The 140,912-nt window shown below is 44.5% G+C and overlaps 1 protein-coding gene across 6 annotated transcripts; it reads left to right on the top strand.

The window, feature by feature from the left end:
- Positions 1–29,782: 29,782 nt before the first annotated feature.
- Positions 29,783–137,347, top strand: LOC140493448 (AP-2 complex subunit alpha-2-like). Of its 6 annotated transcripts, XR_011963679.1 has the most exons (23): positions 29,783–29,903; positions 37,707–37,775; positions 41,232–41,374; positions 43,268–43,461; positions 51,614–51,743; positions 51,834–51,935; positions 54,440–54,548; positions 55,020–55,170; positions 58,771–58,939; positions 60,892–61,029; positions 71,918–72,100; positions 92,889–92,986; positions 105,325–105,556; positions 112,301–112,468; positions 117,069–117,232; positions 118,975–119,057; positions 120,388–120,478; positions 124,077–124,199; positions 124,300–124,416; positions 125,370–125,439; positions 127,159–127,293; positions 133,749–133,924; positions 136,869–137,347. XR_011963679.1 is itself a non-coding variant. In XM_072591887.1 (22 exons), the coding sequence occupies exons 1-22, from the start codon at positions 29,837–29,839 to the stop codon at positions 136,944–136,946; spliced, it is 2,814 nt and encodes a 937-aa protein (XP_072447988.1). In that variant the 5' UTR covers positions 29,783–29,836; the 3' UTR covers positions 136,947–137,347. The 6 variants fall into 6 exon arrangements, 4 of the variants coding, with proteins under 4 accessions (XP_072447988.1, XP_072447989.1, XP_072447990.1 ...); XM_072591887.1 differs by lacking the exon at positions 133,749–133,924; XM_072591888.1 differs by having other exon boundaries at positions 133,749–137,347.
- The last annotated feature ends 3,565 nt before the right edge of the window (positions 137,348–140,912 follow it).

Genomic DNA, 140,912 nt, shown 5'->3' with positions numbered 1-140,912 from the left:
TTCCTGTTGGGTGCCTACCATCTCCTCACTTGCTCATTTGTTTTGTTGTAGATACAAAGCTGTTGATCATTGGCTGAATGTTACCAAATGCTTCAGGGTATAGACTGTAACAGACCTACCTCTGGCAGAATTTGTCTAGAGGATACAGAACTGGCTCAAAAGTAGAAGACAGAGGGTGGTGGTGGAGGGTTGTTTTTCAGACTGGAGGCCTGTGACCAGTGGAGTGCCACAAGGATCAGAGCTGGGTCCTCTATTTTTTGTCATTTACATAAATAATTTGGATGTGAGCATAAGAGGTACAGTTAGTAAGTTTGCAGATGACATCAAACTTGTGCTTAATTTTGTATACCCCAGTCCAACACCGGCATCTCCAAAAGCGCAGGAAGACAGTGTGTGTTCCCTGCGGTCATCTCCCTCCAAAATAGGTATACCGTTTTCGATACTGTTGGGAGAGATGGCTCACCAAGGGAAGGCAGCAGTAGCCAGGTTATAATTCTATTACAGAGGGAATGCAGGAGTGGGGCTGGACATTTAAATTCCTGCAGCTGGAGCTGTAACCAGCGTGTTGAGGGAGAACTAACGTTCACCCAAACAGGTCATTTCTGCAGAGCGGTTTGGAGATTTCCAATAAGGTGAATCCGCTGATGATGCATCATCTGAGGACAGATCTGACTATTCACACTCCTGGAATATGTTGACTCTTCTCGTGTGCATTTTCACATTTTGAAATGTGCTGAGATCCAATTTTAAAGAACACAATGCATGTTTATTTGCATTGGCTTAAACTCTCTTAGGTCACTACTTTTATGTTTTGAGACCCAAGCAACATGAGGTTTAGTGCTTAGGCAGTTAAGCAGCCATACATGACAGGATAAAGAGTTCAATTGTTTGTAATCTCAAACTGAGAAAGTAATGCAGCCAAGAATGCGGATGTCAACGTTCAAGAACAGATGCTGGACTTTGAATTCAATTAAAAATAATTAAGAGCTTAATGATGACTATAAAACCATTATTATGGAAAGAAAATCTACCATCCTTACCTGGCCTGGCCTACTTGTGATTCCAGACCCACAGTAATGTGGTTGACTCAGCTCCCCTATGGGAAATTAGCAATGGGCAATCAATGCTGGTCTAGCCAGTGAATCCTGCAAATGAGTTTTTTTAAAAGCCCCAATATGCGCTTTTGCCTATAAATTGTACATTGTTGATTTATGTACATTAATGTCAGAAATACTGCAACCAAATAGCACATTGCAAACTCCCACGTACAGCAATGCGACAATGACTAGTGTTTTTAAAAGTTGATTGAGGGTTAAAAGTTGACCAGGACAGCAGGGAAAGCTCCTCAGCTCTTCTTTCAATTGGCGCAATCCTTTGTGCCCACTCAAAAAGGAAAATGGAGCTTTAGTTCAACATCCAATCCAAATCTCTGTGCACTAACAGTACCAATTCCTCCCAGTTCCTCAGTGGCTTTGAAAGGCTCAACAATCCAGGCTTTCACTGGGCTGGGGTGAAGGTAGCTGGGAAGGCGATAGGTAGGTGAAGGTGGGGGTTGATGGTGAAAGGTCGGAGCAGAGCGTGGAGCGGATAGGTGGGAAGGAAGATGGGCAGGTAGGACAGTTCAAGAGGGCAGTGCCGAGTTGGAGGGTTGGATCTAGTATAAAGTTGGGGGAGGGGAGATGAGGAAATCGACATTGATGCTGTCTGGTTGGAGTGTCCCAAGGCGGAAGATGAGGTGTTCTTCCTCCAGGCATCGGATGTCTAGGATTTGGTGGTGGAGGAGGCCTAGGACTTGCATGTCTTTGGCAGAGTGGGAGGAGAAGTGGAAGTGTTCGGCCACAGGGCAGTGGAGTTGTTTGGTGCATGTGTCCCAGAGATGTTCTCGGAAACGTTCCGCAAGTTGGCGTCCGGTGTCCCCACTGTAAAGGAGACCACTTCGAGAGCAACGGACACAGTAGATGAGGTGTTTGGAGGTGCAAGAAGATCTCTGCCAGATATGGAAGGATCCTGTGAGGCCTTGAATGGAGGTGAGGGGGGAGGTGTGGGCACAGGTTTTACACCTCTTGCAGTGGTAAGGGAAGGTGCCGGGAGTGGAGGGTGGGTTGGTGGGGGCATTGACCTAACGAGGGAGTTGCAGAGGGAATGGTCTCTGTGGAGCGCAGATAGGGACAGGGAGGGAAATATAAGAGTACATCATTAAAGGTTTGTTGTTATCCCAGCAACCTACAGTACTGATCTCTTTTCTTTGAGGCTGAGAATGTTGCGGTGTATAAGATTATAAGGAGCATGAACAGGGTGGATAGAGAGCAGCTGTTCATCTTGGCTGGTACCTTATGAAAGGAAAAGAAGTTAAACTTAAAGCAAAGTTTGTAAGATCAGCAGACAGACTGTGGCTAAGTCTCTATCATTGTATTCAGGGCAGTTAGGAATGGGGGAATAACAAAGCAGATCTTAAGAGTGATGCTCACATCCCATATGAAAGGTTGCAGATACAATCGGGGATAATGCCTGTGCATACAGCTGCTGGTACAGTACTGTGAGATATCTGGGATATCACAGTTAACCAGTGTCCTGGCAGCAAAGCTTTTATAATAGCAGACCACGTCGTAGTGTGTCACTGCTTGCCTTGGGGACTAATTAGTGATTGTTAACCAGTAGGTATTTATCATATTGTGATGTTAAATTATTTTTATCCCCATTTGCCAATGAAGAAAAACATAGTCTGAAGAATATGAAAAAGTAAGAATCGCTTTGAAGGTTGAGATTCCTTGTTTAACCTGGTTAGCTGCCAATCTGTTTCTGGCTTTCTCACACAGAAACTGCATTAACAGAAAGCTCTCGCATTGATCAGCAGGGCCTATCTGACAGATAACATAGATCAGAGCATTTCTACGTCAGATTTGACTGGCACCAATCTTTTCTTGTTTCCAAACAGTTCTCTCCAAATGAGAATCAAGAGGTTTTGATATGACTGAGGCATGGTCTGAGGAACTGAGACCAGGAGGCTGCAGGTCAGATAGAGTCATAGAGATGTACAACATGGAAACAGACCCTTCGGTCCAACTCATCCATGCCGACCAGATATCCCAACCCAATCTAGTCTCAACTGCCAGCACCTGGCCCATATCCCTCCAAATCCTTCCTATTCATATACCCATCCAAAAGCCTCTTAAATGTTGCAATTGTACCAGCCTCCATCACTTCCTCTGGCAGCTCATTCCATACATGTACCACCCTCTGCGTGAAAAAGTTGCCCCTTAGGTCTCTTTTATATCTTTCCCCTCTCACCCTAAACCTATGGCCTCTAGTTCTGGACTCCCCGACCCCAGGGAAAAGACTTTGCCTATTTACCCTATCCATGTCCCTCATAATTTTGTAAACCTCCAGAAGGTCACCCCTCAGCCTCCGACGCTCCAGGGAAAACAGCCCCAGCCTGCTCAGCCTCTCCCTACAGCTCAAATCCTCCAAGCCTGGCAACATCCTTGTAAATCTTTTCTGAAACCTTTCAAGTTTCACAACGTCTTTCCGATAGGAAGGAGACCAGAATTGCACGCAATATTTCACAGTGGCCCAACCAATGTCCTGTACAGCCGCAACATGACCCCCCCCAACTCCCGTACTCAATACTCCGACCAATAAAGGACAGCATACCAAATGCCTTCTTCACCATCCTATCTACCTGTGACTCCACTTTCAAGGAGCTATGAACCTGCACTCCAAGGTCTCTTTGTTCAGCAACACTCCCCAGAACCTTACTATTAAGTGTATAAGTCCTGCTAAGATTTGCTTTCCCAAAATGCAGCACCTTGCATTTATCTGAATTAAACTCCACATGCTACTTCTCAGCCCATTGGCCCATCTGGTCAAGATCCTGTTGTAATCTGAGGTAACCCTCTTCGCTGTCCACTACACCTCCAAGCCTGAAGAAGGGCTTATACCCGAAACATCGATTCTCCTGTTCCTTGGATGCTGCCTGACCTGCTGCACTTTTCCAACAACACATTTTCAGCTCTGATCTCCAGCATCTGCAGTCCTCACTTGCTCCTATACAAAGTTAAAAATCACACAACACCAGGTTGAGTCTTCATCTGTTCGAATACCACGATAGTTTCACTTCTTTCATGTGTAAATCACAAAACCTATTTTAAAAAGTTGCATTCTCAGGTTAACTGTAACAATTGGTGTTAGCTAGACAATATGTTGAAGATGTTAGCCCGCTGTGTTCTCTGTCGATGCCATGATGTTTAGATTGATTCTAATCTAAAAAGTGAGATAACAGAGTTTTACATGAATTCATGCAATTTTTGAGCAAAGTATAATGCAATTCTGCAAGTACAAAGTCACCCCACAAAATATATGTGTGCATGTGGGTCTTTGTACCTCACAATGCTACACTTCTCCAGCTTCCACCCAAAACATATTAAAACAGCCATCTCCTATGGACAAGCCCTAAGCGTACACCGGATCTGCCCAGATGAGGAGAAATGTGACGGGCACTTGGAAGTACTCAAGGATGCCCTCATAAGAATGGGGTACGATGCTCAACTCATCGACCGCCAGTTCCGACGTGCCACAGCAAGGAACCATAATGACCTCCACAGGAGACAGACACGTGCTGCAACCGACAGGGTACCCTTCCTTGTTCAGTACTTCCCAGGAGCTGAAAAACTACTCCACGTTCTTCTTGACCTGCAACACATTTTCAATGAGAATGAGCACTTTGTCAAGACCTTCCCCACACCTCCACTGCTTGCCTTTGAACAACTGCTAAACCTCAAACAGATCATTGTTCGTAGCAAGCTGCCCGGCTTTCCGGACAACTCCATCAAATCTGTCACGGTAGGCGCTGCAAGACGTGTCAGAGTGTCGACGTCGATACCACCATTACACATGGGGATACCTCCCACCATGTATGTGGCAGGTACTAATATGACTCAGCCAACATTGTCTATCTTATACGTTGCAGTCAAAGATGCCCTGAGGCACGGTACATTGGGAAAACCGAGCAAAGGCTACGACATCGGATGAATGGGAACCGCACAACAATCAACAGACAGGAGGGATCCCTCCCAGCTGGGGAACACTTCAGTGGTCCAGGATATTTGACCTCGGACCTTCAGGTGACCAGCCTCCAAGGTGGACTTCGGGACAGGCAGCAGCGAAAAGTGGCCGAGCAGAGGCTGATAGCTATATAGGGAGGGCCTCAACCGGGACCTTGGGTTCATGTCACATTACAGGTGACCACCATTGCACTATACACACAGAAACACACAGGCAGTCCTATTCACACACATACACACAGACACACATATACACAGACACGCACACAGATACTCACACATACCCTTACAGACACACACACTCCCACACTCGCAAAGGCATCCACTCAGAGACTTAGACCACTCTCCACTCATGCACAGACATATACACTCTCTCTCACAGACACTCACAACCCCCCACCCCAGACACACACACTCCCACATGCACCCCCTCACAGATTAAGACACTCTACACTCACTGCACACACATATACACTCTCTCTCACACTCGCAACCCCCAAACCAGACAGACACATGCACACATATATTTTGTGGGGTGAATGTGTACTTTCAGAGTTACATTGTACTTTGCTCAAAAAATATATGAATCCATGTAAAACTCTGTTATCTCACTTTTTAGATTAGAATCAATCTAAACATCTTGTCATAGACAGAGAATACAGGGGGCTAACACCTTCAACATATTGTCTAGCTAACACCAATTGTTACAGTTAATCTGAGATTGCAACTTTTTAAAAAAAGGTTTTGTGATTTACACATGAAAGAAGTGAAACTATCGTGGTATTCGAACAGACTCAACATACAATCAAAGTATTTTTCAATGTATAATTTCAGTTACATCACACTGTAAATTTTTGCTATAAATTCTGTGCCTTACAATTGTGTCCTCCACAACCACCTGATGAAGGAGCGGCACTCCGAAAGCAAGTGTGCTTCCAATTAAATCTGTTGGACTATAACCTGGTGTTGTGTGATTTTTAACTTCCTACTCTTTCTCTACCTTATGGCCACCCATTCCCTTTCTCCCTCAGCAATCCTAATCTGCAGTTTGACCAATTTGCTACTCATGCTATCCACAACCTCCTCAGCATTGCAATGCTCCAAAATGAGTCCATCCGCAGCTCCAGAATAGTCATGCGGTCTAACAAGAGCTGCAGCTGGACACACTTCCTGCACATGAAGGAGTCAGGTACATCAGTGTTTCCCTGAGCTCCCACATTGAGTAAGAGGAGCATAACACAGACCTGGGACCTCTTGTTCTTTTTACTTTTAAGCTTAACTTAGTCCAACTATATTATCAAATAATAGATAAATGAAATGAAAAAAGAAAAAAAAGAAAACTTTTTTTACTAATCACACAACAAAAAAGAATAGAAAAATCTTACCCAATCAACACAGCATCTGGATGGGTATATGAATAGGAAGGGTTTAGAGGTATATGACCCAAGAGAAGGCAAATGGGACTAGATTAATTTAGGATATCTGAATGGCATGGATGAGTTGGACTGAAGGTTCTGTTTGCCTGCTGTATATTTCTATGACTCTGACTCTGAGAAGAAATTCCCTTCATTTCTCTCTTTAATGTATGATACCTTATTCCTTCTGATCCTAGACTCTCCCACAAGGGGAACAACCTTTCCCTGTCAAGAATCCCAAGAATCCTTTTTATTCCAATAAGCTCATTTCTTATTCTTCTCAATTTTAATGAGTAAAGATCCAACTTACTTAACTTTACCTCATATATGACAGTCCCTCCACATCTAACATTAGTCTAGTGAATCTTCTCCGGACTGCCTCCAATGCCAGTACATCTTTCCTTAGATAAGGGACCCAAAACTAGTTCACAATATTCTAGCTGTGTCTGACTAGTGCTTTGTACACTTTTATATTTTATATAAAACTTTTATATTCTATTCCCTTCTCTATTATGCTAGATTTTTGTGATTCATATATGAGGATTCCCAAATCATTCTGTTCTGAAGCTTTCTGCAGCCTTTCTCTATCTAAATAATATTCCTCTATTCTTCCTGCCAAAGTGTAAAACTGCATATTTTCTCATATCATATTCAATCCATTAAGTTTTTGCCCTCCCTCTGTCCCTTTGTGTCATCCTCATCTCTTGTCTTCATAACTATTTTTGGAACATCTGCAAACTAGGCTTTAGTACATTCACTTTCCTTATTCATCCCTTGTAAATAATTTTGGCTCCAGCACTGATCCCTGTGGCACTCCATTAGTTACAAATTGCCATCCTAAAAATATCCTTTGACACCTCTCAGTCTTCTGTTAGTTATTATCATGCATTGATATTAGCACCTGTGGCCTGATATCTAATTTTGTTTTATATCATTGATGTGAAGCATCTTGGAATACTTTGTTACACATTATATAAATATAAGTTTTTGGTGGCTGCACTGTGCTCCCGGTTGTGTTGTAAAGCATGTTTTAGAAGTTTAGCGTTTCTGCCATTGTGGGTGAAAGATATACCTTATCAATGAATATATTGTTGTTCTATTTGTTAGGTATAAGAGATAAATCTATTGACATTCCTGCAGTAAGAATGAAGGGATGATTGCAGGGTGAGTGGGACTGGGAACAAGATAGGACACTGGCAAGGATTTGAAGTTGATTTGAAGTCTAAAGGATGGTAGTAGGTAAATTAATCAGTCTGGGTCTTTTACACAGCTCTCTCCTTCCTTTGTATATATCACGGAGCTGAACTGAGCTTGTCAAACCACTGACAAATTATGTACAAACCTCAGTGATCACAACCAGAACTGGAGCTCTTTTCAGCTCCCAGCAGCAGTTTATTGCTGGCCCAGTTTTCAGTTGCAAACCTGCCCTCAATTCCAAAAGCCTTGACCGTCTTGAAAAATCCCAGGTCTGATCCATTTTAGGACAGAATGCAATCTTTCTGTCAATCACAGTCCCTCTAAAGACAGCGCCTGTAAAAATAACTATTCTCTACTCTTACCATGCAATTTACTCTGGGTTTTCCAAATGCTCTCTTTGTAACATTTAAAATGTGCATTTCCGTGCTTTCATTACCACTATGTACTTGTAGATAATGTTTCTATGACAACCAGCTTCTACCAGGTAACAAATGTTGTCGAATAACATTCATGCAAATTATGGCAACATACCTGTTCACAGAGCTCGGGAAATTAGGACAAGAGAAGTGATCATTTTGAACTGAGTATGTGAGAAAAGAGGACTTAGACAGTGCAATAGAGAACTCTTTTAGAAAATGCGCTCCGTGCAGATGTAGACGAAGGAGTGCTGCAGTACAGTATATAAACCGTGGAAGAAGCTTACCTCAAGATAAAGGGTAAGCAGTCTCAGGAATTGTATAGAGGTAGACACCCACAGGTGGGTATCTCAATGTGTAGGTAGCAATATTGGTGTAAAGCACAGGATACAGCAAGAAGAGGAAGACTGATAACTGATTTTCAGACTTTCCCCCCAGACCTCTTTAAAATATAGATTGTCACCCTTCATTCATTCAGATCCATTATTCAGACTCACAGTATGCGAGTGGATTGAGGCCTGCAAACAGCCATAACACCATCCAAACTGTTTGTTATTCAACTCGAGTTTGTGCCTGAAAATTGTCAATCCAACCTAAAACAACTAAAATATCAGGAGATCAGGAATGATCTGGTTGTGATCACCTCCTGAGGACTAGACTCCAATCTAGGCTGCACTAATGTATGCCAGGTTTCTACAGAGCTGACTGTGCAGAGCCCAATGAGCTGGCACACACTGACCCCAGAACAATCACAAAATGATGTAAAGACTGAGATACAGGCATTACCAAGGTAAAGAGGCCAAAGAAAACAGTGAAAGGAGACCATTCTGGGAGTTTTGCTCTGTATTTAACCCTGACCTGTACTTGTCCTGGGAATGTTTGATGAGGACAGTTTAGAGGGAACTTTACACTGTATCTGACTCTTTTCTGTATTCATGCTGGGAGTGTCTGATGGGCTGATAGAGAAACCTTTATAGATTCACATAGTCATAGAATTATATAGCACAAAACAAACACTTCTGTCCAATTCTCTGTGCTGACCAAATATCCTAAACTGATCTAGTCCCATTTGCCAGCATTTGGCCCAAACCCCTCTAAACTCTTCCTATTCATGTACCCATCCAGATGCCTTTGAAATTTTGCAATTATACCCACCTCCACCACCTCTTCTGGCAACTCATTCCATACATGCACTAGCCTCTCATGAAAATGTTGCCTCTCAGGTTCCTTTTAAATCATTCCCCTCTCACCTTAAACCCAAGCCCTCAGGTATGGACTCCCCTACCCGAGAAAAAGACCTTGACATATCCGGCCCCTCATGATTTTATAAACACCTCTAAGGTCACCCCTTAGATTAGATTAGATTACTTACAGTGTGGAAACAGGCCCTTCGGCCCAACAAGTCCACACCGCCCCGCTGAAGCGTAACCCACCCATACCCCTACATCCACATCTACCCCTTATCTAACACTACGGGCAATTTAGCATGGCCAATTCACCTGGCCGGCACATCTTTGGACTGTGGGAGGAAACCGGAGCACCCGGAGGAAACCCACGCAGACACGGGGAGAACGTGCAAACTCCACACAGTCAGTCGCCTGAGGCGGGAATTGAACCCGGGTCTCCGGCGCTGTGAGGCAGCAGTGCTAACCACTGTGCCACCGTGCCGCCCACAGGGTCTGACACGCCAGGGAAAAAAAGTTCTAGTCTTTCCTTATAACTCAGATACTGGCAATATACTTGTAAATCTTTTCTGAACCTTTTCAAGTTTAACAACATCCTTCCTATAGCAGGAAGACCACAATTGAACACAGTCTTCTAAAAGTGGCCTCACCAAAGTCATATACAGCTACAACATGATGTCTTAACTCCTTTACTCAATGCAATGACCAATGAAGGCAAGCGTGCCAAATGAATTCTATGATTCTCCACTACTCTGTCTACCTGCAACTCCACTTTCAATGAGCTATGGACCTGTACCCCTAGATACCTTTGCTCAGCAACACTTCCCAGGGCCCTACTATTAAGTGTATAGGTGCTGTCCTCCTGTGCCTTACCAAAATGCAACACTTCACATTTATCTAAATTAAATTCCATCTGCCACTCCTCGGCTCATTAACCCATCTGATCAAGATCCTGTTATACTCTGAGATAACCTTCTTCACTGTCCACTACTGATGGGGAAGGTGTAGAGGGATCATTATTTTGTATCTAACTCCATGTTGTACTGTCTTGTGCTAGAAGTGTTTGATGGGGACCAGTGTAAAAGTAAATCTGAGGCACAATTGTGAGGGATTGTGTTCCTCTTGATCAGGGGAAAAGCACACCTGGGAGTCTAACTCAACCCTGATAACATCCTTGTAAATCTTTGCTGAACCCTTTCAAGTTTCCCAACATCCTTCCAATAGGAGAGAGACCAGAATTGCACACAATATTCCAAAAGTGGCCTAATCAATGTCCTGTACAGCAGCAACATGACCTCTCAACTCCTGTACTCAATGCTCTGACCAATAAAGGAAAGCATACCAAACACCTTCTTCACCATCCTATCCAGAAGTTTGCGAGTTTTGAAAACAAGATGTGGTTTGACCAATGTGATCAGTGTAGGTCAGTGAATACAGACCAATAGATAATTAGGACCTGGTGTGAGTTAACGGCCTGGGCAATAAAACTCTAGATGACTGCACTTCTCAAGGCTAGAGTACAGGAGTGCATTGAAATCGTCACATCTGGAGAAAGTTTGGGGTAGAGTTTCAGCAGAAGGTGAACTCAGACCTTGTGACATTACAGAAGTGGAAATAGGTGCTCTTAGTGTCAATGGGATAAAAGGTTGGAAGTTTCTCATGGGTCCCTTACAACATGAGGGTTGTGAACACTCACACTGTTGCCAGGGAGAGGGACAAAATCAGTGGATGGAGTTTGAAATAGCAGTACCTTTAGTCTTCCCAATATTCACACACAGCTGGATGAAGAAACAAAGTGGAAATAGTTCAGCTTCTGCACAATCACACAGGACATGGTAGGTGACTTTAGTCAGAACAGTCTTGGCTTTGTGGCAGAACAGAAACCTGAATGGAAGGATTCAGATGTGGAGTTCTGGGAAAGATGGGAAGAGATATGGGAGCCAATGGCATTCAAGGATTTTGGAGAGAACAGGGAGATGACAGCTGGGATGCATGGAATTTTGTTGTTATGGCAATGCCAAGATTTGCCACTCATACCTAATTGCCCTTAAAGTGAGTGACTGCCAGGCCATTTGAGAGGGCAGTTAAGAATCAACCACAGTGCTCTGGGTCTGGAATAACATTTACAACCACAAACAACAGAAGTTGCTGGAAAAGTTCAGCAGGTCTTGCAGCATCTGTGAACAGAAATCAAAGTTAACTTTTCAGGTCCAGTGACCCTTCCTCACCCTTTATTTACTTCTGCACAGCACTGGCTGTGGCTAGCCAACTTGGCATCAGTCCCCTGGACTAAATTTTCTCTCTCCCTTAAAGTGGGTAAGTCGAGCAGATTTTGGCATTCCTGCAGCCGTTTCACTCTCTACCCCAGATCTGGGAATATCAGGTTTAACCTGAAATGTCAGGATTTACATTTGAAAGAGCTGAAACCAACATGGTAATTCTAAAAGATGAGCGACTTAGCAAAGAATCCAGGTCTTTTTCAATATACCATTTCAGTTACATCACATTGTAAACTTTTGCCATAGGTTCTGTGTCTTAAGACCTTATGCTCCACAACCATCTGACGAAGGAGCAGTGCTCCGAAAGCTAGTGCTTCCAAATAAACCTGTTGGACTATAACCTGGTGCTGTGTGACTTATAAACTTTGTACACCCCAGTCCAACACAGGCACCTCCAAATCAGGTTTAACCCAGCCTTCTCCTCATCAGCAACTCTGCTGGAGCTATTCTTGTTGTTGCATGAGGGATGGTCCTATAATCAAACAGGAACTAGGACAGTTTGGTATCAAGTGATGTTGTAGGCTGTTTCTTTAAGCCTGCCTTCAATCTTTGGTTCACTCTTTCCACAGGACCATTGAATATTGGATGGTATGGGGCTGCCCTTATGTGATGAATTCCATTTGACTTAAGGAAATACTCAAAATCCCTACTGGTAAATGACATCCCATTGCCTAAGGCCAATGCTTCTGGGAGTCCATGTATGGCAAAAGTGCTCACAGCTTTTGAATCATCACCTCTGAGTATGCCAAACGTTCAATCATTTTGGATGGGCATCCACAATGACCAGGAACATTGAGCCCATGAAAGGACTGGCATAGTCGACATGTAACCATCTCCAGGGTTTCCCATGAATGTGCTGGAGGCTTGTTGGCATGCTGGGCACTGCCCCACCAATGCAACTATGTTGGCATCCAACCCTGGCCACCAGACGTAGCTTATTGCTAACCTCTCCATCTTCGAAATCCTGGATGACCCTGGTGGAGTTCAGCTAGTATCTGGCAGCAACATTTACTGGGGACAATCACTCTCGCTCTCCATAATAATATGCCATTCACGACAGTGATGTGCTCTCACTGGGTCCAAAAAGGCTTCAATCCTGGTTGCGATTGCCCTTCTGTTTGTTCCATTACCACCAGCTATTTTACTTTTGCCAGGACAGGATCTTTTTATGTTCACAGTAGGATATTGTTAGCGGTGACTGAAAGTGTGTCCAGGAACTTTAAAATCAAAATGGACTTTTCCAGGGAACATACCACCAGTGGAATATCTGCCAGTGAGAGGTGGCTCAAGGCATTCACATTAGCCACTTGTCTTCATGGGCTGTGTTCTAACTTGTACATATATGCCTGAGAATAAGGATCCACTGCTGAATTCTACCAGAAGCTATGGTGGCCACCTTGTTTTCCTTCAGTAGTCCTAGCAGGGGTTTGTGATCTGTTACTATGACTAATTCCCATCCATTAAGGTACTGGTGGAACTTTCTCACATGGAAGATGACAGCCAAACCTTCCTTCTCTAGCTAGGCAGATTTGCGTACGGCATCAGCCAAAGTCTGGGAAGCATTCACAATTTGGCATTTCTCTCTGTTGGGGTTCCGTGAGCCAACACTATCCTGATACCAAAGGGGAGGCATCACATGTCAGCACTACCTCTCACTTTGGATTGTAATGGCCAACACCTTAGATGATGATATCTGCTTTTTCACTTTCCTAAAGGCTACTTCTTGGCTACCATTTCCAAGACTTACCTTTTTTCAAGAGCAGGTGTAAGGTTGTCAAATAGAGGCCAAGTTACGTATGAAAAATTCTGTAATAATTCACTAACAAGAGGAAAGACCTAAGCTGGGACTACTTTGATTGCCCTCACTTTATCTTTCAATGGGTGCAACTCAGTTTCGTTGACTCTGTAACCCAATTAGGTCACTTGGGGCACCTGGAACACACGTTTTTCCCTTCTAAGGCATATACACATCTGGGACAAATGTTTAAACACTATGTCCAAGTTCTCCAAGTACTCTTTATTGGTCTTCCCGTGTCACCCAGATAAATGGCAATCTGGGGCAGCTCTTGTAAAATGTTCTCCATGGTCAGCTAGAAAAGGGCACAGGCTGACGATATCCCAAATGACAGTCTGGTATGTTGTTAAAAACTCTTATGGATGTTAACTGTGGTGTACTTCTGGGACTCCTCATCCAGTTGCAATTGCAAGCAGGTATAGCTCATGTCCAGCTTTGTAAAGGACAGTACCCTGCCAACTTTGCATACAAGCCCTCTATGTGAGCAATTAGGTTTTTTTAACAGCCAAATAAAACCAATAGAAGTATAGTCTCAGAAGTATAGGACGTTTGGGGTCATAATATTCCTTAACCAAGACCGTCAACTCATGGATAGTTTTAGTTTCTGGCGTCACTGGGAAAGTTGAGCCCCAGATAAGTGAAAATGCTGCAGGTCTGCAAGCAGTCAGAAGGATTACTTATTGTTTTTTTCATCTGCCCCAATGTCATTTGCCTGAAAAAATGCATTCTTTCCACAAACTAGGTCCAGTCTTTGACAGCAGGATGGAATGAGTCAAATTTCCCAAATGAAGGCACGGTGCCATTAATGCTTACCCCAACTTCAGATGACTGTATGAGTGAATGTTCTTCAGGCACATATTATTTTCTCCTGTTGCCACTGAAATAACTGCACAGAAGCCAGTATACTATTACCAAGTCACCCTCTATTTGCTTGGGAACAGTACACTGGCTGTGTCCAACCAGCTCAGAGTCAGTCCCCTGGACTAAACTGTCTCTCTCGCTTAGAGGAGGCATGTGGCTAGCATTAGTGTTCCTGCTGCCGTTTCACTGGAAAAGCTCAGCAGGTCTGGCAGCATCTGTGGAGAGAAATCAGAGGTCTTTTTTGGGTTAAGTGACCCTTCCTCAGACCCTTTCAGTTTTTGTTTGAGGTCTTAGAACATAGAACAATACAGCACAGTATAGGCCCATCAGCCCTCGATGTTGTGCCTGCCTTTTATCCTACCCTAAGATCAAACTAATCTATATACCCTTCATTGTACTATCTTCCATGTGCCTATCTAAGAGTTGCTTAAATGTCCCTAATGTATCTGACTCTACTTCCACTCCTGGTACTGCATTCCATGCACCCACCAATCTCTGTGTAAAGAACCTACCTCTGACATCTCCCCTAAACCTTCCTCCAATTACCTTAAAATTATGCCCCCTCATGATTGACATTTTCGCCATGGGAAAAAGTCTCCGGTTATCCACTATATCTATGCCTCTCAACATCTTGTACACCTCTGTCAAGTCACCTCTCATCCTTCTTCACTCCAATGAGAAAAGCCCTAGCTCCCTCAACTTTTCTTCATAAGACATCCCCTCCAGTTCAGGCAGCATCCTGGTAAATCTCCTCTGCACCCTCTCTAAAGCTTTCACATCCTTCCTATAATTAGGTGACCAGAACTGAACACAATATTCCAAGTGTGGCCTAACCAGGACTCTACAGAGCTGCAGCATAACCTCCGTGGCTCTTAAACTCAATCTCCTTGCTAATAAAAGCCCACACACCATATGCCCCCTTAACAATCCTATCAATGTAAGTGGCAACTTTGAGGGATCTATGGACCTGTAATCTGCTTTCAAATTTGACCTTCCAAAGTCAATGACTTCAGACTTTTCCAGGTTGAACTCCATCTGCCGCTTATCAGCTCAGTTCTGCATCTTGTCAATGTCCCGTTGTAACCTACAACAGCCCTCCACATTCCTCCACATTATCCACCACTCCACTAACCTTCATGTCATCATCAAACTTACTAACCCATTCTTCCAGTTCCTCATCCAAGCCATTTATAAAAGTCACAAAGAGCAGAGTTCTCAGATCAGATCCCTGTGGAACATCACAGGTCACCGGGTCTCAGTACAGATCCCTGTGGAACACCACAGGTCACCGAGCTCCTGGCTTTCCATCTATCACTCTCCTCTGTTGTCTATTGGCCAGTCGATTCTGTATCCAGAAAAACAGGTTCCCCTGTATCCCATGCCTCCTTACTTTCTGAAAGAGCCTACATGAGGAACCTTATCAAATGCCTTGCTAAAGTCCAAGTACATCACATCCACTGCTCTACCTTCATCAATGTGTTTTGTCACATTCTCAAATAATTCAGTAAGGTTTGTGAGGAATGACCTGCCCCTCACAAAGCCATACTCACTATCTCTCATCAAACTATAGTTTTCCAAGTAATCATAAATCCTGTCTCTCAGAATCCTCTCCAATACTTTGCCCACCACTTACATAAGACTGAATGGTCTGTAAGACCCAGGATTATCCCTATTCCCTTTCTTGAACAAGGGAATAACATTTGCCATCCTCCAACCATCCGGTGCTACTCCAGTGGACTGTGAGGATGCAAAGATCATTGTCAAAGGTGCCACAATCTCCTCCCTCGCTTCGTGTAGTAACCTAGGGTATATCCTGTCCAATTCGGGAGATTTATCTATCCTTACATTTTTCAAAATTTTTAGCACATCCTCCTTCCTAACATCAATCTGTTCTAGCATATTAGTCTGTTTCACGCTGAGTTCAGAAACATCAGGTTCCCTCAGTAGTGAATATTGAAGCAAAGTTTTCATTAAGGACCTCTCCTCCTTCTTCCAACTCCAGGTGCAAGTTCCCTCCACTATCCCTGATTGGCCCTACTCTCACTCTGGCCTTTCCTTTGTTCCTCACATAAGTGTAGAACCGCCTTAGGGTTTTCCTTAATCCTACCCACTAAAACTTTCTTATGCCCCCTTCTAAATCTCCTCGGTTTATTCTTTAGTTCCTTCCTGATAACCCTCTAAAGCCCTGTCTGATCCTTGCCTCCTCAACCTTAATTAAGCTTCCTTCGTCCTCTTGACTAGATGTTTCACATCCCTTGTCACTCAAGGTTCTTTCAACCGACCATCCCTTCCTTGCCTCAGTGGGACAAATCTGTCCAGCATTATCATTAAGTACTTCCTAAACAACCTGTACATTTCTGTTGTGCGTTTCCCTGATAACATCTGTTCCCAATTTAGGCACCCCAGTTCCTGCCTAATAGCATTGTAATTCCTCCTCCTCCAATTAAATACTTTCCCATACTGTCTACTCCTATCCCTCTCCATGAGTATAGCAAAGGGCATGGAGTTGTGATCACTATCACCAAAATGCTCTCCCATTGAGAGATCTGACACCTCTTTTGGCATGATTCATTGCCAAGCACCAAATCCAATATGGCCTCCCCTCTAGTCAGTTTATCCACATATTGTGTCAGGGACCCTTCCTGGACACACTTGACAAAAATTGCTCCATCCAAACTATTTGAATTAGGTAGGTTCCAATCAATATTAGGCAAGTTAAAGTCACCCATGACAACAGCCATGTTACATCTGCACATTTCCAAAATCTGCCTCCCTTTTTGCTTTGTGGCAATTGATTATAATTTTATCGCTCTACAATTCCCGATGTACTTACAAGCCAAATTTAAATTTCACCATCCCGAAGGTATTAGCCTGGGTGGATCACAAGTCCAATAATATTACCACTTCCCAACACTCTCCTGCAGCATTCAACAGAGTGATTAGCAGTTCAATGGGAAATGGGTTGAGAGAACAGGTGTTAAATCTCATAGACAGGATGAGCTGAGAAATGATTAAGGGGTGGTAGTTGGAAAAATTAGAGATTCACCTGAGCTCAGGGCTAGAACAGCAGGGATCTTTCACTGCAGTTTGGCTTGCTGGTCCAATGTAAGAGAGGGTCATGATAGAGGCAGCTGAAACGACAGTCTCAATCCTAGTGACAAGGAAGTCCAATCTCCTGGACGGTCATTGGAGATGAGGGCAGAAGAGGCAGCGGAGATGGAATTAATATGATGAGTCACAGCATTGAATCAAAATCAAGGACTATCTTTACATTTCAGGAGGATCCTCAGTTGTTCTTAGTTTCAGAATAGCGAGATGTTAAGCTGAGATGGTGACTAGAGGTTAAAGTTACAGTGATCAAGTGGCAATGATCCAGTAGCATGAACTGGTCATGATTTCCAAACACGTGCCAATGAATCAAAACACTGTGCTATTGTTTGTTCAAAAGTAACACAATGGCCTTGGAACAGAGTCTGAAAGTCCAGTGTGATTGCACTTGTGTTTAAAAACCTGTTGATCCGGTAGTCAACATAGTTGGAGGCACATAATGCATGAGAAATTGGGTTTGTTGGCAGCTTTCTTGTTGAGTGCTGAGAACTCACTTTGAACTCCAAACTAATCACGATGGACATTACATTGGTGCACACACTACTGGGCACAGTGACCAGCCAGACCTGTGTCAAATGCCAATCTGAGAGCAATATATTTTCTTATTCTTTCATGGGCACTGGGCATTACTGATAAGGCTAACATTTTTTGTCTATCAATTTTTGGGAAGAATTCTAACTCAGGATGATGATATGTATGTAAGTTAGCTCACTGAGCTGGAAGGTTTGTTTTTAGACATTTCATTACCATGATTAGGTAACCTCTTCAGTGAGAGTCTCTGGTGAAGCACTGATGATATGTCCTGCCTCACTATTTATAGGCCTTGGTTTCTTAAAGTTGGTGATGTCACTTCTGTTTTTTTTTCAAGGGAAGGAAGATAGAGTCTAAATCAATGTGTTTATTGAGGGAGTTCCAGTTAGGATGCCATGCCTTTAAGAATTCTCGTGTGTGTCTTTGTTTCGCCTATCCTAGAATGTGTGTGTTGTCCCAGTCAAAGTGGTAAGTATGGAAACTAGTGATAGCAGATCATACCTTTTGGTGGATAGTTGGTGTTCACACCACTCCATTCACTCCGCCCAAGAATTCCTGAACATCATCAAAGACACCAAGGTAGAAAAGGACAAACTAATGGTCTCCTTTATTGTTACAGCCCTTTCACATCAATTAACATAAACCTGGCCAAAGAAACACTGGCATCACTACTAGAAAAACTGGGACCACAAACACATGACAGGACCAACCTCATCAACAAAGACAATATCCTCAAGTTAGTGGACCTGTGCCTCACCACCCACTTCACATTCAATAACAAGACCTACAAACAAATCAATGGAACACCCATGGGATCATCAATATCAGAGCTCATAGCGGAAGCAGTAATGAAGGGACTAGAACAAGCTGCCCTCCCATCTATCCAACCCAAACTTTGGGTCTGCTAGGTGGCTGACATTTTTGTCATCACAAAATGAAACAAACATACAACACCATCAAACAATATCCTGACAGGCATAAAATTCACAAAAGAGGAGGAGAATGACAACAAACTCCCATTCCTAGATGTGACAGTTGAACGTACAGTTAACGGAGAGCTTCAAAACAGCCTCTACAGAAACAAACACAGACCAAATACGTAACTTCAGAAGCAATCATCCCAAAACTCACAAACAGAGCTGCATCAATACATTATTTCAATGAGCTACATCACACTACAGCACCCAAGAACTACAAATAGCAGAAGAAAAATACTTAGACAATGTTTTCAAGAAAAATGAACATCCAATAAACAAAATCTGCCAATTCCTCAGAAACAAACTCAAACAAACAAACACAATGCAATCAAAAAGTGTAACCACATTACCTTACATTAAAGACATATCAGAAATGACTTCCAGACTACTCAGACCCCTTGGCATCATAGTAGTCCACAAACCAACCAACACACTTAAAAAGTGTCTAATGAACCTAAAAGATCCATTAGTTACTACCAGCAAAACTAACATAATTTACAAAATAGCCATTGAGATGTACAGCACGGAAACAGACCCTTTGGTCCAACTCATCCATGCTGACCAGAGATCCCAATCTAAGCTAGTCCCATTTACCAGCACTTGGCCCATATCCCTCCAAACCCTTCCTATTCATAGACCCATCCAGATGCCTTTTAAATGCTGCAATTTTACCAGCCTACACCACTTCCCTGGCAGCTCATTCCATACATGCACCACCCTCTGCGTAAAAAAGTTGCCCCTTAGGTCCCTTTTATATCTTTCCCTTCTCAGCCTAAACCTATGCCCTCTAGTTCTGGACTCCCCCATCCCCAGAACTTGTCTATTTATCCTATCCATGCCTCTCATGATTTTATAAACCTATATAAGGTCACCCCTGAGCCTCCAATGCTCCAGGGAAAACAACCCCAGCCTATTTAGCCTCTTCTATAGTCTGCAATGCTTAACCATCTCAATGTGATTTGGTCTTCTGCATGGTAATCAGAAGGGATAGAGTTCAAGACTCACTTGGATGACGGCAATGTCATAATACCCACCTCCATGGTTCAAAGGACCCCTCCATCATCCTGGGCACTCTTTCTGAAATTACAAGTCTGTTTCTCCTAAAAGGATGAAGGAGCTGCATGCATCAGTTCTCGCAGCTTCTGGGAAGGACTATGGATTGGTGATTGAGAAATATTCAGATATGGCATATGTCCTGAGGTTCCTCAGCTGGTGTCCTTTCAGGAGGGTGAATACCTTAAGGCCTGTCTTGAGGGTTCTGAGGAGTATCCGCCTTGCCAGAATTCCATCACATCATACCAGATCAGGCTTATCTGATGTACAATACAAACCCAACAGCTGGGTCACTGTATATCTTGAAAGTAGCCGAGATGCTCATGCAATTTGAATCAAACAATCAAGAAATTGGATCAAACGTTATGTTCTATGTATTCTCTGGTAAAGAGAATGCTTGGACCTAACATCACCAAAGAGAGTTAAATTTTCACTAACAGAAGGAAACCTATGTCCTGTTGTGTTGAATATCATTGTAAGCTGTATTCCCACCAGATAGACAGCCAATAGCCTACGTTTGACACTCTCTCCCAAAGTTTCCTGTCATAGTTGAGTTAAATGATGATCTCTCATCACTTGAGCTCATTAAAAGCCATTGACTGCCTCGGCAGAATCACAACTGAGAAAGGTGAAATTTCAGTTAAACTGCTCAAACAGAGGAAATCCCTTCTACTGGCACACTTTAACAAACCTCTCCTTCTGAAAGAATGAAATCAGTTCCACAGGAGTTGCAGGAAGCAAAATATCATCACAGTAAACAAATTAAGGTGACAATGGAGATAGCAACAATGATAGAATCAAATCATTCCAAAGATTAGAAAAGCCTTTGCTAGGGTCATGCTTAAAGTGTTCCATCTATTTGCAGCCTAAGTGCATCTAGAAGCACAATTACTACAATCATTGTAGACACAGTGGATATAATCTTCTCCATACCCTATTTGAAACCATGCAGGAACTGTAAAATACACTACATAGGACAAAAGAGCAGTAAACTTGGCATCAAGATACATGAACACCAACTAGCCACCAAAAGACTCGACCCATTATCACTAGTTTCCGTACATACAGGCAAAGAAGGACACCACTTTGACTGGGAGGACACACATAATCTTAGGAGAAGTGAAACAAAGACACACACAAGCATTCCTCGAGGCATGGCATTCTAACTGGAATTCCATCAATAAACACATTGACTTAGACCCCATTTACCTTCCCTTGAAACAAAAACCGGAAATGTCATCACCCACCTTAAGAAACCAAAATCTATAAATAGAGAGACTGGACATACCACCAGTGCTCCACCAGAGACTCTCACTGATGATGTTACCTAGTCAAGGTGATGAAATGTCTGAAAACAAACCTTCCAGCTCAGACAGCTAACTTACACATGTTTCTTTGTCTATTCCTAATTACACTTGAAAAACAATTTATTTATGAATACATATTTACTTAATTTCAGGGCTTCATTTTAGAGCTCCAGCTTATACCACCTCTAAACCTTACACAGCTGAACACACGCTCAGTAACAGGGAGGACTTGTCCCGTCAGTGTTATTTAAAGAGATCATCAATTATCTCAAGATTAATTGCTGGTCGATTTCTTCTGTCTGTTGCAATTCCACAGGTGCTTGCTGCATTCTAAAGTTGCTAAAATCCACAGGGATTAGTTTGGCAAGAGCTGAAACACATTTTGGTTTTTCATAAGCCAGTAACTGGTGGAGAACCAACAGAGGACACGTTGAGTGGGAAGTTGCTAGAAGTTGTTTGGGTGGGGGGGAGGGAGGTGGGGAAGGAAGAAGAATTGGGAAAGAGCTCTTAACAGGAAGCTGTGTGCACCCAGGGTGTTCAGGCTGTAATTCACTAACCTGAACCATGGTGATGAACAAAATCATGCCAATGCAGTTAATATTGCAGATTTTTAAAGAAAAGAAACTGTTATTTTAAAATCCTACTTTAAAATCCATAAATTTAGAAATGACTTCTAAAATACATTTTCGAAGTGCAGACGTTGGCCGTGTACACATACAATTGAACTGCATTATCTCAGCATCAAACACAAAGGGAAAAATTTAGAATTGAGTTAAACCTTGGGTGATACAGTGGGACCTTTTGAATTTAACCTTCTGGGGAGAGAAAGGGACTTCATTGTCATTAAAATTACTGTCTGATAAAAGAATGGTTTGTTTGAAATTAACAGATTTCTTTAGTTAAGCACAGACTGTGAAAGCAATTTTGTGCAGCGTCCCTAAAAACTTTAGAGTCATCATGAGAGGGACTTACAAATAAGTTCCTACAAATTCTTAGTTCATGGATGACTGAGGGCATGCCTGGTCTGTGGCCTTGAGATTACCATGAGGATGATTATGGTGCTAGATTGAGCATGGGTTGAAAAATGATAGAATGGACAGGAAACATTCAGGATAAATGGAACATTTTCAGGTTGGCAAATGTAACTTGAGTGCTTAGAAATGGAGTGCCACAGGGATCAGCATTGAGCTTCAACTATTTATAATCCACATGATTGGGATGAAGACATTGAGTGCACTGCAATGTACATTTGCTGATGACATAAAGAAAGGCAGGAAAGCAAGCTGTGAGAAGCATAGCAAGAATCTTTAAAGGAACACAGAGAGGATAAGTGAGTGGAAAGAATTTGGCAACTTTAGGACAAGGGATGTGAGAAAACGATGCGTGAAATTGTCCAAATATATTGCATGAAAGGAAAAGGACGAGTGATGGTATTTGGAGAGAAATGGATGTTTTAAGATGAAGGTGAGGGGAGAGGCAGGGAGAGGGGGTATGAGAAGTGTGTGAAGGGTGGGTTTCAGAAGTGGAAGGTTTGAGAGAAGAAAGGAGATGGGGAAGGGTCGGGGTGGGTTTGTGAGGGGGAAGGAGGATTGCGGTCAGGGTGGGTTTGTGAGGGACTGGGATGGGTCTTTGAGGGGACGGTTGTGAGGAGTCGTGGTGGGTCAGTGGGCAAGGGACAGTTGTGAGGGGTTGAGGCGGGTCTGTGAGGGAGGGCTGTTGAGGGGTCAGGGTGGATGGTTGTGAGGGCTCAGGGTGGGTTTATGATGGGGGACGGTTGTGAGGGGTCGGGCGGGTCAGTGAAGGGGTTGATTGTGAGGGGTTGAGGGGTCAGTGGGGAGGGGGAACGGTTGTGAGGGGTCGGGGTGAGTTGGTGAGGGGAGGGACGGTTGTGAGGGGTCAGGGTGGGGCTGGGGTGGATACGGTTGTGAGGGATCGGGGTGGGTGTGTGAGGGGGAGGGGACGGTTGTGAGGGGACGGGGTGGGTCTGTGAGGGGGGAACGGTTGTGAGGGGAAGGGGTGTGTGTGTGAGGGGGCAGGGACGGGTGTGAACGGTTGGGGTGGGTGCGTGAAGGGGTGACGGTTGTGAGGGGTCAGAGCGGATCTGTGAGGGGGTGGGGTGTCAGTTGTGATTGATCGGGAGGTCTGTGAGGGGTGGGGGAATGGTTGTGAGGCGTCGGGGTGGGGTCTGTGAGGGGGGACGGTTGTGAGGGGTCAGGGTGGGTGTGTGAGGGGTTGGGGTGGGTGTGTGAGGGGTCAGGGTGGATGTGTGAGGGGGAGTGACGGTTGTGAGTGGTCCGGGATGTCTGTCCGAGGTGGGGTGTTGGTTGTGAGGAGTCGGGGGGGGGTCCGTGAGGGGGTGGGGGGATGGTTGTGAGGGGTCAGGGTGGGTGTGTGTAAGGGGGGATGATTGTGAGGGATCGGGGTGGCTCAATTGAGTGGGTGGGGTCTCGGTTGTGATTATTCGGGGAGGTCTGTGTGGGGTCGGGTGGGCCTGTGAGGGGTCGGGATGGGTGTGGGGGGAGGTGACGGTTGTAGTGGTCCGGGAGGTCTGTGAGGGGGTGGGGTGTCGGTTGGAGGGGTTGGGGGTCTGTGAGGCGGTGGGGGGACAGTTGTGAACAGTCAGGGTGGGTGTGTGAGGGGTCGGGTGGGTGTGTGAGGGGGGACGGTAGTGAACGGTCGGGGTTGTTGTGTGAGGGGGGTGAGATGTCGGTTGTGAGGGGTCGGGGTGGGTCTGTGAGGGTGCGGGGCGGGTGTGTGAGGGTTCGGGGTGGATGTTTGAGGGGAGACGGTTGTGAGGGGTCAGGGTGGGTCTATGAGGGTGCGGGGTGGGTGTGTGAGGGGTTGGGGTGGATGTGTGAGGGGGAACGGTTGTGAGTGGTCGGGGTGGGTCTGTGAGGGGTTGGGGTGTCGGTTGTGAGGGGTAAGGGTGGGTCTGTGAGGGTACGGAGCAAGTGTGTGAGGGGTCGGGGTGGGTGTGTGGGAGGTGGGGTGGGTGCGTGGGGGGGATGATTGTGAGGGGTCGGGGTGGGTCTGTGAGGGTGCGGGGCGAGTGTGTGAGGGGTTGGGTTGGTGTGTGAAGGGTTGGGGTTGGTGTGTCGGTTGTGAGGGGTCGGGGTGGGTGTGTGAGGGGGTGGGGTGGGTGTGTGGGGGGGATGAGTGTGAGGGGTTAGGGTGGGTCTGTGAGGGTGCGGGGCGAGTATGTGAGGGGTTGGGTTGGTGTGTGAGGGGTTGGGGTGACTGTTGTGAGGGGTCGGGGTGGGTGTGTGAGGGTGCGGGGTGGGTGTGTGAGGGGTTGGGGTTGGTGTGTGAGGGGTTGGGGTGTCGGTTGTGAGGGGTTGGGGTGGGTGTGTGAGGGGTCGGGGTTGGTGTATGAGGGGTTGGGGTGTCGGCTGTGAGGGGTTGGGGTGAGTGTGTGAGGGGTCGGGGTGGGTGTGTGAGGGTGCGGGGTGGGTGTGTGAGGGGTTGGGGTGTCGGTTGTGAGGGGTTGGGGTGAGTGTGTGAGTGGTCGGGGTGGGTGTGTGGGGCTGTGGGGTGGGTGCGTGGGGGGATGATTGTGAGGGGTCGGGGTGGGTGTGTGTGGTGGTGAGGTGGGTGTGTGGGGTGTCGGTTGTGTGGGGTTGGGGTGGGTGCGTGGGAGGGATGATTGTGAGGGGTCGGGGTGGGTGTGTGGGAGGGATGAGTGTGAGGGGTCGAGGTGGGTCTGTGAGGGTGCGGGGCGAGTGTGTGAGGGTTGGGTTGGTATGTGAGGGGTTGGGGTGTCTGTTGTGAGGGGTTGGGGTTGGTGTGTGAGGGTGCGGGGTGGGTGTGTAAGGGGTCGGGGTTGGTGTGTGAGGGGTTGGGGTGTCGGTTGTGAGGGGTTGGGGTGAGTGTGTGAGGGGTCGGGGTGGGTGTGTGGGGGGTGGGGTGGGTGTGTTGGGGAGGATGATTGTGAGGGGTTGGGGTGGGTCTGTGAGGGTGCGGGGCGAGTGTGTGAGGGGTTGGGTTGGTGTGTGAGGGGTTGGGGTGAGTGTGTGACGGGTCGGGGTGGGTATGTGTGGGGGATGATTGTCAGGGGTCGGGTGGGTGTGTTGGGGGGGTGGGGTGTCGGTTGTGAGGGGTTGGGGTGTGTGTGAGGGGTCGGGGTTGGTGTGTGAGGGGTTGGGGTGTCAGTTGTGAGGGGTTGGGGTGGGTGTGTGAGGGGTCGAGGTGGGTGTGTGGGGGTGTGGGGTGTCGGTTGTGAGGGGTCGGGGTGGGTGTGTGAGTGGTTGGGGTGAGTGTGTGAGGGGTCGGGGTGAGTGTGTGAGGGGCGGGGTGGGTGTGTGAGGGGTCGGGGTTGGTGTGTGAGGGGTCGGGGTGGGTGTGTGGGGGAGGGGTGTCGGTTGTGAGGGGTTGGGGTGGGTGTATGGGGGGGATGATTGTCAGGGGTCGGGGTGGGTGTGTAAGGGGTTGGGGTGTCGGTTGTGAGGGGTTGGGGTGGGTGTGTGGAGGAGATGATTGTCAGGGGGAGGGGTGGGTGTGTGGGGGAGGGGTGGGGTGTCAGTTTTCAGGGGTCGGGGTGGGTGTGTGGGGGAGATGATTGTCAGGGGGAGGGGTGGGTGTGTGGGGGAGGGGTGGGGTGTCGGTTGTGAGGGGTTGGGGTGTGTGTGTGTGGGAGATGATTGTCAGGGGCAGGGGTGTGTGTGTGGGGGGTGGGGTGTCGGTTGTGAGGGGTTGGGGTGAGTGTATGAGGGGTCGAGGTGGGTGTGTGGGGGAGATGATTGTCAGGGGTCGGGGTGGGTGTGTGGGGGGGGTTGGGATGTCGGTTGTGAGGGGTCAGGGTGGGTGTGTGGGGGGTTGGGGTGTCGGTTGTGAGGGGTTTGGGTGGGTGTGTGAGGGGGGAATTGGGGTGTCGGTTGTGAGGGGTTGGGGTGAGTGTGTGAGGGGTCGGGGTGGGTGTGTGTGGGGGATGATTGTCAGGGGTCGGGTGGGTGTGTGGGGGGGGTGGGGTGTCGGTTGTGAGGGGTTGGGGTGAGTGTGTGAGGGGTCGGGGTTAATGTGTGAGGGGTCGAGGTGGGTGTGTGAGGGGTCGGGGTTGGGTTGTCGGTTGTGAGGGGTTGGGGTGAGTGTGTGAGGGGTCGGGGTGGGTGTGTGAGGAGTCGAGGTGGGTGTGTGGGGGGTCGGGGTTGGTGTGTGAGGGGTTGGGGTGTCGGTTGTGAGGGGTCGCGGTGGGTGTGTGGGGGGAGTGGGGTGTCGGTTGTGAGGGGTTGGGGTGGGTGTGTGGGGGGGATGATTATCAGGGGTCGGCGTGGGTGTGTGAGGGGTCGAGGTGGGTGTGTGGGGGAGATGATTGTCAGGGGTAGGGGTGGGTGTGTGTGGGGGGTTGGGATGTCGGTTGTGAGGGGTCGGGGTGGGTGTGTGTGAGGTGGGTGGGGTATCGGTTGTGAGGGGTCGGGTGGGTGTGTGGGGGGAGTGGGGTGTCGGTTGTGAGGGGTTGGGGTGGGTGTGTGGGGGAGATGATTTTCAGGGGTCGGGGTGTGTGTTGGGGGGGGGTGGGGTGTCGGTTGTGAGGGGTCGGGGTGGGTGTGTGAGGGTTCGAGGTGGGTGTGTGGGGGAGATGATTGTCAGGGGTCGGGGTGGGTGTGTGGGGGGGGTGGGGTGTCGGTTGTGAGGGGTCGGGGTGGGTGTGTGGGGGGGTGTGGGGTGTCGGTTGTGAGGGGTTGGGGTGGGTGTGTGGGGGGGTGGGGTGTCGGTTGTGAGGGGTCGGGGTGGGTGTGTGGGGGAATAATTGTCAGGGGTCGGGGTGGGTGTGTGGGGGAGGGGTGGGGTGTCGGTTGTGAGGGGTCGGGGTGGGTGTGTGGGGGGTTGGGGTGTCGGTTGTGAGGGGTCGGGGGCGGGGTGTCGGTTGTGAGGGGTTGGGGGGGCGGTGTGTCGGTTGTGAGGGGTTGGGGGGGGTGGGGTGTCGGTTGTGAGGGGTCGGGCTGGGTGTGTGGGGGAGGGGTGGGGTGTCGGTTGTGGGGGTCGGGGGCGGGGTGTGTGGGCGGTTGGTGGGGGAGGGGTTTGTTGTGCTTGGCGGGGTTTCCCCGCGAGCGGGCGGGCGGGCACGGGCTCTGTTGCGGCGCGAGCTCCCCTCTCCCGGGAAGATGCGGGGTTGGGGTGGGTGTGTAAGGGGTCGGGGTTGGTGTGTGAGGGGTTGGGGTGTCGGTTGTGAGGGGTTGGGGTGAGTGTGTGAGGGGTCGGGGTGGGTGTGTGGGGGGTGGGGTGGGTGTGTTGGGGAGGATGATTGTGAGGGGTTGGGGTGGGTCTGTGAGGGTGCGGGGCGAGTGTGTGAGGGGTTGGGTTGGTGTGTGAGGGGTTGGGGTGAGTGTGTGACGGGTCGGGGTGGGTATGTGTGGGGGATGATTGTCAGGGGTCGGGTGGGTGTGTTGGGGGGGTGGGGTGTCGGTTGTGAGGGGTTGGGGTGTGTGTGAGGGGTCGGGGTTGGTGTGTGAGGGGTTGGGGTGTCAGTTGTGAGGGGTTGGGGTGGGTGTGTGAGGGGTCGAGGTGGGTGTGTGGGGGTGTGGGGTGTCGGTTGTGAGGGGTCGGGGTGGGTGTGTGAGTGGTTGGGGTGAGTGTGTGAGGGGTCGGGGTGAGTGTGTGAGGGGCGGGGTGGGTGTGTGAGGGGTCGGGGTTGGTGTGTGAGGGGTCGGGGTGGGTGTGTGGGGGAGGGGTGTCGGTTGTGAGGGGTTGGGGTGGGTGTATGGGGGGGATGATTGTCAGGGGTCGGGGTGGGTGTGTAAGGGGTTGGGGTGTCGGTTGTGAGGGGTTGGGGTGGGTGTGTGGAGGAGATGATTGTCAGGGGGAGGGGTGGGTGTGTGGGGGAGGGGTGGGGTGTCAGTTTTCAGGGGTCGGGGTGGGTGTGTGGGGGAGATGATTGTCAGGGGGAGGGGTGGGTGTGTGGGGGAGGGGTGGGGTGTCGGTTGTGAGGGGTTGGGGTGTGTGTGTGTGGGAGATGATTGTCAGGGGCAGGGGTGTGTGTGGGGGGGGTGGGGTGTTGGTTGTGAGGGTTTGGGGTGGGTGTGTGGGGGGTGGGGTGTCGGTTGTGAGGGGTTGGGGTGAGTGTATGAGGGGTCGAGGTGGGTGTGTGGGGGAGATGATTGTCAGGGGTCGGGGTGGGTGTGTGGGGGGGGTTGGGATGTCGGTTGTGAGGGGTCAGGGTGGGTGTGTGGGGGGTTGGGGTGTCGGTTGTGAGGGGTTTGGGTGGGTGTGTGAGGGGGGAATTGGGGTGTCGGTTGTGAGGGGTTGGGGTGAGTGTGTGAGGGGTCGGGGTGGGTGTGTGTGGGGGATGATTGTCAGGGGTCGGGTGGGTGTGTGGGGGGGGTGGGGTGTCGGTTGTGAGGGGTTGGGGTGAGTGTGTGAGGGGTCGGGGTTAATGTGTGAGGGGTCGAGGTGGGTGTGTGAGGGGTCGGGGTTGGGTTGTCGGTTGTGAGGGGTTGGGGTGAGTGTGTGAGGGGTCGGGGTGGGTGTGTGAGGAGTCGAGGTGGGTGTGTGGGGGGTCGGGGTTGGTGTGTGAGGGGTTGGGGTGTCGGTTGTGAGGGGTTGCGGTGGGTGTGTGAGGGGTCGCGGTGGGTGTGTGGGGGGAGTGGGGTGTCGGTTGTGAGGGGTTGGGGTGTGTGTGAGGGGTCGGGGTTGGTGTGTGAGGGGTTGGGGTGTCGGTTGTGAGGGGTTGCGGTGGGTGTGTGAGGGGTCGCGGTGGGTGTGTGGGGGGAGTGGGGTGTCGGTTGTGAGGGGTTGGGGTGGGTGTGTGGGGGGGATGATTATCAGGGGTCGGCGTGGGTGTGTGAGGGGTCGAGGTGGGTGTGTGGGGGAGATGATTGTCAGGGGTAGGGGTGGGTGTGTGTGGGGGGTTGGGATGTCGGTTGTGAGGGGTCGGGGTGGGTGTGTGTGAGGTGGGTGGGGTATCGGTTGTGAGGGGTCGGGTGGGTGTGTGGGGGGAGTGGGGTGTCGGTTGTGAGGGGTTGGGGTGGGTGTGTGGGGGAGATGATTTTCAGGGGTCGGGGTGTGTGTTGGGGGGGGTGGGGTGTCGGTTGTGAGGGGTCGGGGTGGGTGTGTGAGGGTTCGAGGTGGGTGTGTGGGGGAGATGATTGTCAGGGGTCGGGGTGGGTGTGTGGGGGGGGGTGGGGTGTCGGTTGTGAGGGGTCGGGGTGGGTGTGTGGGGGGGTGTGGGGTGTCGGTTGTGAGGGGTTGGGGTGGGTGTGTGGGGGGGTGGGGTGTCGGTTGTGAGGGGTCGGGGTGGGTGTGTGGGGGAATAATTGTCAGGGGTCGGGGTGGGTGTGTGGGGGAGGGGTGGGGTGTCGGTTGTGAGGGGTCGGGGTGGGTGTGTGGGGGGTTGGGGTGTCGGTTGTGAGGGGTCGGGGGCGGGGTGTCGGTTGTGAGGGGTTGGGGGGGCGGTGTGTCGGTTGTGAGGGGTTGGGGGGGGGTGGGGTGTCGGTTGTGGGGGGTTGGGGTGTCGGTTGTGAGGGGTTGGGGGGTGGGGTGTCGGTTGTGAGGGGTCGTGGTGGGTGTGTGGGGGAGGGGTGGGGTGTCGGTTGTGGGGGTCGGGGGCGGGGTGTGTGGGCGGTTGGTGGGGGAGGGGTTTGTTGTGCTTGGCGGGGTTTCCCCGCGAGCGGGCGGGCGGGCACGGGCTCTGTTGCGGCGCGAGCTCCCCTCTCCCGGGAAGATGCCGGTTGTGTCGAAAGGTGACGGGATGCGGGGTCTCGCTGTTTTCATCTCGGACATCAGAAACTGTGAGTGACCGGGCCCAGGACTCAGGGCCATTCAACCAGTGTCCAACCGAGAGGGGCCCAGACTCCCGGGTTAGCTCCCCCCATGACCCCCAGGGTTAACTCCCTCAGGCCCCCCGCCCACATTAACTCCCCCTGTGGCAGCCCCAACTCCAAAATTAACTGCCCCATGACTCCCCCAACCCCAAATATTAACTCCCCGATGATCCCCTAACCCCAGGGTGAACTCCCTCAGGACCCCGCTCATCCTTCCAACCTCAGGATTAACTGTCCCCGACCCTTCCACCCACAGGGTTAATAGCCTCTGCTATGACTCCCCCAACCCCAAAATTAACACCCACCATGATTCCTCAACCCCAGGATTAATTCCCCCAAGACCCACTGCCCCCCCCCCCAATGCCAGAGTTAACTTCTCCATGATCCACCCCGCCTCCGGGGTCAACTGTCCCACTGACCCTCCCACCCCCAGAGTTAGCTCTCCCCCTTCCTGGGTAAAAACAATGCAGTGAGGAGAACTACAGTCAGCACTGTAGCTGTGGCATAGCAAAAATTCTATACAGCTCCAATACAACCTCTCTGCTCTTACACAGTTGATGTCCCATTTGCCTTCTTAACCACCTTATTAACCTAGCCAGCACCTTCAGGGATTTGTGGCCAATCACCCAAGATTCCTCTGGTCCTCAGCTTCCTAGTGTCTTGCCATTCATTGAGTACTCCTTTCTCTTGTTGCTTCTTCCAAAGTGCATCACCTCCTTTATGAGGGTCAAATTCCACCTGGGACAAAGTGAGGACTGCAAATGCTGCAAACACACATTAATCCCATGTGGTTGCAGGCCACATCAATCTCTCTTGTATCCATTGCATCCGATGTGGTCTCCTCTACATCGGCAAGACAGGATGCCAACTTGTGGATCATTTCAGAGAACTTCTCAGGGACACCAGCACCATCCAACCCCACGGCCCATGGCTGATCACTTCAACTCCCCGTCCCAATAGACCAAGGACATGAAGGCCCTGGGCCTCCTCCATCGCCAAACCCTAACCACCCGACGCCTGGAAGAAGAACACCACATCTTCCACCTTGGAACCCTGCAACCACACAGGATTAATATGGATTTCACCAGTTTCCTGTTTCCCCTCCCTCCACCACATCCCAGTCCCAAGATCCAACTCGGCATTGCCCCCATCTATCAGCTCCCGCCCCTTCTCTGATCCGTCATCTTCTCCCCCACCTTTATCTACCTATTGCAATCTCAGCTATCTTCCTCCCCATCCCCAGCCCCCTCCCATTTATCCCTCAGTCTCCCGGCCCAAAAGCTTCTTCCTGATGAAGGGCTTATGCCGGAAATGTCAATTCTCATGCTTTTCTGATGCTGCTTGACCTGCTGTGCTTTTCCAGCACCACACTCGACTCACATTCCACCTGCCACTGATCTGCCCATCTGACCAATTCATTTATATCCTCCTTTAACCTAAACTCTTCCTCCTCACTCAATCTTTGTGTCATCTGCAAATTTATTTATCACTCCCCCACATTTTCATCACTAGCATTTAAGAAAATCAACAGTAAGTGACCCTGCATTGATCCATCCAATCACACAAACACCCTTCTACCACCATGCTTACTTATTGATGGAGCAGATTTGATGGGCTGAGTACCTCTCCTATATTTTATGGTGTTAAGTCATGATTGTGATTGAATACACTTCATTGCTGGAGGTGCCAGGTAAAGGAGTTGACCCCAACTGAACGTTGCAGACTGGCAGTTTCCAAGGTCCAGGACTACGTGCTGAGGGACCCAGTAAAGCCTGGTCCAGCTACCACCAACGTGCAGTGGGGAAAGGCCACTGTCTGTGGTCCTTCTGCCAAAGTTAAATAGGGGTCTGCTCAGTTATCGGACCCTTGCAGTGCTCAAATGCATGTAAATATAGTCCTGTTCAAGTGTAAGAAATGCCTTTGGTTTGTTTATTGGACAGCGTCAAACTCCTGTATTTGTTTGTTTGTTTGATATGCTACTGCACAGATCCGAACTTTGTTTGTGATTGTGGATGTATAAATATACTTTTTATGAATAAAATATATTTTTGAAACTAAAAAAAGCCTGGAGGAGCTGGATTGTTAGAATCCACATTTATAACTCCCATGTCCCAGCATCAGATGTCCGGATCTTCCTGGTAAGTTATGCACAGCTGAGAAGGGGACAGCAGTGACTGAGTGGACCCCTTTGGAATCTGGACTTGAAAGCATCAGGTCAAGGTAATCCTGAAGGTGGACGCTAATGGGAGCATCCTGTACCTGCCTTCCAGATTCACAATCAGAAGGAGCCGAGGCTAGCTGATATGTGCAGGGCAGCCAAGAGTGTGCTGAACGTGTGGGGGATCAGGGCACATGGCAGCAGATTGTAAAGTGACCCTCTGCAGGAACTGTGAATAGGAGAGCCACCTGCTAAGGACTACAAGGAGTCAAAGAGCTGCAATCTGTGTAGGGAAGCAGGCCACCTGTACAAGGCCTGCCCAAGGTGAGGGAGGGGTATGTGTGTGCTACATATGCTTAGATGGCCGTAAATGGCAACATGAGCAAAGGACAGGAAGGACAGCAAGCAAACCAAAACAAGGGGCACCCAGAAGGAGGGACAAGCCAGAGAGGAGTCCTAGAGATGTACAGCACGGACTTCCATTTGAACAGATCGAGTCAATGGAGGAGGAGGAAACCAAGGAGGTGGGAGAATGGATACTGGTAAGAAACAACCCCAAAAGGAAAATACTTAGGTTCCACAGAAAAGTGTTAAGAGGAAGCTGCATGATGGACACACCAGCAGCTCCTCTGATGATGAAGATATCATGATGATGATGCAGGGATGGCCACCACCAAAACAAAAGAGGCACAGCACCATGAGTGAGGAGGACAGGAGCAACCCCCAACCCAACAATGCTGTACGTGGCAAGGGGCCTGGTGAAGTCAACCTCTTTCCACTGAGAATCAAGGGGTACCCAACTGCACCACAGCTCCAAGCAACTGAAAACAGAAATGCTGCAAATATGGAGCAGAGCACGATAGTACCTCAGTCAGACTCAAAACTGCACCTTCCTGGCTTCTTTCTTGCCCCGATGACACTGGATCAGGGCAGTTGCCCCAGGTCGGAACAGGACTGAGAGTGTCCAACAGTCTGACCACACCGCAGGGATGCAGGAAGTCCCCTAGTGATAAGACTGCGGATGAATGGACATTGGGTCTGTGGGTAAATCTATGAACACTCAAAATGGGTTTTAGAATTGTCAGTATTAATGTGCGTAGTGTTAAAACATGACACAATGTGTTTCCATGTTGACTTACCTTGCCAACATCAAAGAGGACCTCTTGTATCTGCATAAATGCAGAGTTTTTTACATGGTGTCCCTGTGGACATGGTCCATCTTTGATCTCCAGGTGAAATGGAAGATAGTTTGGGTAACCGCTGTGTGCAGTTTTAGGAAATAAGCCAAACCTGCACCATGTACAACACTGAGTATAGCTCACACCTGATGACCAGATTTTTACCTGCAATGGAGAGGGATCAGTGCTCCCATTTGCCCAGTTTCTGCCTCACCTTGGTAATATGCTACTTCCAGGTTTTTATGCACACTCAGACCCCTCCACACTGTATTCCCAGCACCTTCAGATAATGTGACCTGACGGTGAAAGGAGTAAAGGATTGGTCAGACCAGTTCCCAAAGAATATAGTCTTACTCTTGCCTCAATTTACCTTGGCTCCCAAGGCCAATTTGAACCTGTCACAGATGCTGATGAGTTTATGCACGGACAGCGGATCCAAGCAGAATATGGCAACTTCATGCATGTACAGGAGGCGTTGACCTGCAGGCCTCTACTGCCCCTGAATAGTCACCCCTCACACCCTTCCTGGTGGACTTAGCAGAACGGTCTAAACAAACAAGACAGGAGAGACTAAGCAGCACTGCCTGACTGTGATCTGATCAGGAAGCTTTCTGATTCCAACACTGAGACAGCACTATTAATGTTGGTGTAGAGCAGTTGGATCCTTGCAAATTCTTTCCCAGAGCCCATTTTGGAGAACACATCATTAGTGTAGGAGTGCAATATCCTGTCAAAGGCTTTCTTCTGGTCCAGGTTGTGAGGCAGGCATCCACTCATCTGTCCTGTATCTACGTGATTGTATCCCTGAGGTGCATGAGGCTGTCAGAGAGCATTCTGTCAGTAAAGCACAGGTTTGATCGGGGTGAATCATTGATCCCACAGCAGACCTGACCCGATTGGTATTTTGTAATCCACATTAAACAGTGAAATTGGTTTTCAAATTATGACTTTCCCCTCCTCCCCCTTCCGCTTGTGGATGATATTTTCCCTCACAGATTTGCGTATGTTACCTGTCGTATTCCTCCAGCAGGTTGTGGCCAATCAGATTACACAGAGCTGAATACAACTTGATTGGTAAGCTGTCACCTCTGGGAGCTTTAATCTTCTGAAAGGACACAAGGGCCTTGGTCACCTCATCCAAAGATAACAGTTGGTCCAGCCTCTTATGCATGCTGCGATCTAAGACCATCATGACAGAGATCAGGAATGACTGGAAGACCACTCTGGGCTTAGTGTCATACAAGCTGACAGAAAATGATTTGCTGATCCTTAGGACATCAAACTAACATGACATGACCAAGCCATCTTCCTTCAGGCTGCTGATCAAGAGCTCTCCCTGTGTACTTTCTGGAAGAAGAAATGTAAGCACATCTTATTCTGCTCCACGGAGCAGACCCTGGGCTGGAATATTATCTTGGAAGCCTCCAAAACACAGAGCAAGGTTTGCTGACTCATCACATCCTGTAGATTCTCTTTGACACCAATGCCTATCGTCTGTTGAAGGAGTAGCTTCTGCAGCTTTCCTGGAGTTTGGACAGCTTTCCCTGTCTCTCTCTCTCACTCTCACTTTCTAAATACCTTCGAGGATGAATAACCTCTTGATGTTCCCCTTGATTATTTCCCTCTAGTCCATCTCCGAGATGTCTTTGATATTTGGTAGTGTGGCTAGAGTTTCTGGGCGTGTTGTATCTACTTGTTTGGGTTTGTTGTTTCAGAATTGGTGGAATGTGTTTTATCAGGTACTTGTTCTTCTTGAATACACTGTATAGGTATTTTTCTTCTGCTGCTCATTGTTCTTGGGTGCTGCAGTGTGTTGTGGCCCATTTAAGTAATGTCCTGATAACTCCATTTGTGGGTGTTGGAATGATTGCTTCTGTAATTAAGTATCTGGTCTGTGTGTGTTGCTTTCCTGTAGACGCTGGTTGAAGTTCTCCATTAACTGTTCGTTCCACTGTGACATCTAGGAAGGGGCATCTGTTGTTGTTCTCCTCTTGTGAAATTGTTCAGTGTTGGAATTGGTCCTCCTGGGAACAAATGCAGCAGAGGCGAAGAAATTGGAAATATGGGATGGCATTTTTACACGGGCAGGGTGTGAGGCGGTGTAATCTAGGTAGCTGTGGGAGTCTGTCGGTTTATAGTAAATGTCTGTGTTGAGTCGGTCGCCCGAGATAGAAATGGAGAGGTCTAGGAAGGGGAGGGAGGAGTCTGAGACGGTCTTGTCCCCCTTAGTCCAAGAACTCCCCACCTACGTTCGGGACACCACCTATGCCCTCCACCTCCTCCATGATTTTCGCTTTCCCGGCCCCCAACGCCTTATCTTCACCCTGGACATCGAGTCCCTTTACACCTCCATCCCCCATCAGGAAGGCCTCAAAGCCATCTGCTTCTTCCTATCCCACCGACCCAACCAGTACCCTTCTACTGACACCCTCCTGCGACTGACTGAACTGATCCTCACTCTGAACAACTTCTCTTTTCAATCCTCCCACTTCCTCCAAACCAAAGGAGTAGCCATGGGCACCCGCATGGGCCCCAGCTATGCCTGCCACTTCGTCGGATAAGTGGAACTGTCCATCTTCTGCAGCTACACTGGCATCACCCCCCAACTTTTCCTCCGTTGCATCAGTGACTGTATCGGCGCTACCTCATGCTCAAACGAGTAGGTTGAACAGGTCATCCACTTTACTAACACTTTCCACCCGACCTCAAATTTACCTGGACCATCTCAGACTCCTCCCTCCCCTTCCTACACCTCTCCCTTTCTATCTCGAGCGACCGACTCAACACGGACATTTACTATAAACCGATCGACACCCACAGCTACCTAGATTACACCACCTCCCACCCTGCCCCCTGTAAAAACGCCATCCCATATTCCCAATTCCTTTGCTTCCGCCGCATCTGCTCCCAGGAGGACCAATTCCAATACCGAACAACCCAGATGGCCTCCTTCTTCAAAGACTGCAATTTCCCCTCAGACGTGGTTGACGATGCTCTCCACCGCATCTCCTCCACTTCCCGCTCCTCCACCCTTGAACCCCGCCCCTCCAATCGCCACCGGGACAGAACCCCACTTGTCCTCACCTACCACCCCACCAACCTCCAGATACATCGTATCATCCTTTGTCATTTCCGCCACCTCCAAACAGACCCCATCACTAAGGATATATTTCCCTCCCCTCCCCTCCCCTATCAGCGTTCCAGAAAGACCATTCCCTCCACGACTCCCTCGTCAGGTCCACACACCCACCAACCCAACCTCCACTCCCGGCACCTTCCCATGCAACTGCAAGAAATGCAAAACTTGCGCCCACACCTCCCCCCCTCACTTCCCTCCAAGGCCCCAAGGGATCCTTCCATATCCATCACAAATTCACCTGCACCTCCACACACATCATTTACTGCATCTGCTGCACACGATGTGGCCTCCTCTACATTGGGGAGACAGGCCGCCTACTTGCGGAACGTTTCAGAGAACACCTCTGGGACACCCGCACCAACCAATCCAACCTCCCACTCCGCCAAGGACGTACAGGTCCTTGGCCTCCTCCATCGCCAGACCATGGCAACATGATGCCTGGAGGAAGAGCGCCTCATCTTCCGCCTAGGAACCCTCCAACCACAAGGGATGAATGCTCGAGCTGAAGATTTCTCCAGCTTCCTCATTTCCCCACCCCCCACCTTATCTCAGTCCCAATCCTCAGACTCAGCACCGCCTTCTTGACCTGCAATCTTTTTCCCTACCTCTCCTCCCCCACCCCCTCTCCGGCCTATTACCCTCACCTTAACCTCCTTCCACCTATCGCATTCCCAACGCCCCTCCCCCAAGTCCCTCTTCCCTACCTTTTATCTTAGCCTGCTTGGCACTCCTTCCTCATTCCTGAAGAAGGGCTTATGCCCGAAACATCGATTCTCCGGCTCCTTGGATGCTGCCTGACCTGCTGCGCTTTTCCAGCAACACATTTTTCAGCTCATCTAGTAGTGCGGTCAGTGTTTATTTGGCTGGAATGAAGTATCTAGCCAGTATGACTGGTGTGAATGTTGCCAAGCAGCAGGGAGAGTGCTGAACGATGTCCAGACACTTGCTGTTTACTGCAGAAGCAGGATTCACAGCCAGTTCTTTGCTCCACTTGGTGCTTTGCCTTTGACACAAGACCCTGATAGGGAAACCTCTTTCGAAAAGAACTTATGACGGTGTGCACAACTGCTGGTCATTCATTCTCTCATCACTAACTGTTTACGAGCAGTGGGAGTAGCAGATGGATTACAAAGTCAAAAGTTTAAGATGAAATCTCATTCCACCCCCAAGCATTGCGTTCAATCTTACCCTGCAGATTTCCCACATGTACACATGAGATTCAGTAATGTTTGTGTTGAAGTTCATTGTGCACATTCCACTTGAACAAGTATTTATCCTTGTAATCTCACTCACAGGCAAAAGCAAAGAAGCGGAAATAAAGCGAATCAACAGAGAATTGGCAAATATCCGTTCCAAGTTTAAAGGTAAGGATTCAGTGCAGAGAATGAGAGTAGAATGGAGAGTATTGTAATGCACCAGTAACTTCAAAAACAAGAGTTCAAATTGGAACGAGCACAAGGGAGGAACGGTCCCCAGGAAAGATACAGATTTTTCTGGAAGTTGTTCTGGGCCAAAAGTGGTCCCAAGCCCCTCTGGTGTGGTCGTCTCTGCATATGCTCTCTATTGATTTGATTAGCTTTAATTGAGAACTACGTGCTACTCATAATTTCATTCACATCTAGTGCTGAACAATGGGACATTGGAAAAATCACCCACAGGGGTTAGACACAGAGTAAATCTTCTTCTACTGTCTTAAAGTGAAAGTAGCGCTCCCTCTGCGCTGTCCCCATCAAACATTCCAAGGACATGTACAGTACAGGGTTAGAAATGGAGTAAAGCTCCCCTGACAATACCCTCATCAAATGCTCCCAGGTAGCACTCCCAGGACAGGTACAGACAGTGTTAGATAGAGTTGTTAGGTTCTTTTCCTGAGGTTTCACACATGAGATGTAATTCGCACACACCAACCTCTGCAAAAAGTTAGAGTTTATTAAAGCTTGTACAAGCTCGGTGACCCCTTTGACCCTCTTCGCAGGCACGTGAAGTTGAGTCAAAGAGGCCAAGAACAAAGAAAACACATCCTCTTTATACAGGTCAGTTGGTCATGCTCACAGATATTCTGCCACTCCCTCCACAGTCACAGGCCACTCAAGACAACCTCCAGCCACTCCCTCATAGTTACATGTTACTCCAGGTACAATGGTAGGATGAGACCATCCTCAGAGATAATGGAAATGTAAATGCCCTAATCCTGGGGAATCATTATGCAGACAATGTAGGTGTGAAATACCTAACGTTGGGGGATGGCTAGAAAGTATTTCTGAAGGGAAAAGATTGAATGATAGTTTAATTTGATATTGGAGGAGGAGTAGTAGTAAATGACTGTCTAATTGGACTGGGAGTCATCTGCATTCTTGCATGAATATCGTCCCCACCCACTTCCAGAATGTTCAGTCAATGCAGTTCAACTCTAATATTACATTAATATCTAGAGAGATATTCCAATTTAATCTTTTAACATTACGGAGTAACGTTACCTCAATTCTTTTAAATACGATGCAAAGATCTCTCAGCACTGTTCTCATCAGAAACTCCCAGGTAGGTCCAGCACAGGGTTAAAAACGTGCGTGACACTCTGACTACTCTTTTAAATGAAAAGTAAAGTTCTCTGTATACTGTTCCCATCAAATACACCCTGAAGAGTGACAGCACAAGAGTTAGATACAGAGTAAAGCTGCCTCTTCTTTTAAACTGAAATGAAAGCTCACTCCACACTGTCCTCATCAAATACTCAGTACAGGGACAGAACAAGGTTAGATACAGAGTAAAGTTTCCACTAATCTTTTAAACTGAAGGTAAAGTACTTTTGACACCGTCCTCATCAAACATTCCCTACATCAATTTGCATGTGGCTCAGGTAATAATCTCGCGATTATAACATTTGAGGTTCTGCTTTTCAATTGAGTGCACAGTTCCTCATACTTGTGCAGGTCTTCCATTTTAGTTCTTTTATTAGTAGGTATATGGAGCACAACAACTGCATCCTTTCCTTCCCATTGCAAGTTCCTTTCCATCCCTGAGCAGGTATCCCAAACCTTGCCACCAGGTAGGCAACACAACCATCTAGACTCGTGCTCCCTGCAGCATTGTGTCGCCCATTTCTCCCTTCCAGCCCCCCCACCTTCACTTTACTGTAACCTACCACTACATTTCTTATTGCTCCCATGACATGAAAGGCTTCCTGTACCAAAGTGACATGACCAATTAGCTCATCCACCCTGCAACTCCCATTCTCATCCAAATAGGCTGAGAAAGCCACTAACCAATTGGACAGTTCCAGAGACTGACACTCCTGCTCTTGTTCCCTATGTTTTCCTTACTTCGTTCATCCTCAGTCACACCATCCTGTCCCTGACCATTGAAAAAAATCAGAAGACCCTATCCTTTGTGGTGTGACTGTCTCCTGGTGCAAAAAATCCAAGTAACATTCCCCATCCCAGATGCGTCACAGTATTTGTTGTTCAGCCTCCACCTTATTAAATCTGAGCTGGAGTTGCTCAAACCTCCAACAGTTACTGCAGACATGAATTACAGTGGAATCCAGGAGCACATTACTGATACTGTCTATCTTAATGGGTTTTAACAGTTTAATTGTATTATTCATGTAAAATTTATGTTTTTATATATTTTATTAATTTTACCACCAAATGGATATTGGTTAAAATTTAAGAATAGATAAAACCGTAAATGTTAAACTTATCCAATAGCTAGCTCCTTTCTCTGGCTTAGATCAAGAACCAATTCCAATCAGTTTCAGTGAATTTAGCTCTATCTCAAACTACTTTCCTCAGAGTTATCATCTGGCCCCCTTGTCTCTGTGATGCTGCCTGCTTTTCACAAGTCACACGTGTCCCTACTCCCTGATTGCCTGGATGAGTGCAGCTCTAACAAATCTCAAGTAACTTGATACCGACTAGGACAAAGTAGCTGTTTGATTAGAACTCAGAGATCTTCAATATTTACTCCCATCAGCGTGGCAGCACAGTGGCAGCAATATATATGAAAAGCAGTGTTATTGAAGGGGTCAGGGATAGTGAGGTGATCAGGAAGAGTGAGGTGTATGAGACACTGTTAGCAAGGGCATCAGGGAGGGTGAGGTGTCTGAGACATTGTTAGTGAGGGGATCAGGGAGAGTGAGGGAAACAAGGAGGAGCAGGTGTGTGAGATACTGTTAGGGCATTAGGGACAGTGCAGTGTATGAGACAGTTAGAGGATCAGGATGAGCGAGGTATGTGAGATACTGTTAGTGAAGGGGTTCAAGGATGGTGAGCTGTCTGAGACAGACAGGATCAGGGAGGGTGAGATATATGAGACATTGTCAACGAGGGGATCAGGGTGGATGAGGTGTATGAGACACTTAATGAGGGGATCAGGGAGAGCATGGTGTATAAGACACTGTTCATGAGGAATATAAATCATGAAGGTTTAAGAGGCTTAGGGACTCTTGGTGGCAGATTTTCACTTTTCTGCAACTATCTATGGAATTTGTATTTTTTAATATCATTGGGAGCCTGCCAACATGCTGCTAGCCTGGCCCTTTCTGGTCTGTGGAGGTTTGGAACGTGGTCCAAGGTAGAGGTCAGTGTATTGTTGCTGTGGCCATCTGGTGTAAGGGGCTCTTGCTGGGAGTTGTGCACCTTCTGGTATTTGGACTTGTATAATTTACATATTTTCCCTATTTTTATGTGTATTTTTACAGTCAGGTTAACCAGGACACTGCATTCACATCTTCCTCTTGTTTTTCAGGTACTGACTTGTCTGGTAAGTTAATATGTTTCACAATGACCTGTTTGTGAAATGTTGCTTTCTTTGATTTGTAGGTGACAAAACATTGGATGGCTACAGCAAGAAAAAATATATCTGCAAACTTCTGTTTATCTTCCTCCTTGGTCATGACATTGATTTTGGTCACATGGAAGCAGTTAACCTACTTAGTTCGAATAAATATACAGAGAAGCAAATTGTAAGTGGGACATCAGTCACTGCCTTATTATGCCTTATACAGATTGTCATCACAGTAATAGTAAGCAGAACAGGAACACTGTCATTATAAACATGGCACTGAATGGTAGTGTTTGGCAGGGAATCTGTACCTTTACAAGTCCAAGGTGGCATTTTGTGTGGGCATGCTTGATTGTGATTATTCATGTTGCTTAGATTTCTGCTATGCTGTGAATCCACAGGGAAATGCCTGTCCTTTTTCTTTGTGACAATGTGGTTTTACATTTGGCTCTTGCAAGTCGAAAACCACATGCGGAAAGGTCAAGGCAGTAAGGTGAAGATGAGACTGATATATAATCACGTGAGCTTTTTGATGCATTTCTTGTGCTGGGTTACCTTGTTGGATGAAGGTTAACAGTCCTGTATACAAGCGTTGCCCATTTAGCATAATCCTTGTGCACAGAAAGCCTTATAAACAGATGTCAGACCGATTCTGCAGCTCTCGTGGATCATCCTCCTGACTGTTTTATAGACAGAGAGAGGAAAATGTAAATAACAAGAGGCGATAAAAGGAAAACCTTTTCCTGCAGCAAGTGTTTAAGATCTAGAATGCATGGCCTGAGAGTGGATTCATTCATAGTTTTCAAAGGGTGTTGGATGATTAGCTAAAGAGAAAACATTTATAGGGCTACAGTGAAAATGTGGGTGAGTGAGACTAATTGAGAGTGTTGAAACAAGCTAGCATTGACCCAGTCAGTCGAATGGTATCCTATGCTGTGGCATTTTGTGATTCTTTCTTTGCTGTTTTTCTCACTATGGTAACGTAAATGTCCAAGAGATTTTAGTGTGGGGTAAGAGAAACATGTGGCATGACTGTCGATGCCTGTTTGTGCTGGACACAATAATGGCTTGAGATTAGCTTGTACTTCTGAGGTGTTCTGTCCAAGTCTGTGCTCCCACTTTCTAACCGTCTCTTTTGCTGTCACCTGCTGCCCCCCTACCCTGTCCCAAATTCAAGAAGTGTAGCACTCACCATCTTGTCATTCTCTCACACTCAATAATTTACAAATCTGTACTCCACAACCATCGCCCTTATGTTTTTCCCCCATGCCTCAATCTCGTTAACTCTTTTTGATACCACCTATCACAATCATGCACATAATTCTCCTGAAATCCATGATTGTGCCTCCTACAACAATGCCAGATCCATAAAGCTTTCTCCTCTACTGGTGCATCTATCCCAATCTTCTAAGAACCATAATCCTGGACTCACACAGAAATGAACCGCTTTCTGACCTCTCCCTGTTGTTCTGAAGTCCCAGCTTTCACCATCCCAATATGGCTATCCAACTCCCCACTGCTCCCTTCTGACTTTATATTCTAGGCCTGGAGCAAAAGGAGAAGTAAAATTAACAACAGATAAATGAGCTTTTAAAAAAAGCTTTGGAGATTGTGAACGTTGTCTCTGAATTTAACCTTAAGCAGTCACTAACACTCACATAGGGTTCAGAATAATTCAATTTGCAATTTTAAGGTAATGATGAAACTCTGAATTATATGTAACCAAGCGGGACATTCAGTTACTCCTAGTGAGCAATGCAGCATGAGATTGATAAGTGAATACAACACATTAATACTTTTAATTTAACAAAATGAATGTCAAATTAAATCAATTATCATTAATCTGTGGTTGAATCTGAGTGATCGGTTGCTCATTCTTTGGTGAGTAATGATCATCTATCCAATGTTCCTGCTTAATGCATCAATGGGAACTATAGGAGGAATGTACAGACCCACTGGCTCAGAGTCAGTTTTAGAGATACCAGAATGTAAGATAAAGCTGACAGTGTCAGATACTGATAAACAGGTGCTGTACTTAATGTACCCTTTCTCTATCTGTCTCAAATAATTGCAGGGTTACCTTTTCATCTCAGTCTTAGTGAATTCAAACAGCGAGTTGATGCGTTTGATAAACAATGCCCTTAGAAATGACCTGGCCAGCCGTAACCCCACCTTCATGGGCCTGGCCCTACACTGCATTGCAAATGTTGGAAGCCAGGAGATGGCGGAGGCTTTTGCTAGTGAGATTCCAAAAATACTAGCTGCTGGGTAAGTGCCATTGTGACAATAAATTGCATTTTTGAAAGGGCAGGTTTCACATCCTGTGTATAATATTTCACAACAGTGCTTTCACAGTGCATTCATCCATATGTCTGCCTTGCCTTCTCATTAACTTTATTTTGTGTGGGCATACCACCTTAAACAGAATACAAAAAAAGTATTAGTCTGTTACCTGGGATATTTAGTCATGCATTGCTTGATGTTCTCATCTGTTCCTAAAACTATTTGCAGTTTCAAAAAAAACTTTTGTTTTTAGTTAAGTGTTTGCTTCTCACCCTATTCTCATCGTTTTCATTGCATGCTGCGTTAGGATTCCACAGACACAAGTTGATTTGCAGTTGGACCTTTATGTATGAGCTCAGTGTCAGTGTATCTGACTGCAGAGGGAAGAGGAATAGCTAAGATAAGTCCTGTATTAGTTCTTGTGGTCAGTGCATTTCTGTCTTTTCTTGGGAAAGTGATCAGGAATGGGGACGCTTCTTCCTTGTCATGGTGCTATCAAAGTGCAGTAAGATTAACTGTAGCTCCACACCATTCTCCAAACAGGTGTTGCTGTGCAGATACTGAACCTGTAACCTGCTGGCTTATATGTCTGAGCTAAAGAGAGTGAGGTGAGAGCGACTGCTTGTATCACTAATAAAACTGGAGTCAGGAAAACTCCAGCTCGTTGGAGTCATATCTGGCACATACAAAGATGGTAGTGGCTAAAAGGGGCTTGAAATGTCCTTGGCATGTAGGATTAAGGAGAATTCCAAGGCATTTTGTGTGTGTATATTATATAAAAGTTAGGAGCAAGAGCTAACTAGGGAAAGGGTAGGTCCACTCCAGGACAATCATTTTTGTATCAGGCTAGAGGAAGTGAGTGAGGTCCTTAAGGAGTATTTTGTATCGGTATTCACCAAGCAGGTGGAAATGGATGATGGTAAGATTAGGGCATGTTGATATAAAAAAGGAGGTGGCGTTGGGTGTTTTGAAAAGCATTCAGGTAGATAAGTCCTGAGGGCCTGATGAGATCAATCCCAGGAAACTGAGAGAAACAAAGGAGGAGATTGCTGCGGCCTTGACAGACATCTTTATATCTTCTTTAATCACAGGCAGCCCCAGAAAATTGGAGAATAGTCAATGTTGTTCCTTTGTTCAAGAAGGGAAACAGGGATAATCCAAGAAATTATAGGGTGATGAGCCTTCCGTGAGTAGGAGGGAAATTATCAGAGAAGATTCTTAGTGACATGATTTATTTGCATTTGGAAAGTAGTGGACTTATAAGGGATAGTCAACATGGCCTTGTGCAGAGGAGGCCTTGTCTCAGTTTTATTGAGTTTTTGAGGAAATGACAAAGATGATTGAGGATAAAGCAGTGGATGTTGTCTCCAAGGACTTTATTAAAGCATTTGACAAGTTCTCGCATGGTAGGCCCGTCCAAAAAATGAAGTGACATGGAATCCACAGTGAGTTGTCAAGTTGGATACAAAATTGACTTGGTCACAGCATACAGAGGGTAGTTGTGGAGGGGTGTTTTTTTGACTATAGACCTGGGAGCCGTTGTGTTCCTCAAGCAGCAATGCTGGCATATCTGTAGCATATAATATATTATAATAACTTGGATAAAAATGCAGGTAGTCTGATTAATAAGTTTGCAGACGACAATAAAGCTGGTGAAATTGTGGATAGTGAGGAGGATTGTGAAAAGATACGGCAGGATATTGAAATGGCAGATAGAGTTTAATCCAAACAAGTGTGAAGCGACATATGTTTGGAGATCAAATGCAAGAGGAAAGAATGGTAGGACCTTTTGGATTGATATTTGGAGGGATCTTGGGGTATCTAGCTCCCTGAAAGTTGCAACACAAGCAGATATGGTAGTAAAGAAGTCATGCTTGCCTTCTTTGGTCAGGGCATTGAGTATAAAAGCTGGCAAGTTATATTGCAGCTATATATAGTTTAGTTCGGCCACATTTGGAACATTGTGTGTAGGTCTGGTCACCACACTATGAGAAGGATATAGAGGCTTTGAAGAGGGTGCAAAAGAGTTTTACCAGTACATTGCTTGGCTTGGAACAGTACTTTACAAACCCAGTAGGAGCTATGTGTATATCTACCTGATGCATTGCAGAAATTCAGCAGATGTACTTAACAGCATCTTTCAACCCATGACCACTTCCATCTAGAGAGACAAGGGCAGCAGATACAGAGGAATGCCACCCCCTGCAAGTTTCCCTTCAAGCCACTTATCATCCTGACTTTGAAATATATCACTAATCCTTCAGTGTCGCTGGGACAAAACTCCTCCCTCTCGAACAATGCTGTAGGTGTATCTATACCAAATAAACTGCCCTGGTTTAAGAAGGTAGTTAACCACCAAACAAATGCTGCAATGCCCAGATCCCCTTGATGAATAAACACAAGTGAGTTAGTCAGTAGAGAACTCCCAGACTCGGACCCGCTTTTGCTGCCACAGCATTTATATGATAGTCCCATTAAGTTTCTGGTCAATAGTGGTGGTCAGGAGTTTAATAGTGGAGAATGCTGGTTGGATTCTCTCACAGTAGGGATGGCCTGTCTGCTTATCAACCTAAGCATGAGAAATTGCAAGTGGTAGTAAACTTGTAAATGCACAGTTACCTCCGGGATATCTTGAGTAACTTCACTGCCATCAGTCCTCTTTAATGGTATTAATCTAAGTGACTAATACTCTAAGAGACCACATCTTATTTGAGATGAACTACAGACTGAAAATGGATTCTCTTTCTAAAAGGGGAGGAGACAAAGAGTAGGTTGTAGCTTTGGGAGAACAAGTGCAAATAATTTGTGCATGTGAACCAATGTTGCCTTTTGGGAAATTTGAGTCCAGGCAAATTGGCACCTTCTTCTATTGGTTCAGGAGAGCTCAGCATAGGAACAAACCTCTAATTAGTCAGGTTGCAGTTTAATAAAACCTGTGAGGACAGTGAAACAGAGAGAATTAAGGAGCAATTCAGAAGTCAGCTGCATCAGTGTTTCTTCCATTCCGTGTAACTTTTCTTTCATTTTCTGTCATTTATTCCAGAAATTAAAAGAAATTTTTTTTTAGCCAATTACAAACTGATCATTGCTGTTTAAGTAACTTGGAGACATTATGTAAGAAATGAAAGAATTGTGAAACCAACTTCGCAGTTTTGTAACCTTGTAAAATAATGAACTTTGTAATTTTGGCTTGTTTCTCTGGATTTTTTCCCCCTCTCTACTCATAACATTTGTGGTTTGCCTGTTTTTTTTTGTTTTGTGAGCGAGAGTCTAGATTGTAAAATGAGTAAAGTTTAAATTATATAAGTTAGATATCCTATTTATTTACAATTCTTGTTGGAGTTAAGAGTTAAAATAAAGAGTTTTATTTAATTGTTGCTGAAGAAACCTGATGTAGTTTGCTTTTGTCCTGGGCAGCAGCAAGTCAGAGGTGATATATGATTCATGGTAATTTGATTGAGTCTTAACACTTGACATGACTCTTAAACAGAAGATAGGCTCGATTTTGAATGATCAGTAAATGGGTTTATTATATATTACATAATAGCTAATTTCATTACATCTAAGACATATGTTCTGTTGTGAGACATCAGGCTTAACTTCGGAGTAAATAGACAATAGACAATAAGTGCAGGAGTAGGCCATTCTGCCCTTCGAGCCAGCACCGTCATTCATTATGATCATGGCTGATCATCCTCAATCAATATCCTGTTCCTGCCTTATCCCCATAACCCTTGATTCCACTATCCTCAAGAGCACTATCCAACTCTTTTTTGAAAGTATCCAGAGACTTGGCCTCCACAGCCTTCTGGGGCAGAGCATTCCATACACTCTCTGGGTGAAGAAGTTTCTCCTCCACTCTGTTCTAAGTGGCCTACCCCTTACATTACTAATTTGGTTCTATGTTATTTCCTGTTCTCTAGATTAGCATTCCTGTTCTGTCCCATTGCATGATGCTGAGCCACATCCAGAACAGTCTTAGAACATAGAACTGTACAGCAAAGGAATGGGCCCTTCGGCCCATGATATTGTACTAAATATAACATCAAATTAAACTAATCCTTTCTGCTTGCCCTTGATCCATATTCCTCCATTCCTTGCATATTCATGTGCTTAAATGCCCCTATCATATCTGCCTACACGATCACTCATGGCAGTGTGTTCCAGACTCCTACAACTCTGTAAAAAGACTTGCCCCTCACATCTCCTTTGTACTTTCCGTTTCTCACCTTAAATGCCGCTCCTTAATATTAGACATTTCAACTCTGGGAAAAAAGATTCTGACTGTCAACCCCTAACTATGCATCTCATAATTTTATAGACTTCTATCAAGCCTCTCCTCACTCCCGGCTGCTCCAAAGAAAACAACCCACTGAGTTGTAAGTTTGCTCGCTGAGTTGGAAGGTTTGTTTTCAGATGTTTCACCACCATACTAAGTAACATCGTCAGTGAACCTGGTAATGCACTAGTGTTATGTCCTGCTTTCTGTTTATGTGTCTTGGTTTCTTAAGGTGGGTGATATCATTTCTAGTTCTTTTACTCAGAGGATGGTAGATGGGGTCCAAATCGATGCGTTTATTGATGGAGTTCTGGTTAGAATGCCAGGCCTCTAGGAATTCCTTTGTTTAGCTTGTCCTATGGTGGATATGTTGTCCCAGTCAAAGTGGTGGCTTTCCTCGTCTGTATGTAAAGATACTGGTGATAGTGGGTCATGTCGTTTGGTGGCTCGTTGGTGTTCATGTATCCTGGTTGCTAGTTTCCTGCCTGTTTGTCCGATGTGATGTTTGTTACAGTCCTGGCAAGGTATTTTGTAAATGACTTCATTTTGCTGATTGTTTGTTAGGTTCATTAGCCGCTATTTAAGTGTGTTGGTAGGTAAGTAATCTGAAAGTCATTTCAGAGATGTCTTTGATGTGAGATAATGTGGCTAGAGTTTCTGGGTGCGTTGTGTCTGTTTGTTTGGGTTTGTTGTTGAGAAATTGGCACACTATGTTTATTGGGTACCCGTTCTTCCTGAATATGCTGTATAGGTATTTTTCTTAGGCTGTTTGTAATTCCTGCATGCTGCAGTGTGTTTTGACTCATTGAAGTAATGTCTTGATGCAGCTCTGTTTGTGGGTGTTGGGACGATTGCTTCTGTAGTTAAGTATTTTGTCTGTGTCTGTTGTTTTTCTGTAGACGCTGGTTTGAAGTTCTCCATTAATTGTTCATTCTACTATGACATCTAGGAATGGGAGTCTGTTGTCATTCTCCTCCTCTTTTGTGAATTTTATGCCATTAAGAATATTGTTGATGGTGTTTACCCATGTAGCAGACCTAAAGTTTGGGTTGGATAGTTGGGTGGGCTGTTTGTTCGAGTCTCTGTATTACTGCTTCTGCTAGGAACCCTGATATTGGTGGTTCCCATCGGTGTCCAGTTGACTTGTTTGTAGGTCTTGTTATTGAATGTGAAGTGAATGGTGAAGCACAGGTCTGCTAGTTTGAGGATGTTGTCTTTGCTAATGAAGTTGGTGCTGCTGGCGTTTGTTCCCAGTCTGGTGTCTGCTGCTTAGAGGCCTGGCATTCTAAACAGAACTCCATCAATAAACACATTAATTTGGACCCCATCCACCATCCTCTGAGAAAAAGAACCAGAAATTATATCACCCACCTTAAGAAACCAAGACACATAAATAGAATGTGGGACATAACACCAGTACTTCACTGGAGGCTGACTGATGATGTTGCCTAGTATGGTGATGAAACATCTGAAAACAAACCTTCCAGCTCAGCAAGCAAACTTACAACCTGAAATTCAACTTGAGCTACAAATCTTCTCAAAAATTGCAAAAATAACCTGAGTTTTTCTGGCCTCTCCTTATAGCTCATACCTTCTAAACCAGGCAGCATCCTGCTAAACCTCTTCTGCACCCTTTCCAAAGCCTGCATATACTTCCTATAAGTTGGCAACCAGTATTTAATGCAATACTCTAAGTGTGGCCTAACCAAAGTCATATAAAGCTGCACATGACACCCAGACTCTTGTACTCAGTTCCCCTACCAATAAAGGTAAAGCATGCCATATGCCTTCTTTACCACCCTATCTACTTGCATGGCCACTTTCAGGGAGCTATGGGCTAAAACTCCAGGATCCTTCTGAACATCAATGCTGTTCAGGGTCCTGCCATTAACTATATACTTTCACTTAACATTTGATCTCCCAAAGTGCAGCACCTCACACTTACTTGCATTAAATTCTATCTGCCATTTCTCCACCCATGTCTGCAGTTGATCTATATGCTGCTGTGTGCTTTGACAATTTTTTACACTATCTATAACTCCATCGATCTTTGTATCATTTGCAAACTTACTAACCCAACCATCTACGTTTTCATCCAAGTCATTTATATATATCACAAACTGCAGAGGTCCCAGTATGGATCCCTGCGCAACACCACTAGTTATGGACCTCCGGCCAGAAAAACATTCTTCCACCGCTACCCTCTACCTTCAATGGGCAAGCCAGTTATGAATCCCACCAGCCAAGTCATCATGGAGTCCATGAATCTTAATCATCTGACGGAACCTACAATGAGGAACCTTGTCAATAGCCTTACTAAAATCGACAAAGTCAACATGGTGGCTCAGTGGTTAGCACTGCTGCCTCACAGTGCCAGGGACCCAGGTTTGATTCTAACCTTAGGCACCTGTCTGTGTTGTATTTGCACATGTCTGTATGGGTTTTCTCTGGGTGCTCCAGTTTCCTCTCACAATCCTAAGGTGTGCAGGTTAGGTGAATTGGCCATGCTAAAATTGCCCATATCGTTCAGGAATATGTAGGTTAGGTGTATTAGGCGTGGGTAAATGCAGGGGAATGGTCTGGGTGGTTACACTTTGGAGGGGCGCTGTGGGCATTTTGGGCAAAGTAGCCTGTTTCCATACTGTAGAGATTGTATTTTTAAAAAATCCACTGCTTTACCCTCATCAATCACCTTTGTCACCTCCTTGAAAAGTTTAATCAATTTAGTAAGACACGATCTGCCCTGCACAAAGCCATTCTCACTGTCCCTAATTAGGCCATGCTTTTCCAAATATGTGTAAATCCTGTCTCTAGAAATTCTCTCCAATAGCTTCCCAACTACCGATGTGAGACTTACTGGTGTATAATCTCCTGGATTGCACCTATTTCCTTTCTTGAACAAAAGAACAACTTATGCTACTCACCAACCCTCTGGGACCTCTCCAGTGGCTAGCAAGGATACTAGTTGAATCCTTAGTCCATTATCTCTGTGCAGTTGTCTCAAGCTGTTTTGTACGTTCTGATTCCTGCATTAGAAATATTGCAACATCTTCAAACACAGGCTCAGCCTCTTCTCTTTATGTCTGCCTTCTCAGCCGTCAACACTACTGCTGCCTTATTGTTTTGAATATTTAACCAGAAACACTCTCCTATGAACTATTTTGCCCCTGTCCATCCTCCTGCTGTTGTTATATGGAGACTTAATTTCATTATAGTAAACACCTCTCTCTACTGAAGAGAGGAATGAATGAACTTCACATATTCAATCAATAAAGCTTTGATCCATCATGCGTTCCATTCCCTGATCAGCAGAAAGCCATCTCACCTCATTGCGTCTTTAACCACAAATGAGGTATGTACATGGTGTGAACTATCATTGCCACATTATCCACCTGGGGCTTTGCCATTCATGCACATGAGAAAGGGAGAGGCAGCTGGGACAATGGACAGTCATGGTTCAACACCGGAGATTGTTTATTGCAGTGGGACTAGTTGCGCTCACTATTTCCTGTGTGGACTTTTCCTGGTCCTCAGCATGTTGAATCTGACTGTGGTAGCACAGTGTGCTATTTTCCAGGCAGGTCAGGCAGTAGTATTTATGGAGCACGCACAAAGTGCTTCAGTAATCTGCCTTTATTTGTAATGTACACAGCAACCTGTGGACAAGCAAATCTTTTTAACATGTTGTGGTTGGGAGTCTATTGTAGGCTTTGTTGAAAGTATTGCTTTCAGATATTTGTGTGCATTTTGAAAATGTCCTGCTCTTCTCCAATTCCAGTGTGACTTTTACTCTCTCTGGATGAAGGATATTTGGGTTGTGTTATTTCTTCTGTTATTGGATGTATATTGATCTTGCAGTGATACTATGGACAGTACAAAACAGAGTGCTGCTCTGTGTCTGCTGCGGTTGTACAGGACATCTCCAGATCTGGTGCCAATGGGAGAATGGATGTCACGAGTCATTCACCTTCTGAACGACCAGCACTTGGTAACACCACTCAACATTTCCTTCTAATAATGTGCATTCATTGAAGGATCACATTCCTTTTCTTGACTGTCGTACGTCTCCTCCATCCAGGGAGTTGTAACTGCAGCTACAAGTCTGATCACCATACTTGCACAGAAAAATCCTGAAGAGTTTCAAACTTCTGTGACCGTGGCAATTTCAAGGTTGAGCCGGGTAAGGCCTTTCCTTTGTTCAAGTGTAGCAGCTGATGTGAATTAAGATTTTAAAATTTAAAAAAGGAGCAGCTGCACAAATCTTCAAGGGTCAACTATAGTTTTATACAGGTGCACAAATCCCATGGGCCAAGGTATTGTTTAGAGTGGGAGTTGATCCAGCGTACATTCCTTTCTGTGGAAGGTAGTCCAAACTGTTGTTATCCTTTAAGTGCGGAAATGTTTGAATTTCCTACTAACAAGTCTGACTCAACTAAGATAAATACTTCATCACAGTCTAATCCAGTGATTCTCTTTGATCAAATCACTCTGTAACTTTTGATATTCCATAGGTTGCAATCCTAGTTTAATTAATCTCCCCTCCTTCCAGGGTATAATTCTAGTAAATATATACTGCTCTCCTCAAATGCCGATATCTCCTTCCAAAAGTGTGGGGCCCACAAGAGCTCCCATTCCCTCCAGGGTTGGTTGAAGCAGAGCTCTGTAACAGCTGAACCATGATGCCCAGCCCCTTGTGTTTGAGTCCTCGAGAGAAAGGCCAGACCTATAGCATGAGGTTTAGTTTATTATAAGGATGTAAATTCTACAATGCGGAGTCCTATGGTGTGGAGTCTAGTTTATTATAAGAATATGAATCCTATAGCATTGGATATAATTTATTATAAGAATGTGAATCCTATGGTGTTGGATATAACTTATTATAGGAATGTGACTTGTATTATGTGGGATATTGTTTAGTGTTGTAAAGACCACACCTTTCTGTTTTTCTGTTATTTTGAATGTAAGTGTAAATAAGAAATTGACTGTCTTAACACCAAGGATTGAGAGTGGGAATTATTACACTTCTTAAATGCAAGTTACTGAAACAGTGGAGGAGACTGTTCATAGATGGCTGGCACCAGAGGTGTGTACAAAGTGAGATTCGCTAAGCAACACGGAGCTGATTGGTTTGTGGAGTCATGATCAGGATAAAAAGAGGTATCAGCTTACCAATAACAATCTGATTAGCTCCTGGGTAGCCAAACAGGTTGTGGGTGGGAATAATACTGGCAGAAACGTTTGGACCTGCAGAAGTGGAGGTGATGTGTCTTTCTTTCCATTAAAATCCTTTAAGCCTGAAGAAAGCCAGTTTATTTTCTATCACCAATTGCTGAAGCTATGGCTTAAACCAATAACTAAAAGACTTTGAGAACGTTTGGATGTGCCATCTGTCTGTGCCTCCTGTGGGGAACTGAAAAGAATCTGGAGAAGGTAGCTGAAGGACATACAGCAAGTCCAAGCAAGCAGAAGGATCATTAAGGAACTCTGTGGGTTGGAGCTATTGAACTTATTTCTATCCAGCCATATAATAAATGTTTTTGTTTGTTTGTCTATGTCAGTCTGTATGTGTGTGTCATGGGAGTTTATAAGGAGGTTAGAGTTTTAATTATAGTAGTTCACAGTTATTTGCGTATGATTAGATTTTATTCATTTACAATATATGGTAAATCTTAGTCAGTGCAGAAATCTGGTCTATGTTTTCTGTTTTAAACAGACAGGTGATTATGACTTTTCATACTTGGATTTTTTTTTAACGTTAGTGGCAACTCTGGAGATACTGGAGCTTGATTCCCAGGGTACTACTCCAATGAAGGGTACTGAAATCTGGAGACTGCTCTGGGTTTGATTTTGAAGCAGAGCCAATAAGGATTTGGGTGCCGTATTAGTAAAGACCACAGGTGAAGGAAAACACCAGGTTGTCTACTGCATTAAAGACAAGGCAATTAAAGAAATTGTGAAGAATTACCTTCAGATGGCAGAGTTGTCACACAGATACATTTGCAGAGCAAGCATGTTCATTTCCCCCATGAGCCAGTTTTATCAGTCAATTAAATCTAATCACTTACATTGGTTTTGTAACTCCTAATCCCTTTAAAAAGAAAAATTGATTTAAGTTGTGAAATTATTAAATGATATCAGTCTAAATTTTGCTTTTGAGAAGGGAGTTTCGGATTTCTGCTATTTTATGTGAAGCACACACACTAATGTCACAACGAAATGACCTACCTTAAATTTTAAAGTTAATCACCCCCAGATTCAGGTGATTTTTGCTGTGGAAATCAATTTTCTCTATCTCTTTAATGCTCTGATAGCTGACTTTCTTATCTGACTTCCAGTGTAACAAAACTGTTAGAATGATGACTTTCAAAGGCCTGTGCCTGCTGTGAAAAGAAAATTTGGGATTTTTATGGTGCTGAATGAGACACTGAACTCCCTAGTGAAGATATCAGTGTGGTAATGAATGTGTTGTAGGCAATCCAGCCCTGTTGATATTACAACAGAATTCTTGAATTAATTAGTTGAACAGTGGTCACTAATGTTCGCTAGCAATTTCATGAAACAAGCGTCTAGATGTGTGATTTAAAAGAAAGGATTGCACTAACATCCTGGTTTGTTCCTTGGTAGCCCAGGGCATGCTGGCTTTATTTGTACAGAAAATGAGGTATTGTTTGTTTCTTATTACAGATTGTATCATCTGCTTCGGCTGATCTCCAGGATTATACTTATTATTTTGTGCCAGCTCCTTGGCTTTCGGTGAAGCTCTTGCGACTGCTGCAGTGCTATCCCCCACCAGGTGAGCTCTTCGTGTCCCCATCAGGGGAGAATCCCAGTCCCAGTCTAGGCAGAGCCCTAATAACCAGTTTTGTGACTAACATCTTCCAACTTAGAGCAGTTTGTTTAGAGCAAATGGTCCAAGGTTCAGTCCCTGATCTGTGCACCTTGTGGTGAACAGCTTGTGGTCACTCATGAGTCAAGAGTTGCGATTTGGGTGAAGTAGCAGAGCTGGGAGTTCAGTTGGGTAATGTGCGCACGTCCCCTTTTGATCTGGACCCACTAAGACACGATCACCAGACAATATTTTCATTCATCCAGCTCAAAATCACAGGAAAACTCAGAACAGTTGAGGGAACGAACCTGGAACTTAGATGGTGTCTTCAAGATTCCCTTTTCTGTTTTGGAGATGATGGAAGCGAGACTGTAACATGGAGTCTGTCCTATGAGCAGTAGTGATTGTGTATAAATAACCAATTTCTGTCTCCTGCAGAGGATCCTGCTATTCGAGGGCGTTTAACTGAATGTCTTGAAACTATCCTGAACAAGGCCCAAGAGCCACCCAAGTCAAAGAAAGTGCAACATTCAAATGTCAAAAATGCAGTCCTGTTTGAGGCCATTAGCCTCATCATTCACCACGACAGGTCAGTCAGATAGGTTTGCAATCAAAAACATTGCTGGGCTTTGCAGATGGTAAGGATGACACTTAGACCTTGTTATGTTTCAGTAATTTCATGTTTACCTCAACATTATTCAAGTCTCCCCTTACTGCAGCTTTTCCATTATTGTAGCAGCTGTCTTGCTAACTGCTCACACATCTCACTTTCATTAAGCAACAATAGAAACTTTCTTCCTTTCTGATAATAGATTCCTTATTTCTTCTTAACTTGATCCAGTCAGACTTTATCTGACTTTATTATACCTGCTTATGCATTTGTCAAAGTCATGGTGCCTCTGGTTAACATAGCTGCCTCATAGCACCAGGTTCAAGGTTCAATTCCAGCCTCTGGCAACTGTCTGTGTGGAGTTTGCACTTTCTCCCCATGTCTGTGTGGGTTTCCTCCTGGTGCTCTGGTTTCCTGTCACAGTTCAAAGATGTGCAGGCTAGGTGGATTAGCCATGGGAAATGCAGGGTTACAGGGATAGGGTAGGGTAGTGAGTCTGGGTGAGCTGCTCTTTGAAGGGTTGGTATGGACTCAATAGGCCCAATGGCCTGTTTCCACACTGAAAGGATTCTACAATATCTACAATATTAGCTCCTCCAGTTCCATGGTCCATTCTCATTTAGCTTGGCTACACCAGTCCAAGTCAGTGATTGGCATCTCCAAACACTTTACACTTTGGAAATTGTGGTCATATTAGAATGTGGGTGCTATAATGAATATGTGTGTTGCAGACAGACCCTGAGGTATCAAGCGTTAACAGAATGGTTACCTTCTTCAAGTTGTGCTCTCGAGACTTGGACTGATAATCTGGGTATAAGTTCAAATCCTATCAAGACAGCTGGGGTCTGCCACATAGTCTTGGAAGTGATATAGTGCAGAAGGATACCATTCAACCCATCACGTCTGCACTGGCTCTTCAAACGAGCATCACGACAGTGCCATTCCTTGACCTTTGAACTCAGTTAATTAATTAAACTTGGAATAATAATGAAATATAAGTCTGGGGATTCTGAAATCACCAGGTTGTTGCAAAACAAAATCCACCACTGAATATATTGAAGACTGGGATAGACAGACATTGGTTTCATTCAGAATTATGGGACATGGGGAGTAAACAGGAAATTGGAAATTAAATACAAGACCAGCCATCAGCAGACCAGGCTCAACAGGCTGAATAGTCTACTCTTACTACATTCGTGTGATCCCATGATTGGATTCAAAATGAACTCACTGAGCTACTGGACTTTTGCTGTATATCAGCCATCCATATTTTATAATGTCCTGGACCTCAGGTTGAAATCCTGCTAATCTTAATTCATCATATTTCATTTCCAGGGGACACTAAGTCTCAATTCGGAATCAAAATGCAATCTTAGTCTTCAAGCTATACCCAGCTTTTCATGTTGAGAATCCACTGTCAGTATTGGTAGAAATTAAAGCTCCCCCCAGTACTCGAGTTGAAAAGGATAATGCTGGAAAGGTACAGCAGGTAAGGCAGCATCCGGGGAATAAGAGAATCAACATTTCGGGTATGAGTCCTTCCACATATATGTGGGAGGGGGGAAGGGGACTGGGAGATAAATAGGAGGGTGGGGATGGGACGGGGGGAAAGGTAGCTGGGAAGGCAATAGGTAGATGCAGGTGGGGGAGGGAGTGATGGTGATAGGTCAGAGGGGAGGGTGGGTGGATAGGTGGGAAGGAAGACTGACAGGACAGATCAAGAGGGTAGTACTGGCTTGGAGAGTTGGATCTGGGATGAAGTGGGGGGAGGGAGATGAGGAGACTGGTGAAATCAACATTGATGCCATGTGGTTGGAGGGTCCCAAGATGGAAGGTAGGGCGTTCTTCCTCCAGGTGTTGGGTGGTTTGGATTTGGCAGTGAAGGAGGGCCAGGACTTGCACGTCCTTGGCAGAGTGGGAGGGAGAGTTGACGTGGTCGGCCCCAGGGCAGTGTGATTGTTTGGTGCATGTGTCCCAGAGAGGTTCCCTGCAACGAATCTCAGGTTGGCATCCTGTCTCCCCACTATAGAGGAGACCACATTGAGAGCAGTGGACACAGTGCATCAGGGGTTTGGAGGTGCAGGGAAATTTCTGCCAGATGTGGAAGGATCCTTTGGGGTCTTGGACAGAGGTGAGGGGCAGTATGGGCACAGGTTTTACACCTCTTATGGCAGCAAGGGAATGTGCCCAGAGTGGTGGGTGGGTTGGTGGGGGGATGTGGAGTCACTGAGGGAATGGTCTCTGCGGAACACTAATTTGGGTGGGGAGGGAAATATAAACCTCTGGTGGTGGGGTCTGATTGTAGGTGGTGGAAATGGCAGAGGATAATGTGCTGCATCCGGAGATTAGTGGGTGGAAGGTGAGGACCAGTGGGGGTTCTATCCTTGTTGTAGTTGGAGAGGTGGGGTTCAAGGATGAAGGTGCGGGAAGTGGAGTAGATGTGCTGGAGGGCATTGTTGACCACGTGGGAGGGGAAATTGCAGTCCTTGAGATAACAGGCCATCTGAGATGTCCTGGAGTGGAATCACTCTTCCTGGGAGCGGATACAGCAGAGACTGAGTCGAAGGCGGAGGAATTGTGAGGAAGGGATAGTGCTTTTACTGGAGGGGGATGGGAGGAGGTATTGTCCAGGTAGCTGCAGGAGTCAGTGAGTTTGAAGTAGATGTTCATCTTCCCAGCTGCCTTCTCTCCACCCCTACCCTCCCCTTCTATTTATCTCTCAGCCCCCTTCTCCATCCACCCACCCAACATTCCTGATGAACGACTCATGCCTGAAATGTCGATTCTGCTGGTCCCCGGATGCTGCCTGACCTTCTGTGCTTTTCCAGTGCCACACTTTTTGACTCTGATCTCCAGCATCTGCAGTTCTCACTTTCTTCCTCCCTCACCACAATCCCTATCAAACACTTCCAGGACAGGGATTGTAAGGGATTAGATACAGAGTAGAGTTATCTTTTTCTTGGTCTGAGCTGTTCACATCCAGGGCCTTCACCATCATTCTCCTTAGGCCTGCTCTGTAAGGTTGCTGATTCTGAAAACTTGCAGAATTTAAGTGTCTTCTTTTTTTAACTTTTGAAGGTTGCCTACCCTGGTGCCTTGTATAGCTAGGTGCTATGTGCTAGGTTGAATAGCTATATTGAGTACCTGTTTCTTTTCTCCATTGCTTCCTTTAAGTTTTTTCACGTGCAAGACTGTGGAGGGATTTGAAAATGAGGATAAGCTGCTTCTGTTGAATCAGTGGAGTTTTGGTGCATGGATGGAGGCCATTTAGTTCACTACTCCACATGAGCTTGAAAACAAATCCCACTGTTTTGCTTTTCCTCCCTCAGCCTCTTGCTGTATCTATCATTACTTCCTTGAATCTCAACTTGAATCTGCCGCTGCTATTCTGTGACAATAAATTATCTTCTTTCTCCCTCTTCAGTCTCTCATTCCCTCGCACTCTTTCCTTTCAAAATACTTTGCCGCTTAATGTAAAAAATCGCAACCAATCTCCTATTAAACTGCAAACAAGTTTATGGCTGAGCTGGGCTAAAGGTTGATCCCATGATTTTCAGTTACATCCTTTTGATTCCACAGTGAACCGAATCTCCTTGTCCGTGCCTGTAACCAGCTGGGTCAGTTTCTGCAGCATCGGGAGACCAATCTACGATACCTGGCTCTGGAGAGCATGTGGCTGCTGGCTAGCTCTGAGTTTTCTCATGAGGCAGTGAAGGCACACATTGAAACAGTCATCAATGCACTCAAGGTAGTTGTCCTTACTGCTTCTGGATATGTTCAGCTTTACCGCTAATCTGTGACTTTTTAATAAGTACTCCCTCTGGCTGGTCAAGAGGCATTTTGGAGCTGGTGTAAGCTTTATAAGACAGAAGATGGGCAGTTGGAATATACTCAGTACTGGCATGTCAAAATACTTGGGCCATTAATAAATCAAATTTGTCTCCAGCACATTTTTTTTTTGCCCTGTTCATCTGTGTTTAGTCAGTGAGACCAGCACACCCACCATGTCTCTCATCATGCCCAGTCCTTCCATAGCTAGCACATCCCCCTACAACTTGGGACTCTTGCACTGAGCTCTAATTAGACTTGTGAAGCACCTTTACTTTGACTTCCCTAATAAGCTTGGTTCTTTGTTTGAATATTTTTCCTCTATAGGTCGTTCCCCTATAACGCATGTTTCATCAACGTAATTTGGCTCTAACGTGATTGGTAAATTGGGCAACGATTTTTAAAAAATGCAAACTCCCAAGGCTAATACACGATTCCATCGCCGGTTACCTTAAATCCACTCTAGGTGTTTACGTCAGATCAAGCAAAGGAGGTTGAATGATGGGGCAAATTTTTATCTGTCCTTACTGTTGATGTTTTTGAGGATGTTCTTATAAAGTATTGCAGCAGAAATGATTTGGATTTCAAGTTTCTCCTCATTCTGGACAATGCACCGAGCCATCCTCTCACCATTGGTGAACCTTCTGAAAAAATGAAAGTGCTATTTCTACCTCCAAACACTACCTCTCTCATCCAACCCATGGACAAGGGTGCAATAGCACCTTTTAAAGCTTATTATTTAAGGTGCAGATTCAGGAAGTTGATTGTTGCTACTGAGGGGGAAATTAAGGACAGTATTCTTCAATTTTGGAAGAGTTTTGACATTAAGAATGCTATTGACATCGTTGTGGAGGTCTGGGGTGATGTCAGTGAGGACTGCTAGCACGCATTTTGGCGGAAGCTTCTCCCGGATTTTCTTCATGATGTCAAAAGCATTGAACTGTCTGAGGAGCTTCCAGCCATCAAAGGACATTGTGTCACTCTTGCAAAGCAAGTTGAATTTGAAGAAGTGGAGACTGATCTACAACAACTTGTTGCTGTGGGGCAAATTGAAGCCGAGTTGAAGACAATGAAGTCCAGGATGCACCACCACAAGACCTTTCCACTTCTCTTTTGTCTTCTATCTTGAGGGAATTTGAGAAGCAGTTGCAGTTCATAGAAGACAATGACTACAATGCAGAATGCAACAGGATAGCAGTTTGTGGCGTAAAGTCTTATCTGGCACCCTATGAACAACTTCTTTATGAAAGAAGAAAGATGCCAAAGCAGCAAAAACTAGATACCTTTTTTAAGCCAACCCCCAAGGATCAGACTGAGGATGATGAACCATAGCCATCCACTTCTAGATTAAATATTTTCTTTCGTCGTAACCCTGCACCCAGAACTGCACCTGAAAATAATGATGATGCTGATGATGTGAGCCCCTGTCATAATACAGTACTATAACTCAGCAAACTTGGAAATCCCTTAAAGTTTTAAATTTAATGTTCATTAAAATATATGATTTCAACACTTGTACTGCACGATCATTTGCGTTAGACTAATTACTATTTTTGTTTAGATTTTTACTGATATTTTTGGTGGTTTGCCCCAACCTCATTTTTCCCATAGGCACCGTCATTTGGATTGCATGATTTTCTATAACACAAGGTTGTACAAGAACGCAACTACTTCATTATAGCAGAACAGACTGTACTGAGTTCCCTGCATTGTCGTGTTTGCATATCAGTTTGAATCCCTTACTAGAAAAGCTTTCAGGTTGAAGTGGTGTTATGAAAGCTTTGAGGCATTTAGCAGTATCCTTGTGTGGAGGGATCTGTCTCTCTGTAGATCAGTCATTGCCCACCACTGACTTTGCTGTTTGTGTTACAGACTGAGAGGGATGTCAGTGTGCGACAGAGGGCAGTGGATCTCTTGTATGGGATGTGTGGTCGCAGCAATGCCCATCAGATCGTGGCAGAGATGCTGAATTATCTGGAGAATGCTGATTATTCCATTCGTGAAGAAATTGTGAGTCCTCTTGGTTGTTTGAGTAATGGTGCCTCCCATCTGTTCATATTCAGATACTTGGTTTTGTTTCCATTTGGTCACCAAACAAGATTATCTGGTTCAAAATGGAAATTCCTTCCATTTTTTAATCTCTTCTATATTGCACCCATTTTTGACAGGCCAAAGTGAGATAGAGTCATAGGGATAAATAAGAGGTCATTGTGATGTGGCACATTTTGTGATAGCCCCACGTGGCTGGACTGCTTGACCAGAAACAGATGCAGAAGCAAACTATCCTCAGGTCCAGATGAGATATAATCCAAGCTACTGTGTGAAACAAGGGAGGAAATCTCAGGGGCCCTGACCCAAATTTTTAAATCATCTCTGCCACAGGGGAGGTGCCAGAGGATTGGACTGCAACTAATGTGGGTGCACTTTACAAGAACGGTGATCGAGACAGATTTGGGAACTATAAACTAGAGAGTCTCGCATCAGTGATACGGAAGTTATTAGAGAAAATAGTGAAGGAGAATCTAAATGAATCTCCATTTAGAGAGGCCAGGTTTGAGCAGGTATAATCAACATAGATGTCATGCCTAACAAATCTAACAGAATTTTTTGAGGAGGTAACCAAATGTTTGGATGAAGGTAGGGCAGGTGATGTCGTCCATATGGATTTCAGCAAAATCTTTGACAAGATCCCACATGAGAAACTGAAAAGAAGGTCAAAGCTCATGGGATCCAGACGAAGTTGGCAATTAGAGTCCAAAACTTGAGACAGAGGGTGGTAGTAGAAGGCTGTTTGTGTGACTGAAGCCTGGAGTGCAGTGATGTACCACAGGAATCAGTGCTGGGTCCTTTACTGTTTGTGTATGTAAAATAATGGAGATGAGAATGTGGAAGGGATGGTAAGTTTGCAGATAACACAAAGATTGAACAGGTGGTTGACAGTGAGGAGGGAGGGGATAGGATGCTGAAGGATATAAATGGATCAGTTTGATGGACAGATCAATGGCAGATACAATTAAACCTGATAAATGTGAAGTGATGCACTTTGAAAGAAGGTAAAAAAATCAAGGGAGTATTTAATGAAAGACAGGATAGTGGTGCACCTCAGAAGTATAGAAGAATCTTGGGATGCTTATTCAGAGATCCCTGAAGGTGGTGGGACAGGATATTAGGGTAGTTAAGAAGGCAGACAGGACACCAATCTATATCAGGGTGAAAGTGAGGACTGCAGATGCTGGGATCAGATTCAAGATTAGAGTGGTGCTGGAAAAGCACAGCAGGTCAGATAGCATCCGAGGAGCAGGAAAATCAACATATCGGGCAGGAGCCCTTCATCAGGAATGAGGGTGGGAGCCTCTGGGGTGGAGACATAAATGGGAGGAGGGTGGGGCTGGGGAGAAGGTAGCTAAGAGTGCAGTAGATGGATGGAGGTGGGGATAAAGGTGATAGGTCGGGGAGGAGGATGGAGCAGATAGGTGGGAAGGAAGATCGGCAGGTAAGACAGGTCATGAGGATGGTGCTGAGCTGAAAGGTTGGAACTGGGGTAAGGTGGGGGGAAGGCAAATGAGGAAACTGGTGAAGTCCACATTGATGGCTTCGGTTTGAAGCGTTCCGAGGCCGAAAATGAGGCGTTCTTCCTCCAGGCGTCAGGTGGCGAGGGAGTGGCGATGGAAGAGGCCCAGGATCTGCATGTCCTCGACAGAGTGGGAGAGGGAGTTGAAATGTTCGGCCACGGCGCGTTGGGGTTGTTTGGTGCGAGTGTCCTAAAGCACTCTGTGAGAAGGGGTCTAGTCTCCCCAGTGTAAAGGAGACCGCATTGAGAGCAATGGATACAATACATGACGTTTGTGGAAGTTCAGGTGAAACTTTGATGGATGTGGAAGGCTTCTTTGGGGCCTTGGATGGAGGTGAGGGGGGAGGTGTGGGTGCAGGTCTTGCACTTCCTGCAGTGGCAGGGGAAGGTGTCAGGAGGGGAGGGTGGATTGTTGGGGGGGGCTTGGACCTGACCAGGTAGTCAAGGAGAAAGCAGTTTTTGCGGAAAGCGGATAGGGGTGCACCCATTGCACTCTTAGCTACCTTCTCTCCAGCCCCACCGCCTCCCATTTATCTCTCCACCCCAGAGTCTCCTAGCCTTATTCCTGATGAAGGGCTCCTGCCCAAAATGTAGATTTTCCTGCTCCTTGAATGCTGCCTGACCTGCTGGGCTTTTCCAGCACCACTCTAATCTTGACTTGCCTGTATCAGTCAAGGCATAGGTATAAGCGCATTATAAAATTGTAAATAACTTTGGAGTAGTTAGCAGATCTGGCCACCACATTGTAGGAAGGATGTAACTGCACTAGAGAGGATGCAGAGGAGATTCACCAGGATGTTGCCTGAGCTGAAATAGTTTAGCTATGAAGAGAAGCTGGATAAGTTTGAAATCACACAACACCAGGTTATAGTCCAACACGTTTAATTGGAAGCACACTAGCTTTCGGAGTGCCGCTCCTTCATCAGGTGGAGTTTGAGATTAGTAATCTCTGATTGTTCCCATCACTGGAACTAGCAGATTAGAAATAGGAAAATGTGGTGGGGGAGGCAGGGTGGCGGAATTGGGAGTTGAAGGGGGGGAATTTAATGTGGAGCTTGAAGCACGATGCAGGAGGGAAGGCTTCAGATCCTTAGGGCTCTGGACAGAATGCATTTCTTCTAAAGGGATAGAGTGCATTGGGGACAGCATCCTTGTAGGGAGATTCACAATTGTGTGATGATACTGTAGCTTTAAGAGGTGTATTCTGTCCTGATGTTTGGAAGAGAGATTTTGAGCCCAGAAGCAATCGGTTGTCTCCTTCAAGCCAAAAAAGTAAAGAGCTTGTGACCTCCTGGTTTTTTTTTTAAGTTGGAACAGTAGAAATAGCATGAATGGGTGGAATCAGGCTCCCACAGAGCCAAGATTTCAATTTAGCTTTGTGTTGTTGGGGTTTTGATGTTGGCTGTGGAAGCTGTTATACATCTCTGTTGGTCACAGCAAAAAGCTGGAGTTCTCTCTCTCTGCTAGAATTTTCTCTTGGTGTTTTTTTTCTCCTGGACTGGAGAAACATCACATGTGTTACACTCTATTTTATTGAATTTGCCTTTGCCAGATGGGATGTTGCTAAATTAGAGCAGTTGCAGTTTAGTAATCACGTAATCTAGTGAGGTTCAAGTTCTCTTAATTCTTCTTTGTCTTGTTTGTATCTTAACTGGGTGCAAGAATAAAGTGTGTTTTGCTTAAAGCAGAGTAGTTTGACCAATCGAATTACACCTGGAAAACAGTACCTTTATAGTTGCCTTTAAAGAAGATAAAAGTTAGGCTCGAGGCTGCCTCCTTAATATATTTGACGTTGGTTTGGTCTGGTCCATAACAAGTGCGATTGAGGACAGTTTAAACTTAATGGCTACCAACTTATAGCAGTCAAAAAGAGTAATAAAGTTCAGAAACTGACAGTGGTGATGGTTTGGGAGAAGGGAGGAGAGCCATATTAAATAAAAGCAGGTCAAGATACATTGCGAGGAATGTAAAACAGAATGACAGTTTTTATGCATAAATGTACAAAGCATGTTGAGTAAGGTTTGGAGATCTATAAACAGCAATAGCAGTGTTGGAATATGATACAGTGACAATGATGGATACATGGTTTAGAAATAGCAAAGCCTGGGTGCTTAATACACAAGAATAAAAAGATTGGACAAAGATGGAGAAAGGGAGGTGGGATTTCTGTAATGGTCAGGGAAGATATAAAATGTGCATGATATATGTAAAATGTATTCTTCAAGTGCGATCCAGATCAAATAGAATTGATTGCGAGGGGAGAAGAAAATAACATTAGGAATGAGACTGCATGAGAATAGAACAGCAGTCAACAGAAAATTCAAACTTTTCCATCAGTTTGTAAATCGTAAGCAGGTAGTAAGAGGTGAAGTAAGTCCCATTAGGGTTAAAGAAGGTGGCATATGCTTTTAGGTACAGGACTAACCTAGAATAATTAGAGTTCTTTGTATCAGTGTTTATGAAGGAAGGGGCATCTGACAAAGTGTCTGTTGAAAATAGTATGAAAATTGAAAGGGAGGAATCATTGGAAAAGCTGACCGTGCTTAGAATAGATGGGTCATCTGGTCAGGATGTGTTGCTAAAAGAGCTGGGGTTGGAGATAGCAGAGGATTTGCCATTATCTTCAATCTTCCCTAGATTTGAGGGAGGTGTCAGAGGGTTGGAGAGTGGCAAATAGACATTGATATTCAAGAACAACTGTAGACAGCACGAACAGTTGCAGGTTGATTGGCTTAACATCAGTCAGATTTTGGTATTCCATAATCAGCGACAAAACCTCAGTGAGCTGTTGGTTAGGTTTGCTTAATGTTGCAAGTCAACTGTTAATAATAATAAAAAACAATAGTATTTATTTATTTAACATAATTAATACTGTAACAATAAAATGCCCTATACACTAACAATTTACACTATAAATCTAATCAAATATCTTGTGCTGTAGCTTAACTCTGCATGATCATATACCATCACACTAGATCTTGGCCTTGATCCATGTGGCGATGATCGACTGGTTGTCTTTTCTCGGTGGTCCCAGGGGTGTCTTCTCTTCACAGTGGTTGGCCTTGAGTTACTGTGCCTGAGAATGGTGTTGCAACAATTCTTATACTTAGTAGTTGTTCCAACCCTTTTGGGAGGGTTTTCAGTGTCCTCCAATAGATTGATCAGGGCTCGATCATCCTGATCGAACTGACTGAACCAGGTGTTGACATGTCGATGGCAGGGTGATCCTTATGCATCCATTCCTGGAGGTGTTAAGTGCACATAGGTCAGGTAGCCCTCTCTAAATAAGAGCGTGAGGCGCTCCTGTGTCTGGCAAACAACTTGACATTCCAATTGGCCTGGGGATGGCATTCAGGTTGATTCTATTCAATTCAAATTCAAGTGCATCTTGTATTGTCTGCAGCTGCTGGATTAATTATGTACTGTCTGGATTCTGCAGCATGTTTATTAGCATAGTCACTTTGGTCAAGGCTTGTTTCAATTTCCCAGCATGCCTCAGTTATTGTCCGTTTTTTTGTAAATCCATCATGTATCCAATATTTTGAGCAGCTCATCCAGCTACATTAATGAAGACGAGCCAGAGTAGCATCGTACAAGACAGATTGTGATTGACTAATCGAACAGTGGTTTCTGTTGAAAGAACAAAGAAGGTTTATGAAGGGAATGCAGTTGATATTGTCAATATGATCTTCAAGGAAGACCAGATATCAAATAGAAGAGTGATTCATTTAATGGAGATTTATGGAAAGAGGCTCAGTGCCCAATTAAATAATTGGCTTAAGGACAGAAAGCAGCTGAGCTAGCTGGGTATCATTCAGACTGGAGGATGATAGTCTTATCTAACAGTCAGTGCTAGAAGCTTTTCTTTTAAACTTACAAATGGTTTGGATCTTGGGACACAATGTACAATCCAAAACTTGCCAATGATGGTGGTGCAACACACAGCAAAGATGCTATTAATTGCCTACTGTAGGACATCGACTAGCAAAAGCGGCAGAAGGGGTTTTGTGAGGAGAAATGTGAGGTGAAGCATTTTGACAGAAAGGATAAGGAGAAGTTATACAGATGTGCAGTTATAATGATCCAGTTCAAAAGACTGTGCATATGCATCAATCTTTGAAAATGACAGGACATATTGAAATAATAAATACAAAGCAGGTGCAATCTTGTGCTTTATAGATCAAAGTACATAGTATAAAAGCCGGGTAGTTATATTTAGAAAGCTCTGGTTAGCATCAGCAAGTGTACTGAGTGAGTCTTGGTTACTGGACTTTAGGAAAAATGTGAAGGTGATTGAGTGGATGCAGAGGAGAGTGACCAGAATGATTCCTAATATCTTTGAAGTGTAACTCTTGCTGTAATTAAAAAAAAACCATAAACAGAAGTAAGGAAAAAAAAAGTAATTTGTTCAGTAATGTTGCTGGAGAGATAATGATTGTCAAAGACACCAGGAAGCACTTACACTTAGATGATGTCTTTGACAGTGCAGCACTTAGAGTCATAGAGATAAACAGCACGGAAACAGGCCCTTTGGTCCAACTCATCCAAGCTGTCCAGGTATCCCAACCCAATGTAGTCCCACCTGCCAGTACCTGGCCCATATCCTCCCAAACCCTTCCTATTCATATACCCATCCAGATACCTTTTAAATATTGCAAATGTACTAGCCTCCATCACTTGCTCTGGCAGCTCATTCCATACATGTACCACCCTCTGCATGATACAATTGCCCCTTAGGTCTCTTTTATATCATTCCCCTCTCACGCTAAATCTATGGCCTCTAGTTCTGGACTCCCCCACTCCAAGGAAAAGACTTTGTCTATTTCTCTTTTCCATGCCCATCATGATTTTATAAACCGCTATAAGGTCACCCCTCAGCCTCCGACGGTCCAGGGAAAACAGCCCGAGCATATTCAACATCTCCCTATAGCTCAAATCCTCCAATCCTGGCAACAACCTCGTAAATCTTTTCTGAACTCTTTCAAGTTTCACAACATCCTTCCGATAGGAAGGAGATCAGAATTGCATGTAATATTCCAAAAATGGCCAAACCAATGTCCTGTACATCTGCAAAAGTGGCCTCCCAACTCCTGTACTCAATACTCTGACCAATAAAGGAAAGCACACCAAACGCCTTCTTCACTATCCTATCTACCTATCAAGGAGCTATGAACCTGCACTCCAAGGTCGCTTTGTTCAGCAACACTCCCTAGGACCTTACCATTAAGTGTATAAATCCTGCTAAGATTTGCTTTCCCAAAATGCAGCACCTTGCATTTATCTAAATTAAACTTCATCTGACACTCCTCAGCCCATTGGCCCATCTGATCAAGATCCCGTTGTAATCTGACATAACCTTTTTCACTGTTCACTACACCTCCGATTTTGGTGTCATTTGCAAACTTACTAACTGTGCCTCTTATGCTCGCATCCAAATCATTTATATAAATGATGAAAAGTACTGGGCCCAGCACCGATCCTTGTGGCACTCCACTGGTCACAGGCCTCCACCACCACCCTCTGTCTTCTACCCTTCAGCCAATTCCGTATCCAAATGGCTAGTTCTCCCTGTATTGCATGAGATCTAAACTTGCTAACCACTCTCCCATGGGGAACCTTGTCGAATGCCTTCCTGAAGTCCATATAGATCACGTCCACCGCTCTGCCCTCATCAATCCTCTTTGTTACTTCTTCAGAAACCTCAAACAAATTTGTGAGACATGATTTCCCATGCACAAAGCCATGTTGACTATGTCCTTGCCTTTCCAAATAATGTACATCCTGTCCCTCAGGATTCCCTCCAACAAGTTGCCCACCACCGACGTCAGGCTCACTAGTCTATCGTTCCCTGGCTTGTCCTTACCACCTTTCTTAAATCGTGGCACCACGTTAGCCAACCTCCAGTCTTCCGGCACCTCACTTGTGACTATTGATGATATAATTATCTCAGCGAGGGGACCCAGCAATCCCCTCCCTAGCTTCCCACAGAGTTCTAGGGTACACCTGATCAGGTCCTGGGGATTTATCCACTTTAATGATACTCAAGGCATCCAGCACTTCCTCCTTTTCAAGATGTCACCATCTATTTCCCCACATTCTATGTCTTCCATGTCCTTTTCCACAATAAACACTGATGCAAAATACTCATTTTGTATCTCCCCCATCTCCTATGCACACAAAGGCTGCCTTGGTGATCTTTGAGGGGCCCTATTATCCAGGTAAAAACAAGCAAATGCTAGATTAGAGTGGTGCTGGAAAAGCACAACAGGTCAGGCAGCCCTAGTTACCCTTTTGTCCATAATATATTTGTAAAAACCCTTTGGATTCTCCTTAACCCTATTTGCCAAAACTATCTCATGTCCCGTCTTTGCCGTCCTGATTTCCCTCTTAAGTAGCCTCCTACTGCCTTTATACTCTTCTAAGGATTCTCTCGATCTATCTTGTCTATGCTTGACATATACTTCCTTCTTTTTCTTAACCAAACCCTCAATTTCTTTAGTCATCCAGCATTCCCTACACCTACCAACCTTTCCTTTCACCCTAACAGGAAAAAAACTGTCTCTCGACTCTCATTATCTCGTTTCTGAAGGCTTCCCGTTTTCCAGCCATCCCTTTACCTGTGAACGTCTGCCCCCAATCAGCTTTTCATAGTTCTTGCCTATTAGTGTCAAAATTAGCCTTCCTCCAATTTAGAACTTCATCTTTTTCATCTGGTCTATCCTTTTCCCTTACTATTTTAAAGCTAATGGAATTATGGTTGCTGGCCCCAAAGTGCTCCCCCACAGACACCTCAGTAACCTGCCCTGCATTATTTCCCAAGAGTAGGTCAGGTTTTGCACCTTCTCTAGTAGGTACATCCACATACTGAATCAGAAATTTTTCTTGTACACACTTAACAAATTCCTCTCCATCTAAACCCTTAACACTATGATAGTCCCAGTCTATGTTTGGAAAGTTAAAATCCCCTACCATAACCACCCTATTATTCTTACAGATAACTGAGATCTCCTTACAAATTATTTTCTCAGTTTCCTGCTGACTATTAAGGGGTCTATAATACAATCCCAATAAGGTGAGTATCCCTTTCTTTTTTCTCAGTTCAATCCAAATAACGTCCCTGGATGTATTTCCAGGAATATCCTCCCCCAGAATAGCTGTAATGCTATTCCCTGATCAAAAACACCACTTCCCCTTCTCTCTTGCTTCCCTTTCTGTCTGTCCTGTAGGATTTATATCCTAGAACATTAAGCTGCCAGTCCTTTCCATACCTGAGCCACATCTCTGTAATTGCTATATCCCAGTTCCATGTTCCTAACCATGCCCTGAGCTCATCTGCCTTCCCTGTTAAGCCTCTTGCATTGAGATAAATGCAGTTTAATTTATCAGTCCTACCTTGTTCTCTGCTTTGTCCCTGCCTGCTCTGACTGTTTGACTCACTTCTTTTCTCAACTGTTCCAGTCTCAGATTGATCTCTTTCCTCACTATCTCCCAGGGTCCACCCCCCACCTTACTCGTTTAAATCCTCCCGAGCAGCTCTGGCAAATCTCCCTGCCAGTAATTTGGTCCCCTTCTAATTCAGGTGCAATCCGCCCTCCTTGTACAGTTCACTTCTACCCCAGAATAGATTTCAATGATCCAAAAATGTGAATCCTTCTCCCATACACCAGCTCCTCAGCCATTCATTCATCTGCTCTATCCTCTTATTCCTCCCCTCACTAGCTAGCTGTACCAGCAGTAATCCAGATATTACTACTCTCAAAGATCTTCCTTTATAAATTTCTGCCTATCTCTAGATTCTCTCTTCAGAATCGCATCCTTTTCCCTTCCTGTGTCATTGGTTTCAATGTGTACAATGACCTCCTTCTGGGCCCTCTTCTCCCTTGAAAACATTCTGCACTCTCTCTGAGACATCCTTGATCCTGGCACCAGGGAGGCAACACACCGTTATGATTTTATGCTGCTGGCCACAGAAATGGCTCTCTCTGCCTCAGACTAGAGAGCCCCCTAATACAATTGATCTCTTGGAACCCAATACACCTCTCATTGCATTAAAGCCAGTCTCGATACCAGAAACTTGACTATTCGTGTTACATTCTCCTGAGAATCCATCACCTACTACATTTTCCAAAACAGCATACTTGTTTGAAATGGAGATAGCCACAGAAGACTCCTGCACTAGTCGCCTACCTCTCTTACCTTTCCTGAAGTTAACCCATCTGTGTGACTATATCTGCAATTTTTCTCCCTTCCTATAACTGCCATCCATCTCACCCCCTTGCTGTTGTAAATTCCTCATTGCCTCTAACTGTCTCTCTAACTGACCCATTTGATCTGATAGGATTTGCAACCAACGGCATTTATTGCAGATACGATTCTCAGTAACATATAAACTGTCCCTGAACTCCCACGTTCAACAAGAAGATCATATCACTCTCCTAAGGGCCATTTTTGCTTCTTTCAATAGACAATAGACAATAGATGCAAGAGTAGGCCATTCAGCCCTTCGAGCCTGCACCGCCATTCAACATGATCATGGCTGATCATTCCCAATCAGTATCCTGTTCCAGCCTTATCTCCATAACCCTTGACTCCACTATCTTTAAGAGCTCTATCCAATTCTTTCTTAAATGAATCCAGAGACTGGGCCTCCACTGCCCTCTGGGGCAGAGCATTCCACACATTTCAATCGACAGACTCCGAAAATAGCACTGCCTTATTCCTCTACAAAACCCTACTCCAGGCTAACTTAATACTTATGGTTTATATTTTAAGTTTAATCAAGAGACATCTTTCAATAAACATATAATCAAGAAAGAGCCCACTCTACTCACTAGTGCAGACTTACAGCAAGGCCACTCTTAAACATATTCATTTATCTGTTTCTGTGCTGTGACCTCTCCCAAACAGGTTCCTCCAAGACCATTTGTGAATTTCACTGTTTGTTAGCTTTCCGTAATGCACTCTGATGTCTAGCGATACATGAATTCAGGCAGCAAAGGCAGTAAGTGCGCAGGTTCACTGCTGTGTCAGGGAGCAGTGTGAGTTTCTTGCGTGCTCTCTCTCTCTCTCTCTCTCTCTTCTGCACTGCCTGACCATGTGTTGCCTTTGTCTGTTCCTCTCCCTTTTAAAAGTGCCATTGTTTTGACTTTTTTCTCTCTAAAGTTGCAAAACAATACAACAGCATATAAAACAATAATAGCCACTCCTGAAATTTGAGGATCTCACTCCTCAGAGTTCGCCTAGAGTTTGTGCTCAATTTTTACGACTTTATAAATTGGGTTATCGAGGACTTTTTAAAAGTCTGATCAGTCCATTTCTTCACCCTAGGTATTGAAAATAGCAATCTTGGCTGAGAGGTATGCGGTGGACTACACCTGGTATGTTGACACCATCTTGAACCTGATCCGAGTTGCTGGTGATTATGTTAGTGAGGAGGTGTGGTATCGTGTCATTCAGATTGTTGTCAATCGTGATCATGTGCAGGGTTATGCAGCCAAGACTGTGTTTGAGGTAAGTTATTATCTAACTCAAGCTCTCAAATCTGGGACAGTTTCCCCCTCGTGATACTGGTGTAACACAATATGCATTTCACCCATATGTGTCCATAAGTTAACATTTCATGCAATAGGTTGGACTATGGTTGGTTTAGAGATGAAGCAGGAACTATTTATTACCTGTCGATCTTAGTGAGCTGATTAAACTCCGATCAGGCAAATAGATTCTGTTTGCTTAGGGCATTGTAACAGGGAATGCAGCAGTGTCCATAATCTTACCCTGAATGGGAAAGTGCAAGGAATGGGCAAGCTCCTTTTGCCTACAAAAGCAATCAGCATCCTCTTTTCATTCTATGTAAGTTAACATTTGCTTTCTAAGTTGTGTTTCTTCTCTCCCAGTTCTGACGAGTGCAAGCCAAAAAGCTTTGACCACTTCCTTTTTGTTAGCAGTATTTAACATTTTAATGATGAAGCATTTACTTGTGAACTTGAAGTGAATGCGTGCATTTGCTGGGTAAGATAGTGTCTTAATTTTCAATATGTGTAAACCTAATTTAGATTGTAATTTGTAATTTGCTTAAATAGAGATCAGAAAAATTAAATTCTGCAGTAGCAAGCTTTGAGCAGGCCTATTTTCAGGAGGTGCATTGAAAGAGCAGCCTAATTAAGAATGAGCTGAAACTGGACACTCATTAAACTGAGTGAGCTTGGTCCTTTGTGTTGAGAACATGTGTAAATAGACAGATCAGTGGGACTTAACAGTAGAGTGCAGAACTTGAGTAGCTCAAGGAGTTCAGCAGAGGAAGGAGAAAGATGTCTGTTTGTCTGAGCAAAGCAGCTGATTGGTGTTTTGAGTCTTTAAAGTGAAAGTAAGATCTTAAGTTTCTGTTCATATTTTGTCTTTTTACTTTTGTTTTCTTTTTTAAAAAATAGCTAATTAGGTATAATATTAACATCAGAGCTTTCAAATAAAGTAAATAATAAAGTTAAGAATGAGATGCATTCAAGTGTGAAGTACAGGGATTTTAGAGTGATATTTCTTAATTACTTGATGCTTAAAGTATGAGAGAAATGGTATGTGGGATGATGTGTTGCAGCTGCAGCTTGTGGGAGCTGCTGGTCACCAAGGTGATCCACAGTGAGCACACTGTCGCAAGTGTTTGCAGTGCAAATAACTTCGCATCCGAGTTGAGAAGCTGTAGTCTGAGCTGCGGACATCGCACCACAACAGGGATGGGAAAAATTACCTGGACATTTTGCTCCAAGAGACAATCATGCATTTTAAACAAAGTAATTTGAACTTAGTCTGTGATCAAGGAGAGGGCATGCGATTGTAGGTGAGGCAAGTATTTGATCCAAAGGACCCTTCTCAAGAAATCTTAGTCCCCATGACTGTCATTAGAGTCATAGAGATGTCCAACTCGTCAATGCTGACCAGATATCCTAAATAATCTAGTCCCATTTGTCAGCATTTGGCCCTTCCTATTCAAGGATTGCTACCTGAGCCATGGGCAACAGGTACGGTGTAAGTAAAATCAAGGAGTTAAATAAGTGGTTCAGGATTAGTGTGGGAAGAATAGTGCTCATGGGGCACTGGCACCAGTACTGAGCTAGAAGAGAGCTGTTCTGGTGGGAGGAATTTCAGTTGAACTCTGCTGGGACCAGTGTCCTGGGGTTTCAAATAATTAGGGCTGTAGAGACTACTTCAAACTAATAAAATAGAGTTCAAGTGAGGGTTAGGAAGAGGGGAAATATAGGCTTAGAAAGTAAAAAGACATGGCAGCATTGCATAGTTTGACAATGATATCCAGTGTGGGACAAAAAGGGACAGAATGGGCAAATATAAAAAAATGCAGCAGAAATTAATGTCAAAGGGGAAAATATGGTAAAAATTGAATGTTAAATACATGGTGATATGAGGAACAAAATAAATTAATTAACGGCATAAATAGAAGTTGCTGGGTGTGATCGTAAAGCCATAATGGTGACACGGTTACAAGGACATCCAAGCTAAGAATGAAATATTCAGTGTTGGTTAACCTTTTGAAAGGACAGACAAGAAGAGAAAGGGATGGGGTAGCTTTGGTAGTGCCATATGGAATTAGTTTGTTAGCAAGAAATGATATTATATTAGAAGCTGTGGAGATCAGAAAAATCAAAGGGAGGAAGGCAATGGGAGGAGTAGTATATAGACCCCCTTACAGTAGGATAGAGATTAAATCAGGTGATAATGAGAGCAGGTTGTGAAAGGCAATACATTAATCATGGGTGATTTTAATCTTCATGTAGGTAGCATTAGATAGAGTCATAGGGTCATACAGCATGGAAATAGACCCTTCAAGCCAACTCGTCCATGCTGAACAGGTTTCCAAAACTGAACTAGTCTCATTTTTCTACATTTGGCTCCCTCTAAACCTTTCCTATCCAAGTACCTGTCCAAATGTCCTTTAAATGTTGTATTTGTACTCACCTGTACCACTCCCTCGAGCAGCTCATTCCATACACGCACCACCACTTTGCACCTAAGGTCCCTTTTAAATCTTTCTCCTTTCACTTTAAACCTATGCCCTCTAGTTTTGGATTACCGTACCCTAGGGATAAGATGTTTGCAATTCACCATATCTATGCCCCTCGTGATTTTGTAAACCTCGATAAGGTCAACACTCAGCTTGCTATACTCTGGGAAAAGAAATGTCCCAGCCTTTCCAGCCTGTCCTTATAACTCCAGTGTGTGTAACATTCTTGTAAATCTTTATTGCACCCTTTGTAGTTTAATAACATCCTTCCTATAGCAGGGAGATCAGAATTGTACACAGTACTTCAAATGTAATGTAATCAATGTCTTGTTCAGTCGTAACATGACATGCCAATCACTGTATTCAATACTCTGGTCAGTGAAGGCAAGTGTGCCAAATGCTTTCTTCACCATCCTTTCCATTTGTGACACTACTTTCAAGGAGCTATGTACCGGAACCCCTAGGTACCTGAACCCCATTAATTATGTAAGACCTGCCTGGTTTGTCTTACCAAAATGCAACACCTTGATTTATCTAAATTAAACTCTATCTGCTTTCCTCAGCCCCCTGGCCCAATTGATCAGCATCCTGCTGAATTCTTAAATAAGCTTCACTGTTTATGATACCACCAATTTTGGTGTCATCGGCAGATTGCAGATATTATCCAGGAGGATGAACTTAGAGAGTAAATTTGGGTCAGTTTTCCAGAACAAAATTTTGTGGATTCAGCCATAGATCAGGCTATTTTGGATCTGGTGATGTGTAATGAACCAGTTTATTAAATTATCTCAGAGCAAAAGATCCTGAGACCACAGTTTCCATAAAATGGTAAAAATTAGCATTCTGTCTGAGAGTGAGAAACTTGGAGAAAGTGAGGACTGCAGATGCTGGAGATCAGAATCGAGAGTGTGATGTTGGAAAAGCTCAGCAGGTCAGGCAGCATAAGCCCTTCCTGATGAAGGGCTTATGCCTGAAACATCAATTCTTCTACTTCTTGGATGCTCCCTGACCTGCTGTGCTTTTCCAACACCACACTCTCGACTAGTGAGAAACTTGGGTCAGAAACAGTTGTGCTTAATTTAAATAATGGCAATTACAAAGGAATTATGTTGGCTGGTTGGGAAAGCCTTTTAACAGAAAAGATGGTTAATGAACAATGGCAGAAATTTAAGAAAGTAGTTCATGACTCACAGCAAAGACTTATTTCAGAAGGAAGAAGGACTTTAGAAAGGGGATAAGCCAATCGGTTATCCAGGAAGGTTAAGGATAATATTAAATTGAAATAAAAACAAAACACAATAGGGCAAAGACACAAAGTTGTAAATCAGAACTCTAGACATTCTCTATGCTCTGGGAGAAGAAGTTCTTTTATATTTCAGTTTGAAACAAGTGACCCCTTATTCTGTAACTATACCTTCAGCTTGTGATTTCCCCACTAGTGGAACAGCTTCAAATGCCAGTATATACTTTCTTAAATATGTGGACTAAAACTGTATACTACACTCTAGGTTTGGCCTCATCAACACCCTGTACAATTAGAATAAGACTTCTCTACTTTAAACTCCGTTCACCTAGCATTAAAGGCCAAAGTTCCATTTACCTTCGTAACTACTTGCTGCTCCTACATGCTAACTTCTTGGTTTCAATGCACGAGAACACCCAGAACCCTGTCTGCTGCATTTTATTGGAGAGTCTCTCCATGTAAGTAGTAGTCCGCTTTTTGATTCTTCCTACCAAAGTACCTCACACTTCACCTCAAACTTTCTTACGTGTACAGTATTTTTGCACACTCACTCAATCTATCTATAGCCCCTTACAGATTATTTATGTCTTCATCACAACACACGCTCCTACCTATTTTTGTATTCTCAGCAAACATGGATACATTGTACTCCTCCCCCTCCTCCAAGTCATTAACATAGGTCATAAGTAAATGAGGCCCAAGAACTGATTCTTGTGGCACAACACTTGTTACGTCTTTCCAACCTGAAAAAGACACATTAATTCTGACTCACTTGTCTTTTATACATAACCAATCCTCAATTCATGATAATAGATTACCAGTAATAGCATGAGCTCCTAATTTGTATGGAATCTTATCAAATGTCTTCCGAAAAGAAGAAGACATTACACCTACCAGTTCCTTGTTATCTACTCTGCTTGTATGTCCTCAAAGAGCTGTAGCAAATTTGTCAGACATAATTTTCCTTTCACAAAACCATGTTGACATTAATTGTATTGTGTTTTGACATATCCTGCCATTTCTTTTCTTATGATAGATCTTACATTAAATGGCTTATATTTCCTGCTTTCTGTCTCCTTCCCGTCTTGAACAGAAGCATATCATCAGTGGCTTTCCAATCCACAGGAACCCTCCTAGAATCCAGTGAGTTCTGGAATATTTTGACCAATGCCTCCACAGTCTCTTCCTTTAAAATCCTTGGACACAGACCATCAAGTCTTAGTGACTTGTCTGTTTCAGTGTCATTAATTTGTCAAATACTTTGTCCCTTGTGATAGAGACAGTAACATGTTGTTTCCTTCTATTAGTATTTTGCTTAGCTGTTATCTTTAGGATATTTAAAATGTTCTCCACTGTGAAGACTATGCAACATATTGATTTAAGCCATCTGTCTTTTCTTTGTTTCCTGTTATTAATTTATCCAGTTGCATCCTTTGAGGGCCCTACACTTACCTTAGCTACTTCCTACACTTACCTTAGCTACTTCCATTCTTTTTATATACCTGTAGAAGCTCTTGCTGTTTGTTTTTACATCATTTTACAATTTGCTTTCAAAATCAATATTCTCCCCTCTTTTATGTATCTGCAGCTCGATTCTAAAATCACATCCTATTCCTCTGGCCTCCCGCTAGTTTTTGCTGCTTTGTATGTTTTAGTGTTTGATTGGATACTCTCCTTGATTGTATTAAGCAGTATTAAGCAAAGACTGATATGTCCCCTAGACTTGATCATTTGCTTCTTAGGATTTTTTCCTTCTCAGAGGGCAGGCAATCTGTGGAATTCATAGAATCCCTACAGTGTTGAAGATGACCATTCAGTCCATCAAGTCCACTTTGACCCTCGGAAGAGCAACCAACTCAGACCCAGTCCCTACCCCTGTAACTCTGCATTTCCCATAGCTAATCCACCTGGCCTGCATATCCCTGGGCGCAATGGGCAATTTAGCATGGCCAATCCACCCCAACTTGTACATCTTTGGAGTTTGGACAGAAACCGGAGTATCCAGAGGAAACCTGCACAGACACGGTGAGAATGTCTTTGTGGAGTTTGCATAATCACCCAAGGAGGGATCGAACCCGGGTCCATGGCACTGTGGGGCAGCAGTGCTAAACACTGTGTCACCCTGCAGAGGACTGTTGAGGCTGAGATATACAAATGTTTAATCAGTAAAGGAATCAAGAGTTAGAAAGGGATAAGGTAAGAAAGTGGAGTTGAGGATTATCAGATCAGCAATGTTCTCATTGAATGATGGGGCAAACTTGATGGGTAGAAAGGCTGCCATTTGCTACATATTATGATCTTCTGGTGTCACTTGCTCCATCTGAGGCTGAACCAAGACTATTAGAAGGATATTGTTCGGTGGATGCCATCAGAGTTAGCTCAATCCTGATTGATGAAACATCCACATGTTGGTTTCCAGTGAAGTATGCTGAACGTTGAATAAGAACAGAATATGATGTCAGTTTTAAAGCAGTAGGATGAATCAACACTGTACAGCCTGCATCCAAGTGGAGTCAGCTAACTGACTAGCCACAGATGGAAACTAGGCGGAGGTGGGTACTGCAGATGCTGGAGATTAGAGTCAAGACTAGAGTAGTGATGGAAAAGCACAGCAGGTCAGGCAGCATTCGAAAAGCAGGAAAATAAAAGTTTCGAGCAGTTCCTGATGAAGGGCTTTTGCCTGAAAAGTCGATTTTCCTGCTCCTCGGATGTTGCCTGACCTGCCGTGCTGCTCCAGCACCACTGTTATCTGGACAGATGGAAACTGCCAAGGTCTGGCATAAATGATCTTTTCTCATGAAGCAATCGCAGAAGCTGTGCCATTGAGTGATTGGGTGTCAGATAATATGGAATCTGAGAATATCACAAACTCCTGTTTAAGGCAGTACTTTATGTCTCCAATTTTTTTTTCTAAGGTAAAGAGGTGAAAAAGAAAACTTCCTAAAGTCAGATACCACCATTGTGAACCTCTTCAAATGGGAAATTCAGACTAAAAATATCAGTTCTGTAGCTGCATTAGAATCACAGAATCCCTAAAGTGTGGAAATAGGCCATTCAGCCCAACAAATCCTCACCGATCCTCCAAAGAGTATCCCATCTGGACCCATTCCCCTACTCTATTTACATTACACTTAACCTACACACCATGGTCAATTTAGTATTGCCAATCCACCAAGCCTGCACATCTTTGGACTGTGGGAGAAAACCCACGTAGAAGTAAGGAAAATGTGCAAACTCCACACAGACAGTTGCCCAAGGCTGGAATTGAACTCAGGCTCCTGGCCCTGTGAGGCAGCAGTACTAACCACTGAGCCATCGTGCCACCCAAACTGAGGTTCTTAGAGGTTTTTCAATATTCAGATAGCCTGTTGCTTCACACACTCTATCCTTGTCAGTTTTCCAGAAAATCACTTTTAATGTTTTCTGGGAGCATTTCCACCTGTCAGTTTTATTTTGCAGTAACTGAAATTTCTAATACCTGAAAATAATATTTAAAGCAGAAACATTCAGAAGGGGATCTAATTGAAACTTATAGAATACTAAATGACCTGGACAGAGTGGATGTTGGGAAGCTGTTTCCGTTGGTAGGAGAGACTAAGACCCGAGGGTGCCACAGAAGGCTGTGGAGGCTAGGTCATTGAGTATATTTAAGACCGAGATAAATAATTCTTCATTATCAGGGGATTTGGAGTTACGGGGAGAATGGGGTTGAGAAACTTATCAGCCATTATTGAATGGTGGAGCAGACTCAATGGGCTGAATGGCCTGATTTCTACTCCTAAGTCTTCTGGTCGTATGATCTTATTAACATTTCACAGTGATGTGTTTAAATTTTGCATTCAATTGTCTTTTAACACATTCAATCTGCTGTTAGAAAAACATGAAGTCACTTCACAAAGATGTAAGGAAGACCAGTGCCACTGTTTTTGAAATAGTGTCTGTGAAAGCTGTGTGTTGACCAAACACCTTCTTTTGTTTTTGTGTTCAGTTAAAGCCAGAGAGCACATTGTTTTCGTAATCTTAATAGTTCTTGTGTTTAAAGAAAAGCTAAAGCAAACAATAAGCACTGAAAAACAAGCTGACTTGTGTTTTACAGGTCTTTAGTAATCGTAGGTTTTCTTTTTTAAGGAAACATTTAAAATGTGGAGAATACTTTTAATTTACATTCCGTGAAGTGAGCTGGAATTTGAATTTGTGTCAACTCTCTATAAAGCTCCTGCTTTCTTTTGCTAAACCAGATTGTTTACAGCCTTATTGTCCTATCTCATAACATGCTGAACATCTAAACCCTATAACTTTTCTATCAGGGTGGCATGTTGGCTCAAAGGTTAGCACTGCTGCCCCACAACGCCAGGGACATGGGTTCAATTCCACCGTTGGGTGTCTGTGTGGAGTTTGCGCATTCTCTTGATGTCTGCAGGGATTTCCTCCTGGTGCTCTGGTTTCCTCTCATAGTCTAAACATGTACAGCTTAGGTCAAATTGCCAGTAGTGCGTAGGATAGGCGGATTAGCTGTTGGAAATAGAGGGATGGGGTTGAGTCTGGGTGGGGTACTCTGAGGGTCAGTGTGGACTTGATGGGCCAAGTGGTCTGTTTCCACACTAAGGCTTCGATAAAGATTGCCTACTTCCACGGTTATAGTACTGCCAGTCCATCCACTGCTGTTTGCCTCATGTCATTGTTCTCTACATCCACATCCTTGTTATCAACACCTTTAACTGTTCAAAACCAGAAATTGCTTGAGAAACTCAACAGGCCTGACAGCATCTTTGGAAAGAAAGCAAGGTTAATATTTCTGGCCCAGTGACCCCAGAAGGGCCTGAAAGGGTAATTCTCTCTTCACATGCTGCCAGACTTGCTACGTTTCTTCACCAACTTCTGTTTTTCTTTCATATTTTCAGCATCTGCAATTCTTTGTTTTATTTAAATCCTGAATATGTTTTCGAGATCAGCCTCACACTTGCTATAAACATGAGGCCATTTACACTCACAGGAATAAAGTTGACTAAAGAAGAGGAAAACAACAGCAGACTCCCCTTCCTGGGTATATTGGAGTGCAGGTTCATAGATACTTGAAAGTGGAGTTACACATAGATAGGATAGTGAAGAAGACGTTTGGTATGCTTTCCATTATTGGTTAAAACATTTATTATAGGAGTTGGGCGGTCATGTTGTGACTGTACAGGACATTGGTTAGGCCAGTTTTGGAATATTGTGTGCAATTCTGGTCTCCCTGCTGTAGGAAGGATATTGTGAAACTTGAAACGATTCAGAAAATATTTACAAGGATGTTGTCAGGGTTGGAGGACTTGAACTATAGGGAGAGACTGTGTAGGCTGGAGCTGTTTTCGCTGGAGGTTCGGAGGCTGAGGGGTGACCTTATAGAGGTTTATAAAATCATCAGGGGCATGGATAGGGTAAATAGACAAGGATGGGGGAGTCCAGGACTAGAGGGCACCGGTTTAGGGTGAGATGGGAAACATTTAAAAGGAACCTAAGGAGCAACCTTTTCATGCGGAGGGTGGTACATATATGGAATGAGCTACCAGAGGAAGCTGGTGGAGGCTGGTTCAGTTATAACATATAAAAGGCATCTGGATAGGTATATGAATAGGAAGGGTTTAGAGGGATATGAGCCAAGTGCTGGCAAATGGGACTGGATTGTGATATCTAGTTGGTATGGGTGAGTTAAAACAAAGGGTCTGTTTCCATGCCGTACATTTCTGTGACTCAATGACTCCAGTGGAACCCTCACCTACTGGGGAATTCCTGACCCGTGTGCACAGGAAGAACTGCTCAGCTGGTTCAGTGCGCTACGTGTTTGATGTGGCAGGTCAACGACTCTGGTGTGTCTGGCTCGTATATGTGTGGAAAGTGTGCGCACATTCAGCAATTGACCGAGCATATTGCAGCACTGACGAAAGAACTCGAAGACCTTAGGCTCATCCGAGAGAACGAGATCTTTCTGGACAAGACCTTCAGTGATGTTATTACACCAATCATGCCAGAAGAGAGCAGAAGAGTGCAGACGATGAGGAAGGCAGAGAGGAGACAGGTGCAAGAGACGCCGGGAGAAGTACCTGTCAGGAACAAGTTGAAGCTTTTGGACACAGTAGAGTCTGATGACACTGCCAGTTCGCAAGGCGGCCATGTTTGTCAATCAAAAGTTGCCGCAGAAGCAGAGCGGAAGAGTCGGACATCGCACAGAGCCGTGGTAATAGGGGACTCCATCGTGAGAGGAACTGACCGGGGTTTTTGTGGCAGCAGACGGGATTTAAGGATGGTGTGTTGCCTTCCTGGTGCTAGAGTGAAAGACATCGCGGACAGAGTGCAGGACATCCTCAAGGACGAGGGTGAAGAGCCCGAGGTGGTGGTACACGTCGGCACAAATGATGTCGGGAAGAAGAGGAGGAACATACTACAGCGAGACTTCGGAGAACTAGGAAGAAGGCTAAAAAGCAGGACGTCCAAGGTGGTTATCTCCAGTTTGCTTCCAGTTCCTCGGGCTAGTGTGGCCAGAAACCGGGAGATAATGGACTTGAACGTGTGGTTGGGGAACTGGTGCAGGAAGCAAGGTTTCAAGTTCTTGGATCAAGTTCTTGGTTACCATATTTTATGGTAACCATAAATTCTACAAGAGAGACAGCTTGCACCTTAATAGATCAGGGATCAGCATTCTGGTAGGCAGGTTTTCTGCTGCAACACCGCTAAATTTAAACTAAGTAGCGGGGGGGAGGGGACAAGCTGGATGTTTAAAAAGGAAATTGAAGGGGTAGTTAGAACAAGAGAAGTCAAGAAAGACAACTGTATCAAGGAGGCAGAAAACTGGAAAAGGCATCATGCTGTAAAGTTGAGTGAAGTAAGGGTTGAGGGGATGGGTGAGAGCAGTAACAAATTAAAAATTCTATATATGAATGCACGAAGCATTAGACACAAGGTGGATGAGCTTGAGGCTCTTTTGGAAATTGGCAGATACGATATTGTGGGGATAACTGGGACGTGGCTTCATGGGGACAGGGCCTGGGAAATGAATATTCAAGGCTACACGTGCTATCGTAAGGACAGACTGACGGGCAGAGGGGGTGGGGTGGCCTTGTTGGTAAGGGAGGATATTCAGTCCCTTGCGCGGGGGGACCTAGAGTCAGGGGATGTAGAGTCAGTGTGGATAGAGCTTCGAAACACTAAGGGTAAAAAGACCCTCATGGGAGTCATCTACAGGCCCCCAAACAGTAGTCTGGATGTCGGATGTAAGTTAAATCAGGAGCTGAAATTGGCTTGTCGCAAAGATGTTACTACAGTTGTTATGGGGGATTTTAACATGCAGGTAGACTGGGAGAATCAGGATGGTATCGGGCCTCAAGAAAGAGACTTTGTGGAGTGCCTCAGAGATGGATTTTTAGAGCAGCTGGTGCTGGAGCCGACCAGGGATAAGGCGATTCTGGATCTGGTATTGTGTAACGAGCCAGAATTGGTCAGTGACCTCGAAGTGAAGGAGCCATTGGGAAGTCGTGACCATAATACAATAAGCTTCAATCTGCAATTTGAGAGGGAATGGGTACAATCGGAAGTGACAATATTTCAGTTGAATAAAGGGAAATATGGAGCTATGAGGGAGCAACTGGCCAAAGTTCAATGGTGCAATACCTTAACAGGGAAGACCGTGGAGGAACAATGGCGGATATTTCTGTGTATAATGCAGAAGTTGCAGGATCAGTTCATTCCTAAAAGGAAGAAAGATCCCAGGAGGAGACATGGGCGGCCGTGGCTGACGAGGGAAGTAAAGAAACATATAAAGTTAAAAGAGAAAAAGTATAACTTAGCGAAGATAAGTGGGAAAACTGAGGACTGGGAAGCTTTGAAAGAACAACAGAGGATTAGTAAGAAGGAAATACGCAGAGAAAAAATGAGGTACGAAGGTAAACTGGCCAAGAATATAAAGGAGGATAGTAAAAGCTTTTTTAGGTATGTCCAAGGCAAAAAAATGGTTAGGACAAAAATTGGGCCTTTGAAGACAGAAACAGGGGAATATATTACTGGGAACAAAGAAATGGCAGAGGAATTAAATGGGTACTTCAGATCTGTGTTCACTGGGGAAGACACAAGCAATCTCCCTGAGGTAACAGTGGCTGAAGGACCTGAACTTAAGGGAATTTCTATTTGCCAGGATTTGGTGTTGGAGAGACTGTTAGGTCTGAAGGTTGATAAGTCTCCGGGACCTGATGGCCTGCATCCCAGGGTACTGAAGGAGGTGGCTCGGGAAATCGTGGATGCGCTGGTGATTATTTTCCAGACTTCAATAGAATCGGGGTCGGTTCCTGAGGATTGGAGGGCGGCTAATGTTGTGCCACTTTTTAAGAAGGGTAGGCGGGAGAAAGCAGGAAATTATAGACCAGTTAGTCTGACCTCAGTGGTGGGAAAGATGCTGGAGTGTATTATAAAGGATGAAATTACGGCACATCTGGATAATAGTAACAGGATAGGACAGAGTCAGCATGGATTTATGAAGGGGAAATCATGCTTGACTAATCTTCTTGAATTTTTTGAGGATGTAACTCGGAAGATGGACGAGGGAGATCCAGTGGATGTAGTGTACCTGGACTTTCAGAAAGCTTTTGATAAAGTCCCACACAAGAGGTTAGTGAGTAAAATTAGGGCGCACGGTATTGGGGGCAAAGTACTAGATTGGATAGAGAATTGGTTGGCTAATAGGAAACAAAGGGTAGTGATTAACGGCTCCATTTCGGAATGGCAGGCAGTGACCAGTGGGGTACCGCAGGGATCCGTGCTGGGACCGCAGCTTTTTACAATATATGTAAATGATATAGAAGATGGTATCAGCAATAACATTAGCAAATTTGCTGATGATACAAAGCTGGGTGGTAGGGTGAAATGTGATGAGGATGTTAGGAGATTACAGGGTGACCTGGACAAGTTGGGTGAGTGGGCAGATGCATGGCAGATGCAGTTTAATGTGGATAAATGTATGGTTATCCACTTTGGTGGCAAGAACAGGAAGGCAGATTACTACCTCAATGGTATCAAATTAGGTAAAGGGGCTGTTCAGAGAGATCTGGGTGTTCTTGTCCACCAGTCAATGAAGGCAAGCATGCAGGTACAGCAGGTCGTGAAGAAGGCTAATAGTATGCTGGCCTTCATAACAAGAGGGATTGAGTATAGAAGCAAAGAGGTGCTTCTGCAGCTGTACAGGGCCCTGGTGAGACCACACCTGGAGTACTGTGTACAGTTCTAGTCTCCAAATTTGAGGAAAGACATTCTGGCTATTGAGGGAGTGCAGCGTAGGTTCACGAGGTCAATTGCTGGAATGGCAGGATTGCCTTACACGGAAAGACTGAAGCGACTGGGCTTGTATACCCTTGAGTTTAGAAGACTGAGAGGGGATCTGATTGAAACGTATAGGATTATGAAAGGATTGGACACTCTGGCAGGAGGAAACATATTTCCGCTGATGGGGGAGTGCCAAACCAGAGGACACAACTTAAAAATACGGGGTAGACCATTTAGGACAGAGATGAGGAGAAACTACTTCACCCAGAGAGTGGTGGCTGTGTGGAATGCTCTGCCCCAGAGGGCAGTGGAGGCCCAGTCTCTGGATTCATTTAAGAAAGAATTGGATAGAGCTCTTAAAGATAGTGGAGTCAAGGGTTATGGAGATAAGACTGGAACAGGATACTGATTGGGAATGATCAGCCATGATCATATTGAATGGCGGTGCAGGCTCGAAGGGCTGAATGGCCTGCTCCTGCATCTATTGTCTATTGTCTATTGTCTATTGTCTATTGTCTATTACCAATACTGACCAGATAGTGAACTACACATCCTCAAGTTCACTAAAGAGGAAAACAACAGCAGACTCCTCTTCCTGGATGTATTAGTGGAATGCACACCTACTGGGGAACTCCACACCAGTGTGTGCAGTAAGAACGTCCATACTGACCAGGTACTGAATTAGAAGAGCAACTACCCCAGCACAAATGGAGCTGCATTAGGACATTATTTAAACAGGCAAGAACACACCGCAGCAACCCAGAACTCCAGAAGGCAGAACAGGAAAACCTGTTCAAAGGATTTAAACAAAACGAGTATGCTACGGGCACTTTCCTCTGGTACTTACTGGACAAATCCAAAAAAGAAAACACTACACGACTAGTTACAGTTGCGACTATACCATACATCAAAGACATATCAGAGATAACTACTTGACAACTCAGACACCTGAGAATCTTAGCAAAACGGTGAACACCTTCTACCAGCTCCTCACAAAGGTTGTAGACCCACATTCAACAGGATGAACGTAATCTACAAGATACCACGCATACCACTATGTGTGAAAAACACTACATAGACAAACAAGAGTAAAACTGACCATATGAGTGCACGAACATCAGCTCACCAGCGCCAGACGCAACCAGCATTTTGTCATTTCCAACCACACGGACAACGAAGGATACAAACTCAGCTAGGATGATGTAACCATCCTTGTACAGGCAAAACAGAGACATGCCAGAGAATTCCTTGAAGCCTGGCACTCCAACCAGAACTCAATCATTACACGCCACTCAGATACAGAACCAGAAGTACCAACAGAGACATATAAATTTCAGGCAGGGCACTGAAAGATGCACTGAAGATGTCACCTAGCAAGGCAACAAAACAGATGCAGAAAAGCACAAGTACTTGGCGAATGAATCAAAGGCTTCACCTGCTCTCAGTTGACTAGACCTTATCATGGAATAAGTCCATAATCCATCAGACCTCTGTAAACAGCCTGACAACGTCACCGAGTCAATCATATTCTGATTTTTAAGTTCTCTTTCTTGTGTTCAAATCCCTGCATTCGCTTCCTCTTTTTAATTTGTTCATTGATTGTAGGTATCCCTCTCTGGGCCAGCATTCATTGCCTATCCCTAGTTGCCCTTAAGAATGCGGTGTTGAGCTGCTTTCTGGAACTGCTGCAATCCACCTGTTGTGGGCTGACGTACAATGCTATTAGTGAGGGAAATCCAGAATTTTGACCCAAAGACATTGAAAAGATGCCGATATATTTCCAAATCAGGATGGTGAGTGACTTGGAGGAAAACTTGCAGGTGGTGATGTTCCCATGTATCTGCTGCCATTGCCCTTCTATGTGGTTATGGATTTTGAAGGCTTTGCCTAAAGCTCTTTGGTACATTTCTGCAGTGCACCTCATAGATGGTGTGCACTGCTGCTACTGCATCATGGTGGAGCACAGGAATCTTGAAGGAAATGGTTGGGGTGCTAATCAAATGGACTACGTAATCCTGGATGGTTGTCAAGCTTCTTGAGGGTAGTTGGTGGAGCTGCACTCATTAAGGTAAGTAGGGAGTATTCCATCACACTTCCATCCACATGGACAGGCTTTAGGGAGTCAGGAGGTGAATTATTTGCTGCGTGTTAGTCTCTGACCTGATCGTGTAGCCATCGTAAATATTTGGCTAGACCCTTTGAATGTCCGGTCAGTGGTAACACCCAGGATGTTGATAGTGGGGGCTTCAGTGTTGGTGATGCCATGGAATATCAAAGGGTTATGGGTGGATTGTCTATTTCTGGAGTTGGTCATTGCCACAAATATTATTTGCCACTTGTCAGCCCAAACCTGGATATTGTTCAGTTTTTGCTATATTTGAACATGGATTGCTTCAGTACCTAAAGAGTCATGCATGGTGCTAAACATCGTGCATTCATTGATGAACATTCCCATTTCTGACCTTATGATGGAGGGAAAGTCATTGATGAAACAGCTGAAAATGGTTGGGCCTAGGGCACTACCCGAAGGAACTCCTGCAGAGATGTCTTGGAGCTGAAACAACTGACCTCCGAACAACCACAACCATCTTCCTATGTGCCAAGTATGACTCCAACAAGTGGAAAGTTTTCCACTGATTCGGGTTTTGATAGGTCTCCTTGACGTCACACTTGGTTGAATGCAACCTTGATATTAAGAGCTGTCACCCTGACCTCATCTCTGGAAGTCAGTTCTATTGTCCATATTTGAACGAAGGCTGTAATGAAGTCAGGAGCTGAGTGGCCGTGGTGGAACAGTGCTGATGGGCAGACTTTTCTTTTGCAGATGTGGCTTGGTGCCATTGTCAATCACCCTTTCCATCACTTTACTGATGATTGAGAATAAACTGAAAGAACAGGATTAAGCAACGTTAGATTTTATATAACTGGGCAATTATCCATATTGTCGGGAAGATTTGTAACTATAGTGGCACAGCTTTGTTACAGGTACAGAAAGTTCTGGAGCATAAGCCTTCAATAGTAATGCTGGAATGTTGTCAGGCCTGTAGCTTTTGCAGTATCCAATACCTCCAACCATTTCATGATATCATGTGGAGTGAATCAAATTGGCTGAAGACTGGTATCTGTAATTCTGGGAACCACTGGAGGAGGCTGAGATCGATTATACACTACGCATTTCAGGCTGAAGGTTGTTCCGAGTGAGTCATAGAGATCTACAGTACCGAGAAAGGCATTTTGGCCATCACATCCACTCCCGTCAAAAAAACCACCTAACAATTAGATTCATAAAGGTATACAGCACAGAAACAGACCCTTCAGTCTAACTCGTCCATGCCGACCAGATATCCTAAATTAACAGCGAGTTTTGAGATTTGTGGCTCAGGTTGAGGCTCTGGATGTAGGTTTGCTTGCTGAGTTGGAATGTTCATTTCTAGATATTTTATCACCCTACTAGATAACATTTTCAGTGGGCCTCAGGGCGAAGCACTACTAATTATTCCTGCTTTCTACTTATATGTTTGAGTATCTTTGGGTTGGTGATGTCATTCCTCTGGTGATGTCAATTCCTGTTCTTTTTCTCAGAGGGTGGTATATTGGGTCTAACTCAATGTGTTTGTTGATAGAGTTCCAGTTGAAATGCCATGCTTCTAGGAATTCATTGGACATTCAGGCAGAAAGCTAGCCAGCAGGATACATGAACATCAACTAACCACAAAATGACATGACCCTCTCTCACTAGTATCCTTACACACAGATAAGGAAGGACACCACTTCAACTGGGACAACACATCCATCCTAGGACAAGCCAAACAGAGACACGCATGAGTTTCCTAGAAGTATGTCACTCTATCAACAAACACATCGGGTTAGACCCTATCTACCACCCCTTGAGAAAAAGGACAGGAAATTACATCATGACAGGAAGTGACATCACCAACCCAAAGAAACCCAAATGTCTTAATAGAAAGCAGGAATTATCAGCAGTGCTTCGCCAGAGGCCCACTGAAGATGTTAGCTAGTAGGGTAATGAAGCGTCTGGAAATGAACCTTCCAGCTCAGCGAGCAAACCTACATCCAGATCCTAAATTAATCCAGTCCCACTTGACAGCACTTGGCCCATATTCCTCTAAACCCTTCCTATTCATGTAGTCATCAAGATGTCTTTTAAATGTTGTAATTGTACCAGCCTTCACCACTTCCTCTGGCAGCTCATTCCATACGTGCACCACCCTTTGCATGAAAAAGATGTCCCTTAGGCACCTTTTAAATCTTTCCCATCTCACCCTAATCTTATGCCCTCTAATTCTGGACTAGCCCACCCTGGAGAAAAGTGCTTGTGTATTTACCCTATCCATGCTCCTCGTGATTTTGTAAACTTCTATAAGGCCTCTGACGCTCCAGGAAGAACAGCCCCAGTCTATTCAGCCTCTCTTTATAGGTCAAACCCTCCAACCCTGGCAACATCCTTGTAAGTCTTTTCTGAACTCTTTCAAGTTTCATAATATCCTTCTTATAGGGCAGAGACCAGAATTGCACACAATATTCCAAAACTGGCCTAACCAATGTCCTGTACAGCCGCAACATGACCTCACAACTTCTATACTTAATGATCTGACCAATAAAGGAAAGCATGCCAAACGCCTTCTTTACTATCTTATCTATTTGAGACTGCACTTTCAAGGAACTACGAACCTGCACTCCAAGGTCTTTTTGTTCAGCAACACGCCCCAGGACCTTACCATTAAGTGTATAAGTCCTGTCCTGATTTGCCTTTCCAAAATACAGCACCTCACGTTTATCTAAATTAAACTCTATCTGCCACTCCTCAGCTCATTGACCCGTCTGATCAAGATCCCGTTGTACTTTGAGGTAACCTGCTCCGCTATTGACTACACTTCCAATTTTGGTGTCATCTGCAAACTTACTAACTATACCTCCTATGTTCACACCCAATCATTTATGTAAATGACAAAAAGCAGTAGACCCAGCACCAATCCTTGTGGCACTCCACTGGTCACAGACCTCCAGTCTGAAAGGCAACCCTCCACCATCACCTTCTGTTATCTACCTTCAAGCCAGTTCTGTATCCAAATGGCAAGTTCTGCCTGTATTCCATGTGATCTAATCTTGCCAACTCGCCATGACGAACCTTGAGTAAACGCCTTCCTGAAGTCCATGTAGATCATGCCCACCGCTCTGCCCTCATCAATCCTCTTTGTTACTTCTTCAAAATATTCAGTCAAGTTAGTGAGACATTATTCCTCACACACAAAGCCATATTAACTATGCCTAATCAAACCTTGCCTTTCCAAATACATGTAAATCCTGTCCCTCAGGATTACCTCCAACAACTTGCCCAACACCAAAATCAGGCTCACTGGTCTATAGTTCCCTGGCATGTCCTTACCACCTTTCTTAAATAATGGCACCAGGTTAGCCAACCTCCAGTCTTCTGGCACCTCACCTGTGACTATTGATGATCCATTTATCTCAGAAAACAGTCCTGCAATCACTTCCCTCGCATCGCACAGAGTTTTAGGGTACACCTGATCTCGTCCTGGGGATCTATCCTTTTTTTTTATTTGGCCTTACACACAGGACGCAGTAAAGGCAGGATAGGCATTCACCTGCATTGTCACAATACAAAAAATAAAATAAATTCTGCTTTATAAGTACAATGTCTTCCATGTAACATCACTAATCCCTTGTATGGTGAGGTGTAGTCTAGAACACAGCTAATAATTTTGGATTCTGCAGGTTAAGCTTGAAGCTTTCCAAAAACTGAGATGCAAGCTCATCATATACCAGCCGGCCATCGCTGGACAGGGTGACGGTCATCATGTCCTTCCGGCAGAGGGCGTGGTTTCCTTTGTCATCTTCGGAAATAGTCAGGTCATGGCAGGATTACCCGATGACCAGGATGCAAGCCTACGGTGGATTAATGATGGCACTGAAACCGCTAATTCTATCCTCTTTTATGTGTTTCAAGACATCCAGCACTTCCTCCTCTGCAATATGGACACTTTTCAAGATGTCGCCATGTATTTCCTCACATTTCGTTATCTTTCATGTCATTCTCCACAGTAAGCCCTGATGCAAAATACTTGTTTAGTATCTCCCCCATCTCCTGCAGTTCCATGCATAGACTATCTTGCTGATCGTTGAAGGGTCCTATTATCTCCATTGTTACTTTTTTGTCTTTAATGTATTTATAAAATCCCTTTGGTTTCTCCTTAACCCTATTTGGCAAAGCTATCTCATGTCCCATTTTTTCCCTCCTGGTTTCCCTCGTAAGTATATTCCCACACGGTGGCACAGTGGTTAGCACTGCTGTCTCACAGCGCCAGAGACCCGGGTTCAATTCCCTCCTCAGGCGACTGACTATGGGGAGTTTGTACATTCTCCTCGTGTCTGCATGGGTTTCCTCTGGGTGCTCCAGTTTCCTCCCACAGTCCAAAAATGTGCAGGTTAGGTGAATTTGGCCATGCTAAATTGCCCATAGTGTTAGGTGAAGGGGTAAATGTAGGGGAATGGGTCTGGGTGGGTTGCGCTTAGGTGGGTCGGTGTGGACTTGTTGGGCCGAAGGGCCTGTTTCCACACTGTAGGTAATCTAATCTAATCTACTGCCTTTATACTCTTCTCAGGATTCACTTGGTCTATGCCTGACATATGCTTCCTTCTTTTTCTTGACCAACATCTCAATTTCTTTAGTTATCCAGCATTCCCTATATCTACCAGCCTTGCCTTTCACCCTAACAGAACATACTGTCTTTGCATTCTGGTTATCTCATTTCTGAAGGTTTCTCATTTTCCAGTTGTCCCTTTACCTGCGAACATCCGCACTCAATCAACTTGTGGAAGTTCTTGCTTAATACCGTCAAAATTGGCCTTGCTCCAATTTAGACCTTTAATTTTTAGATCCGGTCTATCATTTTCCAACACTGTTTTAAAACTAATAGAATTATGGTCGCTGGCCCTAAAGTGCTCCACCTCAGTGCCTTGCCCTGCCTTATTTCCCAAGAGTAAGCTCTAATCCCTTTTTCTAGCACTTAGCCCATAGTAGGGAATATTTCTTTCTGACTCGCCTATCTGTTCCCTTCATAACTTTATATATTTTAATCATGTCCCCTCTTAATCTCCTCTGCTGTAAGGCATGCATAACCCAGTTTGGCATAACTGAAACACTCCAGCCCAGGCAAAATGCTGAAAAGTCTCCTCTGCACCCTCTTCAATGCTATCACATCCCTTCTGTGATGTTGATAATAGACAGGGCTAAGCAATTCCAGAACTAGTGAATCAGATCTAAGCTCTGCTGTCCTGACACAACCAGTCATGAAGACTTAAACAATTAACAGGATGAAGAGGTTCCACAAATATCCCCATCCTCAATGATGGGGGAGCCCAGTACATCAGTGCAAAAGGTAAGTCTTCATTCAGCCATTACTGTCTCTCGACATTATGCTCTGAACTTCCTTCTTTTAATCCATTTTTTAAAGTCATGCCTCAGCTGTGGACTATTTCATATTGTTTGATGGTCCAATATCAGGAATTAATGATGGTGTTTGATTTGACTATAGTTTAGATACATAGCTGAAAGTTAAGAATAAGAATATTCACATGGGGTTAGGTTGACTGCTCCCATGTAGAATGAACACCACACAGACTGGTCGGGCCCAATGACCAGTTTCTGTGTTGTAATTTCAATGTAATTCAGTGTGGGATATTGATCCCATGGATTCATGCGTATTATTTCTCCACAGGGTCTCCAAGCCCCAGCTTGCCATGAGAACCTTGTGAAAGTGGGTGGATATATCTTGGGAGAGTTCGGAAACTTGATTGCTGGTGATCCAAGATCCAGGTTAGTTAGGTTTGCTGCACTTGCTCTCCTTTGGAAAGTCAGTTGTGCCTTCACCTCTATATATGTGTCCAGCTTTACTGTGGAGCATTATACAGTGACTCCCACAGCCACTCAGACAATGAGGGAAAGTGAGCCCTTCCTCCCTCCAAATACTTCCACATCGACAATGATCTGCTGCACCAGTCACTATTTTTCAGCTTTTGCAGCAGTCACTGGTTGTGGCTTTATCCAGTCATTAAGATATAGCCACACTTGCTGCTTGATGAGTTGAAATGTTGAGGCACAGTAGAGGGTACAGTGTGTAAACCTGATTCTGTGAGCTGGCATTGTATTGGTATATGGATTCATTCTCATGGGTCCAGCTAAATTGGTTAGCTAAACTGGTCTAAACTAGAGATTGAATTTGGCAACCTTTTGATGCAACTCCACCAAAGAACTGCTGGAAATCAGAAATTGCTGGAAAAACTCAGCCGGTCTGGTAGCAGTTGTGGAGAAAAAGTAGAATTAACTTGCCAGGCTCAGTGATCTTTCTCAGAACAGCTCTGATGAAGGGTCACTGGACCTGAAATGTTAACTTGGCTTTCCATCCAACTTTCTGGTGCATGTGACTCAGCAACTCACTATCTTTTATCAAGAGGGAACAGATGTGACCAGTCTTTTGTTACAGCAGTATGCTAGAGGTTGTGTGATGTATGAACCTGCTATGTTAAACCAATGTATGAGCTGTTCCATAACCTGGCTTTCTTTTATTTCAAACTTGACTCAATTAATGGCAGTTTAATTGTGAGGCATTGTGGATTCACTCCCACTTAAGAGAATTATTGCGAGATTTAGGATGCTACCGGGGAGCTGAGCTATTGGATCTGAGCTATGAGGAAAGATTGAAGAGACTCAGCTTATTTTCCTTGGAGCTGTGAAAGTTGGGAGGAAACCTGATAGACATATATAAGAGGATGAGGGGCATAGAGAGGATGGATAGGAAGACACTTCTTCCACTCGTAACAGGATTGTAACCAGGGCACAGATTTAAGGTAAGAGGTACAAAGCTAGGAGGAGAGTTGAGGAGACGCATTTTAACTCAGAGTTTGGTTGGAGTCTGGAACTCACTGCCTGAAAAGTGGCAGCCAATACACGTTTTAAAAGTCCGAGCTTTAGAAATGTCAGTCGCTTTACAGCGAATTTGTGTTAATAAAATGTGCGTTATAACAGAACAGCCTGTACAAGGCTGTGAGAATTGAGCAAGTTATCTAAGATGGCATGACATTGTCATGTTGACAGAAAGCTGCACAAAATAAACACACTTCAACCCATCTCACTGACCCCAACTTTGCCTTATCAACAGTCTAGAAAGGAGTTATAGGGTGGTAGCCACACCTAAGTTACAAGATAAAGGTAGCTGGGCGACCGGCTAGAGGGGGAAAGGGAATAGGCAGACAGGGTTCCCTGTGGCCATTCCCCTCAATAATAAGTATACCGTTTTGGATGCTATTAAGGAAGACGACCTACTAGGGAAAGCCACAACAGCCAGGTCTCTGGCACTGAACCAGGCTTTGTGACTCAGACGTGAAGGTTGGAGAATAGGAGAGCTATAGTCATAGGGGATTCAATGGTTAGAGGAACAGATGGAAGATTCTGTGATTGCAAACAAGACTCCCAAATGGTATGTTGCCTCCCGGGTGCAAGAGTCAAAGAGTGTGGAGCTGGAAAAGCATAGCCAATTAGCAGCATCCAAGGGGAAGGAGAATCGGTGTTTCGAGCATAAGCCCTTCATCAGCAATGATATTTGTGGTCCAAGGGGCCTGAGAGATAACTGGGAGGGGGGGTGGGGCTAGGGGTAAGGTAGTTGGGAATACAATAGGTAGATGAAGGTGAGAGTGAAAATGATAATTTGGAAAGAAGGGCGGAGCGAATAGGTGGGAAGGAAGATGGACAGGTAGGACAGTTCAAGTGGGTGGTGCCAAGTTGGAAGGTTGGATCTGGGATAAGATGGGGGGAGAGGAAATGAGGAAACTGGTGAAATCAACATTGATCCAATGTGGTTGGAGGGTTCCAAGGCAGCAGGTGAAGCAGTCTTCCTATAGGCATTGGGTGGTTAGGATTTGGTGGTGGAGCAGGCCCAGGATTTGCATGTCCTTGGCGGACTGGGAGTAGGAGTTAGTGTTTGGCCACATTCCGGTGGGGTTGTTTAGATTAGATTAGATTACTTACAGTGTGGAAACAGGCCCTTCGGCCCAACAAGTCCACACCGCCCCGCCGAAGCGTAACCCACCCATACCCCTACATCTACCCCTTACCTTAACACTACGGGCAATTTAGCATGGCCAATTCACCTGACCTGCACATCTTTGTGACTGTGGGAGGAAACCGGAGCACCCGGAGGAAACCCACGCAGACACGGGGAGAACGTGCAAACTCCACACAGTCGGTCGCCTGAGGCGGGAATTGAACCCAGGTCTCTGGCGCTGTGAGGCAGCAGTGCTAACCACTGTGCCACCGTGCCGCCCCTGTATCTGTCCCAGAGATGTTCTCTGAAACATTCTGCAAGTTGGCATCCTGTCTCCGCAATGTATAGCAGACCACGTCGGAAGCAACGGACACAGTAGATGATGTGTGGAAGTGCAGGTGAATCTCTGTCTGATGTGGATGATCCTTTGCGGCCTTGGACGGAGGTGAGGGGGGAGGTCTGGACGCAAGCTTTGCACGTCTTATGGTGGCAGGGGAAGGTGCCGGGGGGGGGGGAGGGTGGGTTGGTGGGGGGCATGGACCTAACAAGGGAGTCGCGGAGGGAATGCTCTCTCCGGAAGGCAGATAGGGGTGAGGAGGGAAATCTATCCCTGGTGGTGGGGTTTGTTTGTAGGTGGCGGAGGATGATGCAATGTATCCAGAGGTTGGTCGAGTGGAATATGAGGACTGGGGGGAGGGGGGTGTGCAGATTCTGTCCTTGTTGCGGTTGGAGAGGTGAAATTCAAGTGCAGAGGTGCGGGAAGTGGAGAAGTTGCGCTAGAGGGTATAAGTGATAGCAATTTTACAGGAGGCAAGGTGGGAGGAGGTGTAGTCCAGGTAATTGTGGGAGTTGGTGGGTTTGTAGTAGATGTCTGTGTTGAGTCGGTCACCCGAAATGGAGATGGAGAGGTCCAGGAAGGAGAGGGAGGTGTCCGACATGATCCAGGTGAACTTGAGGTCAGGGTCGAAGGTGTTAGTGGTGTTGATGAACTGCTCAACTCCTCTTGCTGCCCATACAGTCATCGAATTAGTGGAGGAAAAGGTGGAGAAGGTGCCGATCTAACTGCTGAAAATGGACTGTTACATGCACCCGACGAGGAGGCAGGCAAAGCTGAGGTCCATGCAGGTGGCCATGGCTACCTCTTTGGTCTGGAGAAAGTGGGAGGATTGGAATGAGAAATTGTTGAGGGTGAGGACCAGTTCAGCCAATCAGATGAGAGTGTAGGGGAAGGGTACTGGTTGAGTCAGTATGAGAGGAAGAAACAGAGGTCTTGGAGGCCTTTGCCATGGCGGATGGATGTGTACAGGGACTGGATGTACATGGTGAGGATGAGTTGTTTGGGGCTGGGGTAACGAAGGTCATGGAGGAGGTGGAGGGTGTGGATGGTGTCTTGAACTTAGGTGGAGAGTTCCTGGATCAAGGGGGATAGGACTGTGTGAAGGTATGCAGAGAAACGTTCAGTGGGGCTGGAGGATGCAGAGACGCTGGGTCAATCGGGGCACTCAGGTTTGTGAATCTTGGATACAAGGTAAAACCGAGCGGTGTGGGGTTCCCGGTTTGTGAGGTTGGAGGCTGTGGGTGGGGGATTCCTTGACGTGATGAGGTTTTGGATGGTCTTGAGGCGATGATGGTTTGGTGATGGGAGGTGAGGTCTTTGTCAAGGGGACAGTAGGAGGAGGTGTCTGCAGGTTTGATGGTGAGGTTGGAATTGGAGCGGAGGGAATGGAGGGCAGCACATTGTGAGGGAGAGAGGTTGGAGTGGGTGAGTGGGGTGGACAGGTTGAGGTGGTCAGCATCCCGGTGGCAGTTGGAAATGAAGAGATCTGGTGGGGGTGGGGAAGGAGGAGGAGTAACAGACCAGCCCAAGGTGTGCAGGTGGATGGGTTGTGTTGGATGCAGAAGAAGGGGTCCTCTAAGGGTTGGCATGAGTCCTGATGGAAAAAGTAAGCATGGAGGCAGAGACAGCAGAAGACGTGTTTGACGTCATTGATCCGGGAGTGTAGGGGGATGAAGGTGAGGCCTTTACTGAGGCCATATCATTCATCCTCAGCGAGGGGGAGGTCTGGGGAGATAGTAAAAACGTGGCAGGACTGGGAGCTAGGGCCTGGTGTGGGACTGGAGTTGGGAGTGGGAGCGGAGAGTGTGCTTACGGGATGTTGAGTGATATCACCAACAGAAGTGATGCTTACCTTCAGGGGGACAATGTGGTGCCTTCGATGGCATCTGGAGGGTGGAAGTGATGTAATGCGTGACGTGGGTGGTGTCATCGATGATGTTCAGGTTAGTGACTTCAGTGGGAGGGGAAGTAGCTGCGCTAACAACAACTATAGGGTGGAAGTCATGGAACTTGTGATGTAAGCGATGTTGTCGGCGGTGTTCTAGTGAGTGACTTAGGTGGTGGCAGAAAGTACAGGGGCGAAGATGATGTGCCAGATAGACTTTGGGTTGGTTTCAACATCGGTGGATCTTGCGACAGTCGTGGTGGCAGTGCATCCTGTAGTGGTCGCAGAGGTGTTTGTCTTGCTGGTGATTGCGGAGGCGGTTGTCTTGGCGGCAGTCGCAGAGGCAGCATGGTCGGCAGTAGCTGCGGTCTGTGGGGTGCCCTTGTAGATGCTGCAATCGCAGCTATTTCCGCCCATACTGACGTCACTCACCTGAACACCACTGACGACATCACCTACACCATGTCACTTCCGCCCCTGCTGATGACACTGAAAGCACCACTTTCGCCCCCCTGACTCCCAGGGTGAGAATCACTTCTGTTGGTGACGTCATCCAATATCCCCCTAACCACACTCACTCCACAGACAATCTCTGCCCACATCGCCAACTCCGGCCCCGCATCAGGTCCTAGTCCCAGCCCTGCCCTGTTTTTACTATCCCCCCAGACCTCCCCGAAACAAGTACCCTTCCACTGACACTCTCATTCGATTGGCTGAACTGGACCTCACACTCAACAATTTCTCCTTCCAATCTTCCCATTTCCTCCAGACCCTGGGCACCCATATGGACCTCAGTTATTCCTGCTTCCTCGTCAGGTATTTGGAACAGTCCATCTTCCGCAGTTACACTGGCACCTCCCCACCTTTTCTACTGCTACATTGATGACTATCGGTGCCAACTCATGCTCCCACGAGGAGGTTGAACAAATCATCAACTACTAACACCTCCCACTCCGACCTTAAGTTCACCTGGACCATCTTGGACACCTCCCTCCCTTTCCTGGACCACTCCATCTCCATTTCTGTGACCAACTCAACATGGACATCTACTACAAACCCACCGACTCCCACAATTAACTGGACCACACTTCCTCCCACCTTGCCTCCTGTAAAATTGCTATCACTTATTCCCAATTCTTACGCCTCAACCACATCTGCTCTGAGGAGGACCAGTTCCACCATAGAACATCCCAGATGGCCTCCTTATTCAAATGCCACAATTTCCACTCCCACGTGGTCAATGATGCCCTCCAGCACATCTCCTCCATTTCCCACACCTCTGCCCTTGAACCCCACCCCTCCAACTGCAACAAGGACAAAACCCCACCTATGTGTTCACCTTCCACCCCACCAACCTCCAGATACTGCCATCTTCTGTCAATTCCACCACCTACAAACAGACCCCACCACCAGGGATATATTTCCTTCCTCACGGCTTTCTGCCTTCTGGAAAGAACTTTCCCTCCACGACTCCCTTGTTAGGTCACCAACCCATTAACCCACCCTCCACCTCGGCACCTTCCCCTTGCCACTGCAAGACGTACAAAACCTACACCTACACCCGCCCCCTCACCTCCGTCCAAGGCAGCAAAGGATCCTTCCACATCTGACGGAGATATACCTGCACTTCCACACATGTCATCTATTGTATCCGTTGCTCTCAATGTCTTATGTATGTTGGGGAGACAGGACGCAAACTTGCAGAACATTTCAGAGAACATCTCTTGGACAGACACACTAAACAACTTCACCGCCCCGTGGCCGAACAGTTCAACACCCCCTGCCACTCCGCCAAGGACGTGCAAGTCCTGGGCTTCCTCCACCGTCAAACCCTAACGACCCAACACCTGGAGAAAGAACGCCTCATCTTCTGCCTTGGTACCCTCCAACCACATAGGATCACTGTGGATTTCACCAGTTTCCTCATTTCCCCCCCCCCACCCTTATCCCCGATCCAACCTTCCAACTCAGCACCACCCTCTTGAACTGTCTTACCCTGTCCATCTTCCTTCCTACCTATTTGCTCCAACCTCCTCTCTGATCTATCACCTTCCCCCACCCCCATCCCCCACCACCTTTATCTATCTATTGTATTCTCAGCTACCCTACCCCCAGCTCCTTCCATTTATCCCTCAGGCCCGTTGGGCCAGAAGCCTCATTCCTGATGAATGGCTCATGCTCAAAATGTCGATTCTCTTGCTCCTCGGATGCTGTCTGACTGGCTATGCTTTTCCAGCACCACACTCTTCAACTCTGATCTACGGCATTTGCAGTCCTCAGTTTTACCAGGTGCCAGAGTCAAGGATGTCTTGGTTTAAGTCTACAGGATTCTTAAGGGGGAGGCTGAGTTGCCAGAAGTCGTGGTATGCATTCTACCAATGACATAGCTAGGAAAGTCGATGAGGACCTGAAAAATGAACAGAGTGAGTTAGGTTGGAAGCTAAAAGGCAGGATGAGTAGAGTAGTAATCTCAGGATTGCTACCATTGCCACAAGCTAGTGAAGTTCGGAACAGAGAGTGAGTGCAGCTGAACACGTGGCTGCAGAGCTGGTATAGCAGGGCAGGTTTCAGATATGTGGAGACCCTCTGGGGAATGTGGGACCTGTATAAGGAGGACGGGTTGCACCTGAACTCGATGGATCCCAATATCCTTTGAGGGAAGTTTGCTAGAGCTCTTCAGAAGGATTTAAACTAGATTGGTAGGGAGATGGGAACCGGAGTTAAGATTCGTGGTCTTGTAGCTGAGCAGAGAGATCTCAGTGTCCATGTACATAGATTCCTGAAAGTTGCCACCAAGGTTGATAGGGTTGTTAAGAAGGCATACAGTGTGTTAGCTTTAATTGGTAGAGGAATTAAGTTTGGGAGCTGTGAGTCATGCTGCATGGGGAAGCTGGTGAACAGGCAGATACAACATGCAGAGAATCTGTGAGGAAGGATAAACAGTTGATAGGGTAAAGTTGTAGTCAATGTGATGAGTTGAAGTGTGTTTATTTTAACACAACAAGTGTCAGGAATAAAGCTGATGAACATAGAGCATGGATCAGTACTTAGAGCTAAAATGTTGTGGCCATTATGGAGATTTGGATATATATAGAACATGGAACATTACTGCGCAGTACAGGTCCTTTGGCCCTCGATGTTGTACTGTTATGAAGATGTAGAAGTGTGCTGTACCTTTAAGAGAGCGAAGGACTTGGCAAGCACACTGATTGCTGGAGAATTTACAATGTACCATTTGGTTCAGAACAGATAGTGCTGGCTGAGTTGCTATGAGACAAAAACAAATTCAAATTTGGCCAATCAGTTTAAATTATACCCTGAAACACCAAATTCCAAGCTTTGTGGGGGGGGGGGGGGGGGGGGGGGGGGTGTATAAGACCGGAGAAATTTGAACAGTTGGGAGGAGAACTACCAAAAAGTAGAGACTGCCCGAAAAAAATCGCTTTCTTAAAGGCACGTAGAAGACAGAAATACAGAGAAGAACTGAAAGCTGCCTGGATTTGAGATAAGAAGGTTTGTTTTATAAATCTTAATCGGTAGTTTTATTGGACTAGTGTTGTAGAAAGGTTAGAGGAAGGAGTTAGACATAGTTGTTAGTTCATTATTCTCTGTTATACTTTAAGAAACAAGGTTGTTACTTTTACTTTAACTAGTTCTTGGCCTATCTAATTTTTACAGATTACTGCACGGGATAAATCTTTTCTGTGTTGTTGAGTTAAATTAAGCAGGAGGATTTACCTCATGTCGTAACATGCACTGACCTGTGGAACAAATCTGAAGCCTATCTATCCTACACTATTCCATTTCCATCCTTGTGTTTATCCAGTGACCATTTAAGTGCCTTTAAGTTGGCGAGTCTACTACTGTTGCAAGCAGTGCGTTCCATGCTGCTGCTACTCTCTGAGTAAAGAGATTATCTTTGACATCTGTTCTATATCCATCACCCCTCAATTTAAAGCTATGTCCCCTTGTGCTAGCCCTTACCATCCGAGGAAAAAGGCTCTCACTGTCCATCTATCTAACCCTCTGATTATCCTATATGTCTCAATTAAGTCACTTCACAACCTTCTCTCTAATGAAAACAGCCTCAAGTCCCTCAGCCTTTCCTCATAAGACCTTCCCTCCAAAACCAGGCAACATTCTAGTAAATCTCTTCTGAACCCTTTCCAAAGCTTCCACATTGTTCCTATAATGCGGTGACCAGAACTGTACACAGTACTCCAAGTGCGGCTGCACCAGTTTTGTACAGCTGCAGCATGACCTTGTGGCTCCAAAACTCAATCTGTCTCAGCGTTTGGAACACATTGCCAGCAGTGGTGGTAGAGGCAGGCATGGTAAATTCATTAAAGGTGCGTCTGGACAGATGCATGAGTAAGTGGGGAGCAGAGGAATACAAATGTTTAGGAATTGACCGACAGGTTTAGACAGTACATTTGGATTGGCTCAGGCTTGGAGGGCCGAAGGGCCTTTTCCTGGGCTGTAAATTTTCTTGTATCAATAAAAGCTAATGTATCGTGTGCCTTATTAACAACCTTATCAAGCTGGGTGGCAACTTTCAGGGATCTATGTATGTGGACACCGAATCTCTCTGCTCATCTACCAGGAATGTTAGCATTAGCCAGTACTCTCTGTTCCTGTTGCTCCTTCCAAAGTGAATCACTGCAGTTTTCCACATTAAACTGCTACCTCTCAGATTTGCTACCTCTCAGCCCAGCTCTGCAGTTTATCTATGACTCTCTGCAACCTGCAACATCCTTCAGCACCATCCACAACTCCACCAACCTTAGTGTCATCCACAAATTTACTAACCCATCCTTCTACGCCCTCATCTAGATCATTTATAAAAATGACAAACAGCAGTAGCCCCAAAACACATCCTTGCCTTGCACCAGTAGTAACTGAACTCCAGGATAAACATTTCCCATCAACCACCACCTTCTTTCAGCTAGCCAATCTCAGGGGCAGGAATGGTTTTTGAATGTTTCAACTTTTAGATGTTTCAAAAGGAGTAGAGGTGGAGGTAAAAGAGGTGTGGGAGAGGCATTGCTAAATAGTGATAGTATCACAGCTGCAGAAAGAGAGGTCATTGAGGAGGGTTTGTCAACAGAGTCAGTGTGGGTGGAAGTCAGAAACAGGAAAGGAGCAGTCACTTTATTGGGAGTTTTCTATAGATGCTCCCAGTAGGAACAGAGGCATGGAGGAGCAGAGCGGGAGGTACATTTTGGAAAGGTACAGAAGTAACAGGGTGATTGTCATGGGTGACTTCAACTTCCCTAATATTGATTGGAACCTCCTTAGTGCAAATAATTCGGATGGAGCAGATTTTGTCAGGTGTGTCCAGGAAGGATTCCTGACTCAATAAGTAGATAGGCCAACTATGGGGGCAGCCATATTGGACACGAACCAGGGCAAGGTGACAGATCTCTCCGTGGGAAAGCATTTCAGTGATAGTGATCGCAACTCCTTGACCTTTACTATAGTCATGGAGAGGGTTAGGAGCGGATGGTATGGGAAGGTATTTAATTGGGGGAAGGGAGATTACAATCCTATTGGGTAGGAACTGTGGAGCATAATTGGGAACAGATATTCTCAGGGAAGAGCATGACAGAAATGTGGTGGTTATTTAGGGAGAACTTGCTGTGAGTGCTGGATAGGTTTGTCCCACTGAGGCAAGGAAGGAATGATTGGATGATGGAATCTTAGATGACAAGAGATGTCAAGAGGAAGAAGGAGGCTTACTTACGGTTGAGGAAGCAAGGATCGGACAGGGCTCTAGAGGGTTACAAGATAGCCAGGAAGGAACTGAAGAATGGGCTTAGGAGAGTTAGAAGGGGGCATGATAAAAGCCTTGGGGGGGTAGGATTAAGGAAAACCTGAAGGCATTCTACACTAATGTGAGGAACAAGAGGATGCCCAGAGTGAGGGTAGGGCCAATCAGGGATTGTGGAGGGAACTTGTGCCTGAAGTCAGAGGAAGTAGGGGAGGTCCTTAATGAATATCTTACTTCAGTATTCACTCATGTGAGGAACCTTGTCGCTTGTGAGGACAGCATTAAACAGGCTTAAATGCTCGAACAGATTGATGCAAATAAGGAGGATGTGTTGGAAATTTTGAAAAACATGAGGATAGATAGGTCCCCTGGGTCAGATAGGATATACCCAAGGTTATTATAGGAAGGGAGGGTAGTGATTGCTGTGCCTTTAGCGATGATCTTTGCATCCTCATTGTCAACTGGAAGAGTTCCAGATGATGGGACGGTTCAAGAAAGGGAATAGGAATAACCCTGGAAATAACAGACCAGGTAGCCTTACATTCGTTCTGGACAAATTATTGGAGAGGATTCTGACAGACAGGATTTATGATTATTTGGACAAGCATAGTTTAATTAGAGATAGTCAGCATGGCTTTGTGAGGGGCAGGTCATGCCTCACCAGTCTTACTGAACTCTTTAAGGATATGACAAAACATATTGATGAAATAGAACAGTGGATGTGGTGTATATGGAACTTTAGCAAGGTGTTTGATAAGTTTCCCCATGGTAGACTCATTCAGAAAGTAAGGAGACATGGGATACAGGGTAACTTGGCTGTCTGGAAACAGAATTGGCTGGGCTACACAAGACAAAGAATGGTAGTTGACGGAAAGTATTCAGCTTGGAGCTCGGTGAGTAGTGGTGTTCTGCAGGGTTATGTTCTAGGACCTCTGCTCTTTGTGATTTTTATAAATGACTTGGATGAGGAAGTGGAAGGGTGTGTTAGTAAGTTTGCCGATGATATGAAGGTTGGTGGAGTTGTGGATAGTGTGGAGGGCTGTTGGAGGTTGCAACGGGACATTGACAGGATGCAGAGATGGGCTGAGAAATGGCAGATGGAGTTCAGCCTGGAAAAGTGTGAAGTGATTTATTTTGAAAAGTCAAATTTTAATACAGAACATAGGGTTAAAGGCAGGATTCTTTCAGTGTGAAGGAACAGAGGGAACTTGGGGTCCACGTTCATAGATCCCTCAAAGTTACCACCAAGTTGATTGTTAAGAAGATATATGGTGTTTTAGCTTTCATTAGCAGAGGGATTGGGTTTAAGAGCCGCAAAGCTATGCTGCAGCTCTATAAAGCTCTGGTTTGACCATACTTGGAATATTGTGTTCAGTTGTGGTCGCCTCATTATAGGAAGGATATGGGAGCTTTAGAGAGGGTGCAGAGGAGTTTTACCAGGGTGCTGCCTGGACTGGTCTTCTGAAGATGAGTTGAGGGGGCTAGGGCTTTTCTCATTGGAGTAAATAAGGATGGGAGGTGACTTGATAGAGATGTACAGGATGATGAGAGGCATAGAGTGGATAGCCAGATACGTTTTCCCATGGCGAAAATGGCTATTACAAGGAGGCTTAATTTTAAGGAGATTGGAGGAAGGTTTAGGGGAGAAGTCACAGGTAGGTTCTTTACACAGAGTGTGATGGGTGTTTGGATTGCAGTGCTAGTAGTGGTAGTGGTATGGATGTTTAAGTGACTCTTGGATAGGCACATGGATGATAATAAAATGAAAGGTATGTTAGTTAGTTTGATTTTAGAGTAGGATAAAAGCTCAGCACAACATTGATGGCTGAAGAACCTGTACTGTTCTATGTTCTACACTCTATGTCAGAGCTGAGGAAACTCAGCATGTTTGAATAGCATTGAAGAAGAGAGAAACAGAGTGAACATTTCAAGTCTCTTCTTCATGTCTTTTCTTATGACTAAAACTGCCCGGTCCTTCAATTGATTGGTGTTTGATGAAGTTTACTGCATTCTAGTTGTTTGCTATTTGATAAAAATGGCATTATTTCAAAAGCATTTCATTGACTTTGAAGCACTTTGGATCATTTTGAGGTTGTGAAAGTTATTCTCTTTTGATTTTCAGCCCTTTAATACAATTCAGTTTGCTACATTCCAAGTTTCATCTGTGCAGTGTGCCCACGAGAGCTCTCCTACTTTCCACTTATATCAAGTTTGTGAACCTGTTTCCTGAGATTAAGTCTACCATTCAAAGTGTGCTCAACAGTGACAGTCAGTTGAGGAATTCAGATGTAGAGCTGCAGCAAAGGGCAGTGGAATATCTCAGGCTCAGTTGTATAGCAAGCACTGATATCCTGGTAGGTAAAGGAACCTCTGAGATGTATGCTTTTCAGTGTCTCCGCGTCGGCACCACTTTGTCTTTTTCTTGCCTCTGCTTTTATTCTTATGCTGTCATTGTAACAATTATGAGCTCAGATGTTCCATTAAATGCATTTTTTTTTGTGTAAATTGTTGTCACCATCTACTCGAGTTTACAGAATACCCCAGCTTCTTGTCTGTACATATTATACCAATGTTTGCCTTCCCTCAGTCTAGTTTTGCTGACTCTGTCCTCTCTGTTTCTCCTAGCCTGTACCAGCTCCCTTTGTCCCTTGCACTTGGTCTTGCCTTGGCTGTCCTCTCATCTGTCGAATGAATTTTTTTAATACATTCCAGATAGTTGCCTGGAGTGATATGTTCTAGTTCCAACAGCAGAGCAGGCTTAGATATGATGGTAACTAATACATTAGACTGAGTTAATCTAGTTCAGGGAACATTTATCTGGTGTTGATTATGACATGATTGAAATGTGAATTCAGTATTATGCTTGAAAATGTGCAACTTGACACAATGTTTGATTGTAGATTTTGTCAGAATAACTAACTGAATGAGTCAGAGAACTGACAGCAACATATTGGTGAAATGGAGAACAATTACAATCAGAGCTTAAAAATGTATTGCTGAAAAAGCGCAGCAGGTCAGGCAGCTTATGCCCGAAACGTCGATTCTCCTTCTTCTTTAATGGTGCCTGACCTGCTGCACTTTTCCAGCAACACATTTTAAGCTCTAATCCCCAGCATCTGCAGTCCTCACTTTCTCCTAATAATTACAATCAGACAAGTTCAAAAAAGTTTATTTAATATTACTTGAGAGGGAACAATCTACTTCATAAATGAGCCAACCATATTTGACCTAAAAGTTAGCTTAAAACTAAAGCAAAGAGCATGTAACAAGAATATTGCAAATTAATATTCTGGACTAGATATAGAGAAGACCAAAGTAAAGCAGAAAAAATAGTAACTGTGCTGGGACCTCGACTGTTCCACCTCTGATTAATGATTCAAATAGATTGTCATATCTCTAATTTTGCTGACATCACCAAGACTGGTGTAATTAAGGAAGTAGCATAGAATTGCAACATTGATTGCGTAAAATACATGCAGAACTGTGGCAAGCAATTCTAATGCAGGTCGGTAAATGATTTTAAAAGTACCCATAAAGACTTGATGAGAATATTGTTTAAATTCTGAAGAGTTGGAAACAATAAGCGTTCAAACAGACCATATAACAGCACAAACATTTCATAGTTAGTTATTTTGATTTTTTTTAACCTATCACTAGATAAAAAATACAAAGAGAAATTAATGGGGTTAAACACCAGTAAGTCCCCCAGTCCAAAGAGATGCACTCTGAAATTAAAGAAAATAGCTACAGTAGCATTACAGCTGTACTGAGGGAAATATATGCAGGGAAGTTATTTGGGTGGAACTGAGAAATAAAAAAGAGATGATCACCTTAGTGGGATTGTATTATAGACCCCCTAATAGTGGGAAATTGAGAAAAAATTGTAAGGAGATCTTAGTTATCTGTAAGAATAATAGGATAGTTATGGTAGGGGATTTTAACTTTCCAGACATAGACTGGGGCTGCTATAGTGTTAAGGGTTGGAGAGGAACTTGTTAAGTGTGTACAAGAAATTTTTTTGATTCAGTATGTGGGTGTACCTACGAGAGAAGAAGCAAAACTTAACCTATTCTTGGGAAATAAGGCAAAGCAGGTTACTGAGGTGTCAATGGGGGAGCACTTTGAGGCCAGCGACCAAATGGGAAGCCTTCAGAAATGAGATAATGAGAGTCCAGAGACAGTATATTCCTGGTAGGGTGAAAGGAAAGGCTGGGAGGTGTGAATGCTGGATGACGAAAATAAATAGAGGTCTTGGTTAAGAAAAAGAAGGAAGCATATGTCAGGTATAGACAGGAAGATCAAGTGAATCCTTAGAGTATGAAGGCAGTAGGAGTATACTTAAGAGGAAAATCAGGAGGGCAAAAAGGACATTAGATAGCTTTGGCAAATAGAGTTAAGGAGAATTCAAAGGGCTTTTACAAATACATTAAGGATTAAAGGGTAACAAGGGAGAGAATATGGTCCCTCATACATCACCAATGCAGCCTTTATATGGAGCCGCAGGAGATGGGAGAGATAATAAACGGGTATTTTGCATCAATGTTTACTGTGGAAAAGGACGTGGAGATATAGAATGTAGGGAAATAGATGGTGACATCTTGAAAAATGTCCACATTACAGAGAAGGAAGTGCTGGATGTCTTGAAACGCATAAAGGTGGATAAATCTCTATGACCTGATCAGATATGCCCTAGAACTCTGTGGGAAGCTAGAGAAGTGATTGCTGGGCCTTTTGCTGAGACATTTGTATCTTCGATAGTCACAGATAAGGTGCTAGAAGACTGGAGGTTGGCTAACGAGGTGCCATTGTTTAAGAAAGGTGGTAATGACAAGCCAGGTAACTATAGACTGGTGGGCCTAATGTCAGTGGTGGGCATGTTGTTGGAAGGAGCCCTGAAGGACAGGATGTACATGTATTTGGAAAGTCTAGGTCTGATTAGGGATAGTCGACTTGGCTTTGTGTGTGGGAAAACATGTCTAACAAACTTGATTGAGTTTTTTGAAGAAGTAACAAAGAGGATTGATGAGGGCAGAGTGGTAGACGTGATCTATATGGACTTAAGTAAGGTGTTCAACAAGGTTCCCCATGGAAGACTGGTTAGCAAGGTTGGACCTCATGGAATACAGGGAGGACTAGCCATTTGGATGCAGAACTGGCTCAAAGATAGAGACAGAGGGTGGTGGTGGAGGGCTGTTTTTCAGACTGGAGGCCTGTGACCAGTGGGGCGCCACAAGGATCAGTGCTGGGTCCACTACTTTTCGTCATTTATATAAATGATTTAGATGTGAGCATATAAGGTATAGTTAGTAAGTTTGTAGATGACACCAAAATTGGAGGTGTAGTGGACAGCGAAGAAGGTTACCTCAGATTACAACAGGATCTTGATCAGATGGGCCAATGGGCTGAGGAGTGGCAGATGGAGTTTAATTTAGATAATTGTAAAGTGCTGCATTGTGGGAAAGCAAATTAGAGCAGGACTTATACACTTAATGGTAAGGTCCTCAGGAGTGTTGCTGAAGAGTACCTTATAGAGGTTTATAAAATCATGAGGGACATATATAGGGTAAATAGACAAAGTTTTTTTCCTTGGGGTGGGAGAGTCCAGAGCTAGAGGGCATAGGTTTAGGGTGAGAGGGGAAAGATATAAAAGAAACCTAAGAGGCAACTTTTTCACACAGAGAATGGCACATGTGTGGAATGAGCTACCAGAGGAAGTGGTGGAGGCTAGTACAATTGCAACATTTAAAAGGCATCTGGTTGGGTATATGAATAGGAAGGATTTGGAGGGATATGAGCCAGGTGCTGGCAGGTGGGGCTAGATTGGGTTGGGATATCTGGTCGTCATGGATGAGTTGGATCAAGGGTCTGTTTCCATGCTGTACATCTCTATGACTCTACAGGGATCGTGGTGCAGTGGTGGTAATCTTCAAGGAATCCATAGATTCTGGAAAAGCACCAGAGAATGGAAAAATTGCCAATGCAACACCTTCATTTAAGAAAAAGGAAGGAGACAAAAAGAAACCCAGCTAATCAAAGGCTTATACCCGAAACGTCGATTCTCCTGCTCCTCGGATGCTGCCTGACCTGAGCTTTTCCTGCACCCCACTCTCGACTCTTGAAGCGTTTCACAGAGAATAATCAGGCACAAAGAAGGAAGTTTCATTGGAGAGATTTTAAGGAGGTTATGGATGGGGTTGTTGATGGAATTATTGAGGCAGAGTGATTTCGAGGCAGAGGTTGTGACTGCTCAAAGTGAAACCCTGACAAGGTCTGAGTTGGGAATAAAGTCGTGAATCACAGTTATTGCGATGTGATGCTGGGTAAGGAGCTGAGACGTTGATGAGGACCTGGGAAATGTGCGGCCCAGCTACTTCTCTGAAATGTTTGTAGCTTATGAAGGCTGGCATTGCAAAGTTGCCAAGGACAAAGTAACCTAGTCGATAGGTGATGGGTAGGCTCTCTCTAGCAAAGGGAGCTTGACCAGTGGTAGAAAGCTTGGTCCAGAATTAGAAACTAGGTTTGGGGTCAGACATTGCATACAGGTTCCTTTGAGGTCTAATTTGGTTAAACACTCAAGGAGTTGGCTGAATTTGGCAGATTTTTTCCAAATTGGATGGTTTACTCTTGAAAAATTAAAGTTGAAAAACTCTCTCCTCTCTGCCTCAAGATTTTTCGCTTGATTCCCATTGGTTTCTCATATAAGATAGTCAGTGGGATAGATAGGGTGGACATTGAGAGCCTTTTTCCTCAGATGGCTAGTACGAGGAGACATAGCTTTACATTGAGGGATGATGAATATAGGACAGATGTCAGAGGTAGTTTCTGTACTCAGAGAGCAGTAGGTGCTTGGAACGCCCTGCCTGCAACAGTAATAGACCCACCAACTTTAAGGGCATTTAAATGGTAATTGGATAGGTATATGGATGAAATTGGAATAGTGGAGGATAGATTGGTTCAGATTGGTTCCACAGGTCAGCGCAACATCGAGGACCAAATGACCTGTACTACACTGTGATGTTCTGTGTTCTCTATGTTTCAATTTTACCTGGGCTACCTGGTGCCACACTCAGTGTTTTGATGTCAAAAGCAGTCACTCTTAGGCCATCACAAGAGATCAGCTGTTTTATCCATGTTAGCACCAAGACCGTAATCAGGTCGGGAGCCTTGTGATCCTGGTGAATCTGAAACTGCGCATCATGGGTAGATTGTTTCCACTGAGCGTTCTTACTTAGAGCTGTTGACAATATCTTCCATCACTCTGATGACGATTCACAGTGGGCTGATAGCGTGTTAATTGGCCGGTTGGCTTTGTCCTGATTTTTTGTACAACATGTCTAGACAATTTTCCGCTTTGCCAGGTAGGTGTCAGGGTTGGTGTTGTACTGGAACAGCTGGATGGATTATTCATATGGATTATTCACATACCACTTCCAGCTGAAGATTGTTGTGAATGCTTCAGCCCTATCTTTTGCACTGATGTGCTAGGTTCATTGAAGATACGGATATTTATAGAGTCTCCTCCTCCAGTGAGTTGTTTATTTTCCACCAACATTCACTACTATATGTCCACAGAACTTAGATCTGTTCGTTGTGAGATCATTTAACTCTGTCTATCATTTGTGGCTTATGCTGTTTGGCTTGATGGTAATGGTTGAGTGGGGGACAAGTGAGGTTACAGATGGAAGTAAGATACAATTCTGCTGCTGCTAACTGCCTACTGTGCCTCATGGAGGTCAAAGTTTGAGTTGCTAGATTATTTTGAATATAAACTAACATGGTAGAGAATCACATAATGCCATGGGTGATTTCCTTACTGTGAAGTTGGAGTTTTGTCTCCATAAGAACTGTGTATTGGTCCATCTTATCAATATCACCTTGGTCAGATGTATTTACAACACCGGGTTGATGAGGTTGAGATCAGATGGGCTTTTCGGTTGAGTTGGTTCTTAGCACTTGCTACAAACCCAATCTGTCAGTTTATCCTTTAGGATTCAAACAACTTGTATAACGGCAGGTACTGAACTAGTCTGACTGGTTTCATTCTCTTACTGCTTTGGTTGTGAGCTAATACAGCTTGGGTTTCTGGGCCATTTCAGGTTTGCCAAGTTACTGTGGATCAGCAAGCACATACAGAGTTGATGCTAGGTTTCTTTCCCTAAAGTATGTTTGTGAACCAGTTCAGAACCAGTGCATCTTACTTAAGGTCTCCATTGCTCTGATGTTAGCTTTATAATTGTATTCATTTAAATCTAATTCTGCAAGGTCCTAGAAGTCTTAGCTAAGATGTCAAGATTACTACTGCAGTATTATTATATACCCACAGTGCTGCTATCTCTTTTGGCTATAACGTTTATAAAGTTGTCAAACCAGCCCACCCCTCTGCTTTGCTGGGTTTCTCGTGGATGCTGCACTGATTTGATTCTCTTGATGACTATCTTACTGATCTTGTTGCAGATGTTTGTGGGTTGCAGGTACACCCACATGTCATACCTGGCCTGGAGGACTGCTGTTAACTACTGTAGCAACGAAAGGACAATAAAGTGTTTGGTTTTGTTGATCCCATGGTTAGGAGTCGAGGTTAAATGTGGGCTGTACTGTGGCCCAGGATTAGAGCAAGCTGTTTTACTGGGATCTGGGAAGAGAGAGGGAGCTGTGGGACCTGGGATTGCATTAGCTAACAGGCAGTTCTGAGAATGCATTAGGGAGCCAGTCAGAGTCGGTACTGAATTGGGGTTGGAGCAGCAGAGGGTATTATTAACTGGAGGATGAGCTTTGCCTAACATCTCAACCAAGTCGGGAGGTAGCAGAAGGAATGTGGACTGGAGTTGGAAGAAGGGGAGCTGTGTTCTCACGTAGTACCAAACGCTTCCAGAAGGTGGACCTGAATAATGGTAAGGACTGACATCTCCAAGGTATTGCTGCAGTATGGGCTGAAATGCAACATGTGGTCTATCTAGCTCTGTACAATGTCAGCCGACCGTCACTGTCAGGTATGTCAACTGAGATATTTTCACATTTCCTAGGTTTTCCCTGTTGTTTACTGGGCATATTTGCAGAATTTGAATGGCCTCAGAGCTGACTGATTTATTTCTTGCTAGGCAACTGTGTTGGAGGAGATGCCACCATTTCCAGAGAGGGAATCTTCGATCCTTAACAAGCTGAAGAAGAAGAAGGAATCCAGCAGTTTGGCTAATCTGGAGGTGGTGAAGAAGGAACAGAATGCTGATGTTAATGGCAACTCTGAACTCACAGTGCTCCACCCCATGGTATGGGACTCAGAATGGTGTTCATTATGATTTATGTCACAGTCACAGGTTCCACTATGTCACATCAATAGGTTGGTTACTGCACAAGACATGACATCCAGTCATGTCTGTGCCAGACCTTGTAGGAGCACTCGACTCTCTCACCTTTCACCTTTCCTTGTAGCTCTGTAAATATTTACTTCAGGTGATTATCCAATTCCTCTTCTCTCCCCTGCCTCCACTGCACTGTCGGGTTGTGCATTTCAGCTCCTAACCATTTGCTCTGGAGAAAAAGGTTTCCTTTGTGCTGTTTCAGATTCTTTTGCAATGTCCTCTGTTTCTCGATCTTTTTGGCAATGGGAAAGGTTTCTCTCGGTCTCCTCTGTCCAGTCCCCTTATGATTTTGAAGATCTCTATTAAAGTTCCCTCTCCAAACTTTTCTCATCCTTTAGTCTGACCCTGACTATCCCTTTTGTCCTCCCACCCTTTCAACAACCTAAAATCATTTTTCAACTTCCCCTTACTTCAGAATAAGAATCACATAGTACTTGAAATATTTCTCATCACGACTGACTATTATTTCTGTTTTTATTTGCCATAATCATTTTTGCTTTTAATCTCTATGCCTTTAATTTATAAAGTACAGGATCTCATATGCCTTAGTGCTGATTTCTTAATTTGCCCTATCATGTTCAGTGTTTTGTTTCCATGTAAAACCAGCTCCCTGCTTTCCTGCATCTTCTTTAGAATTTTACTCTTTATTTTAAATTGCCTCTCTTTGTTCTTTCTTCTAAAATGTACCACCTCACACTTCTCTGCATTGAATCTCACTTGCTATATTTCTGCCCATTCCACCCGACCATGTCCCCTCAGTTTATAATGCTTCCAAGTTATATTTCAGCTGCCCATTTTAAAATTATAGCCTGTACATCCTACTGTAACTAAGTCTTATATAGATTAATAAAAGCAGTGGTTTTAATACTGACACATGGAGAGGCTGACCTAATGTTCCTGCAGTCTGAAAAGCAACTATTTACCATGACTTGGTTTCCTGCCATTCAGTTGACTTATTATCCATGCTACCACTCTCCCCTAATTCCTTTGGCTTTCACTTGTCTGACAGGCTTGTTATATTGGACTCCGTTTTTGCACAATCCCTGTATACCATATTAACCCACTATGTTAAGTCACCAAAAACTTAAGCAAACCAGTTGCTCTTTACAAATCCACATTTGTCCAAATGATGGTTAATTTTGTCTAGAATTATTGTTTGCAGATTAAAAACTAAAATACCAGTAGGCAATTTCCAAAAAAAATACAAGTTAAGAACTTGGTAATTAAAATACTAAGGCGAGGTGATTTGTTGTAATTGCATGGTGTAGGGCCCCATTGTGGTTCATAATGACCACATCTGTAGCAAGTGATGATTGCTTGAGGAACTCTGCCTCAGAATAATAAGGTGGAGTCTGATCTTCCAATCCAGCGACACATCAAGGAGGGGGAGAGTTATCTGGATGCTGTGTTTCAGGAGGCAGTCACACCTCTTAGATTAACTAACTCAAATTCAGTCAGTGGTCAGGGACAGGAGGATGTGACTATGAGTGAGGCAGGTAGAGGGATCCAGGAGGTAGTGCTGATGGAGCCTCAGCCCCTGAGACTGTCTAACAGGTTTGAGATTCTTGCTCCCTGTATGGATGAGTAGGGGCTGTAGGGAGGATAAGCCAACTGACCTTAGCACCATGCTACAGGGAGCCATTCATTAGAGGGGAGAAATGTGGTTGTAATCAGGGATAGTATTGACAGGGGAATAGACACGATTCTCTGTGGTCGGGATCGAGAGACGCAAAGGCAGTGTTACCAGCCTGATGCCAGGGTTCAGGATATCTTATCTAGTCTGCAGAGGAATTTGGAATGGGAGGGGAAAGAACCAGTTGGTCTACATAAGTGCCAATAAAATAGGTAGATAAATGAAAGAGGTTCTGAGGGAAAATGAACAGCTAGGGGCTAAATGAGAAGGCTGAACCAAAAAGTTAATAATGGCTGGATTACTACCTGAGCAACAGGTAAACTGGCACAGGGTCAGCAAGATTAAACACATGGCTCAAAGGTAAGTGTGGGAGAAACAGGTTAGAATTCATGGTACTTAGGCATCAGTACTGGGGAAGGAGGGAGCTGTTCTGATCAGCTAGGCTCAACCTGAATCATGCAAAGACCTGGCAAATGGCACAACTAGGGCTGTGGATGGAGCTTAAACTTTAATAGTGGGGAGTGGGCTTGGTTGCCAAGAAAATTAATAAATCAAAAGTGAAGGACAAAGTAGGATTTCAGATTAGTGATGGGACTGATTGCTACCAGAAAATAAAAGGAAGGCACTGAATGCACAAATGTCATATTGCACTAAAGAATCACACAAGTTTAGGGAAATTCAACAATAGAACAAACTTAAAGACTTTGTATCTTAATGCATGAAACACTCGGAATGAGGTAGACAAGCTGATAGTACAAACAATGTCAATGAATAAAAGCTCATAGCCATTCTAGAAACCTGATTACAAGGAGATTAAAACTGGGAACTTAACATGCAGGAACGTTTGACCTTACAGAGAAACATGCAGGATGGCAAAGGTTGTGGGGAAGTACTGTTAATAAGAGATGAAATGAAGACAGGTATGAGAGGTTATCTAAGCTCAGATGATGTCGAATTAATTGGGTGGAGATAAAAAATAGCAAGGGAAAGTTGATATAAATAGGAGTAATGTACAGTAGCCAGTCTGTAGGAAAGATTCTAAATCAACAAATAGCGGGAGCTTGTAAAAAGAACAGAGCAATAATTATGTGTGACTGTAATTTCATGTTGATTAGGTTAAGAAATTGGAAACTATGCGAACAGCCACAAATTCATAGAGTCCTTTGGGTTGTTTCCAAGAGCAATATGAAATGGAGCCAACCAGGGAACAAGCTATTTTGGATCTGGTATTGGGTAATGAGGTAGAATTTAATAAATGTCCCCTCATTTCCCCTCCTCCCACTGTATCCCAGATCTAACCTTCAAATTTGGCACTGTCCTTCTGGCCTGTCCTACCTGCCCATCTTCCTTCCCACCTATCCACTCCACCCTCCCTCTGACTTATCACCATTACCCCCATCTTCATCCAACTATCACACTCGCAGCTACCTTCCCCCCAGCCCCACCCCCCTCCCATTTATCCCTCAATCCCCTAGGCTCCCAGCCTCATTCCTGATGAAGGGCTTTTACCCGAAACATCGATTCTCCTGCTTCTTGGATGCTGCCTGACCTGCTGTGCTTTTCCAGCATCACACTTTCGACTCTAATCTCTAGCATCCGCAGTCCGCACTTTCGCCTGGGGTGGAAGATTACTGTTCTAGACTTTGATTTCTGCAATGCTGGACATTTTATTTTTCTATTTTCTGAGGTCTTGTATCTAAAGAAGCTGTACCTAGGTACCTTTGTACCTAAGGTGGCACTGTAAGTGGCGACATATAAATTCTTCACTGTTTTCATTGAGTATACGTGACAATAAGGCGAATTTATTCATTCAGCTTCTATGCAATTTTCACTACTACTTCCTTCAGTATTCTCGATACTAGTAATTTTGATCCTGTCCTAGTAACTAATCAACTCTATTTTAGCCAACCTTTCTAACAGCTGTCTTTATTAATTTTTACTCTTTCCAGTGTCTCAATTACTTCCTCTTTCACTAGAATTTTGGCAGCATTGTCTTCCTTGTCAAAGACAAGTGAAAAATATTCACTTAATACTCCAGCTTGCTTCTATGTCTAATTTTCTTGATTCAGCCCCACACCTATTTTTACAACTTATGTAATATTTATGTACGTATTTGTACATAGATTTTGGGGCTCCCATTTATGTTTAGCTGCCAGTTTCTTTTGATGCTCCCTCTTTGCTTCTCTTACTTGCTTTCTCACCTCCTCTCTGAACATTCTATATTCACCTTGGTTTTCAGTTGTATTTTCTACCTAATGCCTGTCATGCTTCTTTCATATTTATTTCTTTCACCTTTGTCATCCAGTGAATGTTGGATTTATTTGCCCTACTTTTGCCTGTCATTGGGAAGGACCTCAATTGTCCCAAACCAGTTGCCTTTTAACAGCAGTGCATTCTTCCATTACGGTTCTGCTGCCGATTTGTGATCATATTTGGACTCAAGTTTCTCCCGCTGCAATAACGATTTGAGGCTATTTTCAAGGTGTACCAGTGCAATCATTGTTGGTGTAGTAGTGTTGTTCAGACCTGTTTTGCACTTAGCTGTGTTTGAAAGGTAAAATGAGCTGCTGGCTTTCAATTTAAAACACTCCTGTCTCTTGAGTCCTGAATCCCAAACCTGGCCTTGAGTTGACATCTTGAACAGTATTGAAGAAGTTAGGAAGTTGAGAAGTGAACATTGAGCTTTTTAGGGATGAGATGGATGTTCAAGGAAACATGATACTATTTGACAACACGTGTGAGCTTTGAAGCTGATGAATTCACTTGAGCCATATACTGAGCTGTTTTGTAATTCTTAAAACCCTGTGTAGTCTCTCACGCTCATACAGAAGGAATTTTAGTAAGACTGCATTGTGATACTTGTTTCTTTTACAGCCAACCACATCCCCATCGACTGATCTTCTGGGCCTTGGATCAGTCCATTTGGAAAACCCAGACCCCACACATCCATCTCGAGTCAGTTTATTGTTGGATGTGTTCTCAAATGTGAGCCCTGGGGTGATGTCGCAGGTTGCCAGTGCCAAGGATCGTTTTGGAAGGTACTGTACACGATAATTGAATGACCTACTGCGAAGCTGGATTGGAAAATTTGCTGATATTTTGACTGACAGGTGGTGGATTCCATAGGAGGTTTCAAAAAAGAGCTGTATATATATTTGAAGTGAAGAAGTTAGAGATAGGGTCAGAGAACAGGACTAGCTGGGTAGCTTTTATGGGAGGCAGTACAGACACTATGGTCGAATGGCTTCTTTCTGTATTGTAAAATTCTATGACAAATGCACATTTAAGTCATTTTTCCTGTGTATTGAGGTTCCTGATGCTACAGACAATGGAAAGAGACAGATTGAACTCCTTTATTTTTCTCACCTTTTACTGTCTGTAAATTGTGTGGTTTAAATTTGACAAAGACTGAGCTATGTTTCCCAAGTTAATGCAGCAAACTACTTAACATGCTCTAGGAGCATGATTTAATCAGGCATATCATTTATTCTCACATTCAGGCTCCAAGTAGTTTACATAACCCCACACCCTAGAAAATTCTCCCTCTTCTCCCAGATCAGTTCTCTTGCTCACCGTCTTTCACTTATTCTGCCTCGCTCACCCACTTTCACTAATTCTCCCTCGCTCACCCTTTTTCACTAATTCTCCATCACTCTCTCTCTTTCACTTATTATCGCTCACTCTGACTCTTCCATTTATTCCTTCTGACTCATGCTGTCTATCTTATTGCCTTGCTCACGTTTTCTCATGTGTTCTCTCTCCTCTCTCTCTTATTTGCTATCTCTTGTGCTCACTCAGTTCTCTCTTGCTCGCCCTCTTCACTTATTCTCCTTTGCTCCAACTCTTCCACTTAGAAAGCATGCTATCTGGGTGCATACTGGCATGGTCGATACCATAAGAAATTGCAGAAGGTTGTGTGCATAGCCCAGACCATCATGGAAGCCAACCTGCCATCTTTGGACTCCACTTACACTTCACGTTGCCGCAGAAAGGCTACCAACATCATCAAAGACCCACCCCATTCTGGTAATGCTCTCCTACAACCTCTTCCATCAGGCAAAAGATACAGAAGCTTGAACACAAGCACCAACAGATTCAAGAACAGCTTCTTCTGTGCCGTTATTAGACTGATAAACGGGACTCTTTAACTTCAAATAATCTTGATCTTGTTAATGTTGATCTTGGTCTGTGCACCTCCTGTGCAGTGTCACTAGGATGCCTTGCTCTAAGCACCCTATGATCTGAATGTCCTCACTTACTATAATCTGCCTGTACTGATCATAAACAAAGCTTTTCACTGTACTTAGGTACACTTGACTACAATAAATCCAATCAAATTTTACTCTTCACTTGTTCTTTCCCTGTCACTTTATCTTATTCTCTCTTGCTCACCTTCACCTCTATTCTCTGTCTTGCTCAACTTCTTTCACTTTATTCTCTCTTTTTCACTGCCCTTTGCTTGCTGTCTCACTCACATTTTCACTTGCTCATTCTCATTTGTTTGCAATGCAAAAGTGAGGACTGCAGATGCTGGAAATCAGAGTCTAGATTAGCGTGGCGCTGGAAAAGCACAGCAGGTCAGGCAGCATCCAAGGAGCAGGAAAATTGACGTTTCAGGCAAAAGCCTTTCATTCCTGATGAAGGGTTTTTGCCGGAAACATCGATATTCCTGCTCCGTGGATGCTGCCTGACCTGCTGTGTTTTTCCAGCACCACTCTAATTTAGACTCTTTTGTTTGCAGTCTGTTTCTCACTCATATCTCATTTTTTTTCTCTTCCAGGTTCATTTGCAAAAATAATGGCATCTTATTTGAGAACCAGCTTTTGCAGATTGGCGTGAAATCTGAATTTAGACAAAATTTGGGTAAATTTTTGTTATTTTGTCTGTATCTCTCTCCCCCTCCCTGCCCCCTTACTGCCCCACCTTCTCATTAATGCTTGGGTCTGGTGCGCAATTTCCCTGCTTTGTCCAGTTTTCCTATTGGATTTGAATCTGATTGAAGCATTGACTAGAGATAGACTGGAATGACAGAGCAGTTGCATCAAGATTTGAAGAGAAGAAATTTGGCTAAGTGTTTTGTGGCCCTCAGATTAGAAGCTGAGGAGCTGCCAGAAATGCTGCTTGTCAGCTCAATAAGCCTACCATGCATCGCCTGTAGTTCCCAGAATTATTTGACATTGCAACAATGCCGTTGTTGATAGATCTGATGTTTAAGTAGGGAACGTGAATGAGCCAATGGTGATCCCAGTTCACTGCTGTTTGCACCCTCTGGTTGATGGCCTTCTGAAGCAGTGAGAGCAGGTCTCAGAGGCACTTATGTCACTCTTACTTATTTCGACATTGATAGCTCATCTCAGAGTGTCTCGGGTATATTTTTTGGGGATGTACGCGATGCTGGCAGATCCCCATCACGAATTGTCCAGAGTCTGCCACATTCAAGGCATTTTTCTGACACCATTCCTGCTCTGAGGGCTGTTCTGTTCCCTTTTGAACACATGGTCGCACTCTCTCCCTCTTGCTTGCTGTCTGCCTGACTTTCTAATGTTAGGGATAGAATATTTAATTTGAGATTCTCTTTCGTGTTCAGGCTGGTTTAGCCGGTGGGTAGCTGCACAGGATTCAGTCTGGCTATGTTGTGAGCGGGCTTCCCATTGCCAATCCATCGAGTTTTCTTCCCCGCTCCTGGGAGTATATTAAGAGAGAGACATAGCCAGCTCAGGTCTGCCTGTAATGCCCTAACCATTCAGCAGCTTGCCAGCTGTCGCTGTCTGAGATTGGAGTCCATTGGTGTTCATAGAACTCTCCTTGCCACCCCAGCACCTTTCAGACCAGAGGGGACACAGTCAGCAGTAGAAAAAAAGTTAAGAAGTTCTGCTTATTCAGGTAGAAAACATTTTATTGCCTTATCAATGTGTCCCCTATACTGTGTTCTGCTTTGCAGTTAATGAACATGAGCAGATATTAAATTAGAGTCCGTTTTCACAAGTGAAGCACTTTCTGGAATTCTGATCTCCTTCATCATAGCTTTTGTGGAGCGATCTGGAATTATTTATGATTATGGAAATTAACATTTTGAGAATAGGTTTGAACCTAGGGACACAGGATGAGGAATATGCAATCTCGTAATAAGTTGTTGAATGGAGATGGTCGAGTGGTGTGTATCTGCTAATCCAGGTTCTCTCTCTACCTGCAGGTCGAATGTACATTTTTTATGGTAACAAGACTTTGATCAAATTTGTCGCTTTTACCTCAGTGATTATCTACCTGGGAAATCTTTCAGCCAATATCCTTAACGTGAAAAGATTTGTTTGAAAGTGAACGTTGACTTGTGAGCCAGCCGATACAGTCCCCTCCAATTCGGTAAGCAGACAGCAGCTTTTCCACTTGTTGGCTGTCAATTACCTGAAGCTGCTGTGATTGCTGGTTTTTGCCCAGATTCCTGGTGAATGGAAGTAAATGAAGGTGAATGGTAGCCGGGGTGCTGTTGGGAAATGTGAATCATCATGGCTTTTCTTCTTTCTCTGCGCAAAATGTGTGCTCACAATTTTTTACCAATCCCCCACTTACACACCAACAGTCAAACAAGAAGAGCTGTGTATACATTTGTCCCTTCCTGACTTGAGGCAACTGCCTGGTGGATTCTTGTGTCTGACTTTCGAACCTGCTGAAGTGTTTCTACATTTCACTTTCTGATCTGAAGGACAGATTGTTTCACTGAACAGTCTCTATGTGTCAGTGAAACTCAGCAGGCACCACCCCAGGGATACAGGTATGACAGAGACACCAATTTCCTGGAGGGAGAAGAGGATGGTCATTGAGGACAGAATGGCCATGGAGGAGGGGACATGATAAAGATGTGGGAGTTGGCCAAGAGAGCTATATGGACAGGAAGTAAAGTGAAGGCCAAGACCCAGATAGATGCACAAAGAGACATCCCTCACACACATGGAGACACCCCTCACACATGCACAGACACACACACATACACACCTCTGATACACAGAGACACCCCTCATGCACACGGAGACGCCACTCACACACACAGACACCCCTCAAAGACGCAGAGACACCCTCACAGATGCAGAGAAACCCTCACAGACGCAGAGACACCCCTCACAGACGCAGAGACACCCCTCTCACACACATACACACACACCTTTAATACACGGAGACACCACTCTCATACACACACACACCTCTAATACACGGAGACACCACTCTCATACACACACACACCTCTAATACACGGAGACACCACTCTCATACACACACACACACACACACCTCTAATACACGGAGACACCACTCTCTCTCACACACACTCATACACACACACACACACACACACCTCTGATACACAGAGACATCCCTCATGCACATGGAGACACCACTCACACACACACAGACACCCCTCACAGACGCAGAGACACCTTCACAGATGCAGAGAAACCCTCACAGATGCAGAGAAACCCTCACAGACGCAGAGACACCCCTCACAGACGCAGAGACACCACTCACACACACAGAGACACCCCTCACAGACGCAGAGACACCTTCACAGATGCAGAGAAACCCTCACAGATGCAGAGAAACCCTCACAGATGCAGAGACACCCCTCACAGACGCAGAGACACCCCTCACAGACGCAGAGACACCCCTCACAGACGCAGAGACACCCCTCACAGATGCAGAGAACCCCTCACAGATGCAGAGACACCCCTCACAGACGCAGAGACACTCCTCACAGATGCAGAGACATCCCTCTCACACACACACACACCTCTAATACACAGAGACACCACTCACACACTCACACACACACAGACACCCCTCACACACACCTCTGATACACAGAGACAATCCTCACGCATACAGAGACACCACTCACACACGCAGAGATACCCCTTACACGTGCATAGATACCCCTCACACAGAGACACCCTTCACACATACATATAGAGATCCCTCACGCACACACACACAGACTCGCCTTGCACACAAAGAATCACCCCTCACAAGTAAAGAGACACCCCTCAAATACACTGAGACACCCCTCACACACATATATACACGCCTCATACACACATACAGAGTCACCCTTCACTCTCATACACAGGAAAGAGACACCCCTCACACATGGAGACTTCCCTTACACATGTGGTGATACCACACACACACACATACACACACAGCCTCCCTTCACACACATGAAGACTCCCCTCACACACACATAGAGACAACCTCATGCATACACAGAAATACCCCTTACATACACAGATGGAGACATCCCTCACGCATACACCCACTTTCTATTTCAACCTTCTCTGTGATTGGCTGTCTCACATTATTCCATTCAACATCCAACCAGTGTCCAGTCCTTGAACATAACTTCTCGAAGCCAAAATGTCTGTAGTGTTCTGGGAGCAGCAATTAATCTGCCTTTATCTCTCCAGGCCAATTCCATAACCAAACATCATTTAATTTGCTATGTTTTCCTTTCCAAAACACTATGCTACTCCAATGTCAATGTTCAACTTCAACCCTCCTAACCAAATATGAGAACCATAAAAATAATCAAGGTCTCAACACTGATGCAATCTAAAGAAATAATTATGATGTTTGAATCTGATGAAAGTATTTTGTGCACATCAGTGATTTGTTACAGAAGTCTACCTTTTAAACACTGGAAAGTGGATACATTTTTATAAACAGCACGTTTGATTTTTCATTCGTATTCATACAGTGCACCCGCGATGAGTCAGATTCAGGACCTGTTATTTTTATCTCTGACTGGATTTGTTTGTGGGAGGAATCTTAGTTGGGAATCCCTTATTCTGGGAATGATGTGGAATTTTTAAACTCCAATTTGCCATTGTGTGAACAGAGAGAGCTCTGACATTGCTGGCCTTCTTCAATACCGCCCTGAGCTGTGTATTTAACATGGCCCTGGTCTCAGGCTTACAGCCTTCTATCAGACTCAGGTACCTGCTGCCAGATTACTGGCTAAAAGTTACTTCGGTTATTGTTATTAACCTCTGAGGTAAAGCTGATTTTTACATCTCCTCACACTTGGAAGTTGACAACATCATTGTAAACTCCAGTCACCTCTGCAGAGGCAAATCTTCAGAATCCATCACTCTCTGGAACTGATAGGGCACAGATCCATGCTAGTGTTCGCGTCAAGAAGAAGAGTTAATGATGACTTTTAGTCAACTTTCAGTTCCAGTTTAATAGAAAGGATATGAGTCTGAATTGTGCTTCGAATGCACTGAGTTCTTGAGCTAAGATCAACATCCAGAAAAACTACCAGTCCTCTTAGAACTTGTTCTTGGTTTGGATCTCAACTGCACTTCTGATGTTTACAGGTTTTATAATATCAAATGTTCTGTGCTAGTCCTAAGATTTGTTTCAAAGTGAATTGATTTATCTTTTAGTTTAAATATCGGTGACATTTCAGTGTGACCAGATCACAAATCATTTGGACAAATTGTCTCTTCTAAAATGGGTGAGAATGATGATAGACTGGACAAGCTAAAGTCCAAAGCAAGTCAATCTTTAAGGCCCCACTAAAGTTAAAACCAAGTACTGTACATGTCCTTGAAAGTGAAACAGGCCTTGAGACTGAGTGCTGAATGCAGCCTGCTCCTCTCATCACAACAGAGGCAATTATTTTGAGGCTGTGGGAAGGGAAATGCTGGGCTGAGAGGTGAAGCAACAATGTTGAATGGTCACTTTGTTCTCACTGTATCCCAGTAGTTCACTGAAGTTTGTTTTAACCTGTCCCATGGCTGAATGACTGTATATGTCTTTATGTAATGGCGCTCTACATATTTCATACATGAGTCCCTTTGTGTATAATCATTTCTTTAACTTTCTTCTACAACTGAATATTCAACTCAAGCCTGTCAACTCCACACTTGAAGGAGGTGCCCAGATTCAGCAGATGTTAAACATTGAGTGTATCTCTGACTTTGTCGAGGTGCCAATCCTTAAGATCCAGTTCAGGTAGAAACCTTTAGTCAAAGCAACTATGCAGACATTGGAGTGGGGAAAGGCTTGCTCTGCTTATCCTCTCGTCCTCCTCTTGTGGTTTTCTTTCATACAGACATGATGGTGTGCTGCAGAACATCTCTGTTAAGCTGCCTATCACAGTGAACAAGTTTCTCCAGCCCACAGAAATGTCATCTGAGGACTTCTTTCGACGATGGAAGCAACTAAACAGGTGAAAGTGACATAGCAACCTACTATATTCAGTCTAGTACCCAGGGAGATAGCTGATCAAAAAGGTAAACATCCATCACTGTTCTGGAGAACAGTCTACAGTATTTAAGGAAGCATATACTTGCATTGGGTGCAGTTCAAAAGAGATGTACTAGACTGATTCCAGGGAGGAAGGGGTTGACGTATTCCTAACAGCATTGTGGGTGTACCTAAAGCAGTGATTCAAGAAGGCAGCTCACATTTTTTACAGGGTAATAGGGATGGGAAATAAATGGGCCAACATCTTCCATGTCCCAGAAATTAAAACAAAAATTCCTCCATGGCATAATAATAATGCCAAACTGTCTCAACTCCCAGTTGAAGAATGATCAGTGCTGCATTAACGCTACTTTTGCCAGGAGTGACTGGCGCGATGGGTGCTGGAGATGCTGCAGCACTGACTGTTAGAGGGTTAGTACTGACGGAATGCCCCACTGTAGGAAGGTCAGTACCAATTCTCCATCCTGTCCTGAGAGTCTGTCTGACATCTCTGTCTGGGGATTGCCCAAGACTACAAATGCCCAGGACTACAGCACAGCTATGGAAAGCTCATCATTCTCCAGGTTTGAAATTCCCAAGCAGTTGATTTCAGCCCTGGTTCCCTCATCTTTACTTCAGCAGATTCACCCTGAGCCCCCTCCTTATGGCACTGTACCCTCCATTACACTCCGAACCCCTCATTTCATCTCCTAATGCTAGGTGAACCTTGAGATATTTCTCTTGTGTTTTGTCAATACTTGACCAGCAATCTGACAGTCTATCACATAGATAGTTGGGTTTATGTTTCAATGTTGAATACTGTTTCTTCACTGTTCTCTGAATAGGAAGAATTACAATGTAAACATCATGTAGATTCTCAGAGTTCTCATTCTCCTGCAGTTTCATTCACAAAGTATTTTCTCTCTGATCCTTTAGTCCACAGCAGGAAGTTCAGCAGATATTTAAAGCAAAGTATCCAATGGATCCAGACATGACTAAAGCAAAGGTAAAAATCAAATTGTCCAAATTTAAAAACACTGAACCTTGTCTCCAGATTGGAACACTGGCCTCTGCACAACAATATCTGAATCAAGTACTGTGGGTTCAAGCCGTAAACCACAGCAGACAGTGTCGGCTTGGACTTCTAAGAGTCAGTACTGAGAGAGTGCAACACCATCTGAGAGTCAGCACTGAGGGAGTGCTGCAATATCGGACAGTCAGTACTGAGGGAGCTCTACACTGTCAGAGGGTCAGTACTGAGGGAGCGCTACACTGTCAGAGGGTCAGTACTGAGGGAGTGCCACACTGTCAGAAGGACAATGTTGAGGGAGTGCTGCACCATGAGAAAGTCAGTACTTTGGCACTAGATACAAGGGAACATCACTACATGCAAGTTCCCCTTGAGCTACTCACTATCCCGATTTGGAATAATACCTTCCCTGTCGATGGGTCAAAATCCTGGAATTCCTTCCTTTTATAGTTTTATGGATCTACCTACAGCACGGGGACTGCAGTAGTTCAAGAAGGCAGCTCACCATCACCTTCTCAAGGGCAACTAGGAACGGAAAATAAATGCAGCCCAGCCAGTGACACCCACGTCCCTTAAATGAATAAAAATAACTTGCAGTGGTGCTGCCACTGTATATGTGTGTATGCATTTGACTTCTATGTTAACAAACTGTGAACCTTTTTGTTGTTGGAATTCAACTGTGTTAATGTTTATTGTTTCTGATCTTTATTCATTTGTTAAATTCTATTATGACATTTAAAACTAACATGGAAATACATGTAAATTTGAGAGCCAGTTAAGATAACACTGCAAAATGTTGTTGTAATCTCTAGTAAATATATAATCATCTTTCGCAGATCTTGTGCATACTTCACCATCATAACCAGTATTCAACGACTTGATTTCCTTCATTCTCCTACACACTGATTTCTCTTCACAGCTGTCATTGAGTGCATGGTTACTACTGAGTCAGAAGGTTGTGAGTTCAAGTCCCACTCCAGAGACTTGAAGATAGAAATCTAGGCTGAGACTCCAGCATTGCATTGTCCGAGGTACAAGGTCCCATCTCCTCCCTCAGACAAACACAATGGATCCTGCAACACTTTCAAAGAACAAGGGATTTCCTTCTAGCATAATGACCTATATTCATTTTTCAGTCAACGTCAGAAAAACAGATGAGCTCATTATTACATTACTGTGTTTGGGAACTTGCAAATTGATTGACCCAATTCCACTATTCTCTTTCTAAGGAACTGCAAAAATACTTCACAGCCTTCTGGTTGTGTCGAATCCACATGTATCGTCTACCATCAGAAACTCGAACAGAGTAACCTCTCAGTTGTTGTATTTTCATAGGCTATAGTCTACTCATTAATCTTGAGAGGAAAGATTCTAGATTTACATTTTAGATGTCTAGAATTAAATAGACCAGAATACTTAGTGCAGGGATAATTTCCTTATTCTTAAGAAATGCCATGACAGCAGCCCAGAGATCACTTGTATGGTTCATCTGGGCTCGAGTTATATGTTTTTATTCATTGTTTTCTTTAAAGCACCTGGATGTACATATTAAAAATACTCCTGGGAGCATCTAGTGTTGTGGAAGAGCAGTCTACATTCAGATGATTGTGGTTGTTCGATTTGATCGGCTAGTGATATTTTCAATTTGAGCCAATGTTCGACTAATGTCAGACTATTTTACTTCTCATCCTGCAGCTATTGGGATTTGGTGTTGTACTTCTGAATGGGGTGGATCCCAATGTGGCAAATTTTGTGGGCACTGGAATTATTCACACAAGGAACATCCAGGTTGGATGTTTACTTCGCTTGGAGCCCAACACTCAGGCTGAGGTATGTCTTCAGGAAGAAATGGTAACACTGTCAGCTCAGAACGAGTCTTGGTGTGTCAGTCTCTCTTCATATAACCTTTATTTCCCATATAATTATACTGCTGTTGGTTAAGTAAATTGCAAGTTTCCCTCAGTATCTACTTGAAGTGGAAAGTGAAAGGAGGATTTGCACTGAATGTTCATTGTGTCATTGAGCAGCAATTGCCATTTTCCAATGCTGCCTCTATTATTTTGTACTCTTTGTACACCCTGTTCCTTTCAGCCCCTCAACACCACCCCCCCCCCCGCCCCCCCAACCTTCAAATCCTTGTCTTTGTACATGAACTAGCGACAACTCCTGTTTACAGGTTCACTGCAAGTGGTCACTTTAACATGGGAATGACAATAGACAATAGGTGCAGGAGTATGATCATGGCTGATCATCCTTAATCAGCATCCTGTTCCTGCCTTATCTCCATAACCCTTGATTCCACAATCCTTGAGAGCTCTATCCAACTCTTTCTGAAATGAATTCAGAGACTGGGCCTCCACTGCCCTCTGGGGCAGAGCATTCCACACAGCCACCACTCTGAGTGAAGAAGTTTCTCCTCATCTCTGTCCTAAATGGTCTACTCCGTATTTTTAAGTTGTGTCCTCTGGTTCGGCACTCACCCATCAGTGGAAACATGTTTCCTGCCTCCAGCATGTCCAATCCTTTAAAAATCTTAAATGTCTCAATCAGATCCCCTCTCAGTCTTCTAAACTCAAGGGTATACAAGCCCAGTCGCTCCAGTCTTTCAGTGTAAGGTAATCCCACCATTCCAGGAATTGACCTCGTGAACCTATGCTGCACTTCCTCAATAGCCAGAATGTCTTTCCTCAAATTTGGAGACCAGAACTGCACACAGTACTCCAGGTGTGGTCTCACCAGGGCCCTGTACGGTACGTTGTAGTTTAGATGTTTTAAGTGTTGCTGCCCTGTTGATCTTTCTCTAATTAATACCACACTGCACAGTCAATCACACACTATATCCCAGTGCTCCCATCTTTCCAAACACAAATTGGGAGTGACAATCTGCACACCTTCATCCGAAGCCCCACTGATGGAAAATGGGATTTGGAGGGTACAGAGTCCTGCAGTTTCCGAGCTGCTATTGCTTCAGAACAAGGACGTAGTTAGGCTGGGTACCACAAGAAGGTGTGAGGGAGAGTTAGAAAACTCATTTATTAATTAACCAGAATGAACAAGTGAATCAAGATGATAACTCTAAAACAAACTAATAAATGAAAATCAGGGGTACAAAGAACACAATTGGTTTGTGGACAGACTATTTTAAAAATGGGAAAAAAAATCAATGCTGGAATTCTGAAACAAAAACAGAAAGTGCTGGAGAAACTCAGCACATTTGGTAGCATCTGTGGAGAGAAACAAAGTTAATGTTTTGGGTCTGGTGTGAGTTTTCTTCTGAACACAGTTAATCTGTCATCAACATAATTAAAACAGGGAAAAACATCCTGAGGGGGAGTGAACATGGTTGGCAGCAGGGGCTATTAGGGAGTGAGCAGTGTCAAGGAGGGTGAAGGGTGAGCGTCGTCGGCGGGGGGGGGGGAGTGAAGGGGAGGTGAGGTGTCGTTGAGAGGAGGGGGAGGGTTGAGTGAGCATTGTTGCGGAGTGGGCGGTTGTTACTGCCCTTGTCTTCCCAATTCTGACAGAAGCACCTGAGTTGAACCCGTTCTGTCTGATTCTCTCCTCAGGTGTTTCCTGTCCCATTGATCTTTTCACCATTGACACCAGTTTTCTATCTGAAGCTTCTGATCATTACCTTGTTGCTGCCAACTGAACTTTCTTATTATGAGCTTGTGTACCTTCTGGTCAGTGCCATACACACACTTTTGATGATTTTTATCTTTTTTTGGTAATATCCCAAGTCTGGGTTTTTCACACTACGTAGCTGGAGCAGAACAAATCTCTTCCACTGGATGGCAGCCTTGATATATCTCTCCTCAAATTCTCCCAATGTTCAGGAGAACCCTGTTGCAATTATTTGTAAAATGTTTAATTGATGTGCAAATTAGAAGGAATCATTTTGAGATATTAATGTTTCCTACTCATATCAAGGGAATTTTATTGTACTGAGAATCATAGAATCCCTACAGTGTGGAAGCAGGCCATTTGACCCATCGAGTCCACACCGACCCTCCAAACAGCACCCCATCCAGACACCCCACACCAAGTATGGATGTCAGGGTGATATAGAACATAGAACAGTACAGCACAGAACAGGCCCTTCAGCCTACGATGTTGTGCTGACCATTGATCCTCATGAAAGGTAAACCTAATGTATGAATCCTCAAATTTCTGTGACCATATGCATGGCCAGCAGTCTCTTAAATATCCCCAATGACCTTGCTTCCACAACTGCTGCTGGCAACGCATTCCATGCTCCCACAACTCTCTGCGTAAAGAACCCACCTCTGACAACCCCTCTATACTTTCCGCCAAACAGCTTAAAACTAAAACTAAGCTTAACAATTTCTGCCCTGGGAAAAGTCTCTGGCTATCAACTCTATCTATGCCTCTCATTATCTTGTACACTTCAATTAGGTCCCCTCTCTTCCTTCTTTTTTCCAATGAAAAAAGTCCGAGCTCAGTCAACCTCTCTTCATACGATAAATCCTCTATTCCAGGCAGCATCCTGGTAAACCTTCTCTGAACCCTCTCCAAAGCTTCCACATCTTTCCTATAATAGGGCAACCAGAACTGGACACAGTATTCCAAGTGCGGTCTAACCAAAGTTATATAGAGCTGCAACAAGATTTCATGGCTCTTAAACTCAATCCCCCTGTTAATGAAAGCCAAAACACCATATGCTTTCTTAACAACCCTGTCCACTTGGTTGGCAATTTTAAGAGATCTATGTACCTGCACACCAAGATCCTGCTGATTCCTCCACACTGCCAAGAATCCTGTCTTTAATCCTGTACTCAACTTTCAAGTTCGACCTTCCAAAATGCATCACTTCACATTTATCCAGGTTGAACTCCATCTGCCACCTCTCAGCCCATCTCTGCATCCTATCAATGTCATGCTGCAGCCTACAACAGTCCTCTATACTGTCAGCGACACCTCCAACCATTGTGTTGTCTGCAAAGTTGCTCACCCATCCTTCAATCTCCTTATCCAAGTCATTAATAAAAATTACAAACAGTAGAGGCCCAAGAACAGAGCCCTGTGGAACACCACTCACCACTGACTTCCAGGCAGAATACTTTCCTTCCACTACCACTCGCTGTCTTCTGTCGACCAGCCAATTTTGTATCTACACAGCTAAATTTCCCTGTATCCCATTCCTCCTGACCTTCTGAATAAGCCTACCATGGGGAACCTTATTGAATGCCTTGCCGAAGTCCATATACACCACATCCACCGCTCGACCCTCATCAACTTGTCTAGTAACATCCTCAAAGAATTCAAGATTTGTGAGGCAAGACCTGCCCCTCACAAAGCCATGCTGACTGCATTTAATCAAGCCATGCTCTTCCAGATGGTCATAAATCCTATCCCTCAGAATCCTTTCTAACACCGTGCAGATGACAGACGTGAGACTGACTGGTCTGTAATTGCCGGGGATTTCCCTATTTCCTTTCTTGAAGAGAGGAATTAAATTTACCCCCCTCCAGTCCTCAGGTACAACTCTGGTGGAGAGCGAGGATGCAAAGATCTTCGCAAGCGGCGAAGCAATCACATTTTTCACTTCCCAAAGCAGCCGAGGACAAATCTGGTCTGGCCCTGGCGACTTGTCAATCTTAATGTTTGTCAAAATCTTCAGCAAACCAGCTTCCTCAATCTCTATCCGTTCCAGCATGCTTACCTGCTCCTCAAAGGTTCCATTCACTACAAGGTTACCTGCTCCTCAAAGGTTTTATTCACTACAATCTTTGACTTGGAGTAAGCATTTCCTATATCATGCCTTTGTTTGGGAAGCTTAACTTGTTTGACCCTGCCATTGAGGAGTCTGCCCAGTATGAGGAAAGAACATATTATTTCTTCTGGGCAAATGACATTGTGCCAGAATAAAAGCAATGAGTAATTCTCCTGATAGCATGTGGAGCGAGTTTTTTTTCCCCCAGTTATTAGGAGCCTAACATTCACTGAGGCACCAGACACTAAAACCTTTCAAGAATTGACAAATATTGTTAAGAAATAGTAGAACCATTAAACTGCCTCGAATTCTAGGATGCTATTGTTTTTCCTCTAATTTGAGAACCAGGGGAATCCAAATCAGGATTTTTGACTAGATTAAGATGACTGGCAGAACCCTGTGACTTTCATTTAACCCTTAATGAAATGCTTAGAGACTGTCTGGAATGTGGAATTAATGATGTAACAATGCAAAAAATGCCTACCAGCTGAAGCCCAATTGGAGTTAATAGACAGAACAACTGGCTTTATCGGAAAATGTGGTAAGTGTAGTATGGCTTGCAGGGTATTCAGATGGAAGTGGACACTCTTGCCAGTCTGACTGAGCTTGAATGAAGGCAATTGCATGTCCTGATCAGAGGCTCTCTGGGTCAACCCAAAACACAACATCAAAACAAAGCCAATCTTTGGCCAAATGGTTAAAATTTCCTTCAGGACCTTGGCCAGCAAGCCATTGTAGTTGTTGCTGGAATTTGAACTTGAGTCAGCAAAATAATCATCTTAAATTGAGTACGATAACTCAAAGGCTGGTATCCAGTAGAGTTCATGCCCTGGAAAGTTAAATTGTTGAGCAGCATCAAAATCAGAACCAATCAAGATAAATGTATAGTTACATTGTCATCTAGTTCTAATGACTGCTTCAATAATCCTAGACCCAGTTTTTAACAATTTGCTCTAGAGACACTGCAAAGTGATACTGCAGTTAGCTGAGCAACTGCAACATAACAATTGCAGTATAAGATGAGGAGAAGTAAATTTTTCAAATTTGGTGAGAGAAATAGAAGAGCAGAGATTTTATTTATATTTGGTACACTGTGCTTGATGATGTTTGAGAGAAAAACAGAGTGTCACATTCTCGGTCACCATGTTGAGGTCACTGAGTATAGCAGACACCTATAGCCTCTGACAGAATGTTTGGGCCACATGGTGAGTGAGATTGAAAGGAGGATTGTCACTGCTTCAGGGGGTTCTCATGGCTCTGTGATTGTGATGATACAAAACAGCTGTAATGATTGGCTGATGAACCTATCAATCGGGATGGTGTGTGTCAGATTGGCTGCTTCAGGGAGTGACCATCTTGATTGATGGAGTATGTGACCAGAGAGCCAGTCCCAATGTTTTTTCCCTTTTACAGCTGCTCCCCAGGATCCTGCTGCACACAGACAGTCAGCTTGACAGGTTTGGCAGTTGTCATTCCATCAACCTGAGCCCATGAGCCCACTGGGATATTTGGGATCTCTTGTTATAAGTTGTAAATATTTCTGATTTGGGAGCTGCTGTTGGAAGATCCTTGATGAGTTGTGTATCTTGTAGATGATGCACAGAGTTTTAACTGTGTATTGGTGGGAAAGGGAGTGAATATTGAAACTGGTGGATGTGGGGCTAATCAAGTGGCTGCTTTGTCCGAGGAGATGTTGATCTTCTTGAGTGTTACTGGAGCTGCACTGATCCAGGCTGTAATGAGGTCAAGAGCTGAGTGGCCCTGGCGAAAACCCAAATGAGGCATCACTGAGCAGGTTGTTGCTGAGCAAGTGCTGCTTGATAACTCCTTACTTCACCTTACTGAGACTGAGAGTAGACTGATAAGGTGGTAATTGGCCGGGTTGGACTTGTCCTGTTTTTTTATGTACAGGACATACCTGGGCAATTTTCCACATAGTCAGATAGATGCCAATGTTGCAACAGCTTGGCTAGGGGAGCAGCAAGTTCTGGAGCACAAGCCTTCAGTACTAATGGTGGAATGGTGTCAGGGTCCATAGCCATTGCAGTATCCAATGCCTCCAACTGTTTCTTGATATCATGTGGAGTGAATCAAATTGGCTGAAAACTGACATCTGTGATGCTGAAGACCACTGAAAGAGGCTGGAATTGATCATTCTGGAGTGGTTGGCCTCTGAGAAGAGTTTAATGGAGTGGACACATATAACTTAGCATTTAAAGGAATGAGAGATGACCTTATTGAACATATAACATTACAAGGGTTGTGGTCTCACAATATAGGATAGACCCTTTTTGACTGAGATGAGGAGTCTTCATTTAGAGTTGGGTGAAGCTGTGGAATTCTTTACCACAGAAACCTGTAGAAATCAGGTCACTGAATATGTTTAAGAAATAACTAGATGACTTTCTAGACAGTGAAGGTGTCATGGGGCTTGGGGCGAGAGTGAGAGTATGGTGTTGAGGCAGAGGATCAGCCACAATAATGTTGTATAGTGGAGTGAGATCGATGGCATACTCCTGCTCCTGTTTTGTGTTCCCATGTTTCTCTTCCTCAGGGATCTGATGGACTAAACTAGGGAGAGTGTTTCCCCTCGATGGAGAGATTTGAACCAGTACTTACTTCCTCTCAATAAGGGAATGACTAGAGAATGGCAGTGACAGTTTTTTTTCTCATCCAAAGAATTGTGGACCTTTGCAACGGTATACCCCAGAAAGTCATGGATGCTCAACTGTGAGTATGTTCAAGCCTGAACTGGACGGATTTTTGAATTATAAAGGAATGACAACATCCAGGAGTAGTATGGTTGAGAAGGAGATAGGTTTGAAGTGAACGATCATATCCATTATCAAAGAATTAAATTTATTGTCACGTGTACTGAGGCACAGTGAAAAACTTTGTTTTGCGAGCAATACAAGCAGATAACAGAGTTAAGTAGCATAGATAAGTAAATAATAGGTAAACAGCAGCAAAAACAAAAGCACAGATACAGGTGAATGTTAAGAGTTTGTGAGTCCATTCAGTATTCTAACAATAGTAAGGTAGAAACTGTTTTGAAACCGGCTGGTGCATGTGTTCAGGTTTCTGTACCTTCTCCCTGATGGTAGAGGTTGTGGAAAAACATTGCCAGGATGGGATGGATCTTTGAGAATGCTAGCGGCCTTTCCTTGACAGTGGGCCTGGTAGATTGATTCTATAGATGGGAGGTTGGCTTTTGTGATTGTTCCGGCTGAGTTCACCATTCTCTGTAACTGTCTCTGATCTTGAATGGTACAGTTGCCATACCAAGTAGTGATACATCCAGATAGAATGCTCTCAATGGCACACCTATAAAAATTAGTAAGGGTATTCACCACCATGCCAAATTTTCTCAGCTGCCTGAGGAAGAAGAGACATTGTTGAGCCCTTGTAACCAGTGCGTCCACATGAAGAGTCCAAGAAAGCTTCTGTGGACAACCACTGTCAGGAGCTTGACACTCTCCACTCGTTCCACTTCTGTGCTGTTAATGTGGAGGGAGGCATGAGTAACATCCTGGCGAAAGTCAGTAATGAGTTCATTGGTTTTGAGAGCTAGGTTGTTCTCAGTGCACCATTTTTCCAGGTCTTCCACCTCCCATCTGTAGTCTGTTTTGTCGCCATCTGAGTTTTGACTGACTATGATGGTGTCATCAGCGAACTTGTAAATGGCATGAGTCTGGTATTTGGCAATGCAGTCATGGGTATACTGTGAGTACAGTAGCGGGCTGAGTACGCACCCCTGGGGGTGGGGGGGTCCAGTGTGAGTGTTAGTGAGGATGAAATATTGTCCCCAATCTTCACTGATTGTGGCCTGTGAGTCAGGAAACTGAGGATCCAGTTGCAGAGAGTGGGGCTTAGTCTGAGATCACTTAGTTTAATAATTAGTCTCAAGTGGATAATAGTGTTGAAGGCTGAACTGTACTCAATGAGTCGGATTCTTAAGTAGCTGTTCTTGGTATCAAGATCTTCTAGGGAGGAGTGATATGGCATCTGACATGGATCTGTTGGTCTGATAGGCAAATTGGAGTGGGTCAAGAGTAGTGGGGAGGCTGGAGTTGATTAATGCCATAACCAGCCTTTCAAAGCACTTCATGACCACCGAAGTTAGGGCCATTGAGACATGCTGCATGAGGCACAGAGATGATGTTGGCCGTCTTGAAACAGGTAGAGACAGTGGCCTGCTGCAGGGAGAGGTTGAAGATGTCCGAGAAGATCTGTGCCAGTTGATCTGTGCATGCTCTGAATGCACGGCCTGGTACTCCGTCTGGTCCTATTGCTTTCCTTGGATTCACACAAAGGAAAACTGATCTGACATCTGATGCAGTGAATATACATCAGGACTTATCGGAATAGGTGTTACCTCTCCACCGAACTTCTGCTGAAAACGAGTGTAGAAGGCGTTGAGACGATCTGGGAGTGAAGTGTCATCGTCTGCTATCTTGCATTGTCTCACTTTAGAACCTGTGATGTCATTCAGTCCTTGTCATAGTCTGGGGTCTTGAGTTTGGATCAGTATTGGTCCTTGGCTGTCTTAATGGCTCTGCGAAGGTTATACTTGGATTCCTTATATTTGAGTGGGTCTCACACCTGGTTTTTAGCAGGTTCTGTATGTCCTTATTCATCCAGGATTTCCTGTTGGGGAACGCCCGGATTAACTTCCTTGGTATGCAGTCCTTCACTTATCTGCTAATAAAGCCTGTGACTGTAATGGCGTACTTGATCAAGGTACCTGCGGATTGTTTCAACATGATCCAATCAGCCTACTCCAGACAGCATCAGAGTTGATCCTTTGCATCCTCCGACCAGCACTGCACCTGTATCCGGGAGGGGGTCTCCTGTTTGAACTTTTGCTTGTAAGCCGGGAGAAGAAACATGGCATTGTGGTTGGAGTATCCGAAATGAGGACGGGGGCCGAGCGGTAGGCATCTTTCACAGTGGTGTAGCAGTAGTCTAAAATGTTCGGACCCCTGGCCGGGCAGGTAATATTCTGGTGGTACTTGGGCAACACTTTCCTTAGATTGGCTTGATTGAAGTCACCAATTACAATAAACAGGGCCTCAGGGTGTTAGTGTGGAAACTGCACAATTAAAGTGAAGTATATAATTAAAACTTCACAACTAACCTCCAGAAGGTTGCTGCAGCTGAGACAGGAGGGAACAAAATTGAGGCATGTCTTGAACATTTTTATTTAGCACTCTTGCTAGTTCACAGGTCTCTTTTTAGTATTTCTAATGAATATTTAGTGCTTTCAGTTTGAATTAGGAGATGGTTTTGAGTATTTCACCCAAATCTCTTATCTTGACCTGTGGCCCTTAGCTGATTCCTATTCCACACTCCCTGCACAGCCAATCACTACAGCCTCCTCAGCACAAGAACAGCATAGCTCATGAGTTGAATTGCGTTGTGTGGATTCAAAGTTTTAGAAGTTGCTAATGGTGCAGTTAACACAAGGTGGCCAGTGTAAGAGAGTATTGGTCTGGATTTGATGTGTACTCTGACAGATGTGGGGTGGCACGCTGTAGTTCAGAAGGGGACGGAGATACTAGAGCCCAGGTAGCTGTTCTGTCGCATAGCATGACCATGGTGTTAACAGATGCTGATGCTGGGATGATTGGACTGATGCTGGTTAGTCTTGAGCTGACTTTGTGTTTCTTTTCAGATGTATCGTCTCACTGTGCGGGCTAGTAAAGAAGCCGTATCAAAGAGGCTTTGTGAACTACTATCAGAACAGTTTTAATTACCTGACCACTTCAACTCATTGGGCCAACTTCACAACTTGGTCAGTTATGCTAATACTTAACAGATTTTATGTGGAAACTGGTTATTTTCCTTTAGTATTAATTATGTTTTTTCTTAATGTACCTTCTTTTATTTCTAAGGCAGACACTGAGGGGAAACAAAGCTTTCTTAAAAGAATTGAATAAATATTTACTTTTCCAGCTTTCCTGTGCTTCATTGTTACTGAGGTTGCATTAGTTAAAGTGGAAAGGGGGACTGTTTCCCAGAATCTGTGTTCTGTTCAAAGCAATTGAGTTATTCTGTTTCACAATCCACTGTGCCTTTGGTGCCAGTTTCCAATACAACAAATTGTTTATTTATAGAGGTGTAGTCTAGTCCAGATTATAGAGATTTTTTGGAGGTGGGGAGGGGGTGGGGGGGGGGGGTGCAGGGAGATAAAGTGTGTTAAATTAGGTGAAGCTCCAAGTAGTTTTGAGATTTCTGAGTGATGTTTCATCCAGCTTCATTGTCCTGTACTTGGTAAATGTAATTCATGGTCTTGTTGATTCATGTTGCAGATTTCTTTCGGTTTCCCATCAACTCAACCTCAGTTACCCCATTAATTTAGTAGCAAGTTGAGTACAGAGCTGAACGTACAGCATTCCAGTCAAACTCACAATGAATCTTTACAGGAATAACCGAGTTAATCTGTTCCAGACAGTTGGAGCACTCTGCAGAATAGGAGCTAAAGCCTGGAGGGATCCCCTGACTGATGTGGGAGAACAAGCTGTATTTGGGAAGGGGATTGAGATCCGAGAACACAAAGGGCTGAGGAGAACTAATTTGAGGTAAAAAGGGTGAACAGTGGTGCCTGTGAACAGTGATCTCTCTTGATTGAGATAATTAGAATATTTCAAAGGGAAGGAGTGAGGGTAAGATCCTTTCTGAAATGAGTTTTGACAAGTGTGAAATTTATTTGTTGTGGAGTAGTAAAGAAAAAGACATACCTTTTAGGAAAAAAATGGATAAATATGTGAAACAATGGAAGGTGAGAGCTCTAACACATAGTGATGGTTGGGAAGAGGTTAATTTTGGATTTGGCATTGGCAATAAATGCTAACTTTGTTTGTAATGTCACTGAAGTAAGTGAAGCACCAACATGACAGGATGACAAATCTTGTTTGCTATAAACTGCACTGACTCTATTGTTCAATGACAGTGACAAATGCCAAAACAATAGATTAGTAGAAAATAGTATGTGCAGGGCATTATTGGAACTGTATTTATCTTTTCTAAGTAACATTTTGTTAAACACAGGAATGGCATTTTTATTCTGTTTTCACATTGTCCAGTGCATTTGCTGCATTTTGACAGGTTTGCATATTTACAACTGTGTAGGAACTGTGCGTTAGCAAAATACTGAACTGTTGTTACACTGGCTTCAGAAATAACACTTCATATCGGAATTATTGTGTGTCAGATTCCAAATAGATCTGCACTTTCCTCTTGTCCAGGCTGTACGTGAGAAGAAAAAACTCTAGCAGCAAGTAGCTGCAGGGTTTTGCTTTGAAAAGGCAAAATGAACTTGTTTTGTTTTATATGCTGTGTTTTAAATAAACTTAACTTTTACAAACATGAACTCTTGACACCTGAAATCTTTTGATCACTGATTGTAGGGACTGTGTGGTTTGAGCAGAAATAGTTTCCCAACTTCAATATTTCTGTCTCCACAGATATCCTAAACTGATCTGGTTCTATTTGTCAGCATTTGGCCCACATCCCTCAAAAGCTCTTCTATTCATATACCCATCCAGATGCCTTTCAAATGTTGTAATTGTACCAGCCTCCACCACATCATCTGACAGCTTGTTCCATACACGCACCACCCTCTGCGTGAAAAAGTTGCCCCTCAGGACTCTTTTAAATTTTTCCTTGTTCACCTTAAACCCATGCCCTCTATTTTTGGTTTCCCTGGGGAAATATCTTGGCTAATCATGCTATCCATGCCCCTCATGACTTTATAAACCTCTATAAGGTTTACGCTCACACACTCTTTACCAAGCACACACACACACACACACACACAGAGTCTCATTCACGCATGCACTGACACATAAAAGTGTGTGAATTTGCATTTGCAGAATTATATTTGCAGATACAGGGTGGCACGGTGGCTCAGTGGTTAGCACTGTTGCCTCACAGTGCCAGGGAACCGGGCTCGATTCCCGCCTTGGGTGACTGTGTGGAGTTTGCACATTCTCCCCGTGTCTCCGTGGGTTTCCTCCGGGTGTTCCAGTTTCCTTCTACAATCCAAAGGTTGTGCAGGTCAGGTGAATTGTCCGTGCTAAATTGCCCATAGTGTTAGGTGTAAATATAGAGTAGGAGAATGGATCTAGGTGGGTTATTCTTCCGAGGGTCAGTGTGGACTTGTTGGGCTGAAGGGCCTGTTTCCATACTAAAGGGAATCTAGTCTAATAGCATACATTCTGTTTTGATCAAAAAGTGCACAATCTGCAGGCACTCAATCCATGTAATATTTTATCAATTCCACTTTGGAAATCGAACCAGTCTGACTCAAGATTGGGATACAGACCTCTTGCAAAAGGAAGGAAACTTAGAGTACATGCTAGTAGTTGCGAAACTTTTAGGTCGTTAGATTATTCTTTCATTCAAGTCATGCAAATAGTTGAGAATTCATGCCTCCTAAAGTGTTTCAATTTTAGCAGCATTCTCAAAGACAAACTTGTGTTTTCTGTGTTGTCACTTATTGGCATGTTGCAAATACAAAAAAAACCTCACACCTTTAATGCATTGTCTGAGCTGAGATGTCACTTTTTTTTTATAAAACATTAAGTTATCTTGAGAATGTGAGTAAAAGAAGTTCTGGGATTTAGATACTAATAAACCGAAACCTGCAACCCATTCTAAAAGATGAAAGACTTAACCACAATCTAAATTTGTTCAATATACCATTTCAGTTGCATGACACTGTAATCTTTTGCTATAAATTCTATGTTTTGTGATCCTGCTCAACAGCTACCTGATGAAGGAGCAGTGCTCCAAAAGTTAGTGCTTCCAAATAAACCTGTTGGATTATAACCATTTGGTTGGTGTTGTGTGATTTTAACTTTAATTATTTAGACAACATGAAGAAGGCGTGAAGTGAGGGAAATGCTCTGATTTTGTTACTCTGGCTCTGTCTAACTGACACGTTGGTAAAAGAACAGGATCTGTATTCAAAGCAGTGTTTTGAATGGGCATTTTCTCTCCAGCAATTCATCATTTGCCTTTGTTATTGACAAGCTCATTTATATGGGAGGGTCATGGGCTTTACATAGAAGTTTCAAAATGTTCCTCAATTTACTGAATCATCCAGAAGCTGATTAAACAAATTACATAGGATGTCGCAGGGGACGTAAAATGCCTGCTCTGCTAAAGACGAGTGGTGCGTGGGCTCACTCCCATATCCCAGAAAGTGCTGGATGTAGTTTCGCTCCTGAAACTCGGGGAGTGCAGTGTAGGGTCTCATTCCCTCATTCTGTGCAAATGAAAGGACACCAAGGTGAGAATGGGTTTGGAAAGTGTATGCCCAGCCACTATTTCATTTAGCACAGCTTATATTCTAGGAGAAATGGAAGCCTAAAAATCCTGGCCAAGGTTTCATTGTCCACAATTTGTCATCAACTTTCATGTCACAAGAGAGCAATAACAGACAAATGTAGTCACAAGAACATTTGAATCAGTTTTAATTTTGACTCCCTGTTCCCATTTCCTGAAACTGTCTTTATAAGAGTTATTTAATGGCACAACGTTTACATCACAAAGCTGTTAAAAGAATGCAACAACTATAACATTTAATTTGCATTTGATAAATCCATTCCTACATGTAGCTTTGTGATGTGTATTTGGGTTCATGACTGCAAACAGTATAACCACATTCACAATTTTTCAACACAGTATATTCCTTGGCTTTTGGGGGTCCTCC

This window comes from Chiloscyllium punctatum, chromosome 22 (genome assembly GCF_047496795.1).
Source record: "Chiloscyllium punctatum isolate Juve2018m chromosome 22, sChiPun1.3, whole genome shotgun sequence".
NCBI classification, from domain to species: domain Eukaryota; kingdom Metazoa; phylum Chordata; class Chondrichthyes; order Orectolobiformes; family Hemiscylliidae; genus Chiloscyllium; species Chiloscyllium punctatum.
Note: the sequence above shows the minus strand (reverse complement) of the source record. Positions and strands in the feature narration are given on the sequence as shown.

What these genes read in the sequence shown, in the direction of transcription:
- LOC140493448 (XM_072591887.1), top strand. Translation starts at nt 29,837, where the DNA reads ATGCCGGTTGTGTCGAAAGGTGACGGGATGCGGGGTCTCGCTGTTTTC. An exon ending in ATTCCATTCGTGAAGAAATT is followed by an intron (nt 61,030 to 71,917) that starts GTGAGTCCTCTT and finishes TCTTCACCCTAG; the next exon opens with GTATTGAAAATAGCAATCTT. An exon ending in CGATGGAAGCAACTAAACAG is followed by an intron (nt 124,417 to 125,369) that starts GTGAAAGTGACA and finishes CTGATCCTTTAG; the next exon opens with TCCACAGCAGGAAGTTCAGC.